Source organism: Carassius gibelio, chromosome B3, assembly GCF_023724105.1.
Source record: "Carassius gibelio isolate Cgi1373 ecotype wild population from Czech Republic chromosome B3, carGib1.2-hapl.c, whole genome shotgun sequence".
In the NCBI taxonomy this organism is placed as follows: domain Eukaryota; kingdom Metazoa; phylum Chordata; class Actinopteri; order Cypriniformes; family Cyprinidae; genus Carassius; species Carassius gibelio.
The window spans coordinates 51,358,981-51,499,252 of NC_068398.1; the positions used below are offsets into that span (position 1 = coordinate 51,358,981).

Consider the following 140,272-nt stretch of genomic DNA (forward strand, 5'->3'; position numbering starts at 1 on the left):
AAACAAGACTTGTAATTTTTTTTTAATACAGTTGTTGATTTACTGAATAAATGGTTTGCACACTCTTGTACATTTACTGTTGTAAATTTTGTTCTGGATAATTTTAAGAAAAAAAAAAAAAAAGATTAAGAAGAACTGGCACGCACCGCTTCGGTCTGTCTGATGTGACAAAGACAGTGCACCACACAAACAGATTTTCAACCAGAGTCTCGACTGAACACAGGAAATCTCGCGAGACTTCAGAATAATCATGGCGGACGATATGCAGGAAGAAATTGCAATGATAGTGTTTGGAATGATTTTATACACGACACGTCGTATAAACATTTGTGCTGTTGCCACAAATCAACAAGATGATCCTCCATCTCTGCTGTCCGCAACAATTTCACTTTGTGCTGCGCCATGACGGCTTCAGTCTTCCATCATCTCGCTTTCTGATTGGATACGGTTTCGTTTCACGTGATAATCTCCAGAGCGTGCACGCATTTTTCCTCGGGCTTCCCCCCCACACATCAGGATTCTGATCGTAAATATTAAACGTGTTAAATATTTACGATTCGCGATCGGGGCGTCTCCGATGTTCTTCCGATCAGATTCGGACACTCTTAACACACCTCACGGCAAGAGAAAATCAGATAACATAATCTGTAGAACAGTCAAGATAATCGGGACATAGCTATGATTGTCGGAAGGGGAGAAATCGGCCCAAAATCAGACCGATTATCTTCTGGCGTGTACCCAGCGTAAATGTATGACATGGCTAGAACGTAGCATTCAGCAGGTCCAACCCCAATCATACACACCTGAACAAGCTAATCAAGGCATTTCAGATTACTAGAAAGCTACAGGCAGGTGAGTTTGATCAGGGTTGGAATTAACCTGTTTTCCTTCAATCTTTAAAATCCCATTTTACAGAAGTTGGTATTGCAGCAACAAGTAATCGTTTTAGTTTTGTGTTCTTTGCGGTCTGCTTGTCCTGACGCACCGATTCACTGCATTTTCCAGCAGAGATCACAGGCTGGGAGGATGACAGCTCGAATGTATTTCTCGTTGATTGCTGTTTTTTTCTGTCTGTTTGGATACTTCAGCATAGCTCGCGCTATTCAAAGACGAACCACAGGTGAAAAGATCTGTTAATTTCATTACAGAACCTGAAGAAATGCAGAAATGAGTGACTTTCAGTCTTTGAAAATAGTTAACATCGCTTATGAATGAGTAGTAGGTTTTAAACCGCTTTTGATATGAAGCAGACAAATGCATGAACTTTGAATTTCGGTTTGAGACCCATTGCAAAACCACAGATTTACAAATGGTGAAACCGCACTCCCCTTATAATCCTCTTGAATTCTCTAGTGGATGGTTTCTGTCCGGAGAGGCTGATGGTCGAACCATCCCATCGAGGCTGTTCCTCTGATGAAGACTGCCCTGGAGGGCACAAATGCTGTCGATTTGAATTTGGGCCTGTTTGCGTGCTGCCTGTTTTCAGTGAGTTTCAGTTAATAATCGATGCTAAGGCTAAACTCACACACACACACACACACACATACTAGTAACACTCTGGATTCAATGTAAGTCCTAAGCAGAGAGTTTGCCTTTAGTTGTTCTCTAAAGTCGGATTGAAATCATCCCTTGGGATGGCTTTAAGGACCGGATGGATTTACAAAATAAAAAGGAATAATGCTTCAAACAGTGGTTCTCAATTCCAGTCCCGGGGACCCCTTGCTCGTCCCTTGCTAAAGCCATCCCTTTGCATGTCCCCCTTATTTAACACCCCAGATTGTGATCATCAGCTTGTCAGGAGAGAGATCCAGGAACTGGACCAACAAGCTGATGATTTCAATCCGGTGTGTTAAGTAAGGGTGTTCCATGACTGGAATTGAGAACCACTGACTTGGAATGGAATTCTTTCTTTAGATAAAACTTGCCATTCACCAACCCTGATCAAAGCCGCCTACCTCAGATTTTTCTAATGATCCCAAAGACATTGACTGGCACTGATTAACATGCTCGGGTGTGTTTGACTAGGGTTGGAGCTAAACTCTGCAGGAATGTGGATCTCGAAGTCCAGATTTAAGGATCTCTGGTCTATATGCACAAACTAAAGCTGACTATCTGTGTTCATGCAGTGAAGCCAGGTCAATGTCCCATACCGGAGATGATCCCACTCTGTGCTGATAGCTGTTTCAATGATGGCCAGTGTCCTGCCACACAGAAATGTTGCCCAACCACCGGTGGCTTTGCATGCAGTGAACCGCGTGGCCAGGGAAGAGGTCAGGCAACTTGCCATGGAAACGGTTCTGGCCAGGGAAGCGGCTATGGCCAGGGCGCGGGTCAGGGAAGCGGCTATGGCCAGGGCGCGGGTCAGGGAAGCGGCTATGGCCAGGGCGCGGGTCAGGGAAGCGGCTATGGCCAGGGCGCGGGACAGGGCGCGGGTCAGGGAAGCGGCTATGGCCAGGGCGCGGGACAGGGCGCAGGACAGGGAAGCGGCTATGGCCAGGGTGCGGGACAGGGCGCAGGACAGGGAAGCGGCTATGGCCAGGGCGCAGGTCAGGGAAGCGGCTTTGGCCAGGGTGCAGGACAGGGTGCTGGCCAGGGAAGCGGCTATGGCCTGGGAAGCGGCTATGGCCAGGGTGCAGGAGCTGGACAGGGAAGTGGCGCAGGAGTTGGACAGGGAAGCGGCTATGGCCAGGGTGCTGGAGCAGGACAGGGAAGCGGCTATGGCCAGGGCGCTGGAGCAGGACAGGGAAGCGGCTATGGCCAGGGCGCTGGAGCAGGACAGGAAAGCGGCTATGGCCAGGGCGCTGGAGCAGGACAGGGAAGCGGCTATGGCCAGGGCGCTGGAGCTGGACAGGGAAGCGGCTATGGCCAGGGCGCAGGAGCTGGACAGGGAAGCGGCTATGGCCAGGGCGCAGGAGCTGGACAGGGAAGCGGCTATGGCCAGGGCGCAGGAGCTGGACAGGGAAGCGGCTATGGCCAGGGCGCAGGAGCTGGACAGGGAAGCGGCGCTGGAGCAGGACAGGGAAGCGGCGCTGGAGCAGGACAGGGAAGCGGCTATGGCCAGGGCGCTGGAGCAGGACAGGGAAGCGGCTATGGCCAGGGCGCAGGAGCAGGACAGGGAAGCGGCGCAGGAGCAGGACAGGGAAGCGGCGCAGGAGCAGGACAGGGAAGCGGCGCAGGAGCAGGACAGGGAAGCGGCGCAGGAGCAGGACAGGGAAGCGGCGCTGGAGCAGGAGCAGGACAGGGAAGCGGTGCAGGAGCAGGACAGGGAAGCGGCTATGGCCAGGGCGCTGGAGCAGGACAGGGAAGCGGCGCTGGAGCAGGACAGGGAAGCGGCGCTGGAGCAGGAGCAGGACAGGGAAGCGGCGCTGGAGCAGGAGCAGGACAGGGAAGCGGCGCTGGCCAGGGCGCTGGAGCAGGAGCCGGACAGGGAAGTGGCGCTGGAGCAGGAGCCGGACAGGGAAGTGGCGCTGGAGCAGGAGCCGGACAGGGAAGTGGCGCTGGAGCAGGAGCCGGACAGGGAAGTGGCGCTGGAGCAGGAGCAGGACAGGGAAGTGGCGCTGGAGCAGGAGCAGGACAGGGAAGTGGCGCTGGAGCAGGAGCAGGACAGGGAAGCGGCGCTGGGGCAGGAGCCGGACAGGGAAGCGGCGCTGGGGCAGGAGCCGGACAGGGAAGCGGCGCTGGGGCAGGAGCCGGACAGGGAAGCGGCGCTGGCCAGGGTGCTGGAACAGGAGCAGGACAGGGAAGTGGCGCTGGAGCAGGAGCCGGACAGGGAAGTGGCGCTGGAGCAGGACATGGAAGCGGCTATGGCCAGGGCGCAGGAGCTGGACACGGAAGCGGCGCTGGAGCAGGAGCAGGACACGGAAGCGGCACTGGAGCAGGACAGGGAAGCGGTGCTGGCCAGGGAGCTGGAGCAGGACAGGGAAGCGGCGCTGGAGCAGGACAGGGAAGCGGCTATGGCCAGGGCGCTGGAGCAGGACAGGGAAGCGGCGCTGGAGCAGGACAGGGAAGCGGCGCTGGAGCAGGACAGGGAAGCGGCGCTGGAGCAGGACAGGGAAGCGGCGCTGGAGCAGGACAGGGAAGCGGCGCTGGAGCAGGACAGGGAAGCGGCTATGGCCAGGGAGCTGGAGCAGGACAGGGCAGCGGCGCTGGAGCAGGACAGGGAAGCGGCTATGGCCAGGGCGCTGGAGCAGGACAGGGAAGCGGCGCTGGAGCAGGACAGGGAAGCGGCTATGGCCAGGGCGCTGGAGCAGGACAGGGAAGCGGCGCTGGAGCAGGACAGGGAAGCGGCTATGGCCAGGGCGCTGGAGCAGGACAGGGAAGCGGCGCTGGCCAGGGCGCTGGAGCAGGACAGGGAAGTGGCGCTGGAGCAGGACAGGGAAGCGGCTATGGCCAGGGCGCTGGAGCAGGACAGGGAAGCGGCGCTGGAGCAGGACAGGGAAGCGGCTATGGCCAGGGCGCTGGAGCAGGACAGGGAAGTGGCGCTGGAGCAGGACAGGGAAGCGGCTATGGCCAGGGCGCTGGAGCAGGACAGGGAAGCGGCGCTGGAGCAGGACAGGGAAGCGGCGCTGGAGCAGGACAGGGAAGCGGCGCTGGAGCAGGACAGGGAAGCGGCGCTGGAGCAGGACAGGGAAGCGGCGCTGGAGCAGGACAGGGAAGCGGCGCTGGAGCAGGACAGGGAAGCGGCGCTGGAGCAGGACAGGGAAGCGGCGCTGGAGCAGGACAGGGAAGCGGCGCTGGAGCAGGAGCAGGACAGGGAAGCGGCCCTGGAGCAGGAGCAGGACAGGGAAGCGGCGCTGGAGCAGGAGCAGGACAGGGAAGCGGCGCTGGAGCAGGACAGGGAAGCGGCGCTGGAGCAGGACAGGGAAGCGGCGCTGGAGCAGGAGCAGGACAGGGAAGCGGCGCTGGCCAGGGCGCTGGAGCAGGAGCCGGACAGGGAAGTGGCGCTGGAGCAGGAGCAGGACAGGGAAGTGGCGCTGGAGCAGGAGCAGGACAGGGAAGCGGCGCTGGCCAGGGCGCTGGAGCAGGAGCCGGACAGGGAAGTGGCGCTGGAGCAGGAGCCGGACAGGGAAGTGGCGCTGGAGCAGGAGCCGGACAGGGAAGTGGCGCTGGAGCAGGAGCAGGACAGGGAAGTGGCGCTGGAGCAGGAGCAGGACAGGGAAGTGGCGCTGGAGCAGGAGCAGGACAGGGAAGTGGCGCTGGAGCAGGAGCCGGACAGGGAAGCGGCGCTGGGGCAGGAGCCGGACAGGGAAGCGGCGCTGGCCAGGGCTCTGGAGGCGGACAGGGAAGCGGCGCTGGGGCAGGAGCCGGACAGGGAAGCGGCGCTGGGGCAGGAGCCGGACAGGGAAGCGGCGCTGGGGCAGGAGCCGGACAGGGAAGCGGCGCTGGCCAGGGTGCTGGAACAGGAGCAGGACAGGGAAGTGGCGCTGGAGCAGGAGCCGGACAGGGAAGTGGCGCTGGAGCAGGACATGGAAGCGGCTATGGCCAGGGCGCAGGAGCTGGACACGGAAGCGGCGCTGGAGCAGGAGCAGGACACGGAAGCGGCACTGGAGCAGGACAGGGAAGCGGTGGTGGCCAGGGAGCTGGAGCAGGACAGGGAAGCGGCGCTGGAGCAGGACAGGGAAGCGGCTATGGCCAGGGCGCTGGAGCAGGACAGGGAAGCGGCGCTGGAGCAGGACAGGGAAGCGGCGCTGGAGCAGGACAGGGAAGCGGCTATGGCCAGGGAGCTGGAGCAGGACAGGGCAGCGGCGCTGGAGCAGGACAGGGCAGCGGCGCTGGAGCAGGACAGGGCAGCGGCGCTGGAGCAGGACAGGGCAGCGGCGCTGGAGCAGGACAGGGAAGCGGCGCTGGAGCAGGACAGGGAAGCGGCGCTGGAGCAGGACAGGGAAGCGGCTATGGCCAGGGCGCTGGAGCAGGACAGGGAAGCGGCGCTGGAGCAGGACAGGGAAGCGGCTATGGCCAGGGCGCTGGAGCAGGACAGGGAAGTGGCGCTGGAGCAGGACAGGGAAGCGGCTATGGCCAGGGCGCTGGAGCAGGACAGGGAAGCGGCGCTGGAGCAGGACAGGGAAGCGGCTATGGCCAGGGCGCTGGAGCAGGACAGGGAAGCGGCGCTGGAGCAGGACAGGGAAGCGGCGCTGGAGCAGGACAGGGAAGCGGCGCTGGAGCAGGACAGGGAAGCGGCGCTGGAGCAGGACAGGGAAGCGGCGCTGGAGCTGGACAGGGATGCGGCGCTGGAGCAGGACAGGGAAGCGGCTATGGCCAGGGCGCTGGAGCAGGACAGGGAAGCGGCGCTGGAGCAGGACAGGGAAGCGGCTATGGCCAGGGCGCTGGAGCAGGACAGGGAAGCGGCGCTGGCCAGGGCGCTGGAGCAGGACAGGGAAGTGGCGCTGGAGCAGGACAGGGAAGCGGCTATGGCCAGGGCGCTGGAGCAGGACAGGGAAGCGGCGCTGGAGCAGGACAGGGAAGCGGCTATGGCCAGGGCGCTGGAGCAGGACAGGGAAGCGGCTATGGCCAGGGCGCTGGAGCAGGACAGGGAAGCGGCGCTGGAGCAGGACAAGGAAGCGGCTATGGCCAGGGCGCTGGAGCAGGAGCAGGACAGGGAAGTGGTCAAGGGAAGTGTCGGGGATGTGGCAAAGGTCAATGTCGCCTTTAGGGACATGTTCATGGGAATTTTGCATAATACTTTCTGGGGGTCTTTTCCAATTCTTTTGTTCAGATGTCATGTTTTCCCTGTTTGCTCAAACTGTTTAGAAAGATTTTCTGACTCTCTCTACCACTACTATCACCTCAAATAAATAAAAAATTGCTTGATTTGAAGAGTTTGTGTTTGGTATCATTTTGCTCTCACATAACCGCTCTCTGGCATCAGTGCTGTAAGTTCCTCTCCCCGAGTACTGGACAATTAGCAAATTATGATCTATCTTTTTTGCCAATTTAAAAGAACTGTTTTGTGTATTTAAATTTATTCTTGGGTAGCTGAATAGTCTGCAGCCATTATTCCAGTTGGAAGTCATTGTATTATGCCGATTTGGTGCTCTAGAAACCTTTCATGAATGCTGAAATTGGTTCCATAAGTTCTTGTGATTCTTGAGGCAATACATTAAAGATGGCATGTTTCTAAGAGACGTCGATTCTTAAACAGTCGTCCTAATAAATATAGGAATAGCATAACCGATGTTACAGGTCAAAAGCTTATTGTGGACTTATAATTGGAATAAAGCTTGGCGTGTTTGTGAAAAATACGGTTTAAATAAAGTAAGAGGCTTTATTTAAAATGTTTCATGGTAGGGGTGTCGCGATATACCGATATTAGCATGTCCGCAATATTTTATATGAACAGTTCTGTTATGATTACACCACGTTAATACTCCAGCGCCACTACCTGGTTGAGCTCCCAGGTGGCAGTATTGTGTCTTAACGCTGGCACCTGTCACACAAGAAGACACAGCCACTCTGAGGAGAGCAGTGTTTCTCAGAGTAAGTTGCCATTCTTTTCCTAGTCCTAGACTGGGAAATGTTATATTAACCTGTTAACAGCGGTTGTCTGTGTTCCTACATTTAAGTAAAGGGTGATTTTATTTAATAAGTACCACGTTTTCTTTGCTCGTCTTGTTTTTGTATTTTCAATCAATATGGCCTGTGCGTAGCTACGAAAAACTGAGCAAACACATTGCTACGTTAAACTTGTAAAATGTTAAGTTGGTCGCAGTGCCATGCACTTAATGCCTCATCTGCGGTCATTCTTCAATCAGGTTCATTAGTTAACATATAAATGACAAATAATAATGAACAATATTTCCACAGCACTTAGTTCATGCTAATTTCAGCATTAGCTTATGAATTAATAAAATCTCAAGTTGTCTTTGTAAACATTAATGTTCTGTGAACTAACATGAACAATGAATGACTCTACACAATTTATTAATCTTTGTTTGTCAATAAAAATAACGTATTGTTCACTGTTCGTTCATGTTAATTAATACATTAATGTTAACAAACCATCTCATTGTAAGGAGTTACCATAAATATTTATTCCTCACTGTTGAACTTGACCATATTTTCTCTCTTGATATTTCATAGGAGCTACAAAGAAGATGGAGAAAGCCAGAGTATTGTGTCCTGCGTTTATCCTTCTGTTCGTTGGGTGAAAAAGGACAAACTGAAAGACAAAAAATAATTTGACTACCGCCCCCCCAAGGTTTCTATAGTATATCGATAAGGCCACAATAACCGTGATATGAAAAATCTACTATCGTGACAGCCCTATTTAATGGTATATGTGGCTAAAGTGTGTTAGAGATTTAATCTGGATCTTGATTATCCCTGCGATTTGTTTGGTCAATGGAACAGGAGTCTATATTATACATGTATTTTGTAATTGTGTTTATATGAATTTTTGTTTTTTGGGTGGATGTGCAAAATGTAATGGAAAAAGTATTGCTTCCCAGTAAAATAACTTTGATACGTATGCGTTCAGATGAATGTAATAACTTTTTATTATTTTGGGTAAGGTATCGGTTCAAGCCAAATTTCATCCATTTTCTTCAGGAGACTTGAGGACTACCGCACCAGTTTGGAGAACATCGTTAATAAAAACAAGACTTGTAATTTTTTTTTAATACAGTTGTTGATTTACTGAATAAATGGTTTGCACACTCTTGTACATTTACTGTTGTAAATTTTGTTCTGGATAATTTTAAGAAAAAAAAAAAAAAAGATTAAGAAGAACTGGCACGCACCGCTTCGGTCTGTCTGATGTGACAAAGACAGTGCACCACACAAACAGATTTTCAACCAGAGTCTCGACTGAACACAGGAAATCTCGCGAGACTTCAGAATAATCATGGCGGACGATATGCAGGAAGAAATTGCAATGATAGTGTTTGGAATGATTTTATACACGACACGTCGTATAAACATTTGTGCTGTTGCCACAAATCAACAAGATGATCCTCCATCTCTGCTGTCCGCAACAATTTCACTTTGTGCTGCGCCATGACGGCTTCAGTCTTCCATCATCTCGCTTTCTGATTGGATACGGTTTCGTTTCACGTGATAATCTCCAGAGCGTGCACGCATTTTTCCTCGGGCTTCCCCCCCACACATCAGGATTCTGATCGTAAATATTAAACGTGTTAAATATTTACGATTCGCGATCGGGGCGTCTCCGATGTTCTTCCGATCAGATTCGGACACTCTTAACACACCTCACGGCAAGAGAAAATCAGATAACATAATCTGTAGAACAGTCAAGATAATCGGGACATAGCTATGATTGTCGGAAGGGGAGAAATCGGCCCAAAATCAGACCGATTATCTTCTGGCGTGTACCCAGCGTAAATGTATGACATGGCTAGAACGTAGCATTCAGCAGGTCCAACCCCAATCATACACACCTGAACAAGCTAATCAAGGCATTTCAGATTACTAGAAAGCTACAGGCAGGTGAGTTTGATCAGGGTTGGAATTAACCTGTTTTCCTTCAATCTTTAAAATCCCATTTTACAGAAGTTGGTATTGCAGCAACAAGTAATCGTTTTAGTTTTGTGTTCTTTGCGGTCTGCTTGTCCTGACGCACCGATTCACTGCATTTTCCAGCAGAGATCACAGGCTGGGAGGATGACAGCTCGAATGTATTTCTCGTTGATTGCTGTTTTTTTCTGTCTGTTTGGATACTTCAGCATAGCTCGCGCTATTCAAAGACGAACCACAGGTGAAAAGATCTGTTAATTTCATTACAGAACCTGAAGAAATGCAGAAATGAGTGACTTTCAGTCTTTGAAAATAGTTAACATCGCTTATGAATGAGTAGTAGGTTTTAAACCGCTTTTGATATGAAGCAGACAAATGCATGAACTTTGAATTTCGGTTTGAGACCCATTGCAAAACCACAGATTTACAAATGGTGAAACCGCACTCCCCTTATAATCCTCTTGAATTCTCTAGTGGATGGTTTCTGTCCGGAGAGGCTGATGGTCGAACCATCCCATCGAGGCTGTTCCTCTGATGAAGACTGCCCTGGAGGGCACAAATGCTGTCGATTTGAATTTGGGCCTGTTTGCGTGCTGCCTGTTTTCAGTGAGTTTCAGTTAATAATCGATGCTAAGGCTAAACTCACACACACACACACACACACACATACTAGTAACACTCTGGATTCAATGTAAGTCCTAAGCAGAGAGTTTGCCTTTAGTTGTTCTCTAAAGTCGGATTGAAATCATCCCTTGGGATGGCTTTAAGGACCGGATGGATTTACAAAATAAAAAGGAATAATGCTTCAAACAGTGGTTCTCAATTCCAGTCCCGGGGACCCCTTGCTCGTCCCTTGCTAAAGCCATCCCTTTGCATGTCCCCCTTATTTAACACCCCAGATTGTGATCATCAGCTTGTCAGGAGAGAGATCCAGGAACTGGACCAACAAGCTGATGATTTCAATCCGGTGTGTTAAGTAAGGGTGTTCCATGACTGGAATTGAGAACCACTGACTTGGAATGGAATTCTTTCTTTAGATAAAACTTGCCATTCACCAACCCTGATCAAAGCCGCCTACCTCAGATTTTTCTAATGATCCCAAAGACATTGACTGGCACTGATTAACATGCTCGGGTGTGTTTGACTAGGGTTGGAGCTAAACTCTGCAGGAATGTGGATCTCGAAGTCCAGATTTAAGGATCTCTGGTCTATATGCACAAACTAAAGCTGACTATCTGTGTTCATGCAGTGAAGCCAGGTCAATGTCCCATACCGGAGATGATCCCACTCTGTGCTGATAGCTGTTTCAATGATGGCCAGTGTCCTGCCACACAGAAATGTTGCCCAACCACCGGTGGCTTTGCATGCAGTGAACCGCGTGGCCAGGGAAGAGGTCAGGCAACTTGCCATGGAAACGGTTCTGGCCAGGGAAGCGGCTATGGCCAGGGCGCGGGTCAGGGAAGCGGCTATGGCCAGGGCGCGGGTCAGGGAAGCGGCTATGGCCAGGGCGCGGGTCAGGGAAGCGGCTATGGCCAGGGCGCGGGACAGGGCGCGGGTCAGGGAAGCGGCTATGGCCAGGGCACGGGACAGGGCGCAGGACAGGGAAGCGGCTATGGCCAGGGTGCGGGACAGGGCGCAGGACAGGGAAGCGGCTATGGCCAGGGCGCAGGTCAGGGAAGCGGCTTTGGCCAGGGTGCAGGACAGGGTGCTGGCCAGGGAAGCGGCTATGGCCTGGGAAGCGGCTATGGCCAGGGTGCAGGAGCTGGACAGGGAAGTGGCGCAGGAGTTGGACAGGGAAGCGGCTATGGCCAGGGTGCTGGAGCAGGACAGGGAAGCGGCTATGGCCAGGGCGCTGGAGCAGGACAGGGAAGCGGCTATGGCCAGGGCGCTGGAGCAGGACAGGAAAGCGGCTATGGCCAGGGCGCTGGAGCAGGACAGGGAAGCGGCTATGGCCAGGGCGCTGGAGCTGGACAGGGAAGCGGCTATGGCCAGGGCGCAGGAGCTGGACAGGGAAGCGGCTATGGCCAGGGCGCAGGAGCTGGACAGGGAAGCGGCTATGGCCAGGGCGCAGGAGCTGGACAGGGAAGCGGCTATGGCCAGGGCGCAGGAGCTGGACAGGGAAGCGGCGCTGGAGCAGGACAGGGAAGCGGCGCTGGAGCAGGACAGGGAAGCGGCTATGGCCAGGGCGCTGGAGCAGGACAGGGAAGCGGCTATGGCCAGGGCGCAGGAGCAGGACAGGGAAGCGGCGCAGGAGCAGGACAGGGAAGCGGCGCAGGAGCAGGACAGGGAAGCGGCGCAGGAGCAGGACAGGGAAGCGGCGCAGGAGCAGGACAGGGAAGCGGCGCAGGAGCAGGACAGGGAAGCGGCGCTGGAGCAGGAGCAGGACAGGGAAGCGGTGCAGGAGCAGGACAGGGAAGCGGCTATGGCCAGGGCGCTGGAGCAGGACAGGGAAGCGGCGCTGGAGCAGGACAGGGAAGCGGCGCTGGAGCAGGAGCAGGACAGGGAAGCGGCGCTGGAGCAGGAGCAGGACAGGGAAGCGGCGCTGGCCAGGGCGCTGGAGCAGGAGCCGGACAGGGAAGTGGCGCTGGAGCAGGAGCCGGACAGGGAAGTGGCGCTGGAGCAGGAGCCGGACAGGGAAGTGGCGCTGGAGCAGGAGCAGGACAGGGAAGTGGCGCTGGAGCAGGAGCAGGACAGGGAAGTGGCGCTGGAGCAGGAGCAGGACAGGGAAGTGGCGCTGGAGCAGGAGCAGGACAGGGAAGTGGCGCTGGAGCAGGACAGGGAAGCGGCTATGGCCAGGGCGCTGGAGCAGGACAGGGAAGCGGCGCTGGCCAGGGCGCTGGAGCAGGACAGGGAAGCGGCTATGGCCAGGGCGCTGGAGCAGGACAGGGAAGCGGCGCTGGAGCAGGACAGGGAAGCGGCTATGGCCAGGGCGCTGGAGCAGGACAGGGAAGCGGCTATGGCCAGGGCGCTGGAGCAGGACAGGGAAGCGGCGCTGGAGCAGGACAAGGAAGCGGCTATGGCCAGGGCGCTGGAGCAGGAGCAGGACAGGGAAGTGGTCAAGGGAAGTGTCGGGGATGTGGCAAAGGTCAATGTCGCCTTTAGGGACATGTTCATGGGAATTTTGCATAATACTTTCTGGGGGTCTTTTCCAATGCTTTTGTTCAGATGTCATGTTTTCCCTGTTTGCTCAAACTGTTTAGAAAGATTTTCTGACTCTCTCTACCACTACTATCACCTCAAATAAATAAAAAATTGCTTGATTTGAAGAGTTTGTGTTTGGTATCATTTTGCTCTCACATAACCGCTCTCTGGCATCAGTGCTGTAAGTTCCTCTCCCCGAGTACTGGACAATTAGCAAATTATGATCTATCTTTTTTGCCAATTTAAAAGAACTGTTTTGTGTATTTAAATTTATTCTTGGGTAGCTGAATAGTCTGCAGCCATTATTCCAGTTGGAAGTCATTGTATTATGCCGATTTGGTGCTCTAGAAACCTTTCATGAATGCTGAAATTGGTTCCATAAGTTCTTGTGATTCTTGAGGCAATACATTAAAGATGGCATGTTTCTAAGAGACGTCGATTCTTAAACAGTCGTCCTAATAAATATAGGAATAGCATAACCGATGTTACAGGTCAAAAGCTTATTGTGGACTTATAATTGGAATAAAGCTTGGCGTGTTTGTGAAAAATACGGTTTAAATAAAGTAAGAGGCTTTATTTAAAATGTTTCATGGTAGGGGTGTCGCGATATACCGATATTAGCATGTCCGCAATATTTTATATGAACAGTTCTGTTATGATTACACCACGTTAATACTCCAGCGCCACTACCTGGTTGAGCTCCCAGGTGGCAGTATTGTGTCTTAACGCTGGCACCTGTCACACAAGAAGACACAGCCACTCTGAGGAGAGCAGTGTTTCTCAGAGTAAGTTGCCATTCTTTTCCTAGTCCTAGACTGGGAAATGTTATATTAACCTGTTAACAGCGGTTGTCTGTGTTCCTACATTTAAGTAAAGGGTGATTTTATTTAATAAGTACCACGTTTTCTTTGCTCGTCTTGTTTTTGTATTTTCAATCAATATGGCCTGTGCGTAGCTACGAAAAACTGAGCAAACACATTGCTACGTTAAACTTGTAAAATGTTAAGTTGGTCGCAGTGCCATGCACTTAATGCCTCATCTGCGGTCATTCTTCAATCAGGTTCATTAGTTAACATATAAATGACAAATAATAATGAACAATATTTCCACAGCACTTAGTTCATGCTAATTTCAGCATTAGCTTATGAATTAATAAAATCTCAAGTTGTCTTTGTAAACATTAATGTTCTGTGAACTAACATGAACAATGAATGACTCTACACAATTTATTAATCTTTGTTTGTCAATAAAAATAACGTATTGTTCACTGTTCGTTCATGTTAATTAATACATTAATGTTAACAAACCATCTCATTGTAAGGAGTTACCATAAATATTTATTCCTCACTGTTGAACTTGACCATATTTTCTCTCTTGATATTTCATAGGAGCTACAAAGAAGATGGAGAAAGCCAGAGTATTGTGTCCTGCGTTTATCCTTCTGTTCGTTGGGTGAAAAAGGACAAACTGAAAGACAAAAAATAATTTGACTACCGCCCCCCCAAGGTTTCTATAGTATATCGATAAGGCCACAATAACCGTGATATGAAAAATCTACTATCGTGACAGCCCTATTTAATGGTATATGTGGCTAAAGTGTGTTAGAGATTTAATCTGGATCTTGATTATCCCTGCGATTTGTTTGGTCAATGGAACAGGAGTCTATATTATACATGTATTTTGTAATTGTGTTTATATGAATTTTTGTTTTTTGGGTGGATGTGCAAAATGTAATGGAAAAAGTATTGCTTCCCAGTAAAATAACTTTGATACGTATGCGTTCAGATGAATGTAATAACTTTTTATTATTTTGGGTAAGGTATCGGTTCAAGCCAAATTTCATCCATTTTCTTCAGGAGACTTGAGGACTACCGCACCAGTTTGGAGAACATCGTTAATAAAAACAAGACTTGTAATTTTTTTTTAATACAGTTGTTGATTTACTGAATAAATGGTTTGCACACTCTTGTACATTTACTGTTGTAAATTTTGTTCTGGATAATTTTAAGAAAAAAAAAAAAAAAGATTAAGAAGAACCGGCACGCACCGCTTCGGTCTGTCTGATGTGACAAAGACAGTGCACCACACAAACAGATTTTCAACCAGAGTCTCGACTGAACACAGGAAATCTCGCGAGACTTCAGAATAATCATGGCGGACGATATGCAGGAAGAAATTGCAATGATAGTGTTTGGAATGATTTTATACACGACACGTCGTATAAACATTTGTGCTGTTGCCACAAATCAACAAGATGATCCTCCATCTCTGCTGTCCGCAACAATTTCACTTTGTGCTGCGCCATGACGGCTTCAGTCTTCCATCATCTCGCTTTCTGATTGGATACGGTTTCGTTTCACGTGATAATCTCCAGAGCGTGCACGCATTTTTCCTCGGGCTTCCCCCCCACACATCAGGATTCTGATCGTAAATATTAAACGTGTTAAATATTTACGATTCGCGATCGGGGCGTCTCCGATGTTCTTCCGATCAGATTCGGACACTCTTAACACACCTCACGGCAAGAGAAAATCAGATAACATAATCTGTAGAACAGTCAAGATAATCGGGACATAGCTATGATTGTCGGAAGGGGAGAAATCGGCCCAAAATCAGACCGATTATCTTCTGGCGTGTACCCAGCGTAAATGTATGACATGGCTAGAACGTAGCATTCAGCAGGTCCAACCCCAATCATACACACCTGAACAAGCTAATCAAGGCATTTCAGATTACTAGAAAGCTACAGGCAGGTGAGTTTGATCAGGGTTGGAATTAACCTGTTTTCCTTCAATCTTTAAAATCCCATTTTACAGAAGTTGGTATTGCAGCAACAAGTAATCGTTTTAGTTTTGTGTTCTTTGCTGTCTGCTTGTCCTGACGCACCGATTCACTGCATTTTCCAGCAGAGATCACAGGCTGGGAGGATGACAGCTCGAATGTATTTCTCGTTGATTGCTGTTTTTTTCTGTCTGTTTGGATACTTCAGCATAGCTCGCGCTATTCAAAGACGAACCACAGGTGAAAAGATCTGTTAATTTCATTACAGAACCTGAAGAAATGCAGAAATGAGTGACTTTCAGTCTTTGAAAATAGTTAACATCGCTTATGAATGAGTAGTAGGTTTTAAACCGCTTTTGATATGAAGCAGACAAATGCATGAACTTTGAATTTCGGTTTGAGACCCATTGCAAAACCACAGATTTACAAATGGTGAAACCGCACTCCCCTTATAATCCTCTTGAATTCTCTAGTGGATGGTTTCTGTCCGGAGAGGCTGATGGTCGAACCATCCCATCGAGGCTGTTCCTCTGATGAAGACTGCCCTGGAGGGCACAAATGCTGTCGATTTGAATTTGGGCCTGTTTGCGTGCTGCCTGTTTTCAGTGAGTTTCAGTTAATAATCGATGCTAAGGCTAAACTCACACACACACACACACACATACTAGTAACACTCTGGATTCAATGTAAGTCCTAAGCAGAGAGTTTGCCTTTAGTTGTTCTCTAAAGTCGGATTGAAATCATCCCTTGGGATGGCTTTAAGGACCGGATGGATTTACAAAATAAAAAGGAATAATGCTTCAAACAGTGGTTCTCAATTCCAGTCCCGGGGACCCCTTGCTCGTCCCTTGCTAAAGCCATCCCTTTGCATGTCCCCCTTATTTAACACCCCAGATTGTGATCATCAGCTTGTCAGGAGAGAGATCCAGGAACTGGACCAACAAGCTGATGATTTCAATCCGGTGTGTTAAGTAAGGGTGTTCCATGACTGGAATTGAGAACCACTGACTTGGAATGGAATTCTTTCTTTAGATAAAACTTGCCATTCACCAACCCTGATCAAAGCCGCCTACCTCAGATTTTTCTAATGATCCCAAAGACATTGACTGGCACTGATTAACATGCTCGGGTGTGTTTGACTAGGGTTGGAGCTAAACTCTGCAGGAATGTGGATCTCGAAGTCCAGATTTAAGGATCTCTGGTCTATATGCACAAACTAAAGCTGACTATCTGTGTTCATGCAGTGAAGCCAGGTCAATGTCCCATACCGGAGATGATCCCACTCTGTGCTGATAGCTGTTTCAATGATGGCCAGTGTCCTGCCACACAGAAATGTTGCCCAACCACCGGTGGCTTTGCATGCAGTGAACCGCGTGGCCAGGGAAGAGGTCAGGCAACTTGCCATGGAAACGGTTCTGGCCAGGGAAGCGGCTATGGCCAGGGCGCGGGTCAGGGAAGCGGCTATGGCCAGGGCGCGGGTCAGGGAAGCGGCTATGGCCAGGGCGCGGGTCAGGGAAGCGGCTATGGCCAGGGCGCGGGACAGGGCGCGGGTCAGGGAAGCGGCTATGGCCAGGGCGCGGGACAGGGCGCAGGACAGGGAAGCGGCTATGGCCAGGGTGCGGGACAGGGCGCAGGACAGGGAAGCGGCTATGGCCAGGGCGCAGGTCAGGGAAGCGGCTTTGGCCAGGGTGCAGGACAGGGTGCTGGCCAGGGAAGCGGCTATGGCCTGGGAAGCGGCTATGGCCAGGGTGCAGGAGCTGGACAGGGAAGTGGCGCAGGAGTTGGACAGGGAAGCGGCTATGGCCAGGGTGCTGGAGCAGGACAGGGAAGCGGCTATGGCCAGGGCGCTGGAGCAGGACAGGGAAGCGGCTATGGCCAGGGCGCTGGAGCAGGACAGGAAAGCGGCTATGGCCAGGGCGCTGGAGCAGGACAGGGAAGCGGCTATGGCCAGGGCGCTGGAGCTGGACAGGGAAGCGGCTATGGCCAGGGCGCAGGAGCTGGACAGGGAAGCGGCTATGGCCAGGGCGCAGGAGCTGGACAGGGAAGCGGCTATGGCCAGGGCGCAGGAGCTGGACAGGGAAGCGGCTATGGCCAGGGCGCAGGAGCTGGACAGGGAAGCGGCGCTGGAGCAGGACAGGGAAGCGGCGCTGGAGCAGGACAGGGAAGCGGCTATGGCCAGGGCGCTGGAGCAGGACAGGGAAGCGGCTATGGCCAGGGCGCAGGAGCAGGACAGGGAAGCGGCGCAGGAGCAGGACAGGGAAGCGGCGCAGGAGCAGGACAGGGAAGCGGCGCAGGAGCAGGACAGGGAAGCGGCGCAGGAGCAGGACAGGGAAGCGGCGCAGGAGCAGGACAGGGAAGCGGCGCTGGAGCAGGAGCAGGACAGGGAAGCGGTGCAGGAGCAGGACAGGGAAGCGGCTATGGCCAGGGCGCTGGAGCAGGACAGGGAAGCGGCGCTGGAGCAGGACAGGGAAGCGGCGCTGGAGCAGGAGCAGGACAGGGAAGCGGCGCTGGAGCAGGAGCAGGACAGGGAAGCGGCGCTGGCCAGGGCGCTGGAGCAGGAGCAGGACAGGGAAGTGGCGCTGGAGCAGGAGCCGGACAGGGAAGTGGCGCTGGAGCAGGAGCCGGACAGGGAAGTGGCGCTGGAGCAGGAGCCGGACAGGGAAGTGGCGCTGGAGCAGGAGCAGGACAGGGAAGTGGCGCTGGAGCAGGAGCAGGACAGGGAAGCGGCGCTGGGGCAGGAGCCGGACAGGGAAGCGGCGCTGGGGCAGGAGCCGGACAGGGAAGCGGCGCTGGGGCAGGAGCCGGACAGGGAAGCGGCGCTGGCCAGGGTGCTGGAACAGGAGCAGGACAGGGAAGTGGCGCTGGAGCAGGAGCCGGACAGGGAAGTGGCGCTGGAGCAGGACATGGAAGCGGCTATGGCCAGGGCGCAGGAGCTGGACACGGAAGCGGCGCTGGAGCAGGAGCAGGACACGGAAGCGGCACTGGAGCAGGACAGGGAAGCGGTGCTGGCCAGGGAGCTGGAGCAGGACAGGGAAGCGGCGCTGGAGCAGGACAGGGAAGCGGCTATGGCCAGGGCGCTGGAGCAGGACAGGGAAGCGGCGCTGGAGCAGGACAGGGAAGCGGCGCTGGAGCAGGACAGGGAAGCGGCGCTGGAGCAGGACAGGGAAGCGGCGCTGGAGCAGGACAGGGAAGCGGCTATGGCCAGGGAGCTGGAGCAGGACAGGGCAGCGGCGCTGGAGCAGGACAGGGCAGCGGCGCTGGAGCAGGACAGGGCAGCGGCGCTGGAGCAGGACAGGGAAGCGGCGCTGGAGCAGGACAGGGAAGCGGCTATGGCCAGGGCGCTGGAGCAGGACAGGGAAGCGGCGCTGGAGCAGGACAGGGAAGCGGCTATGGCCAGGGCGCTGGAGCAGGACAGGGAAGCGGCGCTGGAGCAGGACAGGGAAGCGGCTATGGCCAGGGCGCTGGAGCAGGACAGGGAAGCGGCGCTGGCCAGGGCGCTGGAGCAGGACAGGGAAGTGGCGCTGGAGCAGGACAGGGAAGCGGCTATGGCCAGGGCGCTGGAGCAGGACAGGGAAGCGGCGCTGGAGCAGGACAGGGAAGCGGCTATGGCCAGGGCGCTGGAGCAGGACAGGGAAGTGGCGCTGGAGCAGGACAGGGAAGCGGCTATGGCCAGGGCGCTGGAGCAGGACAGGGAAGCGGCGCTGGAGCAGGACAGGGAAGCGGCGCTGGAGCAGGACAGGGAAGCGGCGCTGGAGCAGGACAGGGAAGCGGCGCTGGAGCAGGACAGGGAAGCGGCGCTGGAGCAGGACAGGGAAGCGGCGCTGGAGCAGGACAGGGAAGCGGCGCTGGAGCAGGACAGGGAAGCGGCCCTGGAGCAGGAGCAGGACAGGGAAGCGGCGCTGGAGCAGGACAGGGAAGCGGCGCTGGAGCAGGACAGGGAAGCGGCGCTGGAGCAGGACAGGGAAGCGGCGCTGGAGCAGGAGCAGGACAGGGAAGCGGCGCTGGCCAGGGCGCTGGAGCAGGAGCCGGACAGGGAAGTGGCGCTGGAGCAGGAGCAGGACAGGGAAGTGGCGCTGGAGCAGGAGCAGGACAGGGAAGCGGCGCTGGCCAGGGCGCTGGAGCAGGAGCCGGACAGGGAAGTGGCGCTGGAGCAGGAGCCGGACAGGGAAGTGGCGCTGGAGCAGGAGCAGGACAGGGAAGTGGCGCTGGAGCAGGAGCAGGACAGGGAAGTGGCGCTGGAGCAGGAGCAGGACAGGGAAGTGGCGCTGGAGCAGGAGCAGGACAGGGAAGTGGCGCTGGAGCAGGAGCCGGACAGGGAAGCGGCGCTGGGGCAGGAGCCGGACAGGGAAGCGGCGCTGGCCAGGGCTCTGGAGGCGGACAGGGAAGCGGCGCTGGGGCAGGAGCCGGACAGGGAAGCGGCGCTGGGGCAGGAGCCGGACAGGGAAGCGGCGCTGGGGCAGGAGCCGGACAGGGAAGCGGCGCTGGCCAGGGTGCTGGAACAGGAGCAGGACAGGGAAGTGGCGCTGGAGCAGGAGCCGGACAGGGAAGTGGCGCTGGAGCAGGACATGGAAGCGGCTATGGCCAGGGCGCAGGAGCTGGACACGGAAGCGGCGCTGGAGCAGGAGCAGGACACGGAAGCGGCACTGGAGCAGGACAGGGAAGCGGTGCTGGCCAGGGAGCTGGAGCAGGACAGGGAAGCGGCGCTGGAGCAGGACAGGGAAGCGGCTATGGCCAGGGCGCTGGAGCAGGACAGGGAAGCGGCGCTGGAGCAGGACAGGGAAGCGGCGCTGGAGCAGGACAGGGAAGCGGCTATGGCCAGGGAGCTGGAGCAGGACAGGGCAGCGGCGCTGGAGCAGGACAGGGCAGCGGCGCTGGAGCAGGACAGGGCAGCGGCGCTGGAGCAGGACAGGGCAGCGGCGCTGGAGCAGGACAGGGAAGCGGCGCTGGAGCAGGACAGGGAAGCGGCTATGGCCAGGGCGCTGGAGCAGGACAGGGAAGCGGCGCTGGAGCAGGACAGGGAAGCGGCTATGGCCAGGGCGCTGGAGCAGGACAGGGAAGCGGCGCTGGAGCAGGACAGGGAAGCGGCTATGGCCAGGGCGCTGGAGCAGGACAGGGAAGCGGCGCTGGCCAGGGCGCTGGAGCAGGACAGGGAAGTGGCGCTGGAGCAGGACAGGGAAGCGGCTATGGCCAGGGCGCTGGAGCAGGACAGGGAAGCGGCGCTGGAGCAGGACAGGGAAGCGGCTATGGCCAGGGCGCTGGAGCAGGACAGGGAAGTGGCGCTGGAGCAGGACAGGGAAGCGGCTATGGCCAGGGCGCTGGAGCAGGACAGGGAAGCGGCGCTGGAGCAGGACAGGGAAGCGGCTATGGCCAGGGCGCTGGAGCAGGACAGGGAAGCGGCGCTGGAGCAGGACAGGGAAGCGGCGCTGGAGCAGGACAGGGAAGCGGCGCTGGAGCAGGACAGGGAAGCGGCGCTGGAGCAGGACAGGGAAGCGGCGCTGGAGCAGGACAGGGAAGCGGCGCTGGAGCTGGACAGGGATGCGGCGCTGGAGCAGGACAGGGAAGCGGCTATGGCCAGGGCGCTGGAGCAGGACAGGGAAGCGGCGCTGGAGCAGGACAGGGAAGCGGCTATGGCCAGGGCGCTGGAGCAGGACAGGGAAGCGGCGCTGGCCAGGGCGCTGGAGCAGGACAGGGAAGTGGCGCTGGAGCAGGACAGGGAAGCGGCTATGGCCAGGGCGCTGGAGCAGGACAGGGAAGCGGCGCTGGAGCAGGACAGGGAAGCGGCTATGGCCAGGGCGCTGGAGCAGGACAGGGAAGCGGCTATGGCCAGGGCGCTGGAGCAGGACAGGTAAGCGGCGCTGGAGCAGGACAAGGAAGCGGCTATGGCCAGGGCGCTGGAGCAGGAGCAGGACAGGGAAGTGGTCAAGGGAAGTGTCGGGGATGTGGCAAAGGTCAATGTCGCCTTTAGGGACATGTTCATGGGAATTTTGCATAATACTTTCTGGGGGTCTTTTCCAATTCTTTTGTTCAGATGTCATGTTTTCCCTGTTTGCTCAAACTGTTTAGAAAGATTTTCTGACTCTCTCTACCACTACTATCACCTCAAATAAATAAAAAATTGCTTGATTTGAAGAGTTTGTGTTTGGTATCATTTTGCTCTCACATAACCGCTCTCTGGCATCAGTGCTGTAAGTTCCTCTCCCCGAGTACTGGACAATTAGCAAATTATGATCTATCTTTTTTGCCAATTTAAAAGAACTGTTTTGTGTATTTAAATTTATTCTTGGGTAGCTGAATAGTCTGCAGCCATTATTCCAGTTGGAAGTCATTGTATTATGCCGATTTGGTGCTCTAGAAACCTTTCATGAATGCTGAAATTGGTTCCATAAGTTCTTGTGATTCTTGAGGCAATACATTAAAGATGGCATGTTTCTAAGAGACGTCGATTCTTAAACAGTCGTCCTAATAAATATAGGAATAGCATAACCGATGTTACAGGTCAAAAGCTTATTGTGGACTTATAATTGGAATAAAGCTTGGCGTGTTTGTGAAAAATACGGTTTAAATAAAGTAAGAGGCTTTATTTAAAATGTTTCATGGTAGGGGTGTCGCGATATACCGATATTAGCATGTCCGCAATATTTTATATGAACAGTTCTGTTATGATTACACCACGTTAATACTCCAGCGCCACTACCTGGTTGAGCTCCCAGGTGGCAGTATTGTGTCTTAACGCTGGCACCTGTCACACAAGAAGACACAGCCACTCTGAGGAGAGCAGTGTTTCTCAGAGTAAGTTGCCATTCTTTTCCTAGTCCTAGACTGGGAAATGTTATATTAACCTGTTAACAGCGGTTGTCTGTGTTCCTACATTTAAGTAAAGGGTGATTTTATTTAATAAGTACCACGTTTTCTTTGCTCGTCTTGTTTTTGTATTTTCAATCAATATGGCCTGTGCGTAGCTACGAAAAACTGAGCAAACACATTGCTACGTTAAACTTGTAAAATGTTAAGTTGGTCGCAGTGCCATGCACTTAATGCCTCATCTGCGGTCATTCTTCAATCAGGTTCATTAGTTAACATATAAATGACAAATAATAATGAACAATATTTCCACAGCACTTAGTTCATGCTAATTTCAGCATTAGCTTATGAATTAATAAAATCTCAAGTTGTCTTTGTAAACATTAATGTTCTGTGAACTAACATGAACAATGAATGACTCTACACAATTTATTAATCTTTGTTTGTCAATAAAAATAACGTATTGTTCACTGTTCGTTCATGTTAATTAATACATTAATGTTAACAAACCATCTCATTGTAAGGAGTTACCATAAATATTTATTCCTCACTGTTGAACTTGACCATATTTTCTCTCTTGATATTTCATAGGAGCTACAAAGAAGATGGAGAAAGCCAGAGTATTGTGTCCTGCGTTTATCCTTCTGTTCGTTGGGTGAAAAAGGACAAACTGAAAGACAAAAAATAATTTGACTACCGCCCCCCCAAGGTTTCTATAGTATATCGATAAGGCCACAATAACCGTGATATGAAAAATCTACTATCGTGACAGCCCTATTTAATGGTATATGTGGCTAAAGTGTGTTAGAGATTTAATCTGGATCTTGATTATCCCTGCGATTTGTTTGGTCAATGGAACAGGAGTCTATATTATACATGTATTTTGTAATTGTGTTTATATGAATTTTTGTTTTTTGGGTGGATGTGCAAAATGTAATGGAAAAAGTATTGCTTCCCAGTAAAATAACTTTGATACGTATGCGTTCAGATGAATGTAATAACTTTTTATTATTTTGGGTAAGGTATCGGTTCAAGCCAAATTTCATCCATTTTCTTCAGGAGACTTGAGGACTACCGCACCAGTTTGGAGAACATCGTTAATAAAAACAAGACTTGTAATTTTTTTTTAATACAGTTGTTGATTTACTGAATAAATGGTTTGCACACTCTTGTACATTTACTGTTGTAAATTTTGTTCTGGATAATTTTAAGAAAAAAAAAAAAAAAGATTAAGAAGAACTGGCACGCACCGCTTCGGTCTGTCTGATGTGACAAAGACAGTGCACCACACAAACAGATTTTCAACCAGAGTCTCGACTGAACACAGGAAATCTCGCGAGACTTCAGAATAATCATGGCGGACGATATGCAGGAAGAAATTGCAATGATAGTGTTTGGAATGATTTTATACACGACACGTCGTATAAACATTTGTGCTGTTGCCACAAATCAACAAGATGATCCTCCATCTCTGCTGTCCGCAACAATTTCACTTTGTGCTGCGCCATGACGGCTTCAGTCTTCCATCATCTCGCTTTCTGATTGGATACGGTTTCGTTTCACGTGATAATCTCCAGAGCGTGCACGCATTTTTCCTCGGGCTTCCCCCCCACACATCAGGATTCTGATCGTAAATATTAAACGTGTTAAATATTTACGATTCGCGATCGGGGCGTCTCCGATGTTCTTCCGATCAGATTCGGACACTCTTAACACACCTCACGGCAAGAGAAAATCAGATAACATAATCTGTAGAACAGTCAAGATAATCGGGACATAGCTATGATTGTCGGAAGGGGAGAAATCGGCCCAAAATCAGACCGATTATCTTCTGGCGTGTACCCAGCGTAAATGTATGACATGGCTAGAACGTAGCATTCAGCAGGTCCAACCCCAATCATACACACCTGAACAAGCTAATCAAGGCATTTCAGATTACTAGAAAGCTACAGGCAGGTGAGTTTGATCAGGGTTGGAATTAACCTGTTTTCCTTCAATCTTTAAAATCCCATTTTACAGAAGTTGGTATTGCAGCAACAAGTAATCGTTTTAGTTTTGTGTTCTTTGCGGTCTGCTTGTCCTGACGCACCGATTCACTGCATTTTCCAGCAGAGATCACAGGCTGGGAGGATGACAGCTCGAATGTATTTCTCGTTGATTGCTGTTTTTTTCTGTCTGTTTGGATACTTCAGCATAGCTCGCGCTATTCAAAGACGAACCACAGGTGAAAAGATCTGTTAATTTCATTACAGAACCTGAAGAAATGCAGAAATGAGTGACTTTCAGTCTTTGAAAATAGTTAACATCGCTTATGAATGAGTAGTAGGTTTTAAACCGCTTTTGATATGAAGCAGACAAATGCATGAACTTTGAATTTCGGTTTGAGACCCATTGCAAAACCACAGATTTACAAATGGTGAAACCGCACTCCCCTTATAATCCTCTTGAATTCTCTAGTGGATGGTTTCTGTCCGGAGAGGCTGATGGTCGAACCATCCCATCGAGGCTGTTCCTCTGATGAAGACTGCCCTGGAGGGCACAAATGCTGTCGATTTGAATTTGGGCCTGTTTGCGTGCTGCCTGTTTTCAGTGAGTTTCAGTTAATAATCGATGCTAAGGCTAAACTCACACACACACACACACACACATACTAGTAACACTCTGGATTCAATGTAAGTCCTAAGCAGAGAGTTTGCCTTTAGTTGTTCTCTAAAGTCGGATTGAAATCATCCCTTGGGATGGCTTTAAGGACCGGATGGATTTACAAAATAAAAAGGAATAATGCTTCAAACAGTGGTTCTCAATTCCAGTCCCGGGGACCCCTTGCTCGTCCCTTGCTAAAGCCATCCCTTTGCATGTCCCCCTTATTTAACACCCCAGATTGTGATCATCAGCTTGTCAGGAGAGAGATCCAGGAACTGGACCAACAAGCTGATGATTTCAATCCGGTGTGTTAAGTAAGGGTGTTCCATGACTGGAATTGAGAACCACTGACTTGGAATGGAATTCTTTCTTTAGATAAAACTTGCCATTCACCAACCCTGATCAAAGCCGCCTACCTCAGATTTTTCTAATGATCCCAAAGACATTGACTGGCACTGATTAACATGCTCGGGTGTGTTTGACTAGGGTTGGAGCTAAACTCTGCAGGAATGTGGATCTCGAAGTCCAGATTTAAGGATCTCTGGTCTATATGCACAAACTAAAGCTGACTATCTGTGTTCATGCAGTGAAGCCAGGTCAATGTCCCATACCGGAGATGATCCCACTCTGTGCTGATAGCTGTTTCAATGATGGCCAGTGTCCTGCCACACAGAAATGTTGCCCAACCACCGGTGGCTTTGCATGCAGTGAACCGCGTGGCCAGGGAAGAGGTCAGGCAACTTGCCATGGAAACGGTTCTGGCCAGGGAAGCGGCTATGGCCAGGGCGCGGGTCAGGGAAGCGGCTATGGCCAGGGCGCGGGTCAGGGAAGCGGCTATGGCCAGGGCGCGGGTCAGGGAAGCGGCTATGGCCAGGGCGCGGGACAGGGCGCGGGTCAGGGAAGCGGCTATGGCCAGGGCACGGGACAGGGCGCAGGACAGGGAAGCGGCTATGGCCAGGGTGCGGGACAGGGCGCAGGACAGGGAAGCGGCTATGGCCAGGGCGCAGGTCAGGGAAGCGGCTTTGGCCAGGGTGCAGGACAGGGTGCTGGCCAGGGAAGCGGCTATGGCCTGGGAAGCGGCTATGGCCAGGGTGCAGGAGCTGGACAGGGAAGTGGCGCAGGAGTTGGACAGGGAAGCGGCTATGGCCAGGGTGCTGGAGCAGGACAGGGAAGCGGCTATGGCCAGGGCGCTGGAGCAGGACAGGGAAGCGGCTATGGCCAGGGCGCTGGAGCAGGACAGGAAAGCGGCTATGGCCAGGGCGCTGGAGCAGGACAGGGAAGCGGCTATGGCCAGGGCGCTGGAGCTGGACAGGGAAGCGGCTATGGCCAGGGCGCAGGAGCTGGACAGGGAAGCGGCTATGGCCAGGGCGCAGGAGCTGGACAGGGAAGCGGCTATGGCCAGGGCGCAGGAGCTGGACAGGGAAGCGGCTATGGCCAGGGCGCAGGAGCTGGACAGGGAAGCGGCGCTGGAGCAGGACAGGGAAGCGGCGCTGGAGCAGGACAGGGAAGCGGCTATGGCCAGGGCGCTGGAGCAGGACAGGGAAGCGGCTATGGCCAGGGCGCAGGAGCAGGACAGGGAAGCGGCGCAGGAGCAGGACAGGGAAGCGGCGCAGGAGCAGGACAGGGAAGCGGCGCAGGAGCAGGACAGGGAAGCGGCGCAGGAGCAGGACAGGGAAGCGGCGCAGGAGCAGGACAGGGAAGCGGCGCAGGAGCAGGACAGGGAAGCGGCGCTGGAGCAGGAGCAGGACAGGGAAGCGGTGCAGGAGCAGGACAGGGAAGCGGCTATGGCCAGGGCGCTGGAGCAGGACAGGGAAGCGGCGCTGGAGCAGGACAGGGAAGCGGCGCTGGAGCAGGAGCAGGACAGGGAAGCGGCGCTGGAGCAGGAGCAGGACAGGGAAGCGGCGCTGGCCAGGGCGCTGGAGCAGGAGCCGGACAGGGAAGTGGCGCTGGAGCAGGAGCCGGACAGGGAAGTGGCGCTGGAGCAGGAGCCGGACAGGGAAGTGGCGCTGGAGCAGGAGCAGGACAGGGAAGTGGCGCTGGAGCAGGAGCAGGACAGGGAAGTGGCGCTGGAGCAGGAGCAGGACAGGGAAGTGGCGCTGGAGCAGGAGCAGGACAGGGAAGTGGCGCTGGAGCAGGACAGGGAAGCGGCTATGGCCAGGGCGCTGGAGCAGGACAGGGAAGCGGCGCTGGCCAGGGCGCTGGAGCAGGACAGGGAAGTGGCGCTGGAGCAGGACAGGGAAGCGGCTATGGCCAGGGCGCTGGAGCAGGACAGGGAAGCGGCGCTGGAGCAGGACAGGGAAGCGGCTATGGCCAGGGCGCTGGAGCAGGACAGGGAAGCGGCTATGGCCAGGGCGCTGGAGCAGGACAGGGAAGCGGCGCTGGAGCAGGACAAGGAAGCGGCTATGGCCAGGGCGCTGGAGCAGGAGCAGGACAGGGAAGTGGTCAAGGGAAGTGTCGGGGATGTGGCAAAGGTCAATGTCGCCTTTAGGGACATGTTCATGGGAATTTTGCATAATACTTTCTGGGGGTCTTTTCCAATTCTTTTGTTCAGATGTCATGTTTTCCCTGTTTGCTCCAAACTGTTTAGAAAGATTTTCTGACTCTCTCTACCACTACTATCACCTCAAATAAATAAAAAATTGCTTGATTTGAAGAGTTTGTGTTTGGTATCATTTTGCTCTCACATAACCGCTCTCTGGCATCAGTGCTGTAAGTTCCTCTCCCCGAGTACTGGACAATTAGCAAATTATGATCTATCTTTTTTGCCAATTTAAAAGAACTGTTTTGTGTATTTAAATTTATTCTTGGGTAGCTGAATAGTCTGCAGCCATTATTCCAGTTGGAAGTCATTGTATTATGCCGATTTGGTGCTCTAGAAACCTTTCATGAATGCTGAAATTGGTTCCATAAGTTCTTGTGATTCTTGAGGCAATACATTAAAGATGGCATGTTTCTAAGAGACGTCGATTCTTAAACAGTCGTCCTAATAAATATAGGAATAGCATAACCGATGTTACAGGTCAAAAGCTTATTGTGGACTTATAATTGGAATAAAGCTTGGCGTGTTTGTGAAAAATACGGTTTAAATAAAGTAAGAGGCTTTATTTAAAATGTTTCATGGTAGGGGTGTCGCGATATACCGATATTAGCATGTCCGCAATATTTTATATGAACAGTTCTGTTATGATTACACCACGTTAATACTCCAGCGCCACTACCTGGTTGAGCTCCCAGGTGGCAGTATTGTGTCTTAACGCTGGCACCTGTCACACAAGAAGACACAGCCACTCTGAGGAGAGCAGTGTTTCTCAGAGTAAGTTGCCATTCTTTTCCTAGTCCTAGACTGGGAAATGTTATATTAACCTGTTAACAGCGGTTGTCTGTGTTCCTACATTTAAGTAAAGGGTGATTTTATTTAATAAGTACCACGTTTTCTTTGCTCGTCTTGTTTTTGTATTTTCAATCAATATGGCCTGTGCGTAGCTACGAAAAACTGAGCAAACACATTGCTACGTTAAACTTGTAAAATGTTAAGTTGGTCGCAGTGCCATGCACTTAATGCCTCATCTGCGGTCATTCTTCAATCAGGTTCATTAGTTAACATATAAATGACAAATAATAATGAACAATATTTCCACAGCACTTAGTTCATGCTAATTTCAGCATTAGCTTATGAATTAATAAAATCTCAAGTTGTCTTTGTAAACATTAATGTTCTGTGAACTAACATGAACAATGAATGACTCTACACAATTTATTAATCTTTGTTTGTCAATAAAAATAACGTATTGTTCACTGTTCGTTCATGTTAATTAATACATTAATGTTAACAAACCATCTCATTGTAAGGAGTTACCATAAATATTTATTCCTCACTGTTGAACTTGACCATATTTTCTCTCTTGATATTTCATAGGAGCTACAAAGAAGATGGAGAAAGCCAGAGTATTGTGTCCTGCGTTTATCCTTCTGTTCGTTGGGTGAAAAAGGACAAACTGAAAGACAAAAAATAATTTGACTACCGCCCCCCCAAGGTTTCTATAGTATATCGATAAGGCCACAATAACCGTGATATGAAAAATCTACTATCGTGACAGCCCTATTTAATGGTATATGTGGCTAAAGTGTGTTAGAGATTTAATCTGGATCTTGATTATCCCTGCGATTTGTTTGGTCAATGGAACAGGAGTCTATATTATACATGTATTTTGTAATTGTGTTTATATGAATTTTTGTTTTTTGGGTGGATGTGCAAAATGTAATGGAAAAAGTATTGCTTCCCAGTAAAATAACTTTGATACGTATGCGTTCAGATGAATGTAATAACTTTTTATTATTTTGGGTAAGGTATCGGTTCAAGCCAAATTTCATCCATTTTCTTCAGGAGACTTGAGGACTACCGCACCAGTTTGGAGAACATCGTTAATAAAAACAAGACTTGTAATTTTTTTTTAATACAGTTGTTGATTTACTGAATAAATGGTTTGCACACTCTTGTACATTTACTGTTGTAAATTTTGTTCTGGATAATTTTAAGAAAAAAAAAAAAAAAGATTAAGAAGAACCGGCACGCACCGCTTCGGTCTGTCTGATGTGACAAAGACAGTGCACCACACAAACAGATTTTCAACCAGAGTCTCGACTGAACACAGGAAATCTCGCGAGACTTCAGAATAATCATGGCGGACGATATGCAGGAAGAAATTGCAATGATAGTGTTTGGAATGATTTTATACACGACACGTCGTATAAACATTTGTGCTGTTGCCACAAATCAACAAGATGATCCTCCATCTCTGCTGTCCGCAACAATTTCACTTTGTGCTGCGCCATGACGGCTTCAGTCTTCCATCATCTCGCTTTCTGATTGGATACGGTTTCGTTTCACGTGATAATCTCCAGAGCGTGCACGCATTTTTCCTCGGGCTTCCCCCCCACACATCAGGATTCTGATCGTAAATATTAAACGTGTTAAATATTTACGATTCGCGATCGGGGCGTCTCCGATGTTCTTCCGATCAGATTCGGACACTCTTAACACACCTCACGGCAAGAGAAAATCAGATAACATAATCTGTAGAACAGTCAAGATAATCGGGACATAGCTATGATTGTCGGAAGGGGAGAAATCGGCCCAAAATCAGACCGATTATCTTCTGGCGTGTACCCAGCGTAAATGTATGACATGGCTAGAACGTAGCATTCAGCAGGTCCAACCCCAATCATACACACCTGAACAAGCTAATCAAGGCATTTCAGATTACTAGAAAGCTACAGGCAGGTGAGTTTGATCAGGGTTGGAATTAACCTGTTTTCCTTCAATCTTTAAAATCCCATTTTACAGAAGTTGGTATTGCAGCAACAAGTAATCGTTTTAGTTTTGTGTTCTTTGCTGTCTGCTTGTCCTGACGCACCGATTCACTGCATTTTCCAGCAGAGATCACAGGCTGGGAGGATGACAGCTCGAATGTATTTCTCGTTGATTGCTGTTTTTTTCTGTCTGTTTGGATACTTCAGCATAGCTCGCGCTATTCAAAGACGAACCACAGGTGAAAAGATCTGTTCATTTCATTACAGAACCTGAAGAAATGCAGAAATGAGTGACTTTCAGTCTTTGAAAATAGTTAACATCGCTTATGAATGAGTAGTAGGTTTTAAACCGCTTTTGATATGAAGCAGACAAATGCATGAACTTTGAATTTCGGTTTGAGACCCATTGCAAAACCACAGATTTACAAATGGTGAAACCGCACTCCCCTTATAATCCTCTTGAATTCTCTAGTGGCTGGTTTCTGTCCGGAGAGGCTGATGGTCGAACCATCCCATCGAGGCTGTTCCTCTGATGAAGACTGCCCTGGAGGGCACAAATGCTGTCGATTTGAATTTGGGCCTGTTTGCGTGCTGCCTGTTTTCAGTGAGTTTCAGTTAATAATCGATGCTAAGGCTAAACTCACACACACACACACACACATACTAGTAACACTCTGGATTCAATGTAAGTCCTAAGCAGAGAGTTTGCCTTTAGTTGTTCTCTAAAGTCGGATTGAAATCATCCCTTGGGATGGCTTTAAGGACCGGATGGATTTACAAAATAAAAAGGAATAATGCTTCAAACAGTGGTTCTCAATTCCAGTCCCGGGGACCCCTTGCTCGTCCCTTGCTAAAGCCATCCCTTTGCATGTCCCCCTTATTTAACACCCCAGATTGTGATCATCAGCTTGTCAGGAGAGAGATCCAGGAACTGGACCAACAAGCTGATGATTTCAATCCGGTGTGTTAAGTAAGGGTGTTCCATGACTGGAATTGAGAACCACTGACTTGGAATGGAATTCTTTCTTTAGATAAAACTTGCCATTCACCAACCCTGATCAAAGCCGCCTACCTCAGATTTTTCTAATGATCCCAAAGACATTGACTGGCACTGATTAACATGCTCGGGTGTGTTTGACTAGGGTTGGAGCTAAACTCTGCAGGAATGTGGATCTCGAAGTCCAGATTTAAGGATCTCTGGTCTATATGCACAAACTAAAGCTGACTATCTGTGTTCATGCAGTGAAGCCAGGTCAATGTCCCATACCGGAGATGATCCCACTCTGTGCTGATAGCTGTTTCAATGATGGCCAGTGTCCTGCCACACAGAAATGTTGCCCAACCACCGGTGGCTTTGCATGCAGTGAACCGCGTGGCCAGGGAAGAGGTCAGGCAACTTGCCATGGAAACGGTTCTGGCCAGGGAAGCGGCTATGGCCAGGGCGCGGGTCAGGGAAGCGGCTATGGCCAGGGCGCGGGTCAGGGAAGCGGCTATGGCCAGGGCGCGGGTCAGGGAAGCGGCTATGGCCAGGGCGCGGGACAGGGCGCGGGTCAGGGAAGCGGCTATGGCCAGGGCGCGGGACAGGGCGCAGGACAGGGAAGCGGCTATGGCCAGGGTGCGGGACAGGGCGCAGGACAGGGAAGCGGCTATGGCCAGGGCGCAGGTCAGGGAAGCGGCTTTGGCCAGGGTGCAGGACAGGGTGCTGGCCAGGGAAGCGGCTATGGCCTGGGAAGCGGCTATGGCCAGGGTGCAGGAGCTGGACAGGGAAGTGGCGCAGGAGTTGGACAGGGAAGCGGCTATGGCCAGGGTGCTGGAGCAGGACAGGGAAGCGGCTATGGCCAGGGCGCTGGAGCAGGACAGGGAAGCGGCTATGGCCAGGGCGCTGGAGCAGGACAGGAAAGCGGCTATGGCCAGGGCGCTGGAGCAGGACAGGGAAGCGGCTATGGCCAGGGCGCTGGAGCTGGACAGGGAAGCGGCTATGGCCAGGGCGCAGGAGCTGGACAGGGAAGCGGCTATGGCCAGGGCGCAGGAGCTGGACAGGGAAGCGGCTATGGCCAGGGCGCAAGAGCTGGACAGGGAAGCGGCTATGGCCAGGGCGCAGGAGCTGGACAGGGAAGCGGCGCTGGAGCAGGACAGGGAAGCGGCGCTGGAGCAGGACAGGGAAGCGGCTATGGCCAGGGCGCTGGAGCAGGACAGGGAAGCGGCTATGGCCAGGGCGCAGGAGCAGGACAGGGAAGCGGCGCAGGAGCAGGACAGGGAAGCGGCGCAGGAGCAGGACAGGGAAGCGGCGCAGGAGCAGGACAGGGAAGCGGCGCAGGAGCAGGACAGGGAAGCGGCGCAGGAGCAGGACAGGGAAGCGGCGCAGGAGCAGGACAGGGAAGCGGCGCTGGAGCAGGAGCAGGACAGGGAAGCGGTGCAGGAGCAGGACAGGGAAGCGGCTATGGCCAGGGCGCTGGAGCAGGACAGGGAAGCGGCGCTGGAGCAGGACAGGGAAGCGGCGCTGGAGCAGGAGCAGGACAGGGAAGCGGCGCTGGAGCAGGAGCAGGACAGGGAAGCGGCGCTGGCCAGGGCGCTGGAGCAGGAGCCGGACAGGGAAGTGGCGCTGGAGCAGGAGCCGGACAGGGAAGTGGCGCTGGAGCAGGAGCCGGACAGGGAAGTGGCGCTGGAGCAGGAGCCGGACAGGGAAGTGGCGCTGGAGCAGGAGCAGGACAGGGAAGTGGCGCTGGAGCAGGAGCAGGACAGGGAAGTGGCGCTGGAGCAGGAGCCGGACAGGGAAGCGGCGCTGGGGCAGGAGCCGGACAGGGAAGCGGCGCTGGGGCAGGAGCCGGACAGGGAAGCGGCGCTGGGGCAGGAGCCGGACAGGGAAGCGGCGCTGGCCAGGGTGCTGGAACAGGAGCAGGACAGGGAAGTGGCGCTGGAGCAGGAGCCGGACAGGGAAGTGGCGCTGGAGCAGGACATGGAAGCGGCTATGGCCAGGGCGCAGGAGCTGGACACGGAAGCGGCGCTGGAGCAGGAGCAGGACACGGAAGCGGCACTGGAGCAGGACAGGGAAGCGGTGCTGGCCAGGGAGCTGGAGCAGGACAGGGAAGCGGCGCTGGAGCAGGACAGGGAAGCGGCTATGGCCAGGGCGCTGGAGCAGGACAGGGAAGCGGCGCTGGAGCAGGACAGGGAAGCGGCGCTGGAGCAGGACAGGGAAGCGGCGCTGGAGCAGGACAGGGAAGCGGCGCTGGAGCAGGACAGGGAAGCGGCTATGGCCAGGGAGCTGGAGCAGGACAGGGCAGCGGCGCTGGAGCAGGACAGGGCAGCGGCGCTGGAGCAGGACAGGGCAGCGGCGCTGGAGCAGGACAGGGAAGCGGCGCTGGAGCAGGACAGGGAAGCGGCTATGGCCAGGGCGCTGGAGCAGGACAGGGAAGCGGCGCTGGAGCAGGACAGGGAAGCGGCTATGGCCAGGGCGCTGGAGCAGGACAGGGAAGCGGCGCTGGAGCAGGACAGGGAAGCGGCTATGGCCAGGGCGCTGGAGCAGGACAGGGAAGCGGCGCTGGCCAGGGCGCTGGAGCAGGACAGGGAAGTGGCGCTGGAGCAGGACAGGGAAGCGGCTATGGCCAGGGCGCTGGAGCAGGACAGGGAAGCGGCGCTGGAGCAGGACAGGGAAGCGGCTATGGCCAGGGCGCTGGAGCAGGACAGGGAAGTGGCGCTGGAGCAGGACAGGGAAGCGGCTATGGCCAGGGCGCTGGAGCAGGACAGGGAAGCGGCGCTGGAGCAGGACAGGGAAGCGGCGCTGGAGCAGGACAGGGAAGCGGCGCTGGAGCAGGACAGGGAAGCGGCGCTGGAGCAGGACAGGGAAGCGGCGCTGGAGCAGGACAGGGAAGCGGCGCTGGAGCAGGACAGGGAAGCGGCGCTGGAGCAGGACAGGGAAGCGGCGCTGGAGCAGGACAGGGAAGCGGCCCTGGAGCAGGAGCAGGACAGGGAAGCGGCGCTGGAGCAGGACAGGGAAGCGGCCCTGGAGCAGGAGCAGGACAGGGAAGCGGCGCTGGAGCAGGACAGGGAAGCGGCGCTGGAGCAGGACAGGGAAGCGGCGCTGGAGCAGGACAGGGAAGCGGCGCTGGAGCAGGAGCAGGACAGGGAAGCGGCGCTGGCCAGGGCGCTGGAGCAGGAGCCGGACAGGGAAGTGGCGCTGGAGCAGGAGCAGGACAGGGAAGTGGCGCTGGAGCAGGAGCAGGACAGGGAAGCGGCGCTGGCCAGGGCGCTGGAGCAGGAGCCGGACAGGGAAGTGGCGCTGGAGCAGGAGCCGGACAGGGAAGTGGCGCTGGAGCAGGAGCCGGACAGGGAAGTGGCGCTGGAGCAGGAGCAGGACAGGGAAGTGGCGCTGGAGCAGGAGCAGGACAGGGAAGTGGCGCTGGAGCAGGAGCAGGACAGGGAAGTGGCGCTGGAGCAGGAGCCGGACAGGGAAGCGGCGCTGGGGCAGGAGCCGGACAGGGAAGCGGCGCTGGCCAGGGCTCTGGAGGCGGACAGGGAAGCGGCGCTGGGGCAGGAGCCGGACAGGGAAGCGGCGCTGGGGCAGGAGCCGGACAGGGAAGCGGCGCTGGGGCAGGAGCCGGACAGGGAAGCGGCGCTGGCCAGGGTGCTGGAACAGGAGCAGGACAGGGAAGTGGCGCTGGAGCAGGAGCCGGACAGGGAAGTGGCGCTGGAGCAGGACATGGAAGCGGCTATGGCCAGGGCGCTGGAGCAGGACAGGGAAGCGGCTATGGCCAGGGCGCTGGAGCAGGACAGGGAAGCGGCTATGGCCAGGGCGCTGGAGCAGGACAGGGAAGCGGCGCTGGAGCAGGACAAGGAAGCGGCTATGGCCAGGGCGCTGGAGCAGGACAGGGAAGCGGCGCTGGAGCAGGACAGGGAAGCGGCGCTGGAGCAGGACAGGGAAGCGGCTATGGCCAGGGAGCTGGAGCAGGACAGGGCAGCGGCGCTGGAGCAGGACAGGGCAGCGGCGCTGGAGCAGGACAGGGCAGCGGCGCTGGAGCAGGACAGGGAAGCGGCGCTGGAGCAGGACAGGGAAGCGGCTATGGCCAGGGCGCTGGAGCAGGACAGGGAAGCGGCGCTGGAGCAGGACAGGGAAGCGGCTATGGCCAGGGCGCTGGAGCAGGACAGGGAAGCGGCGCTGGAGCAGGACAGGGAAGCGGCTATGGCCAGGGCGCTGGAGCAGGACAGGGAAGCGGCGCTGGCCAGGGCGCTGGAGCAGGACAGGGAAGTGGCGCTGGAGCAGGACAGGGAAGCGGCTATGGCCAGGGCGCTGGAGCAGGACAGGGAAGCGGCGCTGGAGCAGGACAGGGAAGCGGCTATGGCCAGGGCGCTGGAGCAGGACAGGGAAGTGGCGCTGGAGCAGGACAGGGAAGCGGCTATGGCCAGGGCGCTGGAGCAGGACAGGGAAGCGGCGCTGGAGCAGGACAGGGAAGCGGCTATGGCCAGGGCGCTGGAGCAGGACAGGGAAGCGGCGCTGGAGCAGGACAGGGAAGCGGCGCTGGAGCAGGACAGGGAAGCGGCGCTGGAGCAGGACAGGGAAGCGGCGCTGGAGCAGGACAGGGAAGCGGCGCTGGAGCAGGACAGGGAAGCGGCGCTGGAGCTGGACAGGGATGCGGCGCTGGAGCAGGACAGGGAAGCGGCTATGGCCAGGGCGCTGGAGCAGGACAGGGAAGCGGCGCTGGAGCAGGACAGGGAAGCGGCTATGGCCAGGGCGCTGGAGCAGGACAGGGAAGCGGCGCTGGAGCAGGACAGGGAAGCGGCGCTGGAGCAGGACAGGGAAGCGGCGCTGGAGCAGGACAGGGAAGCGGCGCTGGAGCAGGACAGGGAAGCGGCGCTGGAGCAGGACAGGGAAGCGGCGCTGGAGCTGGACAGGGAAGCGGCTATGGCCAGGGCGCTGGAGCAGGACAGGGAAGCGGCGCTGGAGCAGGACAGGGAAGCGGCTATGGCCAGGGCGCTGGAGCAGGACAGGGAAGCGGCGCTGGCCAGGGCGCTGGAGCAGGACAGGGAAGTGGCGCTGGAGCAGGACAGGGAAGCGGCTATGGCCAGGGCGCTGGAGCAGGACAGGGAAGCGGCGCTGGAGCAGGACAGGGAAGCGGCTATGGCCAGGGCGCTGGAGCAGGACAGGGAAGCGGCTATGGCCAGGGCGCTGGAGCAGGACAGGGAAGCGGCGCTGGAGCAGGACAAGGAAGCGGCTATGGCCAGGGCGCTGGAGCAGGAGCAGGACAGGGAAGTGGTCAAGGGAAGTGTCGGGGATGTGGCAAAGGTCAATGTCGCCTTTAGGGACATGTTCATGGGAATTTTGCATAATACTTTCTGGGGGTCTTTTCCAATGCTTTTGTTCAGATGTCATGTTTTCCCTGTTTGCTCAAACTGTTTAGAAAGATTTTCTGACTCTCTCTACCACTACTATCACCTCAAATAAATAAAAAATTGCTTGATTTGAAGAGTTTGTGTTTGGTATCATTTTGCTCTCACATAACCGCTCTCTGGCATCAGTGCTGTAAGTTCCTCTCCCCGAGTACTGGACAATTAGCAAATTATGATCTATCTTTTTTGCCAATTTAAAAGAACTGTTTTGTGTATTTAAATTTATTCTTGGGTAGCTGAATAGTCTGCAGCCATTATTCCAGTTGGAAGTCATTGTATTATGCCGATTTGGTGCTCTAGAAACCTTTCATGAATGCTGAAATTGGTTCCATAAGTTCTTGTGATTCTTGAGGCAATACATTAAAGATGGCATGTTTCTAAGAGACGTCGATTCTTAAACAGTCGTCCTAATAAATATAGGAATAGCATAACCGATGTTACAGGTCAAAAGCTTATTGTGGACTTATAATTGGAATAAAGCTTGGCGTGTTTGTGAAAAATACGGTTTAAATAAAGTAAGAGGCTTTATTTAAAATGTTTCATGGTAGGGGTGTCGCGATATACCGATATTAGCATGTCCGCAATATTTTATATGAACAGTTCTGTTATGATTACACCACGTTAATACTCCAGCGCCACTACCTGGTTGAGCTCCCAGGTGGCAGTATTGTGTCTTAACGCTGGCACCTGTCACACAAGAAGACACAGCCACTCTGAGGAGAGCAGTGTTTCTCAGAGTAAGTTGCCATTCTTTTCCTAGTCCTAGACTGGGAAATGTTATATTAACCTGTTAACAGCGGTTGTCTGTGTTCCTACATTTAAGTAAAGGGTGATTTTATTTAATAAGTACCACGTTTTCTTTGCTCGTCTTGTTTTTGTATTTTCAATCAATATGGCCTGTGCGTAGCTACGAAAAACTGAGCAAACACATTGCTACGTTAAACTTGTAAAATGTTAAGTTGGTCGCAGTGCCATGCACTTAATGCCTCATCTGCGGTCATTCTTCAATCAGGTTCATTAGTTAACATATAAATGACAAATAATAATGAACAATATTTCCACAGCACTTAGTTCATGCTAATTTCAGCATTAGCTTATGAATTAATAAAATCTCAAGTTGTCTTTGTAAACATTAATGTTCTGTGAACTAACATGAACAATGAATGACTCTACACAATTTATTAATCTTTGTTTGTCAATAAAAATAACGTATTGTTCACTGTTCGTTCATGTTAATTAATACATTAATGTTAACAAACCATCTCATTGTAAGGAGTTACCATAAATATTTATTCCTCACTGTTGAACTTGACCATATTTTCTCTCTTGATATTTCATAGGAGCTACAAAGAAGATGGAGAAAGCCAGAGTATTGTGTCCTGCGTTTATCCTTCTGTTCGTTGGGTGAAAAAGGACAAACTGAAAGACAAAAAATAATTTGACTACCGCCCCCCCAAGGTTTCTATAGTATATCGATAAGGCCACAATAACCGTGATATGAAAAATCTACTATCGTGACAGCCCTATTTAATGGTATATGTGGCTAAAGTGTGTTAGAGATTTAATCTGGATCTTGATTATCCCTGCGATTTGTTTGGTCAATGGAACAGGAGTCTATATTATACATGTATTTTGTAATTGTGTTTATATGAATTTTTGTTTTTTGGGTGGATGTGCAAAATGTAATGGAAAAAGTATTGCTTCCCAGTAAAATAACTTTGATACGTATGCGTTCAGATGAATGTAATAACTTTTTATTATTTTGGGTAAGGTATCGGTTCAAGCCAAATTTCATCCATTTTCTTCAGGAGACTTGAGGACTACCGCACCAGTTTGGAGAACATCGTTAATAAAAACAAGACTTGTAATTTTTTTTTAATACAGTTGTTGATTTACTGAATAAATGGTTTGCACACTCTTGTACATTTACTGTTGTAAATTTTGTTCTGGATAATTTTAAGAAAAAAAAAATAAAAGATTAAGAAGAACCGGCACGCACCGCTTCGGTCTGTCTGATGTGACAAAGACAGTGCACCACACAAACAGATTTTCAACCAGAGTCTCGACTGAACACAGGAAATCTCGCGAGACTTCAGAATAATCATGGCGGACGATATGCAGGAAAAAATTGCAATGATAGTGTTTGGAATGATTTTATACACGACACGTCGTATAAACATTTGTGCTGTTGCCACAAATCAACAAGATGATCCTCCATCTCTGCTGTCCGCAACAATTTCACTTTGTGCTGCGCCATGACGGCTTCAGTCTTCCATCATCTCGCTTTCTGATTGGATACGGTTTCGTTTCACGTGATAATCTCCAGAGCGTGCACGCATTTTTCCTCGGGCTTCCCCCCCACACATCAGGATTCTGATCGTAAATATTAAACGTGTTAAATATTTACGATTCGCGATCGGGGCGTCTCCGATGTTCTTCCGATCAGATTCGGACACTCTTAACACACCTCACGGCAAGAGAAAATCAGATAACATAATCTGTAGAACAGTCAAGATAATCGGGACATAGCTATGATTGTCGGAAGGGGAGAAATCGGCCCAAAATCAGACCGATTATCTTCTGGCGTGTACCCAGCGTAAATTTATGACATGGCTAGAACGTAGCATTCAGCAGGTCCAACCCCAATCATACACACCTGAACAAGCTAATCAAGGCATTTCAGATTACTAGAAAGCTACAGGCAGGTGAGTTTGATCAGGGTTGGAATTAACCTGTTTTCCTTCAATCTTTAAAATCCCATTTTACAGAAGTTGGTATTGCAGCAACAAGTAATCGTTTTAGTTTTGTGTTCTTTGCTGTCTGCTTGTCCTGACGCACCGATTCACTGCATTTTCCAGCAGAGATCACAGGCTGGGAGGATGACAGCTCGAATGTATTTCTCGTTGATTGCTGTTTTTTTCTGTCTGTTTGGATACTTCAGCATAGCTTGCGCTATTCAAAGACGAACCACAGGTGAAAAGATCTGTTAATTTCATTACAGAACCTGAAGAAATGCAGAAATGAGTGACTTTCAGTCTTTGAAAATAGTTAACATCGCTTATGAATGAGTAGTAGGTTTTAAACCGCTTTTGATATGAAGCAGACAAATGCATGAACTTTGTATTTCGGTTTGAGACCCATTGCAAAACCACAGATTTACAAATGGTGAAACCGCACTCCCCTTATAATCCTCTTGAATTCTCTAGTGGATGGTTTCTGTCCGGAGAGGCTGATGGTCGAACCATCCCATCGAGGCTGTTCCTCTGATGAAGACTGCCCTGGAGGGCACAAATGCTGTCGATTTGAATTTGGGCCTGTTTGCGTGCTGCCTGTTTTCAGTGAGTTTCAGTTAATAATCGATGCTAAGGATAAACTCACACACACACACACACACACACATACTAGTAACACTCTGGATTCAATGTAAGTCCTAAGCAGAGAGTTTGCCTTTAGTTGTTCTCTAAAGTCGGATTGAAATCATCCCTTGGGATGGCTTTAAGGACCGGATGGATTTACAAAATAAAAAGGAATAATGCTTCAAACAGTGGTTCTCAATTCCAGTCCCGGGGACCCCTTGCTCGTCCCTTGCTAAAGCCATCCCTTTGCATGTCCCCCTTATTTAACACCCCAGATTGTGATCATCAGCTTGTCAGGAGAGAGATCCAGGAACTGGACCAACAAGCTGATGATTTCAATCCGGTGTGTTAAGTAAGGGTGTTCCATGACTGGAATTGAGAACCACTGACTTGGAATGGAATTCTTTCTTTAGATAAAACTTGCCATTCACCAACCCTGATCAAAGCCGCCTACCTCAGATTTTTCTAATGATCCCAAAGACATTGACTGGCACTGATTAACATGCTCGGGTGTGTTTGACTAGGGTTGGAGCTAAACTCTGCAGGAATGTGGATCTCGAAGTCCAGATTTAAGGATCTCTGGTCTATATGCACAAACTAAAGCTGACTATCTGTGTTCATGCAGTGAAGCCAGGTCAATGTCCCATACCGGAGATGATCCCACTCTGTGCTGATAGCTGTTTCAATGATGGCCAGTGTCCTGCCACACAGAAATGTTGCCCAACCACCGGTGGCTTTGCATGCAGTGAACCGCGTGGCCAGGGAAGAGGTCAGGCAACTTGCCATGGAAACGGTTCTGGCCAGGGAAGCGGCTATGGCCAGGGCGCAGGTCAGGGAAGCGGCTATGGCCAGGGCGCGGGTCAGGGAAGCGGCTATGGCCAGGGCGCGGGTCAGGGAAGCGGCTATGGCCAGGGCGCAGGTCAGGGAAGCGGCTTTGGCCAGGGTGCAGGACAGGGTGCTGGCCAGGGAAGCGGCTATGGCCTGGGAAGCGGCTATGGCCAGGGTGCAGGAGCTGGACAGGGAAGTGGCGCAGGAGTTGGACAGGGAAGCGGCTATGGCCAGGGCGCTGGAGCAGGACAGGGAAGCGGCTATGGCCAGGGCGCTGGAGCAGGACAGGGAAGCGGCTATGGCCAGGGCGCTGGAGCAGGACAGGGAAGCGGCTATGGCCAGGGCGCTGGAGCAGGACAGGGAAGCGGCTATGGCCAGGGCGCAGGAGCTGGACAGGGAAGCGGCTATGGCCAGGGCGCAGGAGCTGGACAGGGAAGCGGCTATGGCCAGGGCGCAGGAGCTGGACAGGGAAGCGGCTATGGCCTGGGCGCAGGAGCAGGACAGGGAAGCGGCGCAGGACAGGGAAGCGGCGCAGGACAGGGAAGCGGCGCAGGACAGGGAAGCGGCGCAGGACAGGGAAGCGGCGCAGGAGCAGGACAGGGAAGCGGCTATGGCCTGGGCGCAGGAGCTGGACAGGGAAGCGGCGCTGGAGCAGGACAGGGAAGCGGCGCTGGAGCAGGACAGGGAAGCGGCGCTGGAGCAGGACAGGGAAGCGGCTATGGCCAGGGCGCTGGAGCAGGACAGGGAAGCGGCTATGGCCAGGGCGCAGGAGCAGGACAGGGAAGCGGCGCAGGAGCAGGACAGGGAAGCGGCGCAGGAGCAGGACAGGGAAGCGGCGCAGGACAGGGAAGCGGCGCAGGACAGGGAAGCGGCGCAGGAGCAGGACAGGGAAGCGGCTATGGCCAGGGCACAGGAGCAGGACAGGGAAGCGGCGCAGGAGCAGGACAGGGAAGCGGCTATGGCCAGGGCACAGGAGCAGGACAGGGAAGCGGCGCTGGAGCAGGACAGGGAAGCGGCTATGGCCAGGGCGCAGGAGCAGGACAGGGAAGCGGCGCAGGACAGGGAAGCGGCGCAGGAGCAGGACAGGGAAGCGGCGCAGGAGCTGGACAGGGAAGCGGCTATGGCCTGGGCGCAGGAGCTGGACAGGGAAGCGGCGCTGGAGCAGGACAGGGAAGCGACCCCAGATTGTGATCATCAGCTTGTCAGGAGAGAGATCCAGGAACTGGACCAACAAGCTGATGATTTCAATCCGGTGTGTTAAGTAAGGGTGTTCCATGACTGGAATTGAGAACCACTGACTTGGAATGGAATTCTTTCTTTAGATAAAACTTGCCATTCACCAACCCTGATCAAAGCCGCCTACCTCAGATTTTTCTAATGATCCCAAAGACATTGACTGGCACTGATTAACATGCTCGGGTGTGTTTGACTAGGGTTGGAGCTAAACTCTGCAGGAATGTGGATCTCGAAGTCCAGATTTAAGGATCTCTGGTCTATATGCACAAACTAAAGCTGACTATCTGTGTTCATGCAGTGAAGCCAGGTCAATGTCCCATACCGGAGATGATCCCACTCTGTGCTGATAGCTGTTTCAATGATGGCCAGTGTCCTGCCACACAGAAATGTTGCCCAACCACCGGTGGCTTTGCATGCAGTGAACCGCGTGGCCAGGGAAGAGGTCAGGCAACTTGCCATGGAAACGGTTCTGGCCAGGGAAGCGGCTATGGCCAGGGCGCAGGTCAGGGAAGCGGCTATGGCCAGGGCGCGGGTCAGGGAAGCGGCTATGGCCAGGGCGCGGGTCAGGGAAGCGGCTATGGCCAGGGCGCAGGTCAGGGAAGCGGCTTTGGCCAGGGTGCAGGACAGGGTGCTGGCCAGGGAAGCGGCTATGGCCTGGGAAGCGGCTATGGCCAGGGTGCAGGAGCTGGACAGGGAAGTGGCGCAGGAGTTGGACAGGGAAGCGGCTATGGCCAGGGCGCTGGAGCAGGACAGGGAAGCGGCTATGGCCAGGGCGCTGGAGCAGGACAGGGAAGCGGCTATGGCCAGGGCGCTGGAGCAGGACAGGGAAGCGGCTATGGCCAGGGCGCTGGAGCAGGACAGGGAAGCGGCTATGGCCAGGGCGCAGGAGCTGGACAGGGAAGCGGCTATGGCCAGGGCGCAGGAGCTGGACAGGGAAGCGGCTATGGCCAGGGCGCAGGAGCTGGACAGGGAAGCGGCTATGGCCTGGGCGCAGGAGCAGGACAGGGAAGCGGCGCAGGACAGGGAAGCGGCGCAGGACAGGGAAGCGGCGCAGGACAGGGAAGCGGCGCAGGACAGGGAAGCGGCGCAGGAGCAGGACAGGGAAGCGGCTATGGCCTGGGCGCAGGAGCTGGACAGGGAAGCGGCGCTGGAGCAGGACAGGGAAGCGGCGCTGGAGCAGGACAGGGAAGCGGCGCTGGAGCAGGACAGGGAAGCGGCTATGGCCAGGGCGCTGGAGCAGGACAGGGAAGCGGCTATGGCCAGGGCGCAGGAGCAGGACAGGGAAGCGGCGCAGGAGCAGGACAGGGAAGCGGCGCAGGAGCAGGACAGGGAAGCGGCGCAGGACAGGGAAGCGGCGCAGGACAGGGAAGCGGCGCAGGAGCAGGACAGGGAAGCGGCTATGGCCAGGGCACAGGAGCAGGACAGGGAAGCGGCGCAGGAGCAGGACAGGGAAGCGGCTATGGCCAGGGCACAGGAGCAGGACAGGGAAGCGGCGCTGGAGCAGGACAGGGAAGCGGCTATGGCCAGGGCACAGGAGCAGGACAGGGAAGCGGCGCAGGAGCAGGACAGGGAAGCGGCGCAGGAGCTGGACAGGGAAGCGGCTATGGCCAGGGCACAGGAGCAGGACAGGGAAGCGGCGCTGGAGCAGGACAGGGAAGCGGCTATGGCCAGGGCGCAGGAGCAGGACAGGGAAGCGGCGCAGGACAGGGAAGCGGCGCAGGAGCAGGACAGGGAAGCGGCGCAGGAGCTGGACAGGGAAGCGGCTATGGCCTGGGCGCAGGAGCTGGACAGGGAAGCGGCGCTGGAGCAGGACAGGGAAGCGGCGCTGGAGCAGGACAGGGAAGCGGCGCTGGAGCAGGACAGGGAAGCGGCGCTGGAGCAGGACAGGGAAGCGGCTATGGCCAGGGCGCTGGAGCAGGACAGGGAAGCGGCTATGGCCAGGGCGCAGGAGCAGGACAGGGAAGCGGCGCAGGAGCAGGACAGGGAAGCGGCGCAGGAGCAGGACAGGGAAGCGGCGCAGGACAGGGAAGCGGCGCAGGACAGGGAAGCGGCGCAGGAGCAGGACAGGGAAGCGGCTATGGCCAGGGCACAGGAGCAGGACAGGGAAGCGGCGCAGGAGCAGGACAGGGAAGCGGCTATGGCCAGGGCGCTGGAGCAGGACAGGGAAGCGGCGCTGGAGCAGGACAGGGAAGCGGCGCTGGAGCAGGAGCCGGACAGGGAAGCGGCGCTGGAGCAGGAGCCGGACAGGGAAGCGGCGCTGGAGCAGGAGCCGGACAGGGAAGTGGCGCTGGAGCAGGAGCAGGAGCAGGACAGGGAAGTGGCGCTGGAGCAGGAGCAGGACAGGGAAGTGGCGCTGGAGCAGGACAGGGAAGTGGCGCTGGCCAGGGCGCTGGAGCAGGAGCCGGACAGGGAAGTGGCGCTGGAGCAGGAGCCGGACAGGGAAGTGGCGCTGGAGCAGGAGCCGGACAGGGAAGTGGCGCTGGAGCAGGAGCAGGACAGGGAAGTGGCGCTGGAGCAGGAGCAGGACAGGGAAGTGGCGCTGGAGCAGGAGCAGGACAGGGAAGCGGCGCTGGCCAGGGTGCTGGAGCAGGACAGGGAAGCGGCGCTGGCCAGGGCTCTGGAGCAGGACAGGGAAGCGGCGCTGGCCAGGGCTCTGGAGCCGGACAGGGAAGCGGCGCTGGCCAGGGCTCTGGAGCCGGACAGGGAAGCGGCGCTGGCCAGGGCTCTGGAGCCGGACAGGGAAGCGGCGCTGGCCAGGGCTCTGGAGCCGGACAGGGAAGCGGCGCTGGGGCAGGAGCCGGACAGGGAAGCGGCGCTGGGGCAGGAGCCGGACAGGGAAGCGGCGCTGGCCAGGGTGCTGGAACAGGAGCAGGACAGGGAAGTGGCGCTGGAGCAGGAGCCGGACAGGGAAGTGGCGCTGGAGCAGGACATGGAAGCGGCTATGGCCAGGGCGCAGGAGCTGGACACGGAAGCGGCGCTGGAGCAGGAGCAGGACACGGAAGCGGCACTGGAGCAGGACAGGGAAGCGGTGCTGGCCAGGGAGCTGGAGCAGGACAGGGAAGCGGCGCTGGAGCAGGACAGGGAAGCGGCTATGGCCAGGGCGCTGGAGCAGGACAGGGAAGCGGCGCTGGAGCAGGACAGGGAAGCGGCGCTGGAGCAGGACAGGGAAGCGGCGCTGGAGCAGGACAGGGAAGCGGCGCTGGAGCAGGACAGGGAAGCGGCGCTGGAGCAGGACAGGGAAGCGGTTATGGCCAGGGCGCTGGAGCAGGACAGGGAAGCGGCGCTGGAGCAGGACAGGGAAGCGGCGCTGGAGCAGGACAGGGAAGCGGCGCTGGAGCAGGACAGGGAAGCGGCGCTGGAGCAGGACAGGGAAGCGGCGCTGGAGCAGGACAGGGAAGCGGCGCTGGAGCAGGACAGGGAAGCGGCTATGGCCAGGGCGCTGGAGCAGGACAGGGAAGCGGCTATGGCCAGGGCGCTGGAGCAGGACAGGGAAGCGGCGCTGGAGCAGGACAGGGAAGCGGCGCTGGAGCAGGACAGGGAAGCGGCTATGGCCAGGGCGCTGGAGCAGGACAGGGAAGCGGCGCTGGAGCAGGACAGGGAAGCGGCTATGGCCAGGGCGCTGGAGCAGGACAGGGAAGCGGCGCTGGCCAGGGCGCTGGAGCAGGACAGGGAAGTGGCGCTGGAGCAGGACAGGGAAGCGGCTATGGCCAGGGCGCTGGAGCAGGACAGGGAAGCGGCGCTGGAGCAGGACAGGGAAGCGGCTATGGCCAGGGCGCTGGAGCAGGACAGGGAAGCGGCTATGGCCAGGGCGCTGGAGCAGGACAGGGAAGCGGCTATGGCCAGGGCGCTGGAGCAGGACAGGGAAGCGGCGCTGGAGCAGGACAAGGAAGCGGCTATGGCCAGGGCGCTGGAGCAGGACAGGGAAGCGGCTATGGCCAGGGCGCTGGAGCAGGACAGGGAAGCGGCTATGGCCAGGGCGCTGGAGCAGGACAGGGAAGCGGCGCTGGAGCAGGACAAGGAAGCGGCTATGGCCAGGGCGCTGGAGCAGGAGCAGGACAGGGAAGTGGTCAAGGGAAGTGTCGGGGATGTGGCAAAGGTCAATGTCGCCTTTAGGGACATGTTCATGGGAATTTTGCATAATACTTTCTGGGGGTCTTTTCCAATGCTTTTGTTCAGATGTCATGTTTTCCCTGTTTGCTCAAACTGTTTAGAAAGATTTTCTGACTCTCTCTACCACTACTATCACCTCAAATAAATAAAAAATTGCTTGATTTGAAGAGTTTGTGTTTGGTATCATTTTGCTCTCACATAACCGCTCTCTGGCATCAGTGCTGTAAGTTCCTCTCCCCGAGTACTGGACAATTAGCAAATTATGATCTATCTTTTTTGCCAATTTAAAAGAACTGTTTTGTGTATTTAAATTTATTCTTGGGTAGCTGAATAGTCTGCAGCCATTATTCCAGTTGGAAGTCATTGTATTATGCCGATTTGGTGCTCTAGAAACCTTTCATGAATGCTGAAATTGGTTCCATAAGTTCTTGTGATTCTTGAGGCAATACATTAAAGATGGCATGTTTCTAAGAGACGTCGATTCTTAAACAGTCGTCCTAATAAATATAGGAATAGCATAACCGATGTTACAGGTCAAAAGCTTATTGTGGACTTATAATTGGAATAAAGCTTGGCGTGTTTGTGAAAAATACGGTTTAAATAAAGTAAGAGGCTTTATTTAAAATGTTTCATGGTAGGGGTGTCGCGATATACCGATATTAGCATGTCCGCAATATTTTATATGAACAGTTCTGTTATGATTACACCACGTTAATACTCCAGCGCCACTACCTGGTTGAGCTCCCAGGTGGCAGTATTGTGTCTTAACGCTGGCACCTGTCACACAAGAAGACACAGCCACTCTGAGGAGAGCAGTGTTTCTCAGAGTAAGTTGCCATTCTTTTCCTAGTCCTAGTCTGGGAAATGTTATATTAACCTGTTAACAGCGGTTGTCTGTGTTCCTACATTTAAGTAAAGGGTGATTTTATTTAATAAGTACCACGTTTTCTTTGCTCGTCTTGTTTTTGTATTTTCAATCAATATGGCCTGTGCGTAGCTACGAAAAACTGAGCAAACACATTGCTACGTTAAACTTGTAAAATGTTAAGTTGGTCGCAGTGCCATGCACTTAATGCCTCATCTGCGGTCATTCTTCAATCAGGTTCATTAGTTAACATATAAATGACAAATAATAATGAACAATATTTCCACAGCACTTAGTTCATGCTAATTTCAGCATTAGCTTATGAATTAATAAAATCTCAAGTTGTCTTTGTAAACATTAATGTTCTGTGAACTAACATGAACAATGAATGACTCTACACAATTTATTAATCTTTGTTTGTCAATAAAAATAACGTATTGTTCACTGTTCGTTCATGTTAATTAATACATTAATGTTAACAAACCATCTCATTGTAAGGAGTTACCATAAATATTTATTCCTCACTGTTGAACTTGACCATATTTTCTCTCTTGATATTTCATAGGAGCTACAAAGAAGATGGAGAAAGCCAGAGTATTGTGTCCTGCGTTTATCCTTCTGTTCGTTGGGTGAAAAAGGACAAACTGAAAGACAAAAAATAATTTGACTACCGCCCCCCCAAGGTTTCTATAGTATATCGATAAGGCCACAATAACCGTGATATGAAAAATCTACTATCGTGACAGCCCTATTTAATGGTATATGTGGCTAAAGTGTGTTAGAGATTTAATCTGGATCTTGATTATCCCTGCGATTTGTTTGGTCAATGGAACAGGAGTCTATATTATACATGTATTTTGTAATTGTGTTTATATGAATTTTTGTTTTTTGGGTGGATGTGCAAAATGTAATGGAAAAAGTATTGCTTCCCAGTAAAATAACTTTGATACGTATGCGTTCAGATGAATGTAATAACTTTTTATTATTTTGGGTAAGGTATCGGTTCAAGCCAAATTTCATCCATTTTCTTCAGGAGACTTGAGGACTACCGCACCAGTTTGGAGAACATCGTTAATAAAAACAAGACTTGTAATTTTTTTTTAATACAGTTGTTGATTTACTGAATAAATGGTTTGCACACTCTTGTACATTTACTGTTGTAAATTTTGTTCTGGATAATTTTAAGAAAAAAAAAAAAAAGATTAAGAAGAACCGGCACGCACCGCTTCGGTCTGTCTGATGTGACAAAGACAGTGCACCACACAAACAGATTTTCAACCAGAGTCTCGACTGAACACAGGAAATCTCGCGAGACTTCAGAATAATCATGGCGGACGATATGCAGGAAGAAATTGCAATGATAGTGTTTGGAATGATTTTATACACGACACGTCGTATAAACATTTGTGCGGTTGCCACAAATCAACAAGATGATCCTCCATCTCTGCTGTCCGCAACAATTTCACTTTGTGCTGCGCCATGACGGCTTCAGTCTTCCATCATCTCGCTTTCTGATTGGATACGGTTTCGTTTCACGTGATAATCTCCAGAGCGTGCACGCATATTTCCTCGGGCTTCCCCCCCACACATCAGGATTCTGATCGTAAATATTAAACGTGTTAAATATTTACGATTCGCGATCGGGGCGTCTCCGATGTTCTTCCGATCAGATTCGGACACTCTTAACACACCTCACGGCAAGAGAAAATCAGATAACATAATCTGTAGAACAGTCAAGATAATCGGGACATAGCTATGATTGTCGGAAGGGGAGAAATCGGCCCAAAATCAGACCGATTATCTTCTGGCGTGTACCCAGCGTAAATTTATGACATGGCTAGAACGTAGCATTCAGCAGGTCCAACCCCAATCATACACACCTGAACAAGCTAATCAAGGCATTTCAGATTACTAGAAAGCTACAGGCAGGTGAGTTTGATCAGGGTTGGAATTAACCTGTTTTCCTTCAATCTTTAAAATCCCATTTTACAGAAGTTGGTATTGCAGCAACAAGTAATCGTTTTAGTTTTGTGTTCTTTGCTGTCTGCTTGTCCTGACGCACCGATTCACTGCATTTTCCAGCAGAGATCACAGGCTGGGAGGATGACAGCTCGAATGTATTTCTCGTTGATTGCTGTTTTTTTCTGTCTGTTTGGATACTTCAGCATAGCTCGCGCTATTCAAAGACGAACCACAGGTGAAAAGATCTGTTAATTTCATTACAGAACCTGAAGAAATGCAGAAATGAGTGACTTTCAGTCTTTGAAAATAGTTAACATCGCTTATGAATGAGTAGTAGGTTTTAAACCGCTTTTGATATGAAGCAGACAAATGCATGAACTTTGTATTTCGGTTTGAGACCCATTGCAAAACCACAGATTTACAAATGGTGAAACCGCACTCCCCTTATAATCCTCTTGAATTCTCTAGTGGATGGTTTCTGTCCGGAGAGGCTGATGGTCGAACCATCCCATCGAGGCTGTTCCTCTGATGAAGACTGCCCTGGAGGGCACAAATGCTGTCGATTTGAATTTGGGCCTGTTTGCGTGCTGCCTGTTTTCAGTGAGTTTCAGTTAATAATCGATGCTAAGGCTAAACTCACACACACACACACACACACACACACATACTAGTAACACTCTGGATTCAATGTAAGTCCTAAGCAGAGAGTTTGCCTTTAGTTGTTCTCTAAAGTCGGATTGAAATCATCCCTTGGGATGGCTTTAAGGACCGGATGGATTTACAAAATAAAAAGGAATAATGCTTCAAACAGTGGTTCTCAATTCCAGTCCCGGGGACCCCTTGCTCGTCCCTTGCTAAAGCCATCCCTTTGCATGTCCCCCTTATTTAACACCCCAGATTGTGATCATCAGCTTGTCAGGAGAGAGATCCAGGAACTGGACCAACAAGCTGATGATTTCAATCCGGTGTGTTAAGTAAGGGTGTTCCATGACTGGAATTGAGAACCACTGACTTGGAATGGAATTCTTTCTTTAGATAAAACTTGCCATTCACCAACCCTGATCAAAGCCGCCTACCTCAGATTTTTCTAATGATCCCAAAGACATTGACTGGCACTGATTAACATGCTCGGGTGTGTTTGACTAGGGTTGGAGCTAAACTCTGCAGGAATGTGGATCTCGAAGTCCAGATTTAAGGATCTCTGGTCTATATGCACAAACTAAAGCTGACTATCTGTGTTCATGCAGTGAAGCCAGGTCAATGTCCCATACCGGAGATGATCCCACTCTGTGCTGATAGCTGTTTCAATGATGGCCAGTGTCCTGCCACACAGAAATGTTGCCCAACCACCGGTGGCTTTGCATGCAGTGAACCGCGTGGCCAGGGAAGAGGTCAGGCAACTTGCCATGGAAACGGTTCTGGCCAGGGAAGCGGCTATGGCCAGGGCGCAGGTCAGGGAAGCGGCTATGGCCAGGGCGCGGGTCAGGGAAGCGGCTATGGCCAGGGCGCGGGTCAGGGAAGCGGCTATGGCCAGGGCGCGGGTCAGGGAAGCGGCTATGGCCAGGGCGCGGGACAGGGCGCGGGTCAGGGAAGCGGCTATGGCCAGGGCGCAGGTCAGGGAAGCGGCTTTGGCCAGGGTGCAGGACAGGGTGCTGGCCAGGGAAGCGGCTATGGCCTGGGAAGCGGCTATGGCCAGGGTGCAGGAGCTGGACAGGGAAGTGGCGCAGGAGTTGGACAGGGAAGCGGCTATGGCCAGGGCGCTGGAGCAGGACAGGGAAGCGGCTATGGCCAGGGCGCTGGAGCAGGACAGGGAAGCGGCTATGGCCAGGGCGCTGGAGCAGGACAGGGAAGCGGCTATGGCCAGGGCGCTGGAGCAGGACAGGGAAGCGGCTATGGCCAGGGCGCAGGAGCTGGACAGGGAAGCGGCTATGGCCAGGGCGCAGGAGCTGGACAGGGAAGCGGCTATGGCCAGGGCGCAGGAGCTGGACAGGGAAGCGGCTATGGCCAGGGCGCAGGAGCTGGACAGGGAAGCGGCTATGGCCAGGGCGCAGGAGCAGGACAGGGAAGCGGCGCTGGAGCAGGACAGGGAAGCGGCGCTGGAGCAGGACAGGGAAGCGGCGCTGGAGCAGGACAGGGAAGCGGCGCTGGAGCAGGACAGGGAAGCGGCGCTGGAGCAGGACAGGGAAGCGGCGCTGGAGCAGGACAGGGAAGCGGCGCTGGAGCAGGACAGGGAAGCGGCTATGGCCAGGGCGCTGGAGCAGGACAGGGAAGCGGCTATGGCCAGGGCGCAGGAGCAGGACAGGGAAGCGGCGCAGGAGCAGGACAGGGAAGCGGCGCAGGAGCAGGACAGGGAAGCGGCGCAGGAGCAGGAGCCGGACAGGGAAGCGGCTATGGCCAGGGCGCTGGAGCAGGACAGGGAAGCGGCGCTGGAGCAGGACAGGGAAGCGGCGCTGGAGCAGGACAGGGAAGCGGCGCTGGAGCAGGACAGGGAAGCGGCGCTGGAGCAGGACAGGGAAGCGGCGCTGGAGCAGGACAGGGAAGCGGCTATGGTTAGGGCGCTGGAGCAGGACAGGGCAGCGGCGCTGGAGCAGGACAGGGAAGCGGCGCTGGAGCAGGACAGGGAAGCGGCGCTGGAGCAGGACAGGGAAGCGGCGCTGGAGCAGGACAGGGAAGCGTCTATGGCCAGGGCGCTGGAGCAGGACAGGGAAGCGGCGCTGGAGCAGGACAGGGAAGCGGCGCTGGAGCAGGACAGGGAAGCGGCGCTGGAGCAGGACAGGGAAGCGGCTATGGCCAGGGCGCTGGAGCAGGACAGGGAAGCGGCGCTGGAGCAGGACAGGGAAGCGGCGCTGGAGCAGGACAGGGAAGCGGCGCTGGAGCAGGACAGGGAAGCGGCTATGGCCAGGGCGCTGGAGCAGGACAGGGAAGCGGCGCTGGCCAGGGCGCTGGAGCAGGACAGGGAAGTGGCGCTGGAGCAGGACAGGGAAGCGGCTATGGCCAGGGCGCTGGAGCAGGACAGGGAAGCGGCGCTGGAGCAGGACAGGGAAGCGGCTATGGCCAGGGCGCTGGAGCAGGACAGGGAAGCGGCGCTGGAGCAGGACAGGGAAGCGGTTATGGCCAGGGCGCTGGAGCAGGACAGGGAAGCGGTTATGGCCAGGGCGCTGGAGCAGGACAGGGAAGCGGCGCTGGAGCAGGACAGGGAAGCGGCTATGGCCAGGGCGCTGGAGCAGGACAGGGAGGCGGCGCTGGAGCAGGACAGGGAGGCGGCGCTGGAGCAGGACAGGGAAGCGGCTATGGCCAGGGCGCTGGAGCAGGACAGGGAAGCGGCGCTGGAGCAGGACAGGGAAGCGGCTATGGCCAGGGCGCTGGAGCAGGACAGGGAAGCGGCGCTGGAGCAGGACAGGGAAGCGGCTATGGCCAGGGCGCTGGAGCAGGACAGGGAAGCGGTTATGGCCAGGGCGCTGGAGCAGGACAGGGAAGCGGCGCTGGAGCAGGACAGGGAAGCGGCTATGGCCAGGGCGCTGGAGCAGGACAGGGAAGCGGCGCTGGAGCAGGACAGGGAAGCGGCGCTGGAGCAGGACAGGGAAGCGGCGCTGGAGCAGGACAGGGAAGCGGCGCTGGAGCAGGACAGGGAAGCGGCGCTGGAGCTGGACAGGGATGCGGCGCTGGAGCAGGACAGGGAAGCGGCTATGGCCAGGGCGCTGGAGCAGGACAGGGAAGCGGCGCTGGAGCAGGACAGGGAAGCGGCTATGGCCAGGGCGCTGGAGCAGGACAGGGAAGCGGCGCTGGCCAGGGCGCTGGAGCAGGACAGGGAAGTGGCGCTGGAGCAGGACAGGGAAGCGGCTATGGCCAGGGCGCTGGAGCAGGACAGGGAAGCGGCGCTGGAGCAGGACAGGGAAGCGGCTATGGCCAGGGCGCTGGAGCAGGACAGGGAAGCGGCTATGGCCAGGGCGCTGGAGCAGGACAGGGAAGCGGCGCTGGAGCAGGACAGGGAAGCGGCTATGGCCAGGGCGCTGGAGCAGGACAGGGAAGCGGCGCTGGAGCAGGACAGGGAAGCGGCTATGGCCAGGGCGCTGGAGCAGGACAGGGAAGCGGCTATGGCCAGGGCGCTGGAGCAGGACAGGGAAGCGGCGCTGGAGCAGGACAAGGAAGCGGCTATGGCCAGGGCGCTGGAGCAGGAGCAGGACAGGGAAGTGGTCAAGGGAAGTGTCGGGGATGTGGCAAAGGTCAATGTCGCCTTTAGGGACATGTTCATGGGAATTTTGCATAATACTTTCTGGGGGTCTTTTCCAATTCTTTTGTTCAGATGTCATGTTTTCCCTGTTTGCTCCAAACTGTTTAGAAAGATTTTCTGACTCTCTCTACCACTACTATCACCTCAAATAAATAAAAAATTGCTTGATTTGAAGAGTTTGTGTTTGGTATCATTTTGCTCTCACATAACCGCTCTCTGGCATCAGTGCTGTAAGTTCCTCTCCCCGAGTACTGGACAATTAGCAAATTATGATCTATCTTTTTTGCCAATTTAAAAGAACTGTTTTGTGTATTTAAATTTATTCTTGGGTAGCTGAATAGTCTGCAGCCATTATTCCAGTTGGAAGTCATTGTATTATGCCGATTTGGTGCTCTAGAAACCTTTCATGAATGCTGAAATTGGTTCCATAAGTTCTTGTGATTCTTGAGGCAATACATTAAAGATGGCATGTTTCTAAGAGACGTCGATTCTTAAACAGTCGTCCTAATAAATATAGGAATAGCATAACCGATGTTACAGGTCAAAAGCTTATTGTGGACTTATAATTGGAATAAAGCTTGGCGTGTTTGTGAAAAATACGGTTTAAATAAAGTAAGAGGCTTTATTTAAAATGTTTCATGGTCCGCAATATTTTATATGAACAGTTCTGTTATGATTACACCACGTTAATACTCCAGCGCCACTACCTGGTTGAGCTCCCAGGTGGCAGTATTGTGTCTTAACGCTGGCACCTGTCACACAAGAAGACACAGCCACTCTGAGGAGAGCAGTGTTTCTCAGAGTAAGTTGCCATTCTTTTTCTAGTCCTAGACTGGGAAATGTTATATTAACCTGTTAACAGCGGTTGTCTGTGTTCCTACATTTAAGTAAAGGGTGATTTTATTTAATAAGTACCACGTTTTCTTTGCTCGTCTTGTTTTTGTATTTTCAATCAATATGGCCTGTGCGTAGCTACGAAAAACTGAGCAAACACATTGCTACGTTAAACTTGTAAAATGTTAAGTTGGTCGCAGTGCCATGCACTTAATGCCTCATCTGCGGTCATTCTTCAATCAGGTTCATTAGTTAACATATAAATGACAAATAATAATGAACAATATTTCCACAGCACTTAGTTCATGCTAATTTCAGCATTAGCTTATGAATTAATAAAATCTCAAGTTGTCTTTGTAAACATTAATGTTCTGTGAACTAACATGAACAATGAATGACTCTACACAATTTATTAATCTTTGTTTGTCAATAAAAATAACGTATTGTTCACTGTTCGTTCATGTTAATTAATACATTAATGTTAACAAACCATCTCATTGTAAGGAGTTACCATAAATATTTATTCCTCACTGTTGAACTTGACCATATTTTCTCTCTTGATATTTCATAGGAGCTACAAAGAAGATGGAGAAAGCCAGAGTATTGTGTCCTGCGTTTATCCTTCTGTTCGTTGGGTGAAAAAGGACAAACTGAAAGACAAAAAATAATTTGACTACCGCCCCCCCAAGGTTTCTATAGTATATCGATAAGGCCACAATAACCGTGATATGAAAAATCTACTATCGTGACAGCCCTATTTAATGGTATATGTGGCTAAAGTGTGTTAGAGATTTAATCTGGATCTTGATTATCCCTGCGATTTGTTTGGTCAATGGAACAGGAGTCTATATTATACATGTATTTTGTAATTGTGTTTATATGAATTTTTGTTTTTTGGGTGGATGTGCAAAATGTAATGGAAAAAGTATTGCTTCCCAGTAAAATAACTTTGATACGTATGCGTTCAGATGAATGTAATAACTTTTTATTATTTTGGGTAAGGTATCGGTTCAAGCCAAATTTCATCCATTTTCTTCAGGAGACTTGAGGACTACCGCACCAGTTTGGAGAACATCGTTAATAAAAACAAGACTTGTAATTTTTTTTTAATACAGTTGTTGATTTACTGAATAAATGGTTTGCACACTCTTGTACATTTACTGTTGTAAATTTTGTTCTGGATAATTTTAAGAAAAAAAAAATAAAAGATTAAGAAGAACCGGCACGCACCGCTTCGGTCTGTCTGATGTGACAAAGACAGTGCACCACACAAACAGATTTTCAACCAGAGTCTCGACTGAACACAGGAAATCTCGCGAGACTTCAGAATAATCATGGCGGACGATATGCAGGAAGAAATTGCAATGATAGTGTTTGGAATGATTTTATACACGACACGTCGTATAAACATTTGTGCGGTTGCCACAAATCAACAAGATGATCCTCCATCTCTGCTGTCCGCAACAATTTCACTTTGTGCTGCGCCATGACGGCTTCAGTCTTCCATCATCTCGCTTTCTGATTGGATACGGTTTCGTTTCACGTGATAATCTCCAGAGCGTGCACGCATTTTTCCTCGGGCTTCCCCCCCACACATCAGGATTCTGATCGTAAATATTAAACGTGTTAAATATTTACGATTCGCGATCGGGGCGTCTCCGATGTTCTTCCGATCAGATTCGGACACTCTTAACACACCTCACGGCAAGAGAAAATCAGATAACATAATCTGTAGAACAGTCAAGATAATCGGGACATAGCTATGATTGTCGGAAGGGGAGAAATCGGCCCAAAATCAGACCGATTATCTTCTGGCGTGTACCCAGCGTAAATTTATGACATGGCTAGAACGTAGCATTCAGCAGGTCCAACCCCAATCATACACACCTGAACAAGCTAATCAAGGCATTTCAGATTACTAGAAAGCTACAGGCAGGTGAGTTTGATCAGGGTTGGAATTAACCTGTTTTCCTTCAATCTTTAAAATCCCATTTTACAGAAGTTGGTATTGCAGCAACAAGTAATCGTTTTAGTTTTGTGTTCTTTGCTGTCTGCTTGTCCTGACGCACCGATTCACTGCATTTTCCAGCAGAGATCACAGGCTGGGAGGATGACAGCTCGAATGTATTTCTCGTTGATTGCTGTTTTTTTCTGTCTGTTTGGATACTTCAGCATAGCTTGCGCTATTCAAAGACGAACCACAGGTGAAAAGATCTGTTAATTTCATTACAGAACCTGAAGAAATGCAGAAATGAGTGACTTTCAGTCTTTGAAAATAGTTAACATCGCTTATGAATGAGTAGTAGGTTTTAAACCGCTTTTGATATGAAGCAGACAAATGCATGAACTTTGTATTTCGGTTTGAGACCCATTGCAAAACCACAGATTTACAAATGGTGAAACCGCACTCCCCTTATAATCCTCTTGAATTCTCTAGTGGATGGTTTCTGTCCGGAGAGGCTGATGGTCGAACCATCCCATCGAGGCTGTTCCTCTGATGAAGACTGCCCTGGAGGGCACAAATGCTGTCGATTTGAATTTGGGCCTGTTTGCGTGCTGCCTGTTTTCAGTGAGTTTCAGTTAATAATCGATGCTAAGGCTAAACTCACACACACACACACACACACACACACATACTAGTAACACTCTGGATTCAATGTAAGTCCTAAGCAGAGAGTTTGCCTTTAGTTGTTCTCTAAAGTCGGATTGAAATCATCCCTTGGGATGGCTTTAAGGACCGGATGGATTTACAAAATAAAAAGGAATAATGCTTCAAACAGTGGTTCTCAATTCCAGTCCCGGGGACCCCTTGCTCGTCCCTTGCTAAAGCCATCCCTTTGCATGTCCCCCTTATTTAACACCCCAGATTGTGATCATCAGCTTGTCAGGAGAGAGATCCAGGAACTGGACCAACAAGCTGATGATTTCAATCCGGTGTGTTAAGTAAGGGTGTTCCATGACTGGAATTGAGAACCACTGACTTGGAATGGAATTCTTTCTTTAGATAAAACTTGCCATTCACCAACCCTGATCAAAGCCGCCTACCTCAGATTTTTCTAATGATCCCAAAGACATTGACTGGCACTGATTAACATGCTCGGGTGTGTTTGACTAGGGTTGGAGCTAAACTCTGCAGGAATGTGGATCTCGAAGTCCAGATTTAAGGATCTCTGGTCTATATGCACAAACTAAAGCTGACTATCTGTGTTCATGCAGTGAAGCCAGGTCAATGTCCCATACCGGAGATGATCCCACTCTGTGCTGATAGCTGTTTCAATGATGGCCAGTGTCCTGCCACACAGAAATGTTGCCCAACCACCGGTGGCTTTGCATGCAGTGAACCGCGTGGCCAGGGAAGAGGTCAGGCAACTTGCCATGGAAACGGTTCTGGCCAGGGAAGCGGCTATGGCCAGGGCGCAGGTCAGGGAAGCGGCTATGGCCAGGGCGCGGGTCAGGGAAGCGGCTATGGCCAGGGCGCGGGTCAGGGAAGCGGCTATGGCCAGGGCGCGGGTCAGGGAAGCGGCTATGGCCAGGGCGCAGGTCAGGGAAGCGGCTTTGGCCAGGGTGCAGGACAGGGTGCTGGCCAGGGAAGCGGCTATGGCCTGGGAAGCGGCTATGGCCAGGGCGCTGGAGCAGGACAGGGAAGCGGCTATGGCCAGGTCGCAGGAGCTGGACAGGGAAGCGGCTATGGCCAGGGCGCAGGAGCTGGACAGGGAAGCGGCTATGGCCAGGGCGCAGGAGCTGGACAGGGAAGCGGCTATGGCCTGGGCGCAGGAGCTGGACAGGGAAGCGGCGCAGGAGCTGGACAGGGAAGCGGCGCTGGAGCAGGACAGGGAAGCGGCGCTGGAGCAGGACAGGGAAGCGGCGCTGGAGCAGGACAGGGAAGCGGCGCTGGAGCAGGACAGGGAAGCGGCTATGGCCAGGGCGCAGGAGCAGGACAGGGAAGCGGCGCAGGAGCAGGACAGGGAAGCGGCGCAGGAGCAGGACAGGGAAGCGGCGCAGGAGCAGGACAGGGAAGCGGCGCAGGAGCAGGACAGGGAAGCGGCGCAGGACAGGGAAGCGGCGCAGGACAGGGAAGCGGCGCAGGAGCAGGACAGGGAAGCGGCTATGGCCAGGGCACAGGAGCAGGACAGGGAAGCGGCGCAGGAGCAGGACAGGGAAGCGGCTATGGCCAGGGCACAGGAGCAGGACAGGGAAGCGGCGCTGGAGCAGGACAGGGAAGCGGCTATGGCCAGGGCACAGGAGCAGGACAGGGAAGCGGCGCAGGAGCAGGACAGGGAAGCGGCGCAGGAGCTGGACAGGGAAGCGGCTATGGCCAGGGCACAGGAGCAGGACAGGGAAGCGGCGCTGGAGCAGGACAGGGAAGCGGCTATGGCCAGGGCGCAGGAGCAGGACAGGGAAGCGGCGCAGGACAGGGAAGCGGCTATGGCCAGGGCACAGGAGCAGGACAGGGAAGCGGCGCAGGAGCAGGACAGGGAAGCGGCGCAGGAGCTGGACAGGGAAGCGGCTATGGCCAGGGCACAGGAGCAGGACAGGGAAGCGGCGCTGGAGCAGGACAGGGAAGCGGCTATGGCCAGGGCGCAGGAGCAGGACAGGGAAGCGGCGCAGGACAGGGAAGCGGCGCAGGAGCAGGACAGGGAAGCGGCGCAGGAGCTGGACAGGGAAGCGGCTATGGCCAGGGCACAGGAGCAGGACAGGGAAGCGGCGCTGGAGCAGGACAGGGAAGCGGCGCTGGAGCAGGAGCAGGACAGGGAAGCGGCGCTGGCCAGGGCGCTGGAGCAGGAGCCGGACAGGGAAGTGGCGCTGGAGCAGGGGCCGGACAGGGAAGCGGCGCTGGCCAGGGCGCAGGAGCCGGACAGGGAAGCGGCGCTGGAGCAGGAGCAGGACAGGGAAGCAGCGCTGGCCAGGGCGCTGGTGCAGGACAGGGAAGCGGCTATGGCCAGGGCGCTGGAGCAGGACAGGGAAGCGGCTATGGCCAGGGCGCTGGAGCAGGACAGGGAAGCGGCTATGGCCAGGGCGCTGGAGCAGGACAGGGAAGCGGCGCAGGAGCCGGACAGGGAAGCGGCGCTGGAGCAGGAGCCAGACAGGGAAGCGGCGCTGGAGCAGGAGCCGGACAGGGAAGTGGCGCTGGAGCAGGAGCAGGAGCAGGACAGGGAAGTGGCGCTGGAGCAGGAGCAGGACAGGGAAGTGGCGCTGGAGCAGGACAGGGAAGTGGCGCTGGCCAGGGCGCTGGAGCAGGAGCCGGACAGGGAAGTGGCGCTGGAGCAGGAGCCGGACAGGGAAGTGGCGCTGGAGCAGGAGCCGGACAGGGAAGTGGCGCTGGAGCAGGAGAGGGAAGTGGCGCTGGAGCAGGAGCAGGACAGGGAAGTGGCGCTGGAGCAGGAGCAGGACAGGGAAGCGGCGCTGGCCAGGGTGCTTGAGCAGGACAGGGAAGCGGCGCTGGCCAGGGCTCTGGAGCCGGACAGGGAAGCGGCGCTGGCCAGGGCTCTGGAGCCGGACAGGGAAGCGGCGCTGGCCAGGGCTCTGGAGCCGGACAGGGAAGCGGCGCTGGGGCAGGAGCCGGACAGGGAAGCGGCGCTGGGGCAGGAGCCGGACAGGGAAGCGGCGCTGGCCAGGGTGCTGGAACAGGAGCAGGACAGGGAAGTGGCGCTGGAGCAGGAGCCGGACAGGGAAGTGCCGCTGGAGCAGGACATGGAAGCGGCTATGGCCAGGGCGCAGGAGCTGGACACGGAAGCGGCGCTGGAGCAGGAGCAGGACACGGAAGCGGCACTGGAGCAGGACAGGGAAGCGGTGCTGGCCAGGGAGCTGGAGCAGGACAGGGAAGCGGCGCTGGAGCAGGACAGGGAAGCGGCTATGGCCAGGGCGCTGGAGCAGGACAGGGAAGCGGCGCTGGAGCAGGACAGGGAAGCGGCGCTGGAGCAGGACAGGGAAGCGGCGCTGGAGCAGGACAGGGAAGCGGCGCTGGAGCAGGACAGGGAAGCGGCGCTGGAGCAGGACAGGGAAGCGGCGCTGGAGCAGGACAGGGAAGCGGCGCTGGAGCAGGACAGGGAAGCGGCGCTGGAGCAGGACAGGGAAGCGGCGCTGGAGCAGGACAGGGAAGCGGCGCTGGAGCAGGACAGGGAAGCGGCGCTGGAGCAGGACAGGGAAGCGGCGCTGGAGCAGGACAGGGAAGCGGCTATGGCCAGGGCGCTGGAGCAGGACAGGGAAGCGGCTATGGCCAGGGCGCTGGAGCAGGACAGGGAAGCGGCGCTGGAGCAGGACAGGGAAGCGGCGCTGGAGCAGGACAGGGAAGCGGCGCTGGAGCAGGACAGGGAAGCGGCTATGGCCAGGGCGCTGGAGCAGGACAGGGAAGCGGCGCTGGAGCAGGACAGGGAAGCGGCTATGGCCAGGGCGCTGGAGCAGGACAGGGAAGCGGCGCTGGCCAGGGCGCTGGAGCAGGACAGGGAAGTGGCGCTGGAGCAGGACAGGGAAGCGGCTATGGCCAGGGCGCTGGAGCAGGACAGGGAAGCGGCGCTGGAGCAGGACAGGGAAGCGGCTATGGCCAGGGCGCTGGAGCAGGACAGGGAAGCGGCTATGGCCAGGGCGCTGGAGCAGGACAGGGAAGCGGCTATGGCCAGGGCGCTGGAGCAGGACAGGGAAGCGGCGCTGGAGCAGGACAAGGAAGCGGCTATGGCCAGGGCGCTGGAGCAGGACAGGGAAGCGGCTATGGCCAGGGCGCTGGAGCAGGACAGGGAAGCGGCGCTGGAGCAGGACAAGGAAGCGGCTATGGCCAGGGCGCTGGAGCAGGAGCAGGACAGGGAAGTGGTCAAGGGAAGTGTCGGGGATGTGGCAAAGGTCAATGTCGCCTTTAGGGACATGTTCATGGGAATTTTGCATAATACTTTCTGGGGGTCTTTTCCAATGCTTTTGTTCAGATGTCATGTTTTCCCTGTTTGCTCAAACTGTTTAGAAAGATTTTCTGACTCTCTCTACCACTACTATCACCTCAAATAAATAAAAAATTGCTTGATTTGAAGAGTTTGTGTTTGGTATCATTTTGCTCTCACATAACCGCTCTCTGGCATCAGTGCTGTAAGTTCCTCTCCCCGAGTACTGGACAATTAGCAAATTATGATCTATCTTTTTTGCCAATTTAAAAGAACTGTTTTGTGTATTTAAATTTATTCTTGGGTAGCTGAATAGTCTGCAGCCATTATTCCAGTTGGAAGTCATTGTATTATGCCGATTTGGTGCTCTAGAAACCTTTCATGAATGCTGAAATTGGTTCCATAAGTTCTTGTGATTCTTGAGGCAATACATTAAAGATGGCATGTTTCTAAGAGACGTCGATTCTTAAACAGTCGTCCTAATAAATATAGGAATAGCATAACCGATGTTACAGGTCAAAAGCTTATTGTGGACTTATAATTGGAATAAAGCTTGGCGTGTTTGTGAAAAATACGGTTTAAATAAAGTAAGAGGCTTTATTCAAAATGTTTCATGGTAGGGGTGTCGCGATATACCGATATTAGCATGTCCGCAATATTTTATATGAACAGTTCTGTTATGATTACACCACGTTAATACTCCAGCGCCACTACCTGGTTGAGCTCCCAGGTGGCAGTATTGTGTCTTAACGCTGGCACCTGTCACACAAGAAGACACAGCCACTCTGAGGAGAGCAGTGTTTCTCAGAGTAAGTTGCCATTCTTTTCCTAGTCCTAGACTGGGAAATGTTATATTAACCTGTTAACAGCGGTTGTCTGTGTTCCTACATTTAAGTAAAGGGTGATTTTATTTAATAAGTACCACGTTTTCTTTGCTCGTCTTGTTTTTGTATTTTCAATCAATATGGCCTGTGCGTAGCTACGAAAAACTGAGCAAACACATTGCTACGTTAAACTTGTAAAATGTTAAGTTGGTCGCAGTGCCATGCACTTAATGCCTCATCTGCGGTCATTCTTCAATCAGGTTCATTAGTTAACATATAAATGACAAATAATAATGAACAATATTTCCACAGCACTTAGTTCATGCTAATTTCAGCATTAGCTTATGAATTAATAAAATCTCAAGTTGTCTTTGTAAACATTAATGTTCTGTGAACTAACATGAACAATGAATGACTCTACACAATTTATTAATCTTTGTTTGTCAATAAAAATAACGTATTGTTCACTGTTCGTTCATGTTAATTAATACATTAATGTTAACAAACCATCTCATTGTAAGGAGTTACCATAAATATTTATTCCTCACTGTTGAACTTGACCATATTTTCTCTCTTGATATTTCATAGGAGCTACAAAGAAGATGGAGAAAGCCAGAGTATTGTGTCCTGCGTTTATCCTTCTGTTCGTTGGGTGAAAAAGGACAAACTGAAAGACAAAAAATAATTTGACTACCGCCCCCCCAAGGTTTCTATAGTATATCGATAAGGCCACAATAACCGTGATATGAAAAATCTACTATCGTGACAGCCCTATTTAATGGTATATGTGGCTAAAGTGTGTTAGAGATTTAATCTGGATCTTGATTATCCCTGCGATTTGTTTGGTCAATGGAACAGGAGTCTATATTATACATGTATTTTGTAATTGTGTTTATATGAATTTTTGTTTTTTGGGTGGATGTGCAAAATGTAATGGAAAAAGTATTGCTTCCCAGTAAAATAACTTTGATACGTATGCGTTCAGATGAATGTAATAACTTTTTATTATTTTGGGTAAGGTATCGGTTCAAGCCAAATTTCATCCATTTTCTTCAGGAGACTTGAGGACTACCGCACCAGTTTGGAGAACATCGTTAATAAAAACAAGACTTGTAATTTTTTTTTAATACAGTTGTTGATTTACTGAATAAATGGTTTGCACACTCTTGTACATTTACTGTTGTAAATTTTGTTCTGGATAATTTTAAGAAAAAAAAAAAAAAAGATTAAGAAGAACCGGCACGCACCGCTTCGGTCTGTCTGATGTGACAAAGACAGTGCACCACACAAACAGATTTTCAACCAGAGTCTCGACTGAACACAGGAAATCTCGCGAGACTTCAGAATAATCATGGCGGACGATATGCAGGAAGAAATTGCAATGATAGTGTTTGGAATGATTTTATACACGACACGTCGTATAAACATTTGTGCTGTTGCCACAAATCAACAAGATGATCCTCCATCTCTGCTGTCCGCAACAATTTCACTTTGTGCTGCGCCATGACGGCTTCAGTCTTCCATCATCTCGCTTTCTGATTGGATACGGTTTCGTTTCACGTGATAATCTCCAGAGCGTGCACGCATTTTTCCTCGGGCTTCCCCCCCACACATCAGGATTCTGATCGTAAATATTAAACGTGTTAAATATTTACGATTCGCGATCGGGGCGTCTCCGATGTTCTTCCGATCAGATTCGGACACTCTTAACACACCTCACGGCAAGAGAAAATCAGATAACATAATCTGTAGAACAGTCAAGATAATCGGGACATAGCTATGATTGTCGGAAGGGGAGAAATCGGCCCAAAATCAGACCGATTATCTTCTGGCGTGTACCCAGCGTAAATTTATGACATGGCTAGAACGTAGCATTCAGCAGGTCCAACCCCAATCATACACACCTGAACAAGTTAATCAAGGCATTTCAGATTACTAGAAAGCTACAGGCAGGTGAGTTTGATCAGGGTTGGAATTAACCTGTTTTCCTTCAATCTTTAAAATCCCATTTTACAGAAGTTGGTATTGCAGCAACAAGTAATCGTTTTAGTTTTGTGTTCTTTGCTGTCTGCTTGTCCTGACGCACCGATTCACTGCATTTTCCAGCAGAGATCACAGGCTGGGAGGATGACAGCTCGAATGTATTTCTCGTTGATTGCTGTTTTTTTCTGTCTGTTTGGATACTTCAGCATAGCTCGCGCTATTCAAAGACGAACCACAGGTGAAAAGATCTGTTAATTTCATTACAGAACCTGAAGAAATGCAGAAATGAGTGACTTTCAGTCTTTGAAAATAGTTAACATCGCTTATGAATGAGTAGTAGGTTTTAAACCGCTTTTGATATGAAGCAGACAAATGCATGAACTTTGTATTTCGGTTTGAGACCCATTGCAAAACCACAGATTTACAAATGGTGAAACCGCACTCCCCTTATAATCCTCTTGAATTCTCTAGTGGATGGTTTCTGTCCGGAGAGGCTGATGGTCGAACCATCCCATCGAGGCTGTTCCTCTGATGAAGACTGCCCTGGAGGGCACAAATGCTGTCGATTTGAATTTGGGCCTGTTTGCGTGCTGCCTGTTTTCAGTGAGTTTCAGTTAATAATCGATGCTAAGGCTAAACTCACACACACACACACACACACACACATACTAGTAACACTCTGGATTCAATGTAAGTCCTAAGCAGAGAGTTTGCCTTTAGTTGTTCTCTAAAGTCGGATTGAAATCATCCCTTGGGATGGCTTTAAGGACCGGATGGATTTACAAAATAAAAAGGAATAATGCTTCAAACAGTGGTTCTCAATTCCAGTCCCGGGGACCCCTTGCTCGTCCCTTGCTAAAGCCATCCCTTTGCATGTCCCCCTTATTTAACACCCCAGATTGTGATCATCAGCTTGTCAGGAGAGAGATCCAGGAACTGGACCAACAAGCTGATGATTTCAATCCGGTGTGTTAAGTAAGGGTGTTCCATGACTGGAATTGAGAACCACTGACTTGGAATGGAATTCTTTCTTTAGATAAAACTTGCCATTCACCAACCCTGATCAAAGCCGCCTACCTCAGATTTTTCTAATGATCCCAAAGACATTGACTGGCACTGATTAACATGCTCGGGTGTGTTTGACTAGGGTTGGAGCTAAACTCTGCAGGAATGTGGATCTCGAAGTCCAGATTTAAGGATCTCTGGTCTATATGCACAAACTAAAGCTGACTATCTGTGTTCATGCAGTGAAGCCAGGTCAATGTCCCATACCGGAGATGATCCCACTCTGTGCTGATAGCTGTTTCAATGATGGCCAGTGTCCTGCCACACAGAAATGTTGCCCAACCACCGGTGGCTTTGCATGCAGTGAACCGCGTGGCCAGGGAAGAGGTCAGGCAACTTGCCATGGAAACGGTTCTGGCCAGGGAAGCGGCTATGGCCAGGGCGCAGGTCAGGGAAGCGGCTATGGCCAGGGCGCGGGACAGGGCGCAGGACAGGGAAGCGGCTATGGCCAGGGTGCGGGACAGGGCGCAGGACAGGGAAGCGGCTATGGCCAGGGCGCAGGTCAGGGAAGCGGCTTTGGCCAGGGTGCAGGACAGGGTGCTGGCCAGGGAAGCGGCTATGGCCAGGGTGCAGGAGCTGGACAGGGAAGTGGCGCAGGAGTTGGACAGGGAAGCGGCTATGGCCAGGGCGCTGGAGCAGGACAGGGAAGCGGCTATGGCCAGGGCGCTGGAGCAGGACAGGGAAGCGGCTATGGCCAGGGCGCTGGAGCAGGACAGGGAAGCGGCTATGGCCAGGGCGCTGGAGCTGGACAGGGAAGCGGCTATGGCCAGGGCGCTGGAGCTGGACAGGGAAGCGGCTATGGCCAGGGCGCAGGAGCTGGACAGGGAAGCGGCTATGGCCAGGGCGCAGGAGCTGGACAGGGAAGCGGCTATGGCCAGGGCGCAGGAGCTGGACAGGGAAGCGGCGCTGGAGCAGGACAGGGAAGCGGCTATGGCCAGGGCGCTGGAGCAGGACAGGGAAGCGGCTATGGCCAGGGCGCAGGAGCAGGACAGGGAAGCGGCGCAGGAGCAGGACAGGGAAGCGGCGCAGGAGCAGGACAGGGAAGCGGCGCAGGAGCAGGACAGGGAAGCGGCGCAGGAGCAGGACAGGGAAGCGGCGCAGGAGCAGGACAGGGAAGCGGCGCAGGAGCAGGACAGGGAAGCGGCGCAGGAGCAGGACAGGGAAGCGGCTATGGCCAGGGCACAGGAGCAGGACAGGGAAGCGGCGCTGGAGCAGGACAGGGAAGCGGCGCAGGAGCTGGACAGGGAAGCGGCTATGGCCAGGGCGCAGGAGCTGGACAGGGAAGCGGCTATGGCCAGGGCGCAGGAGCTGGACAGGGAAGCGGCGCTGGAGCAGGACAGGGAAGCGGCGCAGGAGCAGGACAGGGAAGCGGCTATGGCCAGGGCGCAGGAGCAGGACAGGGAAGCGGCGCAGGAGCAGGACAGGGAAGCGGCGCAGGAGCTGGACAGAGAAGCGGCTATGGCCAGGGCGCAGGAGCTGGACAGGGAAGCGGCTATGGCCAGGGCGCAGGAGCTGGACAGGGAAGCGGCGCTGGAGCAGGACAGGGAAGCGGCGCTGGAGCAGGACAGGGAAGCGGCGCTGGAGCAGGACAGGGAAGCGGCTATGGCCAGGGCGCTGGAGCAGGACAGGGAAGCGGCTATGGCCAGGGCGCAGGAGCAGGACAGGGAAGCGGCGCAGGAGCAGGACAGGGAAGCGGCGCAGGAGCAGGACAGGGAAGCGGCGCAGGAGCAGGACAGGGAAGCGGCGCAGGAGCAGGACAGGGAAGCGGCGCAGGAGCAGGACAGGGAAGCGGCTATGGCCAGGGCACAGGAGCAGGACAGGGAAGCGGCGCTGGAGCAGGACAGGGAAGCGGCGCTGGAGCAGGACAGGGAAGCGGCGCTGGAGCAGGACAGGGAAGCGGCTATGGCCAGGGCGCAGGAGCAGGACAGGGAAGCGGCGCAGGAGCAGGACAGGGAAGCGGCGCAGGAGCAGGACAGGGAAGCGGCGCAGGAGCTGGACAGGGAAGCGGCTATGGGAAGCGGCGCAGGAGCTGGACAGGGAAGCGGCTATGGCCAGGGCGCAGGAGCTGGACAGGGAAGCGGCTATGGCCAGGGCGCAGGAGCAGGACAGGGAAGCGGCGCTGGAGCAGGACAGGGAAGCGGCGCTGGAGCAGGACAGGGAAGCGGCTATGGCCAGGGCGCTGGAGCAGGACAGGGAAGCGGCTATGGCCAGGGCGCAGGAGCAGGACAGGGAAGCGGCGCAGGAGCAGGACAGGGAAGCGGCGCAGGAGCAGGACAGGGAAGCGGCGCAGGAGCAGGACAGGGAAGCGGCTATGGCCAGGGCACAGGAGCAGGACAGGGACGCGGCGCAGGAGCAGGACAGGGACGCGGCGCAGGAGCAGGACAGGGACGCGGCGCAGGAGCAGGACAGGGACGCGGCGCAGGAGCTGGACAGGGAAGCGGCTATGGCCAGGGCACAGGAGCAGGACAGGGAAGCGGCGCTGGAGCAGGAGCAGGACAGGGAAGCGGCGCTGGAGCAGGACAGGGAAGCGGCGCTGGAGCAGGAGCAGGACAGGGAAGCAGCGCTGGCCAGGGCGCTGGAGCAGGAGCCGGACAGGGAAGTGGCGCTGGAGCAGGGGCCGGACAGGGAAGCGGCGCTGGCCAGGGCGCAGGAGCCGGACAGGGAAGCGGCGCTGGAGCAGGAGCAGGACAGGGAAGCGGCGCTGGCCAGGGCGCTGGAGCAGGACAGGGAAGCGGCGCTGGCCAGGGCGCTGGAGCAGGACAGGGAAGCGGCTATGGCCAGGGCGCTGGAGCAGGAGCAGGACCGGGAAGCGGCGCAGGAGCAGGACAGGGAAGCGGCGCTGGCCAGGGCGCTGGAGCAGGAGCCGGACAGGGAAGTGGCGCTGGAGCAGGAGCCGGACAGGGAAGTGGCGCTGGAGCAGGACAGGGAAGCGGCTATGGCCAGGGCGCTGGAGCAGGACAGGGAAGCGGCGCTGGAGCAGGACAGGGAAGCGGCTATGGCCAGGGCGCTGGAGCAGGACAGGGAAGCGGCGCTGGCCAGGGCGCTGGAGCAGGACAGGGAAGTGGCGCTGGAGCAGGACAGGGAAGCGGCTATGGCCAGGGCGCTGGAGCAGGACAGGGAAGCGGCGCTGGAGCAGGACAGGGAAGCGGCTATGGCCAGGGCGCTGGAGCAGGACAGGGAAGCGGCTATGGCCAGGGCGCTGGAGCAGGACAGGGAAGCGGCGCTGGAGCAGGACAAGGAAGCGGCTATGGCCAGGGCGCTGGAGCAGGACAGGGAAGCGGCGCAGGAGCAGGACAGGGAAGCGGCTATGGCCAGGGCGCAGGAGCAGGACAGGGAAGCGGCGCAGGAGCAGGACAGGGAAGCGGCGCAGGAGCTGGACAGGGAAGCGGCTATGGCCAGGGCGCAGGAGCTGGACAGGGAAGCGGCTATGGCCAGGGCGCAGGAGCTGGACAGGGAAGCGGCGCTGGAGCAGGACAGGGAAGCGGCGCTGGAGCAGGACAGGGAAGCGGCGCTGGAGCAGGACAGGGAAGCGGCTATGGCCAGGGCGCTGGAGCAGGACAGGGAAGCGGCTATGGCCAGGGCGCAGGAGCAGGACAGGGAAGCGGCGCAGGAGCAGGACAGGGAAGCGGCGCAGGAGCAGGACAGGGAAGCGGCGCAGGAGCAGGACAGGGAAGCGGCGCAGGAGCAGGACAGGGAAGCGGCGCAGGAGCAGGACAGGGAAGCGGCTATGGCCAGGGCACAGGAGCAGGACAGGGAAGCGGCGCTGGAGCAGGACAGGGAAGCGGCGCTGGAGCAGGACAGGGAAGCGGCGCTGGAGCAGGACAGGGAAGCGGCTATGGCCAGGGCGCAGGAGCAGGACAGGGAAGCGGTGCAGGAGCAGGACAGGGAAGCGGCGCAGGAGCAGGACAGGGAAGCGGCGCAGGAGCAGGACAGGGAAGCGGCGCAGGAGCTGGACAGGGAAGCGGCTATGGGAAGCGGCGCAGGAGCTGGACAGGGAAGCGGCTATGGCCAGGGCGCAGGAGCTGGACAGGGAAGCGGCTATGGCCAGGGCGCAGGAGCAGGACAGGGAAGCGGCGCTGGAGCAGGACAGGGAAGCGGCGCTGGAGCAGGACAGGGAAGCGGCTATGGCCAGGGCGCTGGAGCAGGACAGGGAAGCGGCTATGGCCAGGGCGCAGGAGCAGGACAGGGAAGCGGCGCAGGAGCAGGACAGGGAAGCGGCGCAGGAGCAGGACAGGGAAGCGGCGCAGGAGCAGGACAGGGAAGCGGCTATGGCCAGGGCACAGGAGCAGGACAGGGACGCGGCGCAGGAGCAGGACAGGGACGCGGCGCAGGAGCAGGACAGGGACGCGGCGCAGGAGCAGGACAGGGACGCGGCGCAGGAGCTGGACAGGGAAGCGGCTATGGCCAGGGCACAGGAGCAGGACAGGGAAGCGGCGCTGGAGCAGGAGCAGGACAGGGAAGCGGCGCTGGAGCAGGACAGGGAAGCGGCGCTGGAGCAGGAGCAGGACAGGGAAGCAGCGCTGGCCAGGGCGCTGGAGCAGGAGCCGGACAGGGAAGTGGCGCTGGAGCAGGGGCCGGACAGGGAAGCGGCGCTGGCCAGGGCGCAGGAGCCGGACAGGGAAGCGGCGCTGGAGCAGGAGCAGGACAGGGAAGCGGCGCTGGCCAGGGCGCTGGAGCAGGACAGGGAAGCGGCGCTGGCCAGGGCGCTGGAGCAGGACAGGGAAGCGGCTATGGCCAGGGCGCTGGAGCAGGAGCAGGACCGGGAAGCGGCGCAGGAGCAGGACAGGGAAGCGGCGCTGGCCAGGGCGCTGGAGCAGGAGCCGGACAGGGAAGTGGCGCTGGAGCAGGAGCCGGACAGGGAAGTGGCGCTGGAGCAGGACAGGGAAGCGGCTATGGCCAGGGCGCTGGAGCAGGACAGGGAAGCGGCGCTGGAGCAGGACAGGGAAGCGGCTATGGCCAGGGCGCTGGAGCAGGACAGGGAAGCGGCGCTGGCCAGGGCGCTGGAGCAGGACAGGGAAGTGGCGCTGGAGCAGGACAGGGAAGCGGCTATGGCCAGGGCGCTGGAGCAGGACAGGGAAGCGGCGCTGGAGCAGGACAGGGAAGCGGCTATGGCCAGGGCGCTGGAGCAGGACAGGGAAGCGGCTATGGCCAGGGCGCTGGAGCAGGACAGGGAAGCGGCGCTGGAGCAGGACAAGGAAGCGGCTATGGCCAGGGCGCTGGAGCAGGACAGGGAAGCGGCGCTGGCCAGGGTGCTGGAACAGGAGCAGGACAGGGAAGTGGAGCTGGAGCAGGAGCCGGACAGGGAAGTGGCGCTGGAGCAGGACATGGAAGCGGCGCTGGAGCAGGACAGGGAAGCGGCTATGGCCAGGGCGCTGGAGCAGGACAGGGAAGCGGCTATGGCCAGGGCGCAGGAGCAGGACAGGGAAGCGGCTATGGCCAGGGCGCTGGAGCAGGACAGGGAAGCGGCGCTGGAGCAGGACAGGGAAGCGGCGCTGGAGCAGGACAGGGAAGCGGCTATGGCCAGGGCGCTGGAGCAGGACAGGGAAGCGGCGCTGGAGCAGGACAGGGAAGCGGCTATGGCCAGGGCGCTGGAGCAGGACAGGGAAGCGGCTATGGCCAGGGCGCTGGAGCAGGACAGGGAAGCGGCTATGGCCAGGGCGCTGGAGCAGGACAGGGAAGCGGCTATGGCCAGGGCGCTGGAGCAGGACAGGGAAGCGGCGCTGGAGCAGGACAAGGAAGCGGCTATGGCCAGGGCGCTGGAGCAGGAGCAGGACAGGGAAGTGGTCAAGGGAAGTGTCGGGGATGTGGCAAAGGTCAATGTCGCCTTTAGGGACATGTTCATGGGAATTTTGCATAATACTTTCTGGGGGTCTTTTCCAATTCTTTTGTTCAGATGTCATGTTTTCCCTGTTTGCTCAAACTGTTTAGAAAGATTTTCTGACTCTCTCTACCACTACTATCACCTCAAATAAATAAAAAATTGCTTGATTTGAAGAGTTTGTGTTTGGTATCATTTTGCTCTCACATAACCGCTCTCTGGCATCAGTGCTGTAAGTTCCTCTCCCCGAGTACTGGACAATTAGCAAATTATGATCTATCTTTTTTGCCAATTTAAAAGAACTGTTTTGTGTATTTAAATTTATTCTTGGGTAGCTGAATAGTCTGCAGCCATTATTCCAGTTGGAAGTCATTGTATTATGCCGATTTGGTGCTCTAGAAACCTTTCATGAATGCTGAAATTGGTTCCATAAGTTCTTGTGATTCTTGAGGCAATACATTAAAGATGGCATGTTTCTAAGAGACGTCGATTCTTAAACAGTCGTCCTAATAAATATAGGAATAGCATAACCGATGTTACAGGTCAAAAGCTTATTGTGGACTTATAATTGGAATAAAGCTTGGCGTGTTTGTGAAAAATACGGTTTAAATAAAGTAAGAGGCTTTATTTAAAATGTTTCATGGTAGGGGTGTCGCGATATACCGATATTAGCATGTCCGCAATATTTTATATGAACAGTTCTGTTATGATTACACCACGTTAATACTCCAGCGCCACTACCTGGTTGAGCTCCCAGGTGGCAGTATTGTGTCTTAACGCTGGCACCTGTCACACAAGAAGACACAGCCACTCTGAGGAGAGCAGTGTTTCTCAGAGTAAGTTGCCATTCTTTTCCTAGTCCTAGACTGGGAAATGTTATATTAACCTGTTAACAGCGGTTGTCTGTGTTCCTACATTTAAGTAAAGGGTGATTTTATTTAATAAGTACCACGTTTTCTTTGCTCGTCTTGTTTTTGTATTTTCAATCAATATGGCCTGTGCGTAGCTACGAAAAACTGAGCAAACACATTGCTACGTTAAACTTGTAAAATGTTAAGTTGGTCGCAGTGCCATGCACTTAATGCCTCATCTGCGGTCATTCTTCAATCAGGTTCATTAGTTAACATATAAATGACAAATAATAATGAACAATATTTCCACAGCACTTAGTTCATGCTAATTTCAGCATTAGCTTATGAATTAATAAAATCTCAAGTTGTCTTTGTAAACATTAATGTTCTGTGAACTAACATGAACAATGAATGACTCTACACAATTTATTAATCTTTGTTTGTCAATAAAAATAACGTATTGTTCACTGTTCGTTCATGTTAATTAATACATTAATGTTAACAAACCATCTCATTGTAAGGAGTTACCATAAATATTTATTCCTCACTGTTGAACTTGACCATATTTTCTCTCTTGATATTTCATAGGAGCTACAAAGAAGATGGAGAAAGCCAGAGTATTGTGTCCTGCGTTTATCCTTCTGTTCGTTGGGTGAAAAAGGACAAACTGAAAGACAAAAAATAATTTGACTACCGCCCCCCCAAGGTTTCTATAGTATATCGATAAGGCCACAATAACCGTGATATGAAAAATCTACTATCGTGACAGCCCTATTTAATGGTATATGTGGCTAAAGTGTGTTAGAGATTTAATCTGGATCTTGATTATCCCTGCGATTTGTTTGGTCAATGGAACAGGAGTCTATATTATACATGTATTTTGTAATTGTGTTTATATGAATTTTTGTTTTTTGGGTGGATGTGCAAAATGTAATGGAAAAAGTATTGCTTCCCAGTAAAATAACTTTGATACGTATGCGTTCAGATGAATGTAATAACTTTTTATTATTTTGGGTAAGGTATCGGTTCAAGCCAAATTTCATCCATTTTCTTCAGGAGACTTGAGGACTACCGCACCAGTTTGGAGAACATCGTTAATAAAAACAAGACTTGTAATTTTTTTTTAATACAGTTGTTGATTTACTGAATAAATGGTTTGCACACTCTTGTACATTTACTGTTGTAAATTTTGTTCTGGATAATTTTAAGAAAAAAAAAAAAAAAGATTAAGAAGAACCGGCACGCACCGCTTCGGTCTGTCTGATGTGACAAAGACAGTGCACCACACAAACAGATTTTCAACCAGAGTCTCGACTGAACACAGGAAATCTCGCGAGACTTCAGAATAATCATGGCGGACGATATGCAGGAAGAAATTGCAATGATAGTGTTTGGAATGATTTTATACACGACACGTCGTATAAACATTTGTGCTGTTGCCACAAATCAACAAGATGATCCTCCATCTCTGCTGTCCGCAACAATTTCACTTTGTGCTGCGCCATGACGGCTTCAGTCTTCCATCATCTCGCTTTCTGATTGGATACGGTTTCGTTTCACGTGATAATCTCCAGAGCGTGCACGCATTTTTCCTCGGGCTTCCCCCCCACACATCAGGATTCTGATCGTAAATATTAAACGTGTTAAATATTTACGATTCGCGATCGGGGCGTCTCCGATGTTCTTCCGATCAGATTCGGACACTCTTAACACACCTCACGGCAAGAGAAAATCAGATAACATAATCTGTAGAACAGTCAAGATAATCGGGACATAGCTATGATTGTCGGAAGGGGAGAAATCGGCCCAAAATCAGACCGATTATCTTCTGGCGTGTACCCAGCGTAAATTTATGACATGGCTAGAACGTAGCATTCAGCAGGTCCAACCCCAATCATACACACCTGAACAAGCTAATCAAGGCATTTCAGATTACTAGAAAGCTACAGGCAGGTGAGTTTGATCAGGGTTGGAATTAACCTGTTTTCCTTCAATCTTTAAAATCCCATTTTACAGAAGTTGGTATTGCAGCAACAAGTAATCGTTTAAGTTTTGTGTTCTTTGCTGAATAAATGCAAGCTGTCTGCTTGTCCTGACGCACCGATTCACTGCATTTTCCAGCAGAGATCACAGGCTGGGAGGATGACAGCTCGAATGTATTTCTCGTTGATTGCTGTTTTTTTCTGTCTGTTTGGATACTTCAGCATAGCTCGCGCTATTCAAAGACGAACCACAGGTGAAAAGATCTGTTAATTTCATTACAGAACCTGAAGAAATGCAGAAATGAGTGACTTTCAGTCTTTGAAAATAGTTAACATCGCTTATGAATGAGTAGTAGGTTTTAAACCGCTTTTGATATGAAGCAGACAAATGCATAAACTTTGTATTTCGGTTTGAGACCCATTGCAAAACCACAGATTTACAAATGGTGAAACCGCACTCCCCTTATAATCCTCTTGAATTCTCTAGTGGATGGTTTCTGTCCGGAGAGGCTGATGGTCGAACCATCCCATCGAGGCTGTTCCTCTGATGAAGACTGCCCTGGAGGGCACAAATGCTGTCGATTTGAATTTGGGCCTGTTTGCGTGCTGCCTGTTTTCAGTGAGTTTCAGTTAATAATCGATGCTAAGGCTAAACTCACACACACACACATACTAGTAACACTCTGGATTCAATGTAAGTCCTAAGCAGAGAGTTTGCCTTTAGTTGTTCTCTAAAGTCGGATTGAAATCATCCCTTGGGATGGCTTTAAGGACCGGATGGATTTACAAAATAAAAAGGAATAATGCTTCAAACAGTGGTTCTCAATTCCAGTCCCGGGGACCCCTTGCTCGTCCCTTGCTAAAGCCATCCCTTTGCATGTCCCCCTTATTTAACACCCCAGATTGTGATCATCAGCTTGTCAGGAGAGAGATCCAGGAACTGGACCAACAAGCTGATGATTTCAATCCGGTGTGTTAAGTAAGGGTGTTCCATGACTGGAATTGAGAACCACTGACTTGGAATGGAATTCTTTCTTTAGATAAAACTTGCCATTCACCAACCCTGATCAAAGCCGCCTACCTCAGATTTTTCTAATGATCCCAAAGACATTGACTGGCACTGATTAACATGCTCGGGTGTGTTTGACTAGGGTTGGAGCTAAACTCTGCAGGAATGTGGATCTCGAAGTCCAGATTTAAGGATCTCTGGTCTATATGCACAAACTAAAGCTGACTATCTGTGTTCATGCAGTGAAGCCAGGTCAATGTCCCATACCGGAGATGATCCCACTCTGTGCTGATAGCTGTTTCAATGATGGCCAGTGTCCTGCCACACAGAAATGTTGCCCAACCACCGGTGGCTTTGCATGCAGTGAACCGCGTGGCCAGGGAAGAGGTCAGGCAACTTGCCATGGAAACGGTTCTGGCCAGGGAAGCGGCTATGGCCAGGGCGCAGGTCAGGGAAGCGGCTATGGCCAGGGCGCGGGTCAGGGAAGCGGCTATGGCCAGGGCGCGGGTCAGGGAAGCGGCTATGGCCAGGGCGCGGGACAGGGCGCGGGTCAGGGAAGCGGCTATGGCCAGGGCGCAGGTCAGGGAAGCGGCTTTGGCCAGGGTGCAGGACAGGGTGCTGGCCAGGGAAGCGGCTATGGCCTGGGAAGCGGCTATGGCCAGGGTGCAGGAGCTGGACAGGGAAGTGGCGCAGGAGTTGGACAGGGAAGCGGCTATGGCCAGGGCGCTGGAGCAGGACAGGGAAGCGGCTATGGCCAGGGCGCTGGAGCAGGACAGGGAAGCGGCTATGGCCAGGGCGCTGGAGCAGGACAGGGAAGCGGCTATGGCCAGGGCGCTGGAGCAGGACAGGGAAGCGGCTATGGCCAGGGCGCAGGAGCTGGACAGGGAAGCGGCTATGGCCAGGGCGCAGGAGCTGGACAGGGAAGCGGCTATGGCCAGGGCGCAGGAGCTGGACAGGGAAGCGGCGCTGGAGCAGGACAGGGAAGCGGCGCTGGAGCAGGACAGGGAAGCGGCTATGGCCAGGGCGCTGGAGCAGGACAGGGAAGCGGCTATGGCCAGGGCGCAGGAGCAGGACAGGGAAGCGGCGCAGGAGCAGGACAGGGAAGCGGCGCAGGAGCAGGACAGGGAAGCGGCTATGGCCAGGGCACAGGAGCAGGACAGGGAAGCGGCTATGGCCAGGGCGCAGGAGCAGGACAGGGAAGCGGCGCAGGAGCAGGACAGGGAAGCGGCGCAGGAGCAGGACAGGGAAGCGGCGCAGGAGCAGGACAGGGAAGCGGCTATGGCCAGGGCACAGGAGCAGGACAGGGAAGCGGCGCTGGAGCAGGACAGGGAAGCGGCGCTGGAGCAGGACAGGGAAGCGGCTATGGCCAGGGCACAGGAGCAGGACAGGGAAGCGGCGCAGGAGCAGGACAGGGAAGCGGCGCAGGAGCTGGACAGGGAAGCGGCTATGGCCAGGGCACAGGAGCAGGACAGGGAAGCGGCGCTGGAGCAGGACAGGGAAGCGGCTATGGCCAGGGCGCAGGAGCAGGACAGGGAAGCGGCGCAGGAGCAGGACAGGGAAGCGGCGCAGGAGCAGGACAGGGAAGCGGCGCAGGAGCTGGACAGGGAAGCGGCTATGGCCAGGGCACAGGAGCAGGACAGGGAAGCGGCGCTGGAGCAGGAGCAGGACAGGGAAGCGGCGCTGGCCAGGGCGCTGGAGCAGGAGCCGGACAGGGAAGTGGCGCTGGAGCAGGGGCCGGACAGGGAAGCGGCGCTGGCCAGGGCGCAGGAGCCGGACAGGGAAGCGGCGCTGGAGCAGGAGCAGGACAGGGAAGCGGCGCTGGAGCAGGACAGGGAAGCGGCGCTGGCCAGGGCGCTGGAGCAGGACAGGGAAGCGGCGCTGGCCAGGGCGCTGGAGCAGGACAGGGAAGCGGCGCTGGCCAGGGCGCTGGAGCAGGACAGGGAAGCGGCGCTGGCCAGGGCGCTGGAGCAGGACAGGGAAGCGGCGCTGGCCAGGGCGCTGGAGCAGGACAGGGAAGCGGCGCTGGCCAGGGCGCTGGAGCAGGACAGGGAAGCGGCTATGGCCAGGATGCTGGAGCAGGACAGGGAAGCGGCTATGGCCAGGGCGCTGGAGCAGGACAGGGAAGCGGCGCTGGAGCAGGAGCAGGACAGGGAAGCGGCGCTGGAGCAGGACAGGGAAGCGGCGCTGGAGCAGGACAGGGAAGCGGCGCTGGCCAGGGCGCTGGAGCAGGACAGGGAAGCGGCGCTGGCCAGGGCGCTGGAGCAGGACAGGGAAGCGGCGCTGGAGCAGGACAGGGAAGCGGCGCTGGCCAGGGCGCTGGAGCAGGACAGGGAAGCGGCGCTGGCCAGGGCGCTGGAGCAGGACAGGGAAGCGGCGCTGGCCAGGGCGCTGGTGCAGGAAAGGGAAGCGGCTATGGCCAGGGCGCTGGAGCAGGACAGGGAAGCGGCTATGGCCAGGGCGCTGGAGCAGGACAGGGAAGCGGCTATGGCCAGGGCGCTGGAGCAGGACAGGGAAGCGGCGCTGGAGCAGGAGCCGGACAGGGAAGCGGCGCTGGAGCAGGAGCCGGACAGGGAAGCGGCGCTGGAGCAGGAGCCGGACAGGGAAGCGGCGCTGCAGCAGGAGCCGGACAGGGAAGCGGCGCTGGAGCAGGAGCCGGACAGGGAAGCGGCGCTGGAGCAGGAGCCGGACAGGGAAGCGGCGCTGGAGCAGGAGCCGGACAGGGAAGCGGCGCTGGAGCAGGAGCCGGACAGGGAAGCGGCGCTGGAGCAGGAGCCGGACAGGGAAGCGGCGCTGGAGCAGGAGCAGGACAGGGAAGTGGCGCTGGCCAGGGCGCTGGAGCAGGAGCCGGACAGGGAAGTGGCGCTGGAGCAGGAGCCGGACAGGGAAGTGGCGCTGGAGCAGGAGCAGGACAGGGAAGTGGCGCTGGCCAGGGCGCTGGAGCAGGAGCCGGACAGGGAAGTGGCGCTGGAGCAGGAGCCGGACAGGGAAGTGGCGCTGGAGCAGGAGCCGGACAGGGAAGTGGCGCTGGAGCAGGAGCCGGACAGGGAAGTGGCGCTGGAGCAGGAGCCGGACAGGGAAGTGGCGCTGGAGCAGGAGCAGGACAGGGAAGTGGCGCTGGAGCAGGAGCAGGACAGGGAAGCGGCGCTGGCCAGGGTGCTGGAGCAGGACAGGGAAGCGGCGCTGGCCAGGGCTCTGGAGCCGGACAGGGAAGCGGCGCTGGCCAGGGCTCTGGAGCCGGACAGGGAAGCGGCGCTGGGGCAGGAGCCGGACAGGGAAGCGGCGCTGGGGCAGGAGCCGGACAGGGAAGCGGCGCTGGGGCAGGAGCCGGACAGGGAAGCGGCGCTGGCCAGGGTGCTGGAACAGGAGCAGGACAGGGAAGTGGCGCTGGAGCAGGAGCCGGACAGGGAAGTGGCGCTGGAGCAGGACATGGAAGCGGCTATGGCCAGGGCGCAGGAGCTGGACACGGAAGCGGCGCTGGAGCAGGAGCAGGACACGGAAGCGGCACTGGAGCAGGACAGGGAAGCGGTGCTGGCCAGGGAGCTGGAGCAGGACAGGGAAGCGGCGCTGGAGCAGGACAGGGAAGCGGCGCTGGAGCAGGACAGGGAAGCGGCGCTGGAGCAGGACAGGGAAGCGGCGCTGGAGCAGGACAGGGAAGCGGCGCTATAGCAGGACAGGGAAGCGGTTATGGCCAGGGCGCTGGAGCAGGACAGGGAAGCGGCGCTGGAGCAGGACAGGGAAGCGGCGCTGGAGCAGGACAGGGAAGCGGCTATGGCCAGGGCGCTGGAGCAGGACAGGGAAGCGGCTATGGCCAGGGCGCTGGAGCAGGACAGGGAAGCGGCGCTGGAGCAGGACAGGGAAGCGGCGCTGGAGCAGGACAGGGAAGCGGCTATGGCCAGGGCGTTGGAGCAGGACAGGGAAGCGGCGCTGGAGCAGGACAGGGAAGCGGCTATGGCCAGGGCGCTGGAGCAGGACAGGGAAGCGGCGCTGGCCAGGGCGCTGGAGCAGGACAGGGAAGTGGCGCTGGAGCAGGACAGGGAAGCGGCTATGGCCAGGGCGCTGGAGCAGGACAGGGAAGCGGCTATGGCCAGGGCGCTGGAGCAGGACAGGGAAGCGGCGCTGGAGCAGGACAAGGAAGCGGCTATGGCCAGGGCGCTGGAGCAGGACAGGGAAGCGGCTATGGCCAGGGCGCTGGAGCAGGACAGGGAAGCGGCTATGGCCAGGGCGCTGGAGCAGGACAGGGAAGCGGCGCTGGAGCAGGACAAGGAAGCGGCTATGGCCAGGGCGCTGGAGCAGGAGCAGGACAGGGAAGTGGTCAAGGGAAGTGTCGGGGATGTGGCAAAGGTCAATGTCGCCTTTAGGGACATGTTCATGGGAATTTTGCATAATACTTTCTGGGGGTCTTTTCCAATGCTTTTGTTCAGATGTCATGTTTTCCCTGTTTGCTCAAACTGTTTAGAAAGATTTTCTGACTCTCTCTACCACTACTATCACCTCAAATAAATAAAAAATTGCTTGATTTGAAGAGTTTGTGTTTGGTATCATTTTGCTCTCACATAACCGCTCTCTGGCATCAGTGCTGTAAGTTCCTCTCCCCGAGTACTGGACAATTAGCAAATTATGATCTATCTTTTTTGCCAATTTAAAAGAACTGTTTTGTGTATTTAAATTTATTCTTGGGTAGCTGAATAGTCTGCAGCCATTATTCCAGTTGGAAGTCATTGTATTATGCCGATTTGGTGCTCTAGAAACCTTTCATGAATGCTGAAATTGGTTCCATAAGTTCTTGTGATTCTTGAGGCAATACATTAAAGATGGCATGTTTCTAAGAGACGTCGATTCTTAAACAGTCGTCCTAATAAATATAGGAATAGCATAACCGATGTTACAGGTCAAAAGCTTATTGTGGACTTATAATTGGAATAAAGCTTGGCGTGTTTGTGAAAAATACGGTTTAAATAAAGTAAGAGGCTTTATTTAAAATGTTTCATGGTAGGGGTGTCGCGATATACCGATATTAGCATGTCCGCAATATTTTATATGAACAGTTCTGTTATGATTACACCACGTTAATACTCCAGCGCCACTACCTGGTTGAGCTCCCAGGTGGCAGTATTGTGTCTTAACGCTGGCACCTGTCACACAAGAAGACACAGCCACTCTGAGGAGAGCAGTGTTTCTCAGAGTAAGTTGCCATTCTTTTCCTAGTCCTAGACTGGGAAATGTTATATTAACCTGTTAACAGCGGTTGTCTGTGTTCCTACATTTAAGTAAAGGGTGATTTTATTTAATAAGTACCACGTTTTCTTTGCTCGTCTTGTTTTTGTATTTTCAATCAATATGGCCTGTGCGTAGCTACGAAAAACTGAGCAAACACATTGCTACGTTAAACTTGTAAAATGTTAAGTTGGTCGCAGTGCCATGCACTTAATGCCTCATCTGCGGTCATTCTTCAATCAGGTTCATTAGTTAACATATAAATGACAAATAATAATGAACAATATTTCCACAGCACTTAGTTCATGCTAATTTCAGCATTAGCTTATGAATTAATAAAATCTCAAGTTGTCTTTGTAAACATTAATGTTCTGTGAACTAACATGAACAATGAATGACTCTACACAATTTATTAATCTTTGTTTGTCAATAAAAATAACGTATTGTTCACTGTTCGTTCATGTTAATTAATACATTAATGTTAACAAACCATCTCATTGTAAGGAGTTACCATAAATATTTATTCCTCACTGTTGAACTTGACCATATTTTCTCTCTTGATATTTCATAGGAGCTACAAAGAAGATGGAGAAAGCCAGAGTATTGTGTCCTGCGTTTATCCTTCTGTTCGTTGGGTGAAAAAGGACAAACTGAAAGACAAAAAATAATTTGACTACCGCCCCCCCAAGGTTTCTATAGTATATCGATAAGGCCACAATAACCGTGATATGAAAAATCTACTATCGTGACAGCCCTATTTAATGGTATATGTGGCTAAAGTGTGTTAGAGATTTAATCTGGATCTTGATTATCCCTGCGATTTGTTTGGTCAATGGAACAGGAGTCTATATTATACATGTATTTTGTAATTGTGTTTATATGAATTTTTGTTTTTTGGGTGGATGTGCAAAATGTAATGGAAAAAGTATTGCTTCCCAGTAAAATAACTTTGATACGTATGCGTTCAGATGAATGTAATAACTTTTTATTATTTTGGGTAAGGTATCGGTTCAAGCCAAATTTCATCCATTTTCTTCAGGAGACTTGAGGACTACCGCACCAGTTTGGAGAACATCGTTAATAAAAACAAGACTTGTAATTTTTTTTTAATACAGTTGTTGATTTACTGAATAAATGGTTTGCACACTCTTGTACATTTACTGTTGTAAATTTTGTTCTGGATAATTTTAAGAAAAAAAAAAAAAAGATTAAGAAGAACCGGCACGCACCGCTTCGGTCTGTCTGATGTGACAAAGACAGTGCACCACACAAACAGATTTTCAACCAGAGTCTCGACTGAACACAGGAAATCTCGCGAGACTTCAGAATAATCATGGCGGACGATATGCAGGAAGAAATTGCAATGATAGTGTTTGGAATGATTTTATACACGACACGTCGTATAAACATTTGTGCGGTTGCCACAAATCAACAAGATGATCCTCCATCTCTGCTGTCCGCAACAATTTCACTTTGTGCTGCGCCATGACGGCTTCAGTCTTCCATCATCTCGCTTTCTGATTGGATACGGTTTCGTTTCACGTGATAATCTCCAGAGCGTGCACGCATTTTTCCTCGGGCTTCCCCCCCACACATCAGGATTCTGATCGTAAATATTAAACGTGTTAAATATTTACGATTCGCGATCGGGGCGTCTCCGATGTTCTTCCGATCAGATTCGGACACTCTTAACACACCTCACGGCAAGAGAAAATCAGATAACATAATCTGTAGAACAGTCAAGATAATCGGGACATAGCTATGATTGTCGGAAGGGGAGAAATCGGCCCAAAATCAGACCGATTATCTTCTGGCGTGTACCCAGCGTAAATTTATGACATGGCTAGAACGTAGCATTCAGCAGGTCCAACCCCAATCATACACACCTGAACAAGCTAATCAAGGCATTTCAGATTACTAGAAAGCTACAGGCAGGTGAGTTTGATCAGGGTTGGAATTAACCTGTTTTCCTTCAATCTTTAAAATCCCATTTTACAGAAGTTGGTATTGCAGCAACAAGTAATCGTTTAAGTTTTGTGTTCTTTGCTGAATAAATGCAAGCTGTCTGCTTGTCCTGACGCACCGATTCACTGCATTTTCCAGCAGAGATCACAGGCTGGGAGGATGACAGCTCGAATGTATTTCTCGTTGATTGCTGTTTTTTTCTGTCTGTTTGGATACTTCAGCATAGCTCGCGCTATTCAAAGACGAACCACAGGTGAAAAGATCTGTTAATTTCATTACAGAACCTGAAGAAATGCAGAAATGAGTGACTTTCAGTCTTTGAAAATAGTTAACATCGCTTATGAATGAGTAGTAGGTTTTAAACCGCTTTTGATATGAAGCAGACAAATGCATAAACTTTGTATTTCGGTTTGAGACCCATTGCAAAACCACAGATTTACAAATGGTGAAACCGCACTCCCCTTATAATCCTCTTGAATTCTCTAGTGGATGGTTTCTGTCCGGAGAGGCTGATGGTCGAACCATCCCATCGAGGCTGTTCCTCTGATGAAGACTGCCCTGGAGGGCACAAATGCTGTCGATTTGAATTTGGGCCTGTTTGCGTGCTGCCTGTTTTCAGTGAGTTTCAGTTAATAATCGATGCTAAGGCTAAACTCACACACACACACACACACACACACACACACACATACTAGTAACACTCTGGATTCAATGTAAGTCCTAAGCAGAGAGTTTGCCTTTAGTTGTTCTCTAAAGTCGGATTGAAATCATCCCTTGGGATGGCTTTAAGGACCGGATGGATTTACAAAATGAAAAGGAATAATGCTTCAAACAGTGGTTCTCAATTCCAGTCCCGGGGACCCCTTGCTCGTCCCTTGCTAAAGCCATCCCTTTGCATGTCCCCCTTATTTAACACCCCAGATTGTGATCATCAGCTTGTCAGGAGAGAGATCCAGGAACTGGACCAACAAGCTGATGATTTCAATCCGGTGTGTTAAGTAAGTGTGTTCCATGACTGGAATTGAGAACCACTGACTTGGAATGGAATTCTTTCTTTAGATAAAACTTGCCATTCACCAACCCTGATCAAAGCCGCCTACCTCAGATTTTTCTAATGATCCCAAAGACATTGACTGGCACTGATTAACATGCTCGGGTGTGTTTGACTAGGGTTGGAGCTAAACTCTGCAGGAATGTGGATCTCGAAGTCCAGATTTAAGGATCTCTGGTCTATATGCACAAACTAAAGCTGACTATCTGTGTTCATGCAGTGAAGCCAGGTCAATGTCCCATACCGGAAATGATCCCACTCTGTGCTGATAGCTGTTTCAATGATGGCCAGTGTCCTGCCACACAGAAATGTTGCCCAACCACCGGTGGCTTTGCATGCAGTGAACCGCGTGGCCAGGGAAGAGGTCAGGCAACTTGCCATGGAAATGGTTCTGGCCAGGGAAGCGGCTATGGCCAGGGCGCGGGTCAGGGAAGCGGCTATGGCCAGGGCGCGGGACAGGGCGCAGGACAGGGAAGCGGCTATGGCCAGGGCGCAGGTCAGGGAAGCGGCTTTGGCCAGGGTGCAGGGCAGGGTGCTGGCCAGGGAAGCGGCTATGGCCTGGGAAGCGGCTATGGCCAGGGTGCAGGAGCTGGACAGGGAAGTGGCGCAGGAGCTGGACAGGGAAGCGGCTATGGCCAGGGCGCTGGAGCAGGACAGGGAAGCGGCTATGGCCAGGGCGCTGGAGCAGGACAGGGAAGCGGCTATGGCCAGGGCGCTGGAGCAGGACAGGGAAGCGGCTATGGCCAGGGCGCAGGAGCTGGACAGGGAAGCGGCTATGGCCAGGGCGCAGGAGCTGGACAGGGAAGCGGCTATGGCCAGGGCGCAGGAGCTGGACAGGGAAGCGGCTATGGCCAGGGCGCAGGAGCTGGACAGGGAAGCGGCGCTGGAGCGGGACAGGGAAGCGGCACTGGCCAGGGCGCTGGAGCAGGACAGGGAAGCGGCACTGGAGCAGGAGCAGGACAGGGAAGTGGCTATGGCCAGGGCGCAGGAGCAGGACAGGGAAGCGGCGCAGGAGCAGGACAGGGAAGCGGCGCAGGAGCAGGACAGGGAAGCGGCGCAGGAGCTGGACAGGGAAGCGGCTGGACAGGGAAGCGGCTATGGCCAGGGCACAGGAGCAGGACAGGGAAGCGGCACTGGAGCAGGAGCAGGACAGGGAAGTGGCTATGGCCAGGGCGCAGGAGCAGGACAGGGAAGCGGCGCAGGAGCAGGACAGGGAAGCGGCGCAGGAGCAGGACAGGGAAGCGGCGCAGGAGCTGGACAGGGAAGCGGCTGGACAGGGAAGCGGCTATGGCCAGGGCACAGGAGCAGGACAGGGAAGCGGCGCTGGAGCAGGAGCAGGACAGGGAAGCGGCGCAGGAGCTGGACAGGGAAGCGGCTATGGCCAGGGCACAGGAACAGGACAGGGAAGCGGCGCTGGAGCAGGAGCAGGACAGGGAAGCGGCGCTGGAGCAGGAGCAGGACAGGGAAGCGGCGCTGGAGCAGGAGCAGGACAGGGAAGCGGCGCTGGAGCAGGACAGGGAAGCGGCGCTGGAGCAGGACAGGGAAGCGGCGCTGGAGCAGGACAGGGAAGCGGCGCTGGCCAGGGCGCTGGAGCAGGAGCCGGACAGGGAAGTGGCGCTGGAGCAGGAGCAGGACAGGGAAGCGGTGCTGGGGCAGGAGCCGGACAGGGAAGCGGCGCTGGGGCAGGAGCCGGACAGGGAAGCGGCGCTGGGGCAGGAGCCGGACAGGGAAGCGGCGCTGGGGCAGGAGCCGGACAGGGAAGCGGCGCTGGGGCAGGAGCCGGACAGGGAAGCGGCGCTGGGGCAGGAGCCGGACAGGGAAGCGGCGCTGGGGCAGGAGCCGGACAGGGAAGCGGCGCTGGCCAGGGTGCTGGAACAGGAGCAGGACAGGGAAGCGGCTATGGCCAGGGTGCTGGAACAGGAGCCGGACAGGGAAGCGGCGCTGGGGCAGGAGCCGGACAGGGAAGCGGCGCTGGGGCAGGAGCCGGACAGGGAAGCAGCGCTGGGGCAGGAGCCGGACAGGCCAGGGTGCAGGGCAGGGTGCTGGCCAGGGAAGCGGCTATGGCCTGGGAAGCGGCTATGGCCAGGGTGCAGGAGCTGGACAGGGAAGTGGCGCAGGAGCTGGACAGGGAAGCGGCTATGGCCAGGGCGCTGGAGCAGGACAGGGAAGCGGCTATGGCCAGGGCGCTGGAGCAGGACAGGGAAGCGGCTATGGCCAGGGCGCAGGAGCTGGACAGGGAAGCGGCTATGGCCAGGGCGCAGGAGCTGGACAGGGAAGCGGCTATGGCCAGGGCGCAGGAGCTGGACAGGGAAGCGGCTATGGCCAGGGCGCAGGAGCTGGACAGGGAAGCGGCTATGGCCAGGGCGCAGGAGCTGGACAGGGAAGCGGCGCTGGAGCGGGACAGGGAAGCGGCACTGGCCAGGGCGCTGGAGCAGGACAGGGAAGCGGCACTGGAGCAGGAGCAGGACAGGGAAGTGGCTATGGCCAGGGCGCAGGAGCAGGACAGGGAAGCGGCGCAGGAGCAGGACAGGGAAGCGGCGCAGGAGCAGGACAGGGAAGCGGCGCAGGAGCTGGACAGGGAAGCGGCTATGGCCAGGGCACAGGAGCAGGACAGGGAAGCGGCGCTGGAGCAGGAGCAGGACAGGGAAGCGGCGCAGGAGCTGGACAGGGAAGCGGCTATGGCCAGGGCACAGGAACAGGACAGGGAAGCGGCGCTGGAGCAGGAGCAGGACAGGGAAGCGGCGCTGGAGCAGGAGCAGGACAGGGAAGCGGCGCTGGAGCAGGACAGGGAAGCGGCGCTGGAGCAGGACAGGGAAGCGGCGCTGGAGCAGGACAGGGAAGCGGCGCTGGAGCAGGACAGGGAAGCGGCGCTGGAGCAGGACAGGGAAGCGGCGCTGGAGCAGGAGCAGGACAGGGAAGCGGCGCTGGCCAGGGCGCTGGAGCAGGAGCCGGACAGGGAAGTGGCGCTGGGGCAGGAGCAGGACAGGGAAGCGGCGCTGGGGCAGGAGCCGGACAGGGAAGCGGCGCTGGGGCAGGAGCCGGACAGGGAAGCGGCGCTGGAGCAGGAGCCGGACAGGGAAGCGGCGCTGGAGCAGGACAGGGAAGCGGCGCTGGAGCAGGACAGGGAAGCGGCGCTGGAGCAGGAGCAGGACAGGGAAGCGGCGCTGGCCAGGGCGCTGGAGCAGGAGCCGGACAGGGAAGTGGCGCTGGAGCAGGAGCAGGACAGGGAAGCGGCGCTGGGGCAGGAGCCGGACAGGGAAGCGGCGCTGGGGCAGGAGCCGGACAGGGAAGCGGCGCTGGGGCAGGAGCCGGACAGGGAAGCGGCGCTGGGGCAGGAGCCGGACAGGGAAGCGGCGCTGGGGCAGGAGCCGGACAGGGAAGCGGCGCTGGCCAGGGTGCTGGAACAGGAGCAGGACAGGGAAGCGGCTATGGCCAGGGCGCAGAAGCTGGACAGGGAAGCGGCGCTGGAGCAGGAGCAGGACACGGAAGCGGCACTGGAGCAGGACAGGGAAGCGGCGCTGGCCAGGGCGCTGGAGCAGGACAGGGAAGCGGCGCTGGCCAGGGCGCTGGAGCAGGACAGGGAAGCGGCTATGGCCAGGGCGCTGGAGCAGGACAGCGAAGCGGCTTTGGCCAGGGCGCTGGAGCAGGACAGGGAAGCGGCGCTGGAGCAGGACAGGGAAGCGGCGCTGGAGCAGGACAGGGAAGCGGCGCTGGAGCAGGACAGGCCAGGGTGCAGGGCAGGGTGCTGGCCAGGGAAGCGGCTATGGCCTGGGAAGCGGCTATGGCCAGGGTGCAGGAGCTGGACAGGGAAGTGGCGCAGGAGCTGGACAGGGAAGCGGCTATGGCCAGGGCGCTGGAGCAGGACAGGGAAGCGGCTATGGCCAGGGCGCTGGAGCAGGACAGGGAAGCGGCTATGGCCAGGGCGCAGGAGCTGGACAGGGAAGCGGCTATGGCCAGGGAGCAGGAGCTGGACAGGGAAGCGGCTATGGCCAGGGCGCAGGAGCTGGACAGGGAAGCGGCTATGGCCAGGGCGCAGGAGCTGGACAGGGAAGCGGCTATGGCCAGGGCGCAGGAGCTGGACAGGGAAGCGGCGCTGGAGCGGGACAGGGAAGCGGCACTGGCCAGGGCGCTGGAGCAGGACAGGGAAGCGGCACTGGAGCAGGAGCAGGACAGGGAAGTGGCTATGGCCAGGGCGCAGGAGCAGGACAGGGAAGCGGCGCAGGAGCAGGACAGGGAAGCGGCGCAGGAGCAGGACAGGGAAGCGGCGCAGGAGCTGGACAGGGAAGCGGCTATGGCCAGGGCACAGGAGCAGGACAGGGAAGCGGCGCTGGAGCAGGAGCAGGACAGGGAAGCGGCGCAGGAGCTGGACAGGGAAGCGGCTATGGCCAGGGCACAGGAACAGGACAGGGAAGCGGCGCTGGAGCAGGAGCAGGACAGGGAAGCGGCGCTGGGGCAGGAGCCGGACAGGGAAGCGGCGCTGGGGCAGGAGCCGGACAGGGAAGCGGCGCTGGGGCAGGAGCCGGACAGGGAAGCGGCTATGGCCAGGGCGCTGGAGCAGGACAGGGAAGCGGCTATGGCCAGGGCGCTGGAGCAGGACAGGGAAGCGGCGCTGGAGCAGGACAGGGAAGCGGCTATGGCCAGGGCGCTGGAGCAGGACAGGGAAGCGGCGCTGGGGCAGGAGCCGGACAGGGAAGTGGCGCTGGAGCAGGACAGGGAAGCGGTGCTGGCCAGGGTGCTGGAGCAGGAGCAGGACAGGGAAGTGGCGCAGGAGCAGGACAGGGAAGTGGCGCAGGAGCAGGACAGGGAAGTGGCGCTGGGGCAGGACAGGGAAGCGGCTATGGCCAGGGCGCAGGAGCTGGACAGGGAAGCGTCTATGGCCAGGGCGCTGGAGCAGGACAGGGAAGCGGCGCTTGCCAGGGCGCTGGAGCCGGACAGGGAAGCGGCGCTGGGGCAGGAGCCGGACAGGGAAGCGGCGCTGGAGCAGGAGCAGGACAGGGAAGCGGCGCTGGAGCAGGAGCAGGACAGGGAAGCGGCGCAGGAGCAGGACAGGGAAGCGGCGCTGGAGCAGGACAGGGAAGCGGCGCTGGAGCAGGACAGGGAAGCGGCGCTGGAGCAGGAACAGGACAGGGAAGCGGCGCTGGCCAGGGCGCTGGAGCAGGAGCCGGACAGGGAAGTGGCGCTGGGGCAGGAGCAGGACAGGGAAGCGGCTATGGCCAGGGCGCAGGAGCTGGACAGGGAAGCGTCTATGGCCAGGGCGCTGGAGCAGGACAGGGAAGCGGCGCTTGCCAGGGCGCTGGAGCCGGACAGGGAAGCGGCGCTGGGGCAGGAGCCGGACAGGGAAGCGGCGCTGGAGCAGGAGCAGGACAGGGAAGCGGCGCTGGAGCAGGAGCAGGACAGGGAAGCGGCGCTGGAGCAGGACAGGGAAGCGGCGCTGGAGCAGGACAGGGAAGCGGCGCTGGAGCAGGACAGGGAAGCGGCGCTGGAGCAGGACAGGGAAGCGGCGCTGGAGCAGGACAGGCCAGGGTGCAGGGCAGGGTGCTGGCCAGGGAAGCGGCTATGGCCTGGGAAGCGGCTATGGCCAGGGTGCAGGAGCTGGACAGGGAAGTGGCGCAGGAGCTGGACAGGGAAGCGGCTATGGCCAGGGCGCTGGAGCAGGACAGGGAAGCGGCTATGGCCAGGGCGCTGGAGCAGGACAGGGAAGCGGCTATGGCCAGGGCGCAGGAGCTGGACAGGGAAGCGGCTATGGCCAGGGCGCAGGAGCTGGACAGGGAAGCGGCTATGGCCAGGGCGCAGGAGCTGGACAGGGAAGCGGCTATGGCCAGGGCGCAGGAGCTGGACAGGGAAGCGGCTATGGCCAGGGCGCAGGAGCTGGACAGGGAAGCGGCGCTGGAGCGGGACAGGGAAGCGGCACTGGCCAGGGCGCTGGAGCAGGACAGGGAAGCGGCACTGGAGCAGGAGCAGGACAGGGAAGTGGCTATGGCCAGGGCGCAGGAGCAGGACAGGGAAGCGGCGCAGGAGCAGGACAGGGAAGCGGCGCAGGAGCAGGACAGGGAAGCGGCGCAGGAGCTGGACAGGGAAGCGGCTATGGCCAGGGCACAGGAGCAGGACAGGGAAGCGGCGCTGGAGCAGGAGCAGGACAGGGAAGCGGCGCAGGAGCTGGACAGGGAAGCGGCTATGGCCAGGGCACAGGAACAGGACAGGGAAGCGGCGCTGGAGCAGGAGCAGGACAGGGAAGCGGCGCTGGAGCAGGAGCAGGACAGGGAAGCGGCGCTGGAGCAGGACAGGGAAGCGGCGCTGGAGCAGGACAGGGAAGCGGCGCTGGAGCAGGACAGGGAAGCGGCGCTGGAGCAGGACAGGGAAGCGGCGCTGGAGCAGGACAGGGAAGCGGCGCTGGAGCAGGAGCAGGACAGGGAAGCGGCGCTGGCCAGGGCGCTGGAGCAGGAGCCGGACAGGGAAGTGGCGCTGGGGCAGGAGCAGGACAGGGAAGCGGCGCTGGGGCAGGAGCCGGACAGGGAAGCGGCGCTGGGGCAGGAGCCGGACAGGGAAGCGGCGCTGGAGCAGGAGCCGGACAGGGAAGCGGCGCTGGAGCAGGACAGGGAAGCGGCGCTGGAGCAGGACAGGGAAGCGGCGCTGGAGCAGGACAGGGAAGCGGCGCTGGAGCAGGAGCAGGACAGGGAAGCGGCGCTGGCCAGGGCGCTGGAGCAGGAGCCGGACAGGGAAGTGGCGCTGGAGCAGGAGCAGGACAGGGAAGCGGCGCTGGGGCAGGAGCCGGACAGGGAAGCGGCGCTGGGGCAGGAGCCGGACAGGGAAGCGGCGCTGGGGCAGGAGCCGGACAGGGAAGCGGCGCTGGGGCAGGAGCCGGACAGGGAAGCGGCGCTGGGGCAGGAGCCGGACAGGGAAGCGGCGCTGGCCAGGGTGCTGGAACAGGAGCAGGACAGGGAAGCGGCTATGGCCAGGGCGCAGAAGCTGGACAGGGAAGCGGCGCTGGAGCAGGAGCAGGACACGGAAGCGGCACTGGAGCAGGACAGGGAAGCGGCGCTGGCCAGGGCGCTGGAGCAGGACAGGGAAGCGGCGCTGGCCAGGGCGCTGGAGCAGGACAGGGAAGCGGCTATGGCCAGGGCGCTGGAGCAGGACAGCGAAGCGGCTTTGGCCAGGGCGCTGGAGCAGGACAGGGAAGCGGCGCTGGAGCAGGACAGGGAAGCGGCGCTGGAGCAGGACAGGGAAGCGGCGCTGGAGCAGGACAGGCCAGGGTGCAGGGCAGGGTGCTGGCCAGGGAAGCGGCTATGGCCTGGGAAGCGGCTATGGCCAGGGTGCAGGAGCTGGACAGGGAAGTGGCGCAGGAGCTGGACAGGGAAGCGGCTATGGCCAGGGCGCTGGAGCAGGACAGGGAAGCGGCTATGGCCAGGGCGCTGGAGCAGGACAGGGAAGCGGCTATGGCCAGGGCGCAGGAGCTGGACAGGGAAGCGGCTATGGCCAGGGCGCAGGAGCTGGACAGGGAAGCGGCTATGGCCAGGGCGCAGGAGCTGGACAGGGAAGCGGCTATGGCCAGGGCGCAGGAGCTGGACAGGGAAGCGGCTATGGCCAGGGCGCAGGAGCTGGACAGGGAAGCGGCGCTGGAGCGGGACAGGGAAGCGGCACTGGCCAGGGCGCTGGAGCAGGACAGGGAAGCGGCACTGGAGCAGGAGCAGGACAGGGAAGTGGCTATGGCCAGGGCGCAGGAGCAGGACAGGGAAGCGGCGCAGGAGCAGGACAGGGAAGCGGCGCAGGAGCAGGACAGGGAAGCGGCGCAGGAGCTGGACAGGGAAGCGGCTATGGCCAGGGCACAGGAGCAGGACAGGGAAGCGGCGCTGGAGCAGGAGCAGGACAGGGAAGCGGCGCAGGAGCTGGACAGGGAAGCGGCTATGGCCAGGGCACAGGAACAGGACAGGGAAGCGGCGCTGGAGCAGGAGCAGGACAGGGAAGCGGCGCTGGGGCAGGAGCCGGACAGGGAAGCGGCGCTGGGGCAGGAGCCGGACAGGGAAGCGGCGCTGGGGCAGGAGCCGGACAGGGAAGCGGCTATGGCCAGGGCGCTGGAGCAGGACAGGGAAGCGGCTATGGCCAGGGCGCTGGAGCAGGACAGGGAAGCGGCGCTGGAGCAGGACAGGGAAGCGGCTATGGCCAGGGCGCTGGAGCAGGACAGGGAAGCGGCGCTGGGGCAGGAGCCGGACAGGGAAGTGGCGCTGGAGCAGGACAGGGAAGCGGCGCTGGCCAGGGTGCTGGAGCAGGAGCAGGACAGGGAAGTGGCGCAGGAGCAGGACAGGGAAGTGGCGCAGGAGCAGGACAGGGAAGTGGCGCTGGGGCAGGACAGGGAAGCGGCTATGGCCAGGGCGCAGGAGCTGGACAGGGAAGCGTCTATGGCCAGGGCGCTGGAGCAGGACAGGGAAGCGGCGCTTGCCAGGGCGCTGGAGCCGGACAGGGAAGCGGCGCTGGGGCAGGAGCCGGACAGGGAAGCGGCGCTGGAGCAGGAGCAGGACAGGGAAGCGGCGCTGGAGCAGGAGCAGGACAGGGAAGCGGCGCTGGAGCAGGACAGGGAAGCGGCGCTGGAGCAGGACAGGGAAGCGGCGCTGGAGCAGGACAGGGAAGCGGCGCTGGAGCAGGAACAGGACAGGGAAGCGGCGCTGGCCAGGGCGCTGGAGCAGGAGCCGGACAGGGAAGTGGCGCTGGGGCAGGAGCAGGACAGGGAAGCGGCTATGGCCAGGGCGCAGGAGCTGGACAGGGAAGCGTCTATGGCCAGGGCGCTGGAGCAGGACAGGGAAGCGGCGCTTGCCAGGGCGCTGGAGCCGGACAGGGAAGCGGCGCTGGGGCAGGAGCCGGACAGGGAAGCGGCGCTGGAGCAGGAGCAGGACAGGGAAGCGGCGCTGGAGCAGGAGCAGGACAGGGAAGCGGCGCTGGAGCAGGACAGGGAAGCGGCGCTGGAGCAGGACAGGGAAGCGGCGCTGGAGCAGGACAGGGAAGCGGCGCTGGAGCAGGACAGGGAAGCGGCGCTGGAGCAGGACAGGCCAGGGTGCAGGGCAGGGTGCTGGCCAGGGAAGCGGCTATGGCCTGGGAAGCGGCTATGGCCAGGGTGCAGGAGCTGGACAGGGAAGTGGCGCAGGAGCTGGACAGGGAAGCGGCTATGGCCAGGGCGCTGGAGCAGGACAGGGAAGCGGCTATGGCCAGGGCGCTGGAGCAGGACAGGGAAGCGGCTATGGCCAGGGCGCAGGAGCTGGACAGGGAAGCGGCTATGGCCAGGGCGCAGGAGCTGGACAGGGAAGCGGCTATGGCCAGGGCGCAGGAGCTGGACAGGGAAGCGGCTATGGCCAGGGCGCAGGAGCTGGACAGGGAAGCGGCTATGGCCAGGGCGCAGGAGCTGGACAGGGAAGCGGCGCTGGAGCGGGACAGGGAAGCGGCACTGGCCAGGGCGCTGGAGCAGGACAGGGAAGCGGCACTGGAGCAGGAGCAGGACAGGGAAGTGGCTATGGCCAGGGCGCAGGAGCAGGACAGGGAAGCGGCGCAGGAGCAGGACAGGGAAGCGGCGCAGGAGCAGGACAGGGAAGCGGCGCAGGAGCTGGACAGGGAAGCGGCTATGGCCAGGGCACAGGAGCAGGACAGGGAAGCGGCGCTGGAGCAGGAGCAGGACAGGGAAGCGGCGCAGGAGCTGGACAGGGAAGCGGCGCTGGAGCAGGAGCAGGACAGGGAAGCGGCGCTGGCCAGGGCGCTGGAGCAGGAGCCGGACAGGGAAGTGGCGCTGGGGCAGGAGCAGGACAGGGAAGCGGCTATGGCCAGGGCGCAGGAGCTGGACAGGGAAGCGTCTATGGCCAGGGCGCTGGAGCAGGACAGGGAAGCGGCGCTTGCCAGGGCGCTGGAGCCGGACAGGGAAGCGGCGCTGGGGCAGGACAGGGAAGCGGCGCTGGAGCAGGAGCAGGACAGGGAAGCGGCGCTGGCCAGGGCGCTGGAGCAGGAGCAGGACAGGGAAGCGGCTATGGCCAGGGCGCAGAAGCTGGACAGGGAAGCGGCGCTGGAGCAGGAGCAGGACACGGAAGCGGCACTGGAGCAGGACAGGGAAGCGGCGCTGGCCAGGGCGCTGGAGCAGGACAGGGAAGCGGCGCTGGCCAGGGCGCTGGAGCAGGACAGGGAAGCGGCTATGGCCAGGGCGCTGGAGCAGGACAGGGAAGCGGCTTTGGCCAGGGCGCTGGAGCAGGACAGGGAAGCGGCGCTGGAGCAGGACAGGGAAGCGGCGCTGGAGCAGGACAGGGAAGCGGCGCTGGAGCAGGACAGGGAAGCGGCGCTGGAGCAGGACAGGGAAGCGGCTATGGCCAGGGCGCTGGAGCAGGACAGGGAAGCGGCGCTGGAGCAGGACAGGGAAGCGGCTATGGCCAGGGCGCTGGAGCAGGACAGGGAAGCAGCGCTGGGGCAGGACAGGGAAGCGGCGCTGGAGCAGGACAGGGAAGCGGCGCTGGAGCAGGACAGGGAAGCGGCGCTGGAGCAGGACAGGGAAGCGGCGCTGGAGCAGGACAGGGAAGCGGCGCTGGAGCAGGACAGGGAAGCGGCGCTGGAGCAGGAGCAGGACAGGGAAGCGGCGCTGGCCAGGGCGCTGGAGCAGGAGCCGGACAGGGAAGTGGCGCTGGGGCAGGAGCAGGACAGGGAAGCGGCGCTGGGGCAGGAGCCGGACAGGGAAGCGGCGCTGGGGCAGGAGCCGGACAGGGAAGCGACGCTGGGGCAGGAGCCGGACAGGGAAGCGGCGCTGGGGCAGGAGCCGGACAGGGAAGCGGCGCTGGAGCAGGAGCCGGACAGGGAAGCGGCGCTGGAGCAGGACAGGGAAGCGGCGCTGGAGCAGGACAGGGAAGCGGCGCTGGAGCAGGACAGGGAAGCGGCGCTGGAGCAGGAGCAGGACAGGGAAGCGGCGCTGGCCAGGGCGCTGGAGCAGGAGCCGGACAGGGAAGTGGCGCTGGAGCAGGAGCAGGACAGGGAAGCGGCGCTGGGGCAGGAGCCGGACAGGGAAGCGGCGCTGGGGCAGGAGCCGGACAGGGAAGCGGCGCTGGGGCAGGAGCCGGACAGGGAAGCGGCGCTGGGGCAGGAGCCGGACAGGGAAGCGGCGCTGGGGCAGGAGCCGGACAGGGAAGCGGCGCTGGCCAGGGTGCTGGAACAGGAGCAGGACAGGGAAGCGGCTATGGCCAGGGCGCAGAAGCTGGACAGGGAAGCGGCGCTGGAGCAGGAGCAGGACACGGAAGCGGCACTGGAGCAGGACAGGGAAGCGGCGCTGGCCAGGGCGCTGGAGCAGGACAGGGAAGCGGCGCTGGCCAGGGCGCTGGAGCAGGACAGGGAAGCGGCTATGGCCAGGGCGCTGGAGCAGGACAGGGAAGCGGCTTTGGCCAGGGCGCTGGAGCAGGACAGGGAAGCGGCGCTGGAGCAGGACAGGGAAGCGGCGCTGGAGCAGGACAGGGAAGCGGCGCTGGAGCAGGACAGGGAAGCGGCTATGGCCAGGGCGCTGGAGCAGGACAGGGAAGCGGCTATGGCCAGGGCGCTGGAGCAGGACAGGGAAGCGGCGCTGGAGCAGGACAGGGAAGCGGCTATGGCCAGGGCGCTGGAGCAGGACAGGGAAGCGGCGCTGGGGCAGGAGCCGGACAGGGAAGTGGCGCTGGAGCAGGACAGGGAAGCGGCGCTGGCCAGGGTGCTGGAGCAGGAGCAGGACAGGGAAGTGGCGCAGGAGCAGGACAGGGAAGTGGCGCTGGGGCAGGACAGGGAAGCGGCTATGGCCAGGGCGCAGGAGCTGGACAGGGAAGCGTCTATGGCCAGGGCGCTGGAGCAGGACAGGGAAGCGGCGCTTGCCAGGGCGCTGGAGCCGGACAGGGAAGCGGCGCTGGGGCAGGAGCCGGACAGGGAAGTGGCGCTGGGGCAGGAGCCGGACAGGGAAGCAGCGCTGGGGCAGGAGCCGGACAGGGAAGCGGCGCTGGCCAGGGTGCTGGAACAGGAGCAGGACAGGGAAGTGGCGCTGGAGCAGGAGCCGGACAGGGAAGTGGCGCAGGAGCTGGACAGGGAAGCGGCGCTGGAGCAGGAGCAGGACACGGAAGCGGCACTGGAGCAGGACAGGGAAGCGGTGCTGGCCAGGGCGCTGGAGCAGGACAGGGAAGCGGCGCTGGCCAGGGCGCTGGAGCAGGACAGGGAAGCGGCTATGGCCAGGGCGCTGGAGCAGGATAGGGAAGCGGCTATGGCCAGGGCGCTGGAGCAGGACAGGGAAGCGGCGCTGGAGCAGGACAGGGAAGCGGCTATGGCCAGGGCGCTGGAGCAGGACAGGGAAGCGGCGCTGGAGCAGGACAGGGAAGCGGCTATGGCCAGGGTGCTGGAGCAGGACAGGGAAGCGGCTATGGCCAGGGCGCTGGAGCAGGACAGGGAAGCGGCGCTGGAGCAGGACAGGGAAGCGGCTATGGCCAGGGCGCTGGAGCAGGAGCAGGACAGGGAAGTGGTCAAGGGAAGTGTCGGGGATGTGGCAAAGGTCAATGTCGCCTTTAGGGACATGTTCATGGGAATTTTGCATAATACTTTCTGGGGATCTTTTCCAATGCTTTTGTTCAGATGTCATGTTTTCCCTGTTTGCTCAAACTGTTTAGAAAGATTTTCTGACTCTCTCTACCACTACACTCTCAGAAAAAAAAGTACAAAACGGTACCTTTAAGGAACAAAATCTTGTCACTGGGGTGGTACCCTCAAAGGTACATTATTGTACCTTGAGTCAGAGGAGCAAATTTGTACCTTACTTTTTTGTACCTTCTAAGGGCCAATACTGTACCTTTGAGGATCAATAATGTACCTTAGACAAAGGTACAATAAAGTACCTCTGGAAAAAGGTACAATTTTGTCCCATTAAGGTACCACCCCAGTGACAAAGCCATTTTGTACCTTTAGGTGGCAAAAAAGTTCCTTTTTATTCCCTAAGGAGTGAAAGAAAATGAAGGCAAACAACAACTAACTGCATTTTAAGACATTTATTTTAGTCCTTAAATGGAAAACAGTTTAATTCACAGATTCAATAATAATTCATCTCACAACCATACAATGTAACAACCCAAAATAAAATGTAACAATGTTTAGGATGTCATGTCTGATATAAAAACATTAAAAATAATTTATTACATTTTTTTAAGAAGCATTTCACTGACAAACTGACAACTTACTGCCACTCCAAAAACAAAATGAACAGCGATATCAGAGAATAAATACAATGGAACCATTTATATTTTCCTTCTTTCAATTTCATGAACATCACTAATAAGAACAGCAATATAGTGCAGAAAAACATGAGTTTTTTATCAAAGACCAAGCAAAACACTTTAGCACACCACACCAAAGTAAAGAGAGTCAAATAACGGATAAACTAAATGACACTTGATGTGTTCTGGATTAAAAAACACAAGCTTTGAGCTCATCCACAACCCTCTACAGCCCTCCCAACACAGCTTAACATAAATGCCCCATACTAACAAACAGTTTATCATCGACACAGTATGTATCTGCTGTAGCCTTCTCTGAATGTACCGGGACAGGCTCGAGGGTTAGTTTCACGTTTTCTTTCCACTGCTGAACAAATCGGTTGAATTTGGCTTGCTTCTTAAACGACCCCTCAAAGAGGCATGAAATCATCCTCTCACTCAATCCATAGTCCACTGCTTCTCCATCAACATCATTATCTAGACAAAAGAGAAAAGAAAAACAGCAATGTTAACCACCACTTTGGTAACAACATACAACAATTTAAAAAGGCAGACTGTAACGTTAGTGTAAGTCAATGGGGAAAAAGTTCGAGTCTAGTTAGCGCGAATGACGCGAATTGAGCGTTTCGCGCGAATGGTGCTTTTTGTGCATTTAAGCGTTTGACGCGAATTCGCGTCTGCCGCCCGAGTTGAAAAATTTGAACTTGGGCGTCAATTCGCGCCGCGTTAACCAATCAGGAGCCTGCTAGGAGTCACTCATTCAACATGGAGAAACAACTGATGCTGTCGGTGAGCAGTCAACCAGAGCTTCATGACAAAATTTCATATTTCAGGAATAAAAAGGACCTAACGATATATATATATATCAGGCGCGTAGCCAGTAATGGGCCAGGGCGGCACTGGCCCGCCCACATTACTCACTGGCCCGCCCAGGCAAGTTTGATTAAAATACATTTTTAGTTTATTTTTATTATTCAAATGTATTTAAGAAAATATATTAATATAAACCTGATTTATTGTTGACTGGTGTGTGTGTGTGTTTAATTTGTTTTCCGAATAAAATGGAATTGTTGAAGCAAGTTGTAGAAAGCGTCCCTCCTGAACCTAGGCCTAATTGGTTGCTATGGTTGCTAGGGCGACAGGAAGACTCTCTGAGCGGCGGGCTCTGGCGGCCTTTAGCCAATGTATTAACATCGCCATAATAATGGCTAAACAAGTTTCTTTAATGTTTTATTTAAATTAAAAAAAAAGAGTTGAGGAAGAAGACACGCCACTGCCTTCATCTGTCGAGTCCACCCAGCCCAGCTCTTCAGACTCATTAACCCACAAGAAGGCTAGTCAGGCGCCGGTGGCGGCCGCCGCGTGCTCCCTGGCGGCAGTGCCAGTGCTCTCTCCCGGTCAGCCTGACGCGGGTTTACCCGCCGATCTAACTGCAATAGATGAACCACCTTCACAACCCAATCTGAAAGTATTTCTACATTGTTTAAATGAGTTGCTATTTTTTTGGCACAAAAGTTTAATTTCCACCATTGCATTGTATATGGTTGATTTAACAGAAATTAGGGAGCGTGTTGTTATTTATTTCAAACCATGCTCTGCTGAGTTTTCATTATTTTAATTTCTTTTACTTTTAGCCTATATTTTCGGGTGAACTGTCTGCACTGCTGAGTAACTTGAATGAAATAGACAGGTTATTGTCTATGCTGGTGGTTTGTCCAGCCTTTATTGAGCTCTGTTGGTTGAACATGATGATTAGACAGTGTTTTGTTATTGCCTTTGCCGAATATTGCAAAATAAAGGTGTAACTGTTTTTGCAGTTTTTCTATTCTTTTTTCCACTCTCTAAGGTTATTTAAGTCATATTTTTTCTAGGAAAAACTATAGGCCCACCCACTTTTTTAATGGCCCGCCCAAAATACAATTTCTGCCTACGCCACTGATATATATATATATATATATATATATATATATATATATATATATATATATATATATATATATATATATATACATATTAATAGATTAATTGAATAAAGGACAAAGATAAGAAACGTTTCGCTTTACCCCAAACGAATTACATTTTATCTTGAACCACTAGAGACATCAGAGCCAGCGGCAAATGTCAGAAGGTCTATCCGAGCTGAGGCTGCTCTCGGCGGATACATAATGATGGAGCTCCCGCTGATCATGTGGAGCTCATGTCTCCGAGATCGGCGAAACACATTTTTTAAATAGACGCTGTCTTTATAAATAAACCGCATATTTAAAGACTAAATCATACTTTCAAACAGTCACTGGCTATCGATAGTCACATTCCGCCCAAATGGCTTTGCTTTAGCTTTAAAATATTCCAGAACAAGAGACTGTTGGGCAGCAAAAATGTTTTTTTTTTTTTTTATCGTTCTCCTCTGACGCAGTCCAGCTAGCTCACATAAGTCAGAACAAAAGATTTTTCGGCGGCAAAAACGCTTCTCATCCAACTCTGACGCAGTAGTTTTACAGCTAAGCTATAATGATGTGGAAAAAACGTTTTTGCCGCCCATTAGTCTTTTGCTCTGAAATATTTTAATATTTCACGTTAACGTTAACTTTTCGGCTGCAGAGTTGGATGAGAAGTGTTTTTGCCGCCGAGAAGTTAACGTTAGCTCGATGGTGAACTGTAGCCAAGATAGTACTGCTACTTATAATAATAATATTTATTTATGCTATTATTATATAATAATATTTTAACTAACGTTAACTAGTTAACGTTAATAATGGCAATCGTCAACGTGAGTCTAGCTAGCTAATGTTGACAGAGTATGAACTTGGCTAGCACTAACATTAACAGTAAAAGTTAACTTCCAACTTTGAATTAACACCACAAACACTGATTAAAAATTCAAATACTTTACCTTTGAATTAACTTTTCTCCTCTTCAGTGACCTCTGTCCCCAAAGTAAATAACTCCGTGATTAAATCTTCCGTTGATAAATGTCGAAGGGCCATCCTCCCACCTTTGATCGACACTGACAGAGACTGACAGTTGGATCACTGTCGATTCACTCATGTATCCTTCCGCGCTGCAATATTTATGCTTCCGCCGAGTCAAACTCTGGTTAGCCTGTAGCTAGATCCTTTCAATAGAACACAACTTAAAGCGTTAACAATTATTTGTCTGTTTTATTCTAATATAAATAGGGTAAATGGTTTGAAAATCAAATTCTTCAATACTGTTTGTGAATATAAATGATTACATAATCCTCATTAACATGATTAAAAATGATTCAAAGGGACATTTCACAAAAAAAAAAAAAAAAAATATCTCAAATATGCCCATATCTCAAAACTTCACAGTTAATTTAGTTTGACATTATTGAGTTTGATAGTATAGGTTAACTTGTGTTTCTATATTGAGAGATGACATTTTCAGCATCCACTAATTCCTGCCATTTTATATTTAAACATTAAGGTACAAATATGTAAGGGACAAATATGTACCTTACACCTCGAAAAGCTCACAATGTACAATGGAAGGTGCATAATTGTACCTTAAAGGTGCACAATTGTACCTTAAAGATACATTTTTGTACTTTTAAGGGTACATATGCAAAGTTTGTACCTTAGGGAACAAAAATGGACCTGTATTGTACCTCTTTTTCTAACAGTGTACTATCACCTCAAATAAATAAAAAATTGCTTGATTTGAAGAGTTTGTGTTTGGTATCATTTTGCTCTCACATAACCGCTCTCTGGCATCAGTGCTGTAAGTTCCTCTCCCCGAGTACTGGACAATTAGCAAATTATGATCTATCTTTTTTGCCAATTTAAAAGAACTGTTTTGTGTATTTAAATTTATTCTTGGGTAGCTGAATAGTCTGCAGCCATTATTCCAGTTGGAAGTCAGTGTATTATGCCGATTTGGTGCTCTAGAAACCTTTCATGAATGCTGAAATTGGTTCCATAAGTTCTTGTGACTCTTGAGGCAATACATTAAAGATGGCATGTTTCTAAGAGACGTCGATTCTTAAACAGTCGTCCTAATAAATATAGGAATAGCATAACCGATGTTACAGGTCAAAAGCTTATTGTGGACTTATAATTGGAATAAAGCTTGGCGTGTTTGTGAAAAATACGGTTTAAATAAAGTAAGAGGCTTTATTTAAAATGTTTCATGGTAGGGGTGTCCAATATACCGATATTAGCATGTCCGCAATATTTTATATGAACAGTTCCGTTATGATTACACCACGTTAATACTCCAGCGCCACTACCTGGTTGAGCTCCCAGGTGGCAGTATTGTGTCTTAACGCTGGCACCTGTCACACAAGAAGACACAGCCACTCTGAGGAGAGCAGTGTTTCTCAGAGTAAGTTGCCATTCTTTTTCTAGTCCTAGACTGTTAACAGCGGTTGTCTGTGTTCCTACATTTAAGTAAAGGGTGATTTTATTTAATAAGTACCACGTTTTCTTTGCTCGTCTTGTTTTTGTATTTTCAATCAATATGGCCTGTGCGTAGCTACGAAAAGCTGAGCAAACACATTGCTACGTTAAACTTGTAAAATGTTAAGTTGGTCGCAGTGCCATGCACTTAATGCCTCATCTGCGGTCATTCTTCAATCAGGTTCATTAGTTAACATATAAATGACAAATAATAATGAACAATATTTCCACAGCACATAGTTCATGCTAATTTCAGCATTAGCTTATGAATTAATAAAATCTCAAGTTGTCTTTGTAAACATTAATGTTCTGTGAACTAACATGAACAATGAATGACTCTGCACAATTTATTAATCTTTGTTTGTCAATAAAAATAACGTATTGTTCACTGTTCGTTCATGTTAATTAATACATTAATGTTAACAAACCATCTCATTGTAAGGAGTTACCATAAATATTTATTCCTCACTGTTGAACTTGACCATATTTTCTCTCTTGATATTTCATAGGAGCTACAAAGAAGATGGAGAAAGCCAGAGTATTGTGTCCTGCGTTTATCCTTCTGTTCGTTGGGTAAAAAAGGACAAACTGAAAGACAAAAAATAATTTGACTACCGCCCCCCCAAGGTTTCTATAGTATATCGATAAGGCCACAATAACCGTGATATGAAAAATCTACTATCGTGACAGCCCTATTTAACGGTATATGTGGCTAAAGTGTGTTAGAGATTTAATCTGGATCTTGATTATCCCTGCGATTTGTTTGGTCAATGGAACAGGAGTCTATATTATACATGTATTTTGTAATTGTGTTTATATGAATTTTTGTTTTTTGGGTGGATGTGCAAAATGTAATGGAAAAAGTATTGCTTCCCAGTAAAATAACTTTGATACGTATGCGTTCAGATGAATGTAATAACTTATTTTGGGTAAGGTATCGGTTCAAGCCAAATTTCATCCATTTTCTTCAGGAGACTTGAGGACTACCGCACCAGTTTGGAGAACATCGTTAATAAAAACAAGACTTGTAATTTTTTTTTAATACAGTTGTTGATTTACTGAATAAATGGTTTGCACACTCTTGTACATTTACTGTTGTAAATTTTGTTCTGGATAATTTTAAGAAAAAAAAAAAAAGATTTAGAAGAACCGGCACGCACCGCTTCGGTCTGTCTGATGTGACAAAGACAGTGCACCACACAAACAGATTTTCAACCAGAGTCTCGACTGAACACAGGAAATCTCGCGAGACTTCAGAATAATCATGGCGGACGAAATGCAGGAAGAAATTGCAATGATAGTGTTTGGAATGATTTTATACACGACACGTCGTATAAACATTTGTGCTGTTGCCACAAATCAACAAGATGATCCTCCATCTCTGCTGTCCGCAACAATTTCACTTTGTGCTGCGCCATGACGGCTTCAGTCTTCCATCATCTCGCTTTCTGATTGGATACGGTTTCGTTTCACGTGATAATCTCCAGAGCGTGCACGCATTTTTCCTCGGGCTTCCCCCCCACACATCAGGATTCTGATCGTAAATATTAAACGTGTTAAATATTTACGATTCGCGATCGGGGCGTCTCCGATGTTCTTCCGATCAGATTCGGACACTCTTAACACACCTCACGGCAAGAGAAAATCAGATAACATAATCTGTAGAACAGTCAAGATAATCGGGACATAGCTATGATTGTCGGAAGGGGAGAAATCGGCCCAAAATCAGACCGATTATCTTCTGGCGTGTACCCAGTGTAAATTTATGACATGGCTAGAACGTAGCATTCAGCAGGTCCAACCCCAATCATACACACCTGAACAAGCTAATCAAGGCATTTCAGATTACTAGAAAGCTACAGGCAGGTGAGTTTGATCAGGGTTGGAATTAACCTGTTTTCCTTCAATCTTTAAAATCCCATTTTACAGAAGTTGGTATTGCAGCAACAAGTAATCGTTTTAGTTTTGTGTTCTTTGCTGTCTGCTTGTCCTGACGCACCGATTCACTGCATTTTCCAGCAGAGATCACAGGCTGGGAGGATGACAGCTCGAATGTATTTCTCGTTGATTGCTGTTTTTTTCTGTCTGTTTGGATACTTCAGCATAGCTTGCGCTATTCAAAGACGAACCACAGGTGAAAAGATCTGTTAATTTCATTACAGAACCTGAAGAAATGCAGAAATGAGTGACTTTCAGTCTTTGAAAATAGTTAACATCGCTTATGAATGAGTAGTAGGTTTTAAACCGCTTTTGATATGAAGCAGACAAATGCATAAACTTTGTATTTCGGTTTGAGACCCATTGCAAAACCACAGATTTACAAATGGTGAAACCGCACTCCCCTTATAATCCTCTTGAATTCTCTAGTGGATGGTTTCTGTCCGGAGAGGCTGATGGTCGAACCATCCCATCGAGGCTGTTCCTCTGATGAAGACTGCCCTGGAGGGCACAAATGCTGTCGATTTGAATTTGGGCCTGTTTGCGTGCTGCCTGTTTTCAGTGAGTTTCAGTTAATAATCGATGCTAAGGCTAAACTCACACACACACACACACACACACATACTAGTAACACTCTGGATTCAATGTAAGTCCTAAGCAGAGAGTTTGCCTTTAGTTGTTCTCTAAAGTCGGATTGAAATCATCCCTTGGGATGGCTTTAAGGACCGGATGGATTTACAAAATAAAAAGGAATAATGCTTCAAACAGTGGTTCTCAATTCCAGTCCCGGGGACCCCTTGCTCGTCCCTTGCTAAAGCCATCCCTTTGCATGTCCCCCTTATTTAACACCCCAGATTGTGATCATCAGCTTGTCAGGAGAGAGATCCAGGAACTGGACCAACAAGCTGATGATTTCAATCCGGTGTGTTAAGTGTGTTCCATGACTGGAATTGAGAACCACTGACTTGGAATGGAATTCTTTCTTTAGATAAAACTTGCCATTCACCAACCCTGATCAAAGCCGCCTACCTCAGATTTTTCTAATGATCCCAAAGACATTGACTGGCACTGATTAACATGCTCGGGTGTGTTTGACTAGGGTTGGAGCTAAACTCTGCAGGAATGTGGATCTCGAAGTCCAGATTTAAGGATCTCTGGTCTATATGCACAAACTAAAGCTGACTATCTGTGTTCATGCAGTGAAGCCAGGTCAATGTCCCATACCGGAGATGATCCCACTCTGTGCTGATAGCTGTTTCAATGATGGCCAGTGTCCTGCCACACAGAAATGTTGCCCAACCACCGGTGGCTTTGCATGCAGTGAACCGCGTGGCCAGGGAAGAGGTCAGGCAACTTGCCATGGAAATGGTTCTGGCCAGGGAAGCGGCTATGGCCAGGGCGCGGGACAGGGCGCAGGACAGGGAAGCGGCTATGGCCAGGGCGCAGGTCAGGGAAGCGGCTTTGGTCAGGGTGCAGGGCAGGGTGCTGGCCAGGGAAGCGGCTATGGCCTGGGAAGCGGCTATGGCCAGGGTGCAGGAGCTGGACAGGGAAGTGGCGCAGGAGCTGGACAGGGAAGCGGCTATGGCCAGGGCGCTGGAGCAGGACAGGGAAGCGGCTATGGCCAGGGCGCTGGAGCAGGACAGGGAAGCGGCTATGGCCAGGGCGCTGGAGCAGGACAGGGAAGCGGCTATGGCCAGGGCGCTGGAGCAGGACAGGGAAGCGGCTATGGCCAGGGCGCAGGAGCTGGACAGGGAAGCGGCTATGGCCAGGGCGCAGGAGCTGGACAGGGAAGCGGCTATGGCCAGGGCGCAGGAGCTGGACAGGGAAGCGGCGCTGGAGCGGGACAGGGAAGCGGCACTGGCCAGGGCGCTGGAGCAGGACAGGGAAGCGGCACTGGAGCAGGAGCAGGACAGGGAAGTGGCTATGGCCAGGGCGCAGGAGCAGGACAGGGAAGCGGCGCAGGAGCAGGACAGGGAAGCGGCGCAGGAGCAGGACAGGGAAGCGGCGCAGGAGCTGGACAGGGAAGCGGCTATGGCCAGGGCACAGGAGCAGGACAGGGAAGCGGCGCTGGAGCAGGAGCAGGACAGGGAAGCGGCGCAGGAGCTGGACAGGGAAGCGGCTATGGCCAGGGCACAGGAACAGGACAGGGAAGCGGCGCTGGAGCAGGAGCAGGACAGGGAAGCGGCGCTGGAGCAGGAGCAGGACAGGGAAGCGGCGCTGGAGCAGGAGCAGGACAGGGAAGCGGCGCTGGAGCAGGAGCAGGACAGGGAAGCGGCGCTGGAGCAGGAGCAGGACAGGGAAGCGGCGCTGGAGCAGGACAGGGAAGCGGCGCTGGAGCAGGACAGGGAAGCGGCGCTGGAGCAGGACAGGGAAGCGGCGCTGGAGCAGGAGCAGGACAGGGAAGCGGCGCTGGCCAGGGCGCTGGAGCAGGAGCCGGACAGGGAAGTGGCGCTGGAGCAGGAGCAGGACAGGGAAGCGGCGCTGGAGCAGGAGCAGGACAGGGAAGCGGCGCTGGCCAGGGTGCTGGAGCAGGACAGGGAAGCGGCGCTGGCCAGGGTGCTGGAGCAGGACAGGGAAGCGGCTATGGCCAGGGCGCTGGAGCAGGACAGGGAAGCGGCGCTGGCCAGGGCGCTGGAGCAGGACAGGGAAGCGGCGCTGGCCAGGGCTCTGGAGCAGGACAGGGAAGCGGCGCTGGGGCAGGAGCCGGACAGGGAAGCGGCGCTGGGGCAGGAGCCGGACAGGGAAGCGGCGCTGGCCAGGGTGCTGGAACAGGAGCAGGACAGGGAAGCGGCTATGGCCAGGGCGCAGAAGCTGGACAGGGAAGCGGCGCTGGAGCAGGAGCAGGACACGGAAGCGGCACTGGAGCAGGACAGGGAAGCGGCGCTGGCCAGGGCGCTGGAGCAGGACAGGGAAGCGGCGCTGGCCAGGGCGCTGGAGCAGGACAGGGAAGCGGCTATGGCCAGGGCGCTGGAGCAGGACAGGGAAGCGGCTTTGGCCAGGGCGCTGGAGCAGGACAGGGAAGCGGCGCTGGAGCAGGACAGGGAAGCGGCGCTGGAGCAGGACAGGGAAGCGGCGCTGGAGCAGGACAGGGAAGCGGCGCTGGGGCAGGAGCAGGACAGGGAAGCGGCGCTGGGGCAGGAGCCGGACAGGGAAGTGGCGCTGGAGCAGGACAGGGAAGCGGCGCTGGCCAGGGTGCTGGAACAGGAGCAGGACAGGGAAGTGGCGCTGGAGCAGGAGCAGGACAGGGAAGTGGCGCTGGGGCAGGACAGGGAAGCGGCTATGGCCAGGGCGCAGGAGCTGGACAGGGAAGCGTCTATGGCCAGGGCGCTGGAGCAGGACAGGGAAGCGGCGCTTGCCAGGGCGCTGGAGCCGGACAGGGAAGCGGCGCTGGGGCAGGAGCCGGACAGGGAAGCGGCGCTGGGGCAGGAGCCGGACAGGGAAGCGGCTATGGCCAGGGTGCTGGAACAGGAGCAGGACAGGGAAGTGGCGCAGGAGCCGGACAGGGAAGTGGCGCAGGAGCTGGACAGGGAAGCGGCGCTGGAGCAGGAGCAGGACAGGGAAGTGGTCAAGGGAAGTGTCGGGGATGTGGCAAAGGTCAATGTCGCCTTTAGGGACATGTTCATGGGAATTTTGCATAATACTTTCTGGGGATCTTTTCCAATGCTTTTGTTCAGATGTCATGTTTTCCCTGTTTGCTCAAACTGTTTAGAAAGATTTTCTGACTCTCTCTACCACTACTATCACCTCAAATAAATAAAAAATTGCTTGATTTGAAGAGTTTGTGTTTGGTATCATTTTGCTCTCACATAACCGCTCTCTGGCATCAGTGCTGTAAGTTCCTCTCCCCGAGTACTGGACAATTAGCAAATTATGATCTATCTTTTTTGCCAATTTAAAAGAACTGTTTTGTGTATTTAAATTTATTCTTGGGTAGCTGAATAGTCTGCAGCCATTATTCCAGTTGGAAGTCATTGTATTATGCCGATTTGGTGCTCTAGAAACCTTTCATGAATGCTGAAATTGGTTCCATAAGTTCTTGTGATTCTTGAGGCAATACATTAAAGATGGCATGTTTCTAAGAGACGTTGATTCTTAAACAGTCGTCCTAATAAATATAGGAATAGCATAACCGATGTTACAGGTCAAAAGCTTATTGTGGACTTATAATTGGAATAAAGCTTGGCGTGTTTGTGAAAAATACGGTTTAAATAAAGTAAGAGGCTTTATTTAAAATGTTTCATGGTAGGGGTGTCGCGATATACCGATATTAGCATGTCCGCAATATTTTATATGAACAGTTCTGTTATGATTACACCACGTTAATACTCCAGCGCCACTACCTGGTTGAGCTCCCAGGTGGCAGTATTGTGTCTTAACGCTGGCACCTGTCACACAAGAAGACACAGCCACTCTGAGGAGAGCAGTGTTTCTCAGAGTAAGTTGCCATTCTTTTTCTAGTCCTAGACTGGGAAATGTTATATTAACCTGTTAACAGCGGTTGTCTGTGTTCCTACATTTAAGTAAAGGGTGATTTTATTTAATAAGTACCACGTTTTCTTTGCTCGTCTTGTTTTTGTATTTTCAATCAATATGGCCTGTGCGTAGCTACGAAAAACTGAGCAAACACATTGCTACGTTAAACTTGTAAAATGTTAAGTTGGTCGCAGTGCCATGCACTTAATGCCTCATCTGCGGTCATTCTTCAATCAGGTTCATTAGTTAACATATAAATGACAAATAATAATGAACAATATTTCCACAGCACTTAGTTCATGCTAATTTCAGCATTAGCTTATGAATTAATAAAATCTCAAGTTTTCTTTGTAAACATTAATGTTCTGTGAACTAACATGAACAATGAATGACTCTACACAATTTATTAATCTTTGTTTGTCAATAAAAATAACGTATTGTTCACTGTTCGTTTATGTTAATTAATACATTAATGTTAACAAACCATCTCATTGTAAGGAGTTACCATAAATATTTATTCCTCACTGTTGAACTTGACCGTATTTTCTCTCTTGATATTTCATAGGAGCTACAAAGAAGATGGAGAAAGCCAGAGTATTGTGTCCTGCGTTTATCCTTCTGTTCGTTGGGTGAAAAAGGACAAACTGAAAGACAAAAAATAATTTGACTACCGCCCCCCCCCCAAGGTTTCTATAGTATATCGATAAGGCCACAATAACCGTGATATGAAAAATCTACTATCGTGACAGCCCTATTTAATGGTATATGTGGCTAAAGTGTGTTAGAGATTTAATCTGGATCTTGATTATCCCTGCGATTTGTTTGGTCAATGGAACAGGAGTCTATATTATACATGTATTTTGTAATTGTGTTTATATGAATTTTTGTTTTTTGGGTGGATGTGCAAAATGTAATGGAAAAAGTATTGCTTCCCAGTAAAATAACTTTGATACGTATGCGTTCAGATGAATGTAATAACTTTTTATTATTTTGGGTAAGGTATCGGTTCAAGCCAAATTTCATCCATTTTCTTCAGGAGACTTGAGGACTACCGCACCAGTTTGGAGAACATCGTTAATAAAAACAAGACTTGTAATTTTTTTTTAATACAGTAGTTGATTTACTGAATAAATGGTTTGCACACTCTTGTACATTTACTGTTGTAAATTTTGTTCTGGATAATTTTAAGAAAAAAAAAAAAAGATTTAGAAGAACCGGCACGCACCGCTTCGGTCTGTCTGATGTGACAAAGACAGTGCACCACACAAACAGATTTTCAACCAGAGTCTCGAATGAACACAGGAAATCTCGCGAGACTTCAGAATAATCATGGCGGACGATATGCAGGAAGAAATTGCAATGATAGTGTTTGGAATGATTTTATACACGACACGTCGTATAAACATTTGTGCTGTTGCCACAAATCAACAAGATGATCCTCCATCTCTGCTGTCCGCAACAATTTCACTTTGTGCTGCGCCATGACGGCTTCAGTCTTCCATCATCTCGCTTTCTGATTGGATACGGTTTCGTTTCACGTGATAATCTCCAGAGCGTGCACGCATTTTTCCTCGGGCTTCCCCCCCCCCACACATCAGGATTCTGATCGTAAATATTAAACGTGTTAAATATTTACGATTCGCGATCGGGGCGTCTCCGATGTTCTTCCGATCAGATTCGGACACTCTTAACACACCTCACGGCAAGAGAAAATCAGATAAAATAATCTGTAGAACAGTCAAGATAATCGGGACATAGCTATGATTGTCGGAAGGGGAGAAATCGGCCCAAAATCAGACCGATTATCTTTTGGCGTGTACCCAGCGTAAATTTATGACATGGCTAGAACGTAGCATTCAGCAGGTCCAACCCCAATCATACACACCTGAACAAGCTAATCAAGGCATTTCAAATTACTAGAAAGCTACAGGCAGGTGAGTTTGATCAGGGTTGGAATTAACCTGTTTTCCTTCAATCTTTAAAATCCCATTTTACAGAAGTTGATATTGCAGCAACACGTTATCGTTTTAGTTTTGTGCTCTTTGCTGTCTGCTTGTCCTGACACACCGATTCACTGCATCAGGGGGAGGAGTCTGTGTGTATGGCGTGGGGGGGTGTCAGGGGACAGAGTTCAGCAAGGAGACAGCTGGAGGGAAAAAGCTGTTCCTGAATCTTGTGGTCCTTCCAGAGGGCAGGAGGTTAAACAGTCCGTGGTCAGGGTGACAGGAGTCCTTTAGAATGCTGTGAGCTCGACTTAGACAGCGTTTCCTCTGGAATATAGATCAAGGGGTTGAAATAATGTTTACAGTATGTTTACACAGCTTTTGGTGGGTGAGGGCGTTTTCATACACATTTGGCCAGTCAATGTATACTTACGTCATGGGTAGTACCAGTAGTGATGGTTTGACCCTGCTCTGGAGTATGTGCTAATTTGGTTCTCAAAAAAGGCAGTCACTAAAATCGTACCCAGTTCCAGTGGTGCAAAAACGCCAAAAAGTGGGTAGTTCTGGTAATACGAAAAGGTTCCTGCAGTGCGAAAGGCCCTAATAAGAGAAAAAAGGACAAGACGAGAGCTAAACAAGGGGCCATGGTAAAGAAAAACAAGGAGGTGGGGCTAAAGGAGCACATGGCAAATACAAACAAAGCCATGTGCTGAAAAAAAACACAACATATAATTATGAAACAAAGACAACACTGACAAGACTCCTGACATGAAGGGCAAAAACAACCGATTCAAAAGATAAATCATATGTGGTTTATGGATATTCTATATGGAACTTTTGAATGAAATCTTTTGTGGGAGAAGGGGAGAGGCAGAGGGGAGAAGGGGATCATAAATGAGCAATGGGGTGTTGTTATTTGCTTTCTTTGGAGATATATTCTCCAAATTAGTTTTATCATTTTGTTGCATGACATATGTTTTGTTTGAGTTACAAAACCTGGAAAATCTTGAAGGAACCCACAGCAAATTACTCTGTGTTCTGACATCATAGTTCCTCCACTCTATTGCTGTAAAGCATTTGGAAATGTTTGAGCTGCCATTGATATCTTCCCAACTGACTATCACGAATATTCCAAGGATGAAGACAATGATGAAAATGAAAGAAGGTTTATTAAATAAATCCACAGAATGCCAAACTGCGAGACCGCTGTATATTACACAGACAATACCAGACAAATGAAAGATTACACAGCAGCAACTTAAATGCAGGACAAATAAGAGCCATAAAGATGAACACCTGACTGAAATAAATGAATTACCATTACAACTAAAGAGTGGCGGGAAAACTGAACAAAAAGACATGTGACTGAAGAAAACCAATGACAAGTCCATGTAAACACAACTAAGTTCATGATGACACTAAACAGAACCGTGACACTGACAGAGGGCATCATTGACTTAAAATCAATATTAGTTTGCAGCATATCAACTGTGAATACAGGCTTAGCATTATAGAAATCAAAGTGTTGGGTGTGCCTACTGCACACTACAAAAATCTACACAACAGCAATAATATATAGACATATATGGTTCATACATGTATGAAGGTATACTAGATTTCTGTAGAAACAGGCAGCTTTATTTGTTAGTTATTACCTAAGAACAAGCATCAGTTCACTGATGGGGATCGTGTCCAGTGTATCCATCACTGGGTTCTGCTGTCCTTTCTTGGATCACTCCACTTGTGTCTGGAGTAGACCTGGCATGCGTTTTTTATTGTTTTATTTTACAGCCCTGCTTGTTTTAATGTTTTTATTAAATATCTGTATTGACTGCGTGGTCATATTATCGAATTATTTACTGCCATGCGACCTACAAAAGTAAAGCTTGGCGAGTCGAGCAACGAGCATTGCTGCAGGTTGATTTTTGGCGGATGTGCTGTGCTTGAGATCCCGTCATCTTCATTTCATCAGGTGAAACATCTCTCTCACTCGCAGCAGAGTCTGTGCGAAGCAACAACTTCCCCTCCGTGCGCACTTATACCAGAAACACTCCCTGAATAAAGTATTTTACTATGTTTGAAATGTTATGTTCATAACGTAGCATATAAAATAATAATAATAAAAATAAAATAAAAATGACAGGAGAGTTTCAAAGTGGCTTAAGCTATTTTGTGTAAACTTTTTTCCCTATATCACATGCCAAACTAATAACATTGTAAGCATTAAATCTTTAATTGCTGCTTTCTGCTGTGAACATTTTGTTTGTGATGAAAATAACAGGACATTTTTGTCAGTTATTTTATCTAAACAGATCGATTAATTTCTTCAAGATTTCAAAATCAGATAGCATGCTGATAATGTAGTAGCAGTGTAAGATTACATTTGTTTGAATGCATTATTGTGAAAATGATTGCGTGTGAATCTGTTTAAATCATGCTTTAACCCGAAAATATTCAGTTAAAAAAACAGACAAACCCTTAACATCCCGCTCGACTCTTGCAGTTATTGTAACCTTCTGATCAAGGTATAGCTAAATATGTTTAACATTAATTCTTGCTGAATATGCAGTTATATTATGGGCTGTTGGCATGAATTGTGCTCGTGATGGAGCGCTCTTGAAGCGAGCGAAAACCATGACGCTCATATTCAAGTGTTTGTGCAAAAATTATTAATGTGCATTAATGACAGGGAGTCTCATCACTTTAATATTTTTCCTGATAATGAATTTATATTTTTTTAAATTAACATAATATCGTGGTGTATCACATACATTAAAACATCTACAGCAGTTTTCAACCTGTGGTCCGCGGCCCCTTAGTGGGTTGCGGTGGTATTGCAGGTGAGCCGCCAATTATTTTCTGTTCATTTCCAGTCCATTCTAGGGCTGTGAGATTAAAAGAAATCATCATAAAATCACGATTTGAGCGTCCGCGATTTCTAAATCGCTTTATAGCACGATTTTCCGCGGCCCTGACCTCCCACAGTATGCTATCCGATCCAATCAGAATGCAGCGCACCTTAGCGTGAGAACAGAACAGACTGGGCATGTGCCAAACTCCAGGTTCACACACTGTCTGTGATGCGCCTTAGCGGATCAAGTTAACGGATCAGAGTGTTCACACTGCATGCGATAAAAGGCTAGAAAGCACGTCTGGTTTTGTGACAGAGCAAAGGAAATCTCTGTGCGAACAGAGAGATTCGCACTCGTACATTATTTTAATGTGCTTTCACGTTATATTTATGCGCTCTCGCTGCTGACCGCATACACATACTGCAAACACCTGAGGCACCGCTACAATTAATGCGCTCTATGAACAATGCATGGCAAAAAAAAAAAGTCCCTTTAAATAGGATTTTTTTTTATCAAATTTCTTTTCTATATGTCTATACATTTTGTTGCATTTTTACTATAGTATAATTTTGACTTACGTCTTTTCTAGAGACGTTACAACTTTTTGATAAAGCTCTAATTGGTTTTCTTTTGGAAATATGTTTCAACCATCAAATTAATCCTGAATGCATTTATGAATGTAGAAGCATATTTGGTGTGTATCACAATCGCAAAATTGATCAAAGAAATCACGACAGGTTTTTTTTTTTTTCTTTTTTTTTGTCCATATCGCACAGCCCTAGTTCATTCAATAAATACAGTTAACAATCTGGCTTCTGAGTACTAAGTTATTAACCCAACAACAGCGAGGTCAGTTAATTTTTTTTGAAGTGGGTCGCGCAAACATATGTGTGTGGTTGTGTGGGCCGTGAGTTGAAAAAGGTTGGGAACCACTGCTCTACAGAAAGCTTGAAATGTTTTTTAAACGAAAACGAATTGTGCAATTTGTGCAGTGGTGGACAGTAACGGAGTAGCTTTACTTCGTTACTGTACTTAAGTACATTTTTCAAGTATCTGTACTTTACTGGAGTAGTTTTATTTTGAGCAACTTTTACTTCACTACATTCCAAAGCATAAAATCGTACTTTTTACTTCACTACATTCTTCACTATTCCCCGCAGTTCCTGTGCCATCGTCTCCTGCTGCCTTCTCACTGCCATCATCCGGATTCCTCACCTCCTAACCACCATCTTGGATTGTTGTCTTCCCAGCCTTATTGTTCCCTTGTGTTTGTTTATTTTCATTAAAAACTGTTAACTCGCATTTGTTTCCACCCTTTCCTTTTCCACTCCACCGTCACAGAACGATCTCACCCATCATGGAAGCAGCGAGCACCAACACCCTCACGGACTTCATGCACCACAGCGTCAAACGAATGGATCAGCAGCAGGAGAGCATCTCGAACTCTGGACGCACTGTCCAAGCGCTGGTGGCACAGGTGTCCGAGCTCACCCAGCAGATCCATCACCTCACATCTCCCACTGCGTGTGTGGTTGTGTGGGCCGTGAGTTGAAAAAGGTTGGGAACCACTGCTCTACAGAAAGCTTGAAATGTTTTTTAAACGAAAACGAATTGTGGAAAAGTGGAATGGGGTTCTAACACTGTCACATTGTGGAGTGAAAGTTGTCATGAGCATTTTCTGGTTTCTGCTTGTCCTGTTGTCCATGTTTCTGTTTTTCAGAAGGAGAACATGGTTTTGCCAAACGTGCCCGTAGAGTATCTGGACCTGAAGTAAGTGTTCAGTAAGTAGATTTAGTGTCAGGTAAGTCTCCGCCTAAGGGCGAGTTATACTCTCTGTCTATTCCTGAGAGGGAGGCCATGGAGAAATACATTTCTGATTCCTCAGCCTCTAGGTTCATCCATCCTTCCTCTTCTCCAGCGGGGGCGGGATTCTTTTTTGTGGGTAAGAAGAATGGTTCCCTGTGATCTTGCATTGATTACCGAGAGCTGAACAACATCACGATAAAGAACACCTATCCTTTACCACTCATGTCTTCAGCTTTCGAGAGGTTGCAGGGAGCATCCATATTCAGAAAAATGGATTTACGTAATGCTTATAATTTGGTCCGCATCAGGAAGGGGGATGAATGGAAAACCGCCTTTAATACCACTTAAAGCACTTTGAATACTTGGTGATGCCGTTCAGGCTCTCCAACTCGCCCGGGGTTTTCCAAGCACTCGTTAATGACATGTTGAGAGATATGGTAGATCAGTTTATATATGTTTACCTGGATGACATACTGATATTTTCTTCATCTCCAGGAACACGTTCAACAAGTCAGATGAGTGCTCCAGAGGTTACTTGAGAATGGGCTTTTTGTCAAGGCGGAGAAATGCGTATACCATGCACAGTCTGTTCCCTTCCTAGGATATATCATCTCGTCCGAGGGAATACGTATGGACCCTGACAAGGTTAAGGCTGTGATAGATTGGCCATCCCCAGATTCCCGTAAGGCCCTACAGCGGTTTCTGGGGTTCGCCAATTTCTATCGGCGTTTCATTCGCAATTTCAGCCAACTAGCCTCACCTCTGACAGCCTTGACCTCCCCCAGTACTCCGTTCAGGTGGTCGGACGCAGCTGAGGCGCATCCTTGCACGTTTTTCTCTCATTGACTATCTCCTGCTGAACGTAATTATGACATTGGCAATAGAGAGTTGTTAGCCATCAAATTAGCATTAGAGGAGTGGCGTCACTGGCTGGAAGGTTCAGGGGTTCCTTTTATTGTTTGGACTGATCCTAAGAATTTAGAGTACATTAGAACTGCCAAAAGACTCAATTCCAGGCAGGCTCGGTGGGCACTTTTTTTCGTTCGTTTTGAGTTTACTTTATCGTACCGCCCGGGTTCCAAAAATGTCAAACCCAACTCTTTATCTCGCCTTTTTGATCCCTCCGCCCTCCCGGTGACTCCCGAATGTATTTTACCTGAGAAGTTAGTGGTCTCAGCACTCGTATGGGAGGTCGAGTCGAAGGTCAAGACGGCCTTACAAGGGGTAACGCCTCCGTCCGGTTGTCCACAAAACCATTTATTTGTGCCAGAGGAGTTAAGGTCTGAGGTTGTCCAGTGGGGTCATTGTTCTAATGTAGCTTGTCACCCAGGGATAAGTAGAACTAATGGTTTGGTTAGACAATGATTCTGGTGGCCACGTATGGCTCGCGATGTCTGATGGGCTTCTTCAACTGCTGTCTGTCCCTTCGAGACCCTGGTCCCACATCGCTCTAGATTTTGTTACCGCACTCCCGCCCTCTAATGGCATGACGGTCGTTTTGACCGAAGTGGACCGGTTTTCGAAGGCGGCACATTTCATTCCCTTGCCCTAATTACCTACAGCAAAGGATACAGCGGTCACTGTCCTAGATCACGTCTTTCGGCTTCATGGCCTCCCGGTAGACATGGTTTCTGACAGGGGATCTCAGTTCATATCCAAATTTTGGAAAGAGTTTTGCAAATTGTTAGGAGCGTCAGTTCGCTTGTCTTCGGGTTATCATCCCCAAAGTAACGGACAGTCTGAGCGAGCCAACCAAGATTTAGAGAGGACGTTGCGATGTTTGGTCTCCAAGAATCCTTCTTCCTGGAGTCAACAACTCTCTATGGTGGAGTACACCCACAATTTGTTGCCAGTGTCAGCTACAGGCCTTTCTCCGTTTCAGTGTAGTGTAGGGTACCAGCCACCAGTCTTTCCCAGTCTGGAATCTGAAGTCGCGGTCCCCTCCGCTCACGCGTTTGTCCAGAGGTGCCACCACACCTGAACCAGAGCCCGTGAGACTCTGCTCCAGATGAGGGAGCACACTAAGGCTAAGGCCGATCGCCACCGGTCAAAGCCTCCCGTTTACGTCGTGGGTCAAAAGGTGTGGCTTTCTACTAGTAACATTCCTCTGCGTTCTGTTTCCAATAAATTAGCTCCCAAATTTATCGGCCCGTTTACTATCACCAAGATCATTAGTCCGGTGACAGTCCGCCTAAAGCTACCTCCTGCGTACAAGAGAATACACCCCGCCTTTCATGTGTCCAAAATTAAACCCGTGTTTTATGCATGTATTAATCCGCCTACTCCAGTTCCCCCGCCGCCGCGTCTCGTAGATGGGGAACCAACTTATTTGGTAAATCGAATTCTGCACTTGAGAGGGAGGGGACGAGGATTCCAGAACCTGGTGGACTGGGAAGGTTACTGTCCGGAGGAGAGGAGTTGGGTACCTGCTAGGGACATATTGGATCACTCCCTTATTGACGACTACGATCAGCAGGTAGGCCCTTCTGGGAACTTTTTTGGATGGGGGGGGGGGGGTGTACTGTCACGGTTGGTAAATCTCTGGGTGTTTGCACTTTGTGGTGAAGTGTGTTTTGCGTCTGCACTGATTAGTTTGTGGGCGTCTCCGTTAATTTTCATCAGCAGCAGCTGTCACTCATTACTCATCCCCTATATATTGGCTTGTCTCACGTCTTGTGAGATTGTTTAATGTCGTTTACCCTGTTTGTCGGCTTCAGTGTTGTCTGCGTTGGATGTCTGTGTTTTCCCAGAACCTCATCCACTCTATGCACTTCCACTCAGCTACAAACACTCACCTTCGGCTCTATTCCCCGCAGTTCCTGTGCCATCCTCCCCTGCTGCCTTCTCACCGCCATCATCCGGATTCCTCACCTCCTCACCACCATCTTGGATTGTCGTCTTCCCAGCCTCATTGTTCCCTTGTGTTTGTTTATTTTCATTAAAAACTGTTAACTCGCATTTTGTTTCCAGCCTTTCCTTCACTCCACCGTCACACAGTGTCAAAACGTCTTGAACATCTTAAAGGTATTCCTGTTTTAGTGGTCAAATGCAATTGTCTCATCATTCACATAAAAAAAAACCTCAATGTTGATTAAATTTTTTTAATATTATTCAGTTTGAATTCGTTAAGGCATCAGATGAAGACAACAGATTGTATTATACAGTAGGAGGACAAGCTAAATGGGCTTTACCGCCGCGCATAACGCCACGGCAGTAACTGAATTAAGTTGCGTGTTAAAATAATTCGCTTAGCTACCGCCAGGTTGCGCAAAGGGATGAATTTCGAACTGACTGTTCAGTGAAAATGACACTTTGTAAACTAAGATGAATTTTTCAATTCAATTCAAGTTTATTTGTATAGCGCTTTTTACAAAATAAATCGTTACAAAGCAACTTTACAGAAAATTATGTTTCTACAATATTTAGTAGTAGCTAGTAGTTTGTGCACATTTGACAGGATTTTAGAAAAAAATAATAATAATAATACAAGACGTAGTCAGCTAGACGATGAACTATCAATATTATTAAGTTATTATATGATCCAGTCACACATTTAGCAATAATTGTTAGTTCTGTTTGTTGATTCAGGGTCAGCATCATCTGAGGTCCTCTGAGGGTCAGCATCATCTCTTCTCAGGTGTTCTGGATCCAGACTGGAGCTTGTTTAAATCCTAGTTACCACGGGATGTAAATCCCGTGGCGAAACATAGAAACAAAATACAGACATCATTAGCATAGCTGCTGATCCAACAAAGTAAAATTAGTTTAACCCAAGCTAAAAAATGCAACTTTGAACAGATGCAACTACACTCACAATTAAAAAGAAACATTATTCGAATGCTTGGCGAAAGAGATGTGTTTTTAATCTAGATTTAAACAGAGAGAGTGTGTCTGAACCCCGAACATTATCAGGAAGGCTATTCCAGAGTTTGGGAGCCAAATGTGAGAAAGCTCTACCTCCTTTAGTGGACTTTGCTATCCTAGGAACGACCAAAAGTCCAGCGTTTTGTGACCTTAGGGTGCGTGATGGATTGTAACGTGGTAGAAGGCTAGTTAGGTACGCTGGAGCTAAACCATTTAAGGCCTTATAGGTAAGTAATGATAATTTGTAACTGATACGGAACTTAATAGGTAGCCAGTGCAGAGACTGTAAAATTGGGGTAATATGATCATATTTTCTTGACCTCATAAGGACTCTAGCTGCTGCATTTTGGACGACCTGTAGCTTGTTTATTGAAGAAGCAGGACAACCACCTAGAAGTGCATTACAATAGTCCAGTCTAGAGGTCATGAATGCATGAACTAGCTTTTCTGCATCAGAAACAGATAACATGTTTCGTAGCTTGGCAATGTTTCTAAGATGGAAGAATGCAGTTTTTGTAACATTGGAAATATGATTTTCAAAAGACAAATTGTTGTCTAATATAACACCCAGATTTCTGACTGTAGAGGAAGTAACAGTACATCCGTCTAGTTGCAGATTGTAATCTACCAGATTCTGTGTAGTGTTTTTTGGTCCAATAATTAGTATCTCTGTCTTATTCGAATTTAATTGGAGAAAATTGTGTGTCATCCAATCTTTTACATTTTTAACACACTCTATTAGCTTAGATAATTGGGAAGTTTCATCTGGTCTCGTTGAGATATATAGCTGAGTATCATCAGCATAACAGTGGAAGCTAATTCCGTATTTTCTAATAATATTACCAAGGGGCAACATATATATTGAAAATAGAAGGGGACCTAGGACGGATCCTTGTGGCACTCCATATTTTACTGATGATAAATGAGATGACTCCCCATTTAAGTAAACAAAATGGTAGCGATCGGACAGGTAGGATCTAAACCATCTTAGAGCCTGCCCTTGAATACCTGTATAGTTTTGTAATCGATCTATGAGTATGTCATGATCTATGGTGTCGAACGCAGCACTAAGATCAAGTAAGACTAGAAATGAGATGCAGCCTTGGTCTGACGCAAGGAGCAGGTCATTTGTAATTTTAACAAGTGCAGTTTCTGTGCTACGGTGGGGCCTAAAACCTGACTGAAATTCTTCATACATATCATTTTTATGCAGGAAGGTGCTCAATTGAGCAGACACAACTTTCTCTAAAATTTTAGACATAAATGGAAGATTTGAAATAGGCCTATAATTTGCCAGTACACTAGGATCTAGTTTTGGTTTCTTAATAAGAGGCTTGATAACCGCCAGCTTAAATGGTTTTGGGACGTGTCCTAAAGTTAACGACGAGTTTATGATATTGAGAAGCGTTTCTTCTGCTACAGGTAACAGCTCTTTCAGTAATTTTGAGGGTACAGGATCTAATAAACATGTTGTTGGTTTAGATACAGTGATAAGTTTATTTAGCTCTTCCTGTCCTATGGTTGTAAAGCGCTGCAGTTTATCTTTGGGTGCGATGGATGAAACTGAAGTGTTAGACGCTGTAGAATCTACATTCGCTATTGTATTTCTAATGTTATCTATTTTATCAGTGAAGAAATTCATAAAGTCATTACTATTTAACGTTGGTGGAATATTTGAATCAGGTGGCATCTGGTAATTTGTTAACTTAGCCACTGTGCTAAATAAAAACCTAGGATTGTTTTGGTTATTTTCAATGAGTTTGTGTATATGCTCTGCCCTAGCAGTTTTTAGAGCCTGTCTATAGCTGGACATACTGTTTTTCCATGCAATTCTAAAAACTTCTAAGTTAGTTTTTCTCCATTTGCGTTCAAGACTACGAGTTAATTTCTTGAGAGAGTGAGTATTACTGTTATACCATGGTACAGTACGTTTTTCTCTAACTTTTTTCAATTTGATTGGGGCAACAGCTTCTAATGTATTAGAGAAAATAGTGCCCATGTTGTCAGTAATTTCGTCTAATTCGTGTGTATTTTTGGGTACAATTAGCAGTTGAGACAGATCAGGCAGGTTATTTGCGAATCTTTCTTTGGTGGCTGGAACAATAGTTCTGCCCAGACGGTAACGCTGCGACATATAGTTAATATCAGTTATACGCAGCATGCACGATACAAGGAAATGGTCTGTAATATCATCACTTTGAGGTACAATATCTATAGCAGTAAGATCGACTCCATGCGATATAATTAAATCTAGTGTATGATTAAAACGATGAGTGGGCCCGGTGACATTTTGCTTGACTCCAAAGGAGTTTATTAGGTCAGTAAACGCAAGTCCTAATGTATCATTTGCATTATCAACGTGAATATTAAAATCTCCCATGATTAGCGCCTTATCAACTGTAACTAGAAGGTCTGAGAGGAAATCTGCAAATTCTTTTAGGAATTCTGTATACGGCCCTGGTGGTCTATACACAGTAGCCAGAGCAAGAGATACATTAGATTTCTTTTGCATGTCTGACAGAGTAACATTTAGCAGAAGTATTTCAAAAGAGTTAAACCTGTATCCTGTTTTCTGGGTAACATTGAGAATATCACTATATATTGTTGCAACACCCCCACCACGACCAGTCTGACGGGGCTCATGCTTATAACAGTAGTTTGGTGGAGTAGACTCATTTAGACCAAAATAATCATTTGGTTTTAGCCAGGTTTCAGTCAAGCAGAGTAAATCAAAACTATTATCTGTGATCATTTCATTTACAATAACTGCTTTTGGTGCGAGTGATCTAATATTTATGAGCCCAAACTTTAAAAATTGTTTTTGTTCATTTACTTTACATTTTTCTGGTTTAATTACGATAAGATTTTTTCTAGATCCTACATTATATTTATATTTTGACCTCACTATTCGGGGAACAGACACAGTCTTAATAGGTTTTACAGCACAAGTACCTTTAGCATTTAAGCGGTTAGAACAAAACTTATCATAATGGTTATTTGAGAATTGTCTTACTAGTCACATGGAGCGAAGTGTCCTGGAGATGTTGTCAGAGAGAAGCTCCGCTCCAATTCTGCTGGGGTGTAATCCATCAGCGCGAAACAGTCTAGGACGCTCCCAGAAAAGATTCCAGTTATTAACAAATAGCAGTTTCTGTTCTTTACACCATGACAACAACCATTCATTTAAAGCAAAAAGTCTACTGAACCTTTCGTGTCCTCGTCGATACGTGGGCAGTGGTCCTGACACGACGATCGTCGCCGTGGGCGTCGTGCTGCGAACCGTCTCGATCAGGCTCCTGAAGTCCCTCTTCAGCGTCTCCGTCTGCCGCAGCGTGGTGTCGTTAACCCCGGCGTGAAGCACGACCGCTCTGGGGCTCTCGCCGTCCTTCAGGATCGCGGGTATCTGCGCAGAAACATCGAGAACACGAGCACCAGGCAAACAATGAGTGTGCACTTTACCTTCGGCTAACGTAGCACTTACGTGTCGGACGATGGAGTCTCCGATGATCACAGCGTCGCGTCCTGTCTCGCGGAGGGGAGCGAAGCGGTTCTGGATGGAGAGCTCGAAGGCAGGAGGGGGAGAAGTAGTCGCCCGGGACCCGGCTCGCGTCCTCCGCTGTGGATGCACCCAGGGTCCGTGGTGTCCCGGCGTCGCAGTGAAGGACATCTGGGAAGATCGCGTCCTGGGTGCACCGGGCCTGCGCAGAGAAACACACGGAGTAGACGTGGTGGGACTGTTAACAGCACGCTGTATACTTACCCCGGACTTGTGAGCGTCAGCCCGGGATGATTCCAGCGCGGCTCTCCGCTCTCTCAGCTTGGCCTGCCTCTGTTCCAGGTCGCGAATCTGCTTCCCCACGGCCTCGAGCTCGAGCTGCACAGAGTGGAGACATTCATCCGCCATTAAAGCAAGTAACAGTGAGTACAGCAGTGGTAATGTGTGAGAATAGAGTATTAGCAATGTAAGCGCAGTTTGCAGCAAACACGCTTGCTGATGCTAACTGGCTAAAAGCTAATAGCGGACCCGGGAGATCAAAATAAAACTAGTGATAGCGAGGCGCTCTGATTGTTTTTGTTGTAGAATACAATAGAGGATATATTCACGCGTTATATAAACGGAAACAATGATGTATAAAATTGATTTTTAAGTCAAAAATAGTCAATGAAAAGAATATAGTGACGGAGCTCAAACGCAGTACAGCCGTCAACAGGACAAGATGAAAGGACAAGTAAAACATCAATAGCATTATATTATTACATTTTAACATCCTTAAAGAGCCAGTAAGATGAAAATTCTAAGCTTCCTATCACTGTTTATAAGTCCTGTACATTAGGTTTAAATTCATCCAAGGTTAAAAAACATTGTCATTTTGTCTTACCTCAATTCTCAGAGATCCCCAAACGGTTCGCGCGAAGCTGTTCAAAAGATTCAGTTTCCTTAAACCCCACCTTTCGATAGCATACTGTGTTCTGATTGGTCAACTGACATAGTTTTGATTGGTTGTTCCGCACACAACTTCACGGTAAACAATGCGTTAGCCTGGTTTCGATCTGCTAAATAGTGAGGCGTGGCCAAAGCCAGTGAAAGTACTTAATTAGCTGTTTGGAAAGCACTTGTCAGAAGAAACAGTCGAGCAACATAGAAGGACAGCAGCTTGTGAGTGTTTTGTCTTGTTTTCTCATCAGACTAGTGTGTGATCATCATTGCTAGGAACGTTTTTGGTTTAAATTGTGTGTGTCTTACCCTGGTTAAATACGTGCTGAAAGTGGCGCTTGGTTTTGCATTTGCCTATCGCGGGACTGCCTGGTTTCGATCTGCTAAATAGTGAGGCGTGGCCAGCTGACTTCAATCACAGGTAATCAGGCTAATACAAAGCACTAGGTTTCACCGCGGCAGTGGTCGCGGCAACCCTCGTGTGAACCCTCCTCGTGTGCTGACCGACGAGTGTAAAGACAATCGACTCTACCTGCGCGACTCCACCGAGCAAGGACACGGACAGGGCACCTGAGTATTGCTTTTCTCTTTCTTTACTTTTTGTATAGCCTCTCAAATATATCTTACACTTGTAGTCACTATGTGCTTTCAGATCTCTACTATCACTACTAACACTCGGAGAGCACGCTATGTACGTCGCAGGAAGGCCTGTCTGACAAACCTACGCCATGTCCCTCTGACCTCTACTACTATGCTCTCTATTCCAGTTGGTCTCTGGAACTGCCAGTCAGTCTATGCTGATGACACCCAACTCTACTTCTTATTCCAGCCAGATGCCTTGACGGTAGCTGCTCGCATTTCAGCCTGAGTGACATTTCTAGCTGGATGAATGACCATCACCTTCAGCTTAACCTTACAAAGACTGAACTCCTGGTGATTCCAGCTAACCCATTGATTCATCACAACTTCTCTATACAGCTGGGCTCCTCAACCATAACTCTTTCGAAGACAGCCAGAAACCTAGGTGTTGTGATGGATCATCAATTAAGCAATTAACCTAAACTCACTGGTTAAATCCTATGTGCCCTCCAGAAGTTTGCGCTCTGCAAGTGAACAACGCCTTGTGGTGCCATCCCAAAGAAATTCAAAATCACTCTCTCTGACCTTTTCCTGGACTGTGCCCAGCTGGTGGAATGACCTCCCAATCTCAATTCATACAGCTGAGTCTTTACTCATTTACTCATCTTTTTCGCCTGCACTTAACCTACTAACACCAGTACTTTTCCTTTTCTTGTCTTTTTCATTTAATAAAAAAAAAAAAATAATACCTGGCTATGCGTTCTATACTAGACTAACTGAGACTTGTCATGGCACTTGTATACTGTTGTTCTCTTGTTGACCTGACTGCTTTTATTGTTCTCATTTGTAAGTCACTTTGGATGTTTTCTTCTGTGTGGGTGTATTCAAGCGCTTCATTTTGAATCTGAGTAGCGCGTTCAGCGTGGGGTCGTGGTCACATTAGATATAACGAAGGGAGACATGAAAAACAGACATCACGTTGTTTTCATATGGATTACTTTATCACAGAATATCTGTTTTTGGCAGCACTTGTTTAGTTTTAAAGTAGACATGTCAAGCTTTCTATAGATATCTCTCTCATGTCTCTTCGTTGAGTATTCACGGAGTTACACTTCATTTTAATGACGTGTTTGTAAATGAAGATCAGCGCAGACAGGCTGCAGACAGCACACATACCGATAAGAAGCTCGGGAGAAAACAAACACATAACTTCATAATCATACTTCGCGTTGTGATTCGGAGATGCTCGTTAGGCTAAATAAAGTTGGTAATGAACCCTCTTTTATGGCCAAACGCTTTGAAAATCCCACCTTGTACTCACAGAGATTAGAAAAGCAGTCATCAGTGAAATGTTCTGTTCTGGTATTGTTGTAAAAATGAATTTTAGCCATTGGTTCTCTTCTGATCTTCATTCTTTGGCAGTGAAAATAAAACAAACTTGCCTTTACAATTAAAAACACACTGTCTCCTCGACATGATGCTATCACACCAACCAGAGCATCTGTGTGGGGGGTGGGGCAGGTCAGAGTTCTGTTTCTCCCAAGACGGTAGGCGGAGATTATTATGCAAAGTGTTCCTAGTGACGTACATAGAGATGGGAGATGGGCTCTTTTCTGTGAGAGCCTCTAAATTATGGAACCAATTGCCAGTGGACATTAGAAATTCCACCTCTTACCATACATTTACTCACCATCTTAAGGTCTGGCTTTTGAGCATACAAAAAATATGTTTTATGTTTTATGATTTTATGCTTTAATGTAGCCAGTGCTATGGCATTATGTTTTATTGTTGTATATCAATTGTTGTGTGCCTTAATATGTTATTTTTCAGTTATCTTGTGCCTAGTATAACATCTTGCCAATGGACTACAGTTGAAAATTAGCCTGCTGGCTAACACTGGCACATTTACAGTAATGTTGATTAATGTGCACTGTCCTAAAATAAATAAATGAAATGAAATGAAATGGGCAAAAGATTTGAAACCTATAACGACTCATTTCAGCAATTCAGAGTCGACTCCTTACTTTAGAAGCCAATAACTTTATAAATCGTGTACTTTTTGGTTTAATCACTTTTCACATTGTTTACACTGATGGACAGCTACATCATACACTGTAATACAGGTAATTTTTGATTTTCCATCTGTGTGGCTCTTTAAAAACCATTATAAAATTTAAAGTAAGAGTTAATTTAAAAACGTGGGATAGTCTTATGCTACAGTAAAAATGTAAAAGAAAGACCTTTACACAAAGTCTTACCGCATGCTATTGTCATTAAACAGTCATTACTAGGTGTATATATATATATATATATATATATATATATATATATATAAATAACTATAACTGCTATTGTTCTTGATTTTTCAGGCTGTCACCAATTATGCCTTAACTGTGTGAGCAAAAATTGAGTATGGTATATTTCAGCTGTTCTATGCACTGGTGCCTCAAGTGCACATATTCATGGTAAACGGCACAGTTCAGCATGAGCAGCAATCTACTGTGCCATATTTTTGCTCATTATAATATTTTTCTGTCGATACTGAAACACACGTGAACCACAAAGCCTAATTACCTAATAAATAATAGTTTAGCTGCAAATACGCAACATCACGAATATGGAAACATTTGGATGGGTCCAGAATGAGCGAGGTAAACCCAACAGTTAAGCTAAGTGGATAAACTGTATATCAGTTTATTTTATTTACTTATTTAGTTCATGTTTATCCCATTTTTTCATTACATATGAAAATGTAAGAATAAAAAAATCCTCCTACCCCCTAAAAATTCTCTTCACATTCACTTGTGCACTCTTGCGCAATACCTTCAAGTGTTTGATATAAAGGTTGCTGTCCCATTTTATACATGAATTGTTAATATAAAAAAATCTAATTATTTTGTTAGTTTCATGGTAACATGCAATCCAGGTCTTCTGTTATTTAGGCTATATTTAACATTCACTGTGGCATTTTCACCCGTTTAAACTTAAAATTTCCATGAGATTTAAAATTTCAGTTTAATAGTGTTAAAGGCGGGGTGAAATGCTATTTCATGCATACTGAGTTTTTTACACTGTTAAAGAGTTGGATTCCCATGCTAAACATGGACAAAGTTTCAAAAATTAAGTTGTACGTTTGAAGGAGTATTTTTGTTCCCAAAATACTCCTTCCGGTTTGTCAAAAGTTTCGGAAAGTTTTTTTCGAGTATGGCTCTGTGTGACGTTAGATGGAGCGGAATTTCCTTATATGGGTCCTAAGGGCACGTCTGGCGGAAGAGTGCGCTCCCGTATAGCAGAGCACTGAGAGCACAACAGGCATTCACTGATCAGAGCGAGAGCGTCGCGAAATGTCACAAAAGGAGTGTGTTTTTGGTTGCCAGGGCAAGACAACCCTGCACAGATTACCAAAAAAAAAAAAACAGCATTAAGGGACAAGTGGATGGAGTTTATTTTTACAGAGCATCAATGGAGTTGTGCAAGTGTTTTTGTTTGTTCCCTGCATTTCGAAGATGCTTGTTTTACAAACAAGGCCCAGTTTGACGACGGATTTGCGTATCGTTTATTTCTTAAGGATGATGCAATCCCAACGAAAAAGGGTCACGATCGTGTGTTGGAACTGCAGGCGGTGAGTAAAACTGCTTAAAATATTAGCTCCGCCCACACGTCACGCCTCCAGCCAGTCGTGTTTTCTGGGAAAAATCGGTACAGACTATCTTTCTCTTATGAATATAATAAAACTAAAGACTTTTTGGAGTTATGAAGGATGCAGTACTACTCTATAGGTACTCAAGATTAACAGGATATTGAGTGAAAACGAGCATTTCACCCCCCCTTTAAAAATTCAGATTTAAACTAGTATAAAAACGCATTAAATTGCTTAAATTATTTCTATAAGTTAAAGTAGACAACCTTAAAAATGTGTAGTCATGACTTTTTCATCGTATTTGTTTTACAGTCTGATAACGAGCTGTATTAATTTTCCTTTTTTTATTATTATTTTTGTTTTAGTTTATTAAAAATAATTTGGTTAAAATAGAAGCAGACACGTTTAAATTAAAACAACCACAAAAACATGACTAGTCTTGAGGGAAATATAGGTTTTATTATTTTTATAAACCGCAGATCTCACAGACGAACGTCTTAATATGATCGCACATTAGAAATGTTTGGTGAGATAAAATGTGCACGATAACATTAAGCAAATCTCTTCGCCATCATCACTCTTTATTATTAAGCAGGAGTTTACGTACAGTTAATCCTTAAGGTGCCAGGGTTTTTTGGAAATGTTTTTTATTTTGACATCAAGATTTCAAAAGCTTGTGGCATGAAAGGGCTTAAAGATGGAGATCTACTGTCAATTAGAAAAATGTTTGGCATGATTCAAAGTTTATGTGGGGTGTAAATATACTAATCTAATTAGCATATTATGACGTCACCGGGGCGGCTATCTCGAATTTCATAATTTTAATGAAATATTAGATATTGAATTGATGTTTGAACATATTTGCATGTTTTTGTGTGTGTGTGTGTCTTTTATCCAGATTCCAAATTATCAGAAAAGAGTAAGCCAACAATAAAACAGGAGAAAGTACAAAAATATTACTATATTACTACACTATATAGTAGTAAAGTACATGTGAACAGTAGCCTACTTTTTGATCAGTTCATACGTAATATTCAGTAAATAATAGATATTGAATGGATGTTTGAACTTATTGCAATGTTTTTTTTTTTGTTTTTTTTTGTATTTCATTGTTGTTGTTTTTTTTGTTTTTTTTATTCTCATTCCAAATGATCAGGGAAAAAAATGATCGCTTGTTTGTGCTTCGTGAACACTCTCGCCTTGCACGGCGGCACCATTGCGCTGCAAAGATGTACCGCGAGACGCGTGATCATTAGACGGCCGATCGTCATTTCCAATAGGCAAATATTCCCCTTCAGAGTCAGAATCGGCAAACAACATTTGCAACACATCCTCGCGGTACAACTTTTTATTAGCCATCTTTTTTTTCTCTCTTAAATCTCACCATTTACACTCATGCTATGAAATGAAATTCTTCTGCATCAATGACACGAGAGCTCACTTGCTCTCCTATTACCTCGAACCCTTTGAACAGAAACAATGCATAATGTTGTTCTAGAATCAAAGCACTACATGTCTGCCATCTAGTGGAAGGGAATACAAATGAGATATTACACCATATAAGGAAATACAGTCTATTTTATTAAGGATGACGTCGTCGCAATTTTGCGACTTTGGCGCTTAGAGGGTTAATGCATGTGAGTGCGCTGTGCTCGTTATGGTGTGTGACGGACAGACAGCCTCCGCGGCACACATAAGAGATCTCGCAGACAGTGGAGCTGCATCACTGAGCAGATGGTGAATCTACTTCAGTTAGTGGAGTCCCGCGCGCTTTGAGGCGGGAACAGAGGATTCTGCTTGGTCTGTGCCCCCACATAAGATTTTTCTAGTTCTAGTCATTCATTTGTTATATTCAACTAATCAGAGGTTTACATTAAATTTACATAATCAAATATTAATATATTCCGCGCTCAAGCACATGCATTAAGTTTGCAACAAAGCACATGCAGAAGTAGCCTAATAATTGTGAAAAATGGGACATTTTAATTATTTATTAATAAACAAATGTTTTCTTGTCTGCTGCAAGATGAAATTCACAGTACTGGCTCTCTCCGACGAGAGAAATGCAACATTCACAAATTCAGTGGTGGACGAAGTACACAAATCAAGTACTTGAGTAAAAGTACAGATACATATGGTAAAATATTACTCCAGTAAAAGTAAAAGTACTCCTTTTTCAATTTTATTCAAGTGAAAGTACAAAAGTACTCAATTTTTTATGTACTTAAGTAAAAAAGTACTGCAAGATAGATGTTTGCAATTTTACATAGGCTACTTAATTTAATTTTATATTAGCACAATTTTTTTGTAATCCTACTGCTCAAAATACCTGGGATTTTTTCCAAAATAACCACTATATGGAGTCAAAATATATTTTTGTTGTTGATATGGACTAAGCTGATGAGAGTAATGCTCACTGTGAAGCTTACACTGTGATGTACCTGAGAGAAAACAGAGATGACCATCTGATTTTCACCAGTAAGAAAAAAGTATTTTAAAGTTAGTTGTTTTACAGAACATCAAAGTTACAGAACAGACCACATACAAAGAGTTTTCTTTATTTTCATGACTATGAAGATTGTAGAGTCACACTGAAGGCACCAAGGGCTATTTGACCAAGAAGGAGAGTGATGGGGTGCTGCGCCAGATGACCTGGCCTCCACAGTCGCCGGACCTGAACCCAATCGAGATGGTTTAGGGGTGAGCTGGACTGCAGACAGAAGGTAAAAGGGCCAACAAGTGCTACGCATCTCTCGGGGAACTCCTTCAAGACTGTTGGAAGACCATTTCAGGTGACTACCTCTTGAAGCTCATCAAGAGAATGCCAAGAGTGTGCAAAGCAGTAATCAAAGCAAAAGGTGGCTACTTTGAAGAACCAAGAATATGACATATTTTCAGTTGTTTCACACTTTTTTGTTATGTATATAATTCCATATATAATTCCACATGTGTTAATTCATAGTTTTGATGCCTTCAGTGTGAATCTACAATTTTCATAGTCATGAAAATAAAGAAAACTCTTTGAATGAGAAGGTGTGTCCAAACTTTTGGTCTGTACTGTATATATGACATGATAATAAGGCCTGAAGTTAGGAAGAACATTTTAAGGAAAAAAATAATAAAAAAAATTTCATAATGATTTTTTCCTTCTCAAATCTTGTCTGTGGTTTAAAAACACCCCTGGCCAAACGGGGTGCATCTCTTCCCACTTTGATAATTACTGTAGTTACCATGTTCTGAACATCACATCCTTTCTTTTCTAACCAGATGTGATCTATCTGTATGTAATATATATATATATATATATATATATATATATATATATATATATATATATATATATATAGATAGATAGATAGATAGATAGATAGATAGATAGATAGATAGATATGTGTGTGTGTGGCTGAATAAAAATATTTGGAATATTTATAAAAATTACATCAACTTAGCACCAACAAGCTTGTTAGCTAGACAGTTAGCATCAGCTAACAATATTTACTTATTTTCAGTACGATGAACATTCATGTCTGTCTTCTCGTCTAGTTAATCCAAACAATATACATATGTATAACATTACTGTCGATAAACAATATAAAAACAGACGTCAGATAGGACATTTTAATAAAACTGTTAACATTACGGCAGCGGTGACTTTGAACATGCATGAGTTATTGTATTTAATCTGTGTTGTTTTAAGGTTTTTTGTTGTTGTTGTTGTTGTTGTTGTTGTTTTACCTAAAATTGATGTGTCTGCATCGTCTGCACTCGAGCATTTGAGTGGGCTTAAATAGATCTCTCTTTACAACGGATTTAGTTCCCAAACAACTGACAGTTTTGACCTAAATATGATTTTCAGTTACAATAATTACTCCAAAATTTCGACATAACTTACTTTTAGCAATATCAGACGCACGCGCGCTCACAAGATCTCCCGGTTCTTACTTCTGGTGACTCGCACTAAACGGTTCATTTGAATCAGCGAGTGGTCGACTCCAGAACAGCTGCAATCGGATCATTCTAATTCGTAAACGAATCGTTTGGTGCGATTCGCGATCCGATTTAAAAGTTTATTTTGAAAAGACTCGGTTCGTTCATGATGAATCAGACACCGCTTCTGCGTGTCGGAGCACATGATATATTATAGGGAGTAACGATATGTTTTATGAAATGTAGTGAAGTAAAAAGTACGATTTTATGCTTTGGAATGTAGTGAAGTAAAAGTAAAAGTTGCTCAAAATAAAACTACTCCAGTAAAGTACAGATACTTGAAAAATGTACTTAAGTACAGTAACGAAGTAAAGCTACTCCGTTACTGTCCACCACTGCCAAGAAATGTGAATGAATTGTGGAATGTTGTTAAAGAATCATGGAGTGGAATAACAGCTGAGAGGTGCCACAAGTTGGTTGACTCCATGCCACACAGATGTCAAGCAGTTTTAAAAAACTGTGGTCATACAACTAAATATTAGTTTAGTGATTCACAGGATTGCTAAATCCCAGAAGAAAAAAAAATGTTTGTACAAAATAGTTTTGAGTTTGTACAGTCAAAGGTAGACACTGCTATTTTTTTGAACACACCCCTTTCAACTAATTGCCCAATTGCACAGCCTTAAGAGCGTGCATATCATGAATGCTGGGTCTTGTTTGTTTTCTGACAATCTACTGAACCTACTGGTAACTTGTTTGCCACGTAGCAATAAAAAATATACTAAAAACCTTGATTATTCTGGTTAGTCACATTGTACTGCTATTATTTTGAACAATACTGTACATGCATAAAACACGGGTTTAATCACGGGAGGGAACTTATCCAGTCTGTCACACCTGATTGACGGAGAACGGATTTGAGGTGTTTTTGGAACCAAAAGAGGGTAACAGGTTTATTGGAATCATCTACAATTCGTGTTCCATAGGGTTTTTCAGCCTGAAAACTTCTGGATTTGAGGTATGCAAGAACAGTTTGGTATGGCTAAATTGGTGATGGGAGATTTTATAAAATAAATAAAATGGCATGTTTTAGCCTTGTCTGTCTTACTTTGTTCAACTGGTTTACCTGCACCCCTCATTTTGGGACTCGCAGCTGAAAATTACCTACCTGAAGTAAAATGGTAACAGTTCTTGACAACAGTGTGCTACACAGACGCAGAAGGCCATTTGGGCTTTACTAACCATCATACAAAGTTGATAATGCTCCAAAAGATAAAAAGTTATATTTTGAACTGAAGAGGAAAACTGAAGTGCCTTGAAAAAAAAAAATACCACACTGAATTTTTTTATTTATTTCATATACAAATACGTGAAATAAATCCTGGAGCAATACAAAGTAATGGGTTGAAAGTCAAATGTCATTGTTGGTCATACAGTCAGTAATCACGCTGATGTGCGGTCATACAGATGGTAATCAAACAGATTGCTGGCTATATAGTTAAAAATCATACTCTAATATCCATTCGTATAGACACATTGTTTATTGTCTCATTCTGTCTGTAATACCGTATGCTATAAAACCGTAATGAGACATAAACAAAGGAATAACCATTTGTAGTATGAACTTCATAATCATCGATAAGGAGGAGGCGGGAACGGGCAGACAATCAAAATGGCTTTAATAATAAAATAAAGACAAAACAGTGCGGCAGCTCCTCGTGGATGACTGCCGTGCACAAACAAAACCAAAACACAAACTAAAATCCAGGCCTGGTCCTCTCTCGTTCTTCACTGTCGTTGCTCCTCTTTTATATACTTCCTTGAGTCCGTGTATCGACTATCGCCATCTCAACTCTCAAACCGTCAAATTCAGTTATCCTCTTCCCCTGGTCCCAGCGGCGTTAGAACAACTACGCGGAGCCAAGATCTTCACAAAACTGGACTTGAGGAGCGCCTACAACCTGATCCGCATCCGGAAGGGGGACGAGTGGAAGACTGCTTTCATCACTCCTTCCGGGCACTATGAATACAGGGTCATGCCGTATGGGTTATCCAACAGTCCATCCGTCTTCCAAAATTATATGAATGAAGTCTTCAGAGAATACCTTAACCAGTTCGTAATTGTCTACATCGACGACATCCTCATTTACTCCACATCCAAGGAGGAACACATCCAACATGTCACACTCGTCCTCCGAAAACTCCGAAAACTCCGGGAACACCATCTATACCTCAAGTCAGAAAAATGTGAGTTCCACACGCCCTCAGTCCAGTTCCTGGGATACATCATCGACCCACGTGGCGTGAAGATGGACCAGGGGAAGGTGGACACCATCACACACTGGCCTCAACCTGGTTCCATTAAAGAACTCCAACGCTTCCTGGGCTTTGCCAACTTTTATAGAAGATTCATCAAGGATTACAGTTTACTCAGCTCCCCTCTAACTTCTCTCCTCCGGAACCGGCCCAAGTCTCTGTCCTAGAACCCCGTGGCCACTGAAGCTTTCCACCAATTTAAACAAGCCTTCAAGACCGCTCTGATCCTAGTCCACCCTGATCCCAACTGACAGCTCATCGTGGAAGTGGAAGCCTCATCAACCGGGGTCGGAGCAGTACTTTCCCAGCGGCAGGGGGATCCTCCACGACTCCATCCATGTGCCTTCTTCTCGAAGAAGCTATCCCCGGCGGAGCAGAATTATGACATTGGTAACCGTGAACTACTGGCCATCAAGCTGGTTCTGGAAGAGTGGCGTCATTGGCTGGAGGGAGCTCAGTTCCCTTTCGAGGTAGTAACAGACCACCGGAACCTGGAATACCTCCGTGAAGCTAAGAGACTGAATCATCGCCAAGCTAGATGGGCCTTATTCTTCACGAGATTCGACTTTAAAGTCACTTATCGCCCTGGCTCCCAGAACAATAGAGCCGATGCCCTCTCCCGTCTTCATCAGGCAGATCCAGAACCCGAATCTCCTGAACCAATCCACCCTCCAGCCATGATTGTAAGTCCCATTCAATGGAATATTGATCGTCTGATTGAACAAGAAAACCTTCAACACCCTGCTCCGCCGGGAGGTCCAGAAGGGAAACATCCCTCCTCAACATCGGATTACCCTTCTGGACTTAGCTCATACCTCTCCGGGATCTGGACATCCAGGCAGGAGGCGGACCCTCTCGCTCCTACAACAGCGTTACTGGTGTCTGGTCAGAGTCTGGTCAGCTTTCTTCCATCTTCTAGGGGTGTCCGTCAGCCTCTCTTCAGGATACCATCCACAGACCAACGGCCAGACGGAGCGTAAGATACAGGAGATTGGGAGGTTCCTCAGGGTATACTGCCACCGTAACCAGGACTATTGGAGCCAGTACCTACCCTGGGCAGAATACGCTCAGAACTCCCTCCAGCAATCTACCACCGGGCTCACCCCATTCCAATGTGTTCTCGGATACCAGCCTCCACTCTTCCCATGGTCAGGTGAGCCCTCGGAGGTCCCAGCGGTAGATCACTGGTTCCGACTTAGTGAGAGGGTCTGGGACTCGGCTCACGTGCATCTCCAGCGGGCAGTTCGGAGGCATAAGGAGCAAGCGAACGCTCGTCGAAGACCTACACTGCAATACCAACCTGGACAACAAGTCTGGCTCTCGACGAGGGACATCCGCCTCCTACTGCCCTGCCGTAAGCTGAGTCCCCGATACATCGGACCATTCACGATTGAACGGCAACTGAACGAAATGACCTATAGACTCCAGCTACCTGCACAGTACCGTATCTCACCTTCATTCCATGTTTCACTCCTCAAACTCTTCACTGAACCTTTTTCTCCTCCATCCACAGAGACTGGTGATGATGCCGTACCTCCTCCTCCAGCCATCGAAGAAAACAACGACATCTTCCGGGTGAGAGCTATCCTCAACTCTCGACGACGGGGTCCTCAACTGGAGTACCTTGTAGACTGGGAGAACTACGGCCAGGAGGAGCGTTGCTGGGTTAATCGTAACAACATCCTGGACCCCAGTCTTCTCACGGACTTTCACTGAGACCATCCAGACCGCCCCGCTCCCCGTGGCCGAGGTAGACCCCGTCATCGCACAAGATCCCAGCCGTCAGGAGCCGCCCATGGAGGAGGGGGTACTGTCACAGCCACACCTTCTACACTCCCGGAATCTGACACTCACGCCACACCCACTCGTCCCCAATCACCGGAATTCTGAACACCTGTGCGTCATGACCAGTGCCACATATAAAGCCATCCGTCACCATCACCCAGTGTCTGGTCTTGCACCGATCTCCTCACCCTTACCTAAACACTATCGGACTATCCTACCTGATCCTCAGAATCCTCGTCTTCATCATCTGTGTTCCTGTGTCCATTGTCTTCGTCTGAGTTATCATCTGTGTCATCATCACCTAAGGAAAGTTATATCATCACTGTGTCATCTACGTGTCAAGATTCACCTGTGTCTGAAACCTCTGTGTCACATTAAAAACTATTGCACTGATTCCTCTGTGTCCTCATCTGTGTCTGACAACCATGCATTTGGTGGTTTATATATATATATATATGTTTTTATTCTTATAATCAAAGTGTTTTCTGAAAAATATAATTGCAAATTTCAGTACAATTTAAATGAATTAATAAATTTAAAAATGAATTAGGATAGTTTAAAGCAGTTGTTCTCAGTGTAAGGTAGGGTTGCCACCCGTCCCTTAAAATACAGAATCTTCCCGTATTTGAGAATAAAACAGCAGGTCCCATTTTGAATCAATATGGGACAGGGTTTGTCACGTATTTTCTGAGTTGTCTTCAATGCAGCATCTCATACAAATCATCCCACCGGCATTCTGTGAAGACTTGTCCTATTCTGCCCCTGATTGGGTAAAACATGTTTTAATTTGTGTTTTACGATCACTGGCATGTCATCGGACCTGTGGTCATCGTGACCCCGAGAGGTGTACCTGTAAGAGTATGATGAAGTTTGTTTTTGGTTTTTGTATCTTCCACCTGTTAATAGGTTTGTTGTTGATACTTAGATCACTGTTCGTTACTCCAAGCTGTGTGTTTTGTTTTTGCTTGGAATTTTTGTTTTCTTTAGCACTATTCGGACGGGACTAGTTTTCTAAACTACGTTTGAGTTTTGATTCTTACCACCTGACGTCTGTGATTTTCATGTACCAATTCGGACGGGACTAACATCTCCGTGTTTATTACAGAGGTGGGAGGGTCTGATTTGTGCATCTGGGCGTCACAGAGATCACGCGCCCTTTATGCGTGCATTGCATTCATTCAGAATGATTGCCTTAGTATTATTACACAATAAATACTAAATGGCTAGTATAGCAAAACCATGTTAATGTGTGGTTCCTTTAGTTTAACTTGTTTTCCTTTTTTTTTATTAAATGTAATTAAAACATTATGTAACTGAGTACATAAATGAACGTGAGTAATCTTACCTGATGCTGATATTACAATGGCCGGTATTAACAGTTTACGCGATCTTGTTCTTGATTGTATATTTGTATTATTTTTTTATTATTATTTCTTTGCCGGTAAGCAAATATATCAAACATCCGCGCGGTAAGAGCATCTATGATAATTCGCGTTGGCCAAAACACACAAGGAAACGCGTTGTGAAATAAAATATCACCGGCAATCACAGACATTCGCATTCGGACGGGATTAGTTTTCTCAGAGGATCACTGAGTTTGTTGAAAAACGGTAGGTAATTTGCTCTGGAATTATCACAGAGGTTGTGTGAGAAAAACACAGACGTGGCAGATTCGGACTGGATTAAAATCACCAAGTACGTCTGTGAAACGCAGATTTCTTTAACGACCCCTGTAAAACTAGTCCCGTCCGAATAGGGCTTATATCAGCACAGGTAGAGTTAAATGTTGGGATTGGACTAAACATAATTATTTCTATCTTTTTTAATACAGCATTAAGTACATAAAGTATATTATATTTAGTAATGAGTATTAGAATTTGTACTTGGAATGTTAAGCTATCCAATAATCCAGTGAAAAGGAAAGCTATATTAAATTGTTTAAAAAAGGACAAAATCCAAATAGATTTTTTACAGGAAACACACCTCAGCGACCATGAACATAATAAATATCTCAGGGAGTGGGTTGGTCAGGTTTATTACTCATCTTATTCAACAAGTAAGAGGGGGATAATAATATTGATACATAAAAAATTGCTGTTAGTTGTTACAGACACATATAAGGATACAGAGGGGAGAATCATCTTAGCTAAAGGAATGCTTTATGGGGAAATTATTTTGCTGGGTAGCATCTATAGTCCTAACATAAACGATGATGATTTCTCTGCCTTACTTTTTGACCGGCTTGTTGAAATGGACTCCTCAAACATTTTGATAGGAGGCGATTTTAATTGCTCTCTTTGTCCTTTTTTAGACAGGAGCCCAGCTCAGAACACTCAGTCTAAAAGCGCAAGATCGCTTAATAACACATTAGAGGAAATCGGCCTGCTAGATATTTGGATGTATTTGAATCCTTCAACACAAAGTTTTACATTTCACTCCTTACCTCATTCATCAATGTCCAGCATTGATTATATATTTATCTCAAAGCATCTGGCCCATCTAGTGGAGAAGTCAGATATAGGAGTTATTGCCATTTCTGATCATGCTCCTGTTAGTTTAGAGATGCAACCGCCCAGACCACTAAAAAAACTATTTATTGGAAGTTAAACAGGCTATTACTTTTTGATGACAGTTTCATTAAACTATTAGAAGAACAGACAGATTTTTATCTAAATATCAATGATAAAGAGGACGCTGACCCTAGAATTGTATGGGATGCTTATAAAGCCTACATGAAAGGAATTATAATCTCATATACAAGCCGTAAAAAGAAGGAACGATTAATACTACAAAACGACCTTGAAATAAAAATTAAAAGACTGGAAGAAGAATATTATGCATCAAAATCAGACGAAGTCCTTAAGAAATTAAAGACATCCAGGGACAGGTTAAGTGACTTAATAACAAGGAAAGCTGAGAAGGATATGTTATTTGCACAACAAAAACTATTTGAATTTGGCAATAAACCAAAGAAATTCTTGGCGAGGCTGGCAAACAATGCCCCCCCTAAATTCTTTATCTCGGCAGTTAAGGATGATAATGGTCATCGACATATGGATAATAAGTACATTAATGAGTGTTTTAGACAATTTTATGAGGAACTGTATAGTTCTGAGTCTGACTGTGATAAACTTAAGGATTGTTACTTTCTAAATAGCTTGAATATACCACGACTAACTGAAGACCAGGCTAACTTACTGGAGGGTCCCATTACATTGTTAGAAATTGATACAACCATTTTATCACTCCAATCGGGCAAATGCCCTGGAGCTGACGGATATCCCGTTGAGTTTTTTAAGGTTTTGAAAGGCAAGATTAATAAACTATTACAGAGAGTATTTAATGCATCCTTTGAATACTCAAGTCTTCCGGGGACTATGTATATTGCTAATATTACAGTAATACCAAAAACAGATAAGGACCCAGAACTACCTTCTTCCTATCGGCCAATAAGCTTGCTAGGAGTAGACATGAAAATATTGTCAAAGGTGTTGGCCAACAGATTAGAGCTGGTTGTATCAGACATAGTAGGCACAGACCAGACTGGATTTATTAAGGGTCGTTTGTCCTCAAATAGTACAAGACGCTTGATTAATATTATCAATCATCTTAATCACCATCAAATACCAGGCGCCATTGTTTCAATGGATGCCGAAAAAGCCTTTGATCGTGTTGAATTGGAGTACATGTTCGAAGTGCTAATAAGATTTGGTTTTAAATCCACTTTTATAGACTGGGTGAAGATCCTGTACAAGATGCCTGTAGCCTCTGTCTTGACAAACGGTCTTTTATCTGCACCATTTAAAATTACACATGGTACTGCTCAGGGCAGTCCTTTATCACCTTTGCTGTTTTCACTGGCTATAGACCTGCTTGCGATAGCAGTCAGACAGAATATAAATATAGGAGGAACTTTAATAGGAACAAAACAGCACAAAATTTTATTATATGCCGATGATATTCTTTAAACTTTGACAGACCCGGATAAATCAATTAGAGCATTGATTGATTGTATTAAAGAATTTGGACAAATATCAGGATATAAGGTACATTTTGAAAAGTCAGAAATAATGCCTTTAACAAACGGTGTTCAGGTCGAGCCTGTCTACGTTAAACTCTTTCGCTGGGCACCTAAAGGATTTAAGTATCTAGGAATAAAAATCACACCCAGAATTGATCAGTTGTATGCGGAGAATATCAATCCTTTAATTAGTCACATAAAAGAAAAAGTTACAAGTTGGAAAAAGTTTCCTTTATCAATGCTTGGTAGGATTAACCTTATTAAAATGATAATACTTCCAAAAATGTATTATCCAGTGTGAATGCTTTTTGTGTTTTTGAATCCAAATGATCTTAAGGACATTAATAAACTGATATCAGACTTTATCTGGGCAGGCAGAAAACCTAAGCTTAAAATGGATACTTTACAACTTCCAAAACAACAGGGTGGGTGGGGCTTACCAAAGATTGAGAACTATGTACTGTCTATTCATGCTAGAATTGTTTCAGAGTGGGCAACTGAACAAGATGTGACATCGTGGCTTGAGATTGAAAAAGTTATTAGCCAACCCCTTTGTCTTATAAACTTATTAGATAAACGTGCAAGAGAATTGCCACCTGCTGTTAAAGACAATTACCTAATTAATAATGTTATTAAGACATGGAGTATTTTGAAGAAATTATTTTTGAAGTCTAAGACTCTTAACTTTCTTGCAATTTTGGTAGATATACCAGATTTAAAGGTCCCGTTTTATGCGCTTTTTTTGAAGCTTTGATTGTGTTTACAATGAGCAATATAACGTGTTCATGTTTCGTGTGTAAAAAAACACAGTATTTTTCACACAATTCACCTATCTGTATACTGCTGTTTTCACTGTCAGAAAAACGGGCTGATGACTTCCTTGTACTATGAAGCCTCTCCTTCAGAAATACGTAACGACTTCTGATTGGGCCAGCGGTTCCTGTGTTGTGATTCGACAGCAGCTGAGAGCAGGCTGCCCTCCTGGTAACGTGATTGGGCTAGAACGCACGCGCTGGAGATGTATTTATAGTCACAGGAGGAGCGTTTTTACTGACGAGATGTGCATGAAAACCACATTCGTTTTTTTGCACAGCCCTAACATCTAGTTAACAAAGCTAAACAGCGTTGCCCTTTGTGTAATAAGTTACAGAAACTGTTAAACGCACCAACTTAAATAATAAAATACACTTACCGGTTGTGGTCCATAAACAACGCCTTCTCCAGACAAAGAGGGAACTGCTCCATCTTTCAAGAATAATCTTTGTGCAAATCCAGCATTAAACTGATTGAGATTGAGAAAGTTGTCCTCAGCAAGCTGTCCTCAGCAAAATGAGCTGCACATGGTTTTACATGTGCATTATAATTTTCGGGAACCGAGTTAAACATAAATTGTAACCATTAATCTCAAAGTACAGCGTTCCTGGGAAGCCCAAACAAAGATGATTGGACTCAGAGATGAAAAAAAAACAGCGTTTCAACGACATGGCGACAAACACAAACAGCTCTTCCTTCTTCTCCGTCGGAGCGCAACAAGGCCACGCCCCCTGTTTGTGAATTCATGTGGGCGGTGGTTAGTCAAAAAAACTGTTTTAGTGACGTTATTACTGCAGGAACTAGAGGGCTGTAGTCCAAACGGGTCGTTTTTTGTAGGCGAATTCTGTTAAATCAAATATCTCGCTTGGCATTGAACTTTGAACTTTAGAATTTTACAGATATTATTTATACTCTAACAACAACATTACACACTAACTAAAGTTTAAAACATGGAATCACGAAGAAGGGATCTTTAACAGCAGAGGGTGCTGGACTCAATCTCAAGTCATGGCAAGAAACTGGTATCAAGAGAATGTATGATCTGTGGGACAAAGGTAAATTTAAGACATTTGAAGATATAAGATCTCAATATAATATACCTGCCAAAGACTTCAATAAATATCTACAGATCAGGCATTACGTAAAATCAAAGGTTGGATCCCTGGAGCTACCAACGAACTGTTACTTGCTTGAAAAAACTCTACTTGAATGCCGGAAATGTGGACGTTTTGTATCTAGATTCTATTCTGAGTTACAGACTATAACGGTCGACAAACTGAAACATTTATGAACAACTTGGAATATGCTGCTTAAAATGTCAATCGACTCTGAGTCGTGGGAGGAAATAGTAAGACTGCCTTCTAGAATATCAATCTGTAATAGATACAAAGAAATGCAGTTCAATATTCTACATAATGTTTACATATAACCTTATATATACAGTAAGTATACTCCAGGTGTTTCTCCGAATTGTCCTAAATGTAATTCAGCTAAGGGCACTAAATATCACTGTCTTTGGGAGTGCAAGAACATTGAGGTATTCTGGCAGGCAGTATGCAGTGAAATCAGTTTGGTGATAGGACAGACAGCTCCACTCAGCCCGCTCATGTGCCTACTGGGGCTTATACCTGACCCTCTGAGAGCTCACAAAGAGATTG

The 140,272-nt window shown here is 51.1% G+C and overlaps 12 protein-coding genes across 15 annotated transcripts; 11 read left to right on the forward strand and 1 right to left on the reverse strand.

The window, feature by feature from the left end:
- Positions 1 to 1,839: 1,839 nt before the first annotated feature.
- Positions 1,840 to 6,813, forward strand: LOC127951889 (fibroin heavy chain-like). The gene has a single exon (XM_052550022.1). The coding sequence runs from the start codon at positions 2,090 to 2,092 to the stop codon at positions 6,647 to 6,649; it is 4,560 nt and encodes a 1,519-aa protein (XP_052405982.1). The 5' UTR covers positions 1,840 to 2,089; the 3' UTR covers positions 6,650 to 6,813.
- A 9,523-nt stretch (positions 6,814 to 16,336) lies between these two features.
- LOC127951886 (fibroin heavy chain-like) lies at positions 16,337 to 36,602 on the forward strand. Its single transcript, XM_052550020.1, has 2 exons — positions 16,337 to 21,235; positions 34,951 to 36,602. The coding sequence occupies exons 1-2, from the start codon at positions 16,598 to 16,600 to the stop codon at positions 36,436 to 36,438; spliced, it is 6,126 nt and encodes a 2,041-aa protein (XP_052405980.1). The 5' UTR covers positions 16,337 to 16,597; the 3' UTR covers positions 36,439 to 36,602.
- A 5,365-nt stretch (positions 36,603 to 41,967) lies between these two features.
- On the forward strand, positions 41,968 to 46,222 carry LOC127951892 (fibroin heavy chain-like). Its single transcript, XM_052550026.1, has one exon. The coding sequence runs from the start codon at positions 42,207 to 42,209 to the stop codon at positions 46,056 to 46,058; it is 3,852 nt and encodes a 1,283-aa protein (XP_052405986.1). The 5' UTR covers positions 41,968 to 42,206; the 3' UTR covers positions 46,059 to 46,222.
- Positions 46,223 to 49,809: 3,587 nt separating this feature from the next.
- LOC127951890 (fibroin heavy chain-like) lies at positions 49,810 to 78,867 on the forward strand. Its single transcript, XM_052550023.1, has 3 exons — positions 49,810 to 50,465; positions 65,073 to 65,186; positions 74,925 to 78,867. Exons 1-3 carry the CDS (start codon positions 50,093 to 50,095, stop codon positions 78,701 to 78,703), a joined length of 4,266 nt encoding a protein of 1,421 aa, XP_052405983.1. The 5' UTR covers positions 49,810 to 50,092; the 3' UTR covers positions 78,704 to 78,867.
- Positions 66,750 to 70,679, forward strand: LOC127951897 (fibroin heavy chain-like). Its single transcript, XM_052550032.1, has one exon. The coding sequence runs from the start codon at positions 66,769 to 66,771 to the stop codon at positions 70,513 to 70,515; it is 3,747 nt and encodes a 1,248-aa protein (XP_052405992.1). The 5' UTR covers positions 66,750 to 66,768; the 3' UTR covers positions 70,516 to 70,679.
- A 3,805-nt stretch (positions 78,868 to 82,672) lies between the features above and the next one.
- LOC127953088 (fibroin heavy chain-like) lies at positions 82,673 to 86,302 on the forward strand (the record flags this gene model as incomplete). The annotated part of the gene is made up of 2 exons (XM_052551982.1): positions 82,673 to 82,680; positions 84,586 to 86,302. Coding segments are annotated over exons 1-2 (1,725 nt in total), but the record flags the coding sequence as incomplete, so codon positions are not given.
- Positions 86,303 to 86,304: 2 nt separating this feature from the next.
- LOC127953089 (fibroin heavy chain-like) lies at positions 86,305 to 88,095 on the forward strand (the record flags this gene model as incomplete). Its single annotated transcript, XM_052551983.1, has 1 exon — positions 86,305 to 88,095. A coding segment is annotated over one exon (1,791 nt), but the record flags the coding sequence as incomplete, so codon positions are not given.
- Positions 88,096 to 88,097: 2 nt separating this feature from the next.
- Positions 88,098 to 89,822, forward strand: LOC127953090 (fibroin heavy chain-like; the record flags this gene model as incomplete). The annotated part of the gene is made up of 1 exon (XM_052551984.1): positions 88,098 to 89,822. A coding segment is annotated over one exon (1,725 nt), but the record flags the coding sequence as incomplete, so codon positions are not given.
- Positions 89,823 to 89,824: 2 nt separating this feature from the next.
- LOC127953091 (fibroin heavy chain-like) lies at positions 89,825 to 91,615 on the forward strand (the record flags this gene model as incomplete). The annotated part of the gene is made up of 1 exon (XM_052551985.1): positions 89,825 to 91,615. A coding segment is annotated over one exon (1,791 nt), but the record flags the coding sequence as incomplete, so codon positions are not given.
- Positions 91,616 to 91,617: 2 nt separating this feature from the next.
- On the forward strand, positions 91,618 to 95,867 carry LOC127951903 (fibroin heavy chain-like; the record flags this gene model as incomplete). Its single annotated transcript, XM_052550040.1, has 1 exon — positions 91,618 to 95,867. A coding segment is annotated over one exon (3,174 nt), but the record flags the coding sequence as incomplete, so codon positions are not given.
- A 7,263-nt stretch (positions 95,868 to 103,130) lies between these two features.
- Positions 103,131 to 105,935, forward strand: LOC127951904 (fibroin heavy chain-like). Its single transcript, XM_052550041.1, has one exon. The coding sequence runs from the start codon at positions 103,324 to 103,326 to the stop codon at positions 105,769 to 105,771; it is 2,448 nt and encodes an 815-aa protein (XP_052406001.1). The 5' UTR covers positions 103,131 to 103,323; the 3' UTR covers positions 105,772 to 105,935.
- A 10,636-nt stretch (positions 105,936 to 116,571) lies between these two features.
- LOC127951917 (uncharacterized) lies at positions 116,572 to 121,061 on the reverse strand. Of its 4 annotated transcripts, XR_008152760.1 has the most exons (4): positions 120,859 to 121,061; positions 120,580 to 120,796; positions 120,112 to 120,501; positions 116,572 to 116,905 (listed from the first exon to the last, which is right to left on the reverse strand). XR_008152760.1 is itself a non-coding variant. In XM_052550066.1 (3 exons), the coding sequence occupies exon 2, from the start codon at positions 120,763 to 120,765 to the stop codon at positions 120,115 to 120,117; it is 651 nt and encodes a 216-aa protein (XP_052406026.1). In that variant the 5' UTR covers positions 120,766 to 120,796; positions 120,859 to 121,061; the 3' UTR covers positions 116,572 to 116,905; positions 120,112 to 120,114. The 4 variants fall into 4 exon arrangements, 3 of the variants coding, with proteins under 3 accessions (XP_052406026.1, XP_052406025.1, XP_052406024.1); XM_052550066.1 differs by having other exon boundaries at positions 120,112 to 120,796; XM_052550065.1 differs by having other exon boundaries at positions 120,580 to 121,061.
- Positions 121,062 to 140,272: the final 19,211 nt, after the last annotated feature.

Bases quoted from the DNA above. Each gene is read 5' to 3' on its own strand.
- LOC127951889 (XM_052550022.1), top strand. From the start codon at position 2,090: ATGCACAAACTAAAGCTGACTATCTGTGTTCATGCAGTGAAGCCAGGT.
- LOC127951886 (XM_052550020.1), top strand. From the start codon at position 16,598: ATGCACAAACTAAAGCTGACTATCTGTGTTCATGCAGTGAAGCCAGGT. The intron at 21,236-34,950 runs GTAAGCGGCGCT...GGAGCAGGACAG, and splicing joins AGGGCGCTGGAGCAGGACAG to GGAAGCGGCGCTGGAGCAGG.
- LOC127951892 (XM_052550026.1), top strand. From the start codon at position 42,207: ATGCACAAACTAAAGCTGACTATCTGTGTTCATGCAGTGAAGCCAGGT.
- LOC127951890 (XM_052550023.1), top strand. From the start codon at position 50,093: ATGCACAAACTAAAGCTGACTATCTGTGTTCATGCAGTGAAGCCAGGT. The intron at 50,466-65,072 runs GTCAGGGAAGCG...GCCAGGGCGCAG, and splicing joins GGGCGCGGGACAGGGCGCGG to GTCAGGGAAGCGGCTATGGC. The intron at 65,187-74,924 runs GTCAGGGAAGCG...GCCAGGGCGCAG, and splicing joins CGGCTATGGCCAGGGCGCAG to GTCAGGGAAGCGGCTTTGGC.
- LOC127951897 (XM_052550032.1), top strand. From the start codon at position 66,769: ATGGCCAGGGCGCAGGAGCAGGACAGGGAAGCGGCGCTGGAGCAGGAC.
- LOC127951904 (XM_052550041.1), top strand. From the start codon at position 103,324: ATGCACAAACTAAAGCTGACTATCTGTGTTCATGCAGTGAAGCCAGGT.
- LOC127951917 (XM_052550064.1), bottom strand. From the start codon at position 121,002: ATGGCGGATGAATGTCTCCACTCTGTGCAGCTCGAGCTCGAGGCCGTG.